A 130,709-nucleotide genomic window follows, 5' to 3' on the forward strand; every position below is an offset into this window, starting at 1 on the left:
GTTTGTAATAATGAATTAAATAGCTCTCAGCAGATTTTGTGACCTTATGCATCCGAATGATGTCTAGCCACAAACAAAAATCTCCAATCTTAAGCAAATATTATTAGTAAGAACAGAACGAACGTGTGGGTTGTGTGAAATGAATCATGGATAGATAGTTAAATAAGAATGTTCTTAGCCTGCTTTTCACCGTTTTTTCTTCCCAAAATATAGATAAAAAATAGAAACATTTAAATTGAGTTAGTTTTGTAGCAGTTTTGTTGTGGTTGGTGTTGTTTTGAGTTCTTGTTAAATCTACTGAAGAGATAAAAAAAAATATTAAAAGTTATTAATAATACATGTACTTGATTTTCATGATTTTTTCCCCTTTACACTAAAATAAATCTTTGCAATTATAGTGATGTGGTATTGAAACATCAACACAAAAAAAATCAGACTTGGGGCACTTTCTAAAATGCCTTGAGTTTTGGCCAAGTAAGGTTTTACATTTGAGCAACAATAAAATAGTGGGATCATAATGGGCATTATTACCACCAGATGACCTCATATTTGCTCTGAATTAATAGAATCTCATATATATTGTGTTTTAGTGAGTTTTAAAACACATTTGAATACGTTTATTGACACTATAAATTGGAACTTAGACGTTCAGGCTCGGGATTTTTTCTCACTTTAAGCCCTGGGAACATGAGGTGAAACATGCTGAGGGTAGTGAATCCCAAAAAGCTGCAGGCCCTGATGGGGTACCCAGCTGATCAGCTCACTGGGATTTTCACGAGACTATTTAACACCTTCTTCTCACTGGCCACTATCCCTTCTTGTTTAAAGGCAACCACGATCATTCCATCCCTAAACAGTCAGGTTTACAACTTGTAGAAAAAATGTATTCAGCTATAAATAACAATGAATATGCATTAGGTATCTTCCTAGATTTATCCAAAGCTTTCGATTCTGTTGACCTTACTATTTTGCTTTCTAAACTTCATCGATATGGATTTCACGATTTATCATATAGGTGGCTTGCCAGTTATGTTTCGAATCACAAACAGTTTGTTTATGTTAATACCCTTCAATCTTGTATATTTATTTAGAAATATATTCATTTATCATATTTGCTCCCAGAATCTTTTATGTATTTTTTAACAATCAACTCTCAGATTCATTTGCACAATACAAGATATGCCATTAAACTTCATACTCCCTTTTGCCGTACTTCACAATGTCAGTTTTCTTTTACTTACAGAGGTTCATTAATTTGGAATTCATATTATCATTTAACAAAAACATCTACATCTCTGACCATTTTTAAATTAAGACTTAAGTCATATTTAATACATCAAGATCCCAAAGCTTCTTTCTATTTCCTTTCATAATTAATTCAGTTGCTTTTTTTTGATTGTTGTTAAGTTATTTGAGTTTATTTCATTTTATTAAATTTTATTTCTTTTTCTTCCTTATATTTGTATTATTAATTAATAATGGGGAAGTATCTTGGATAAGCCCACTTTGGGTTTTTTTTCACCTCTCCAGCACTTTCTTGCATTTTTTTTTCAATGCCAATGTAACTGTTTTTAATTTATGGTGCAAATAAATAAATCAAAATAAAATAAAATCAAACAGTCAGGTTCAGACTAACTCAGCAACTACAGTTATATTAAAATGTTTTGAGAGTGCTACAAACATGAAAGCTAGTCTGCCCACCCATCTTGATCCACATCAATTTGCATAACGCTCCAACAGGTCCACAACAGAGGCCATCACCATCACCATCACCATGCACAATGCACTGTGTCACCATGAACAGCAGGGAGTTATGCTAGGATGCTATTTATTGACTATAGTTCTGCGTTTAACACAGTCATCCCAGATATACTGATCAACAAACTGCTTCACCTTTTCCTCTCCCCATCCAGCTGTTACTGTTTTTAACAAAACATCCTCAGACAGTCAGACATGGACCTCACCTCTCCTCCACAGTAATATTCAAAACTAGCATACCGCAGAGATGTGTGTTAAGTCCAGTGTTCTACTCCCTCTATAGCTTTGACTGCATACCGGCTCACTCCTCCAACTCTATCATAAAATTTGCAGATGACACAACAGTGGTTGGCCTCTTCACAGAGGAGAGTGAGACAGCATATAGGGACGACATCTGTCGACTGTCAGAGTGGTGCACACTGAACAACCTCACACTGTACACTCACACTGTACACCACTAAGACGAAAGAGCTGATGCTGGACTTTCAAAAGAAATGGAACACCAAACTGTCCCCTATCCACAGAAATGGGGAATGTGCGGGAAGAGTGCCCACTTTCAAATTCCTTGGCATTCAAATATCTGATGACCTCTCCTGGAGAACTAATACCACTGCAATCGTTAAAAGGCTCGTCAGAGACTACACTTCCTGAGACTTCTCAGGAAAAAAAACACATTGAGAGGAGGTTGCTGGCAGCCTTCTACTGTGCAGCCATTGAGAGCATTCTCACATATGGCAGAGCTGCTGCTGTCTGGCAGACAGAACAGAGTAGCCAGGTACAGGATCACCAGGCTAAGAGACAGTTTTTTCTCACAGCCATTAGCACTTTAAATAGCAATACACACTAGAAAGACCCCTTTAACTAACCATATCCACAACTACCTTTTTTTTAAACTGGGAAAATCCAAAGCCACACGACCGTTCAAAAGTTTGGGGTCACCCAGACAATTTCATGTTTTCCATGAAAACTCACACTTTTATTCATGTGCAAGCATAATTGCACAAGGATTTTCTAATCATTAGTTAGCCTTTCAACACCATTAGCTAACACAATGTAGCATTAGAACACAGGAGTGATGGTTGCTGGAAATGTTCCTCTGTACCTCTATGGAGATATTCCATTAAAAATCAGTTGTTTCCAGCTAGAATAGTCATTTACCACATTAACAATGACTAGACTGTAATTCTCATTAATTTAATGTTATCTTCATTGAAAAAAATGCTTTTCTTTCAAAAATAAGGGCATTGCTAAGTGACCCCAAACTTTTAAACGGTAGTGTATATATTACTGTACATTATCCACTTCTCTCTGTGTTTACCTGTTTTAACAGAGCATATCATATCCATGTCATCATTCTCAACCATGTATTGATTTATTTAGACTGACATATTCTTCATGCTGCAGCCAGGTTTCAGTCAGACACATTAAGTCAATATGATGGTCTGTTATCAGATCATTAACTAAAAGAGCTTTAGATGACAGAGATCTCATATTTAATTATCCACATTTAATTGTCCTCTTTTTTGGTTTTGATGAAGTTGTATTAATTTGAATGAGGCTGTTATGAACAACTTACAGAATCTGGGTGGTCGGGGGTCACACACTGTCTCTATAGGATAGTGGGAGGTTGACAGCATAGAGGTGTATAAGACTGCAACCCAGTAATGTAAAGAAAATGTAATTCAGCTTTACATAATTTAATGAAAATTTGTTTTATAAAACATAATCCACATGCCTCTGCAATCAAAATGTGTGGGCAAAAAGCGGGCAATGTAACTGTAGTCAAGGTGCAATTTGATCAGTGTGGTTTGACTGTATGTAATTGAGAGGAGACATGGTCAGAAGATGGTCCTGTTGAATGACAGCTGTTGCTTCAGCTAGAGGAAATGTAAGCCTTCACTCTCCAGATGATGATGACACTTCCAGAGGTAATTGATTGGTGCTGGTGTGACTTTGTAATGTCATTGATGTGATGTGCAGTATTCAGCCTCAGTCCTTCAGACTTTATTCACAATCTTCCCCACTTATCAAACCCCTAAAGTAGTAGATATAGATGATTGCGAAATTAAGTATGTGCTCTCTTATAGGTCACATGCTGGAACGAAGTTTCAACTTCAGATTGAGTGTTGGTTTGAAGACTATGAATAACTAGGCAAATTGGTACAACTAATGTGGTAAATTAACCAGTTAAATTGTTCTTATGGTATGTGTAGTGGGCTCCATCAAAGCTTTGGAGAACAAAATTAAGGCATACTGTTCACTGGTTGTACTGGTTGTACTTCAACAGCCTAATTTAGCAAAACACTGGTTTAGTATTTATCGTTGATTCTGAACTTGGAGCTTCTTAAATCTCATTAATTTTAAAAAGAAACCAGAATCTAAGAGACTAGTTAGTCCATAAGAGCTTCAATCAAAATAAGCCCAAAGTACAGACAGTTCTTTACTTGCATAGCTGCTTAACATCATTAGAAGCCTGCCATATGCCAGTAGAAAGCCTGTGCTACTAGTGACTGTCATAGAGCCAGCAGATTCCTTGTCTTTTCTGCTGAATGGTTTATGGCAAAGTGAGTTATCTCTTTGCTGTGCACTGTAGAGATGACATTTCAACTTTCATGGCAATGAAAAGTCTTTAATTTACCTAGGAGAGATCGACATATTCATACAATACCATTCTTTTTTTTTTTAAACTAATTTCATGCCCTACCAGTCAAACGTTTGGATACACCTTCTCATTCAATACTTTTTATTGAGTCATATTATTTTCTACATTGTAGATTAATACTGAAGATTATCATTCTTTTTGTTTACAACACAATTCCATATGTATTCTTTTATAGTTTTGATGTCTTCAGTATTAATGTAAAATATAGAAAATAATTAAATAAAAGCCATTGAATGAGAAGATGTGTCCAAACTTTAGACGAGTATTGTACACAAATACTATATCAAATACGTATTCTTAGAATAATATCAATTCCAGTTGTTTTTGTATTTTTTTTCTCTTTTGACACTGACACTATACTTATACCCTCTTGTGTAATTTTTCCACAATAAATTACTTTAGAATATGAAATGCACCTACATATATGCTGTTTATCTTTGACACTGGTAAAGGCACTCCAAGCTCAATAGGGTGTTTTTTTCTAATGAAACTTTACAACAGAATGCAACTAACAAAGTGACAAAACAAGTAAAAAAAATAACTTGTGAACATTTGTAATTTGGAAACATGAACTCATCATACACATTTTTTTTAACCATTTCTGTCATGTTGAACACCTAAAGCAGAACAACTCTGTCTCATAATGCAAAACGTCCAATTCTAAGAGACCCACCAACATATAATGAACAACCACAGATACAACAAATACAAAACTGACACAAAAACAATTAAACATCATTTCAAAGTCTTAAGAAAATGACAAACATTAATATAGTATTCTTTCTATTGTCTATATGATATCCAGGGTCAATATACATTGTTTAAGACCCCACATAACAGTTTTTTTTAATTCCTGAAATGCAAAAGTAGCATATCAACAAACTATGAAATTTTAACTTAAATTTATGTATAGTTTGTACAAATCTGCAGAATAACTGTATATAAAATAAATTAGATCAATTAGGTTTAAGTTTAAACATTTAAATATACTACAATCATTTATGTAATGTGTTGGAGGCATACAATAAAAATCTTCTGTGCAACAGAAATTGAAGCTTTTGGTTGGTCTGATCTAAACCACAGTTACAGTTATGAACATTGGCAATCATCTCGGTTTGCAAGGACATGTATGATAAATAATGCTGAAATTTGAAGGCTACATTTCCCTACTTTTTAAATTCAACACAGAAATGTGTTTGGAAACAGATCTAAATTATCTTGGGGTTTCACAATAACACAATGAGAGACAAAAATTGGAAACAGAAGTACTTAACAAGAACTGCAACTTAAAGTAGTAATAATATCTCAATCTAAATTTAAACTCTTGAAACACATCTGTGAACTGTAGAAAATATGGATTATGGGGTTGCCCCTGGACACTATTTTGTAGAATATCAAGTAATAAATGAACACGGCATCCCACATTTGTGATTATCTCACTGATTCCTCAGTGTGTTTCAAAATCAAAATGTTAATACAATTACATTTCTCATTTTTTGTTTGAATTCACACTAGGTTTTGAAGCCTGGTGAGGTCCTTACAAGCTATATACATATATCATTTTTCTTCAAATATGGCAGCAAACAGGACGAACTGCTGCAAATCTCCATTTGTTACTAAACCATTAGTTTTCCTCAGGGTTCATCTGCTGTGTGGCCTGGGATTTTAAGGTCCAAAATCTTTTATGACATCTGATATCAAGGGTTTACACATTCTTATGTCAGTCTATTGATGGCACACTTGTGTACTCCAGGGCATATCACATGGAATGATAATCTAATCAAGATCTCATAGCTGAGTTTTTTTTTTTATCACGTGTGTCAATTAAAAATAAATAGGTTCATTATTAGCTTACTCTGTGCAACTCCAAGGCTGTGAAATTGTTCTTTAGGATGGCAGTTTCTCCTTTATATTCCAGTTTCTGATTGAATGTTACACTGTGGTTGTGCGGGAGGTATATGTCCCATTGCGGAACACCATATCAGAAGCCATACAGTCTTTTGGAAAATCCAGAGGATTACATGTTGCTTGTCTCTTCAAAGCTACAGCACAGTAATCCACCTGCTCTGCATCCAGTCCAGACTCCAGCCACCGAAAACACACAATTCGCTGGAATGAACGTCGGAAATTGTCTGACACAAAGCCGTACAGAATAGGATTGGCACCACTGTTGGCATAGCTTAGGATGACGAAAAGCTGAGTGACCATGGGATCTGGGGGCCGGTGGAAAACACTGACCAGCTGGACAATGTAGAAAGGCATCCAACAAACAACAAATACTGCCACGACCAGCAGCACCATACGGGTGATCTTCTTCTCGGAGCGCCTTCGTTGAAGCCACCCAGCTTTTAGCCCCACTGCTCGCATTCTGGCCACCATAAGACAGTAGCATAAGCAGATGGCTCCAACTGGCAGTAGGAACCCCAGCAGAAAGGTGTAGACCACAAATGCTTCTGACCACACCGCTTCAGGCCACAAGAAGTTGCAGTCCATCCCACCGTCCTGCGCAGGGACGGTGTCTGCAAAGATAATGATGGGCAAGATGACGATGAGCGAAAGCCCCCAGACACACACATTGACTACTTTGGCCACAGTGGGTCTGCGGTAGCGGGCAGCCTTGATTGGGTGGACCACTGCTACGTAACGGTCAATACTCAGCACAGTTAAGCAGAAGATAGACGTAAACATATTGATACCATCCACGCTTAGCACCAGTCTACACATCAGTGATCCAAAGGGCCAATGGCGAACAGCTGCTGAAGTGGCTAGAAAAGGGACACTCAACATGAACAACTCATCGGCAATAGCTAAGTTGAGGATGTAAATGTTTGTGGCTGTTTTCATTTTGGCATATTTCAGAATAACATAGATGACCATGGCATTGCCAGTAAGACCTACACAGCAGACCAGAGCATATATGGACGGGATGATGATTTTACTGGCATCAGGCTCTTGGTAGTAGTCTTCCTCATAGTCCATGCTTGTGTTATAGGGTAGCCCTATTGGATAGGATCCATAGTCCTGGCTCCCATTAAAATCCATTGTCTCTTTTGGTGAGTATTTGACACCAACTTTAAGGTTCAGTGGTGCAAACAGAACGATAGAGAGCCAAACAACAAAACTTTGATCAATACTAAGTTGTGCGATATGGAAAAGGATTTTTTTTTAACTAACAATGCAGTGTCCTTGTTATTTTGAAGAAATCTGTTTAGCAACCTTTAATGACCATTTTCCATGAGCCCAACTGTTTCAGGTGACTACATTTATGAAAACACACTGGGAATACAAAATGACCGTGAGTTTGCTAAAAATGTTCACGTGCGCCAACATTCCTGAATGACTTCATGTGTGCTTTATTTCTTTGAATGCTAACTATGACATCATGACAAAAAAATCTGATAGTGATATTCTCACAGGGAGTGCTGCAGTGGTATACATTTTACCATTCATTTATCCACGAAAGACCACATGTTTTGTATACATGTAGATATATATATATGTGTTCTTATTTGTGTTCGTAAATACCATCATCCAAAAAAGTAGAAAATATCTATTGTTCCCTCCTCTCACAGTCCAGATCTCTGTGATTTTCCTGCATCTCTTGTGTTTTTGCTTGTCAGCAATTTTTCTTATTGTGAAGTCCAGACAACCTTGGTCATTCTTTTGCATTTAGCAACAGAAATTCTGTTTTCATGCATGCATAGGCATACTTCCTTGCGTCCATTTGTTGTAGACTATGGTACTTACAGTTGATATGATCAAAAGCAAGGCAGGTCAATTTGGAAACAAAGAACATTCAAAATACTCCGTCAGTCCTGGCAGATCAAATTATGTTGAGTTTTCACTTATAGATGGTGGTAACTGGCTCCTGGGCTCGTGTTGTCAGGTTGATAGAGTCTCACAGTCGTTGCAGAGTGCAGCAAAACCATAATGTTCATGCAGAAGGTTCTCCTCAGGATACATTATGCTCCCATTTTCTGTGCCCTATATTATGAAAGATGTGAGAAAATAAAAAAAATGTCATTTAGTTTGCCTCTGACAGACACCATGCACAACATCAAAATACAAGTGAATCATAAGAAGATCTGACACTGTATTAGTATTTCTGGTAGACCAGTGCATGTACCAAGAATTAATATCCCTGAAGATATTCTTTTTAATTATCTGGAGCTTTGCAGTAATACTCTATATACAAATTACATACCATCCACAAGTTACAAAACACACCATGTGGTCTATGCCTTCCTTTTGAATGTGAAGCAGAACGATCTAAAGCGCTGATGGTCTATACATGTCTGTTGCCATCTGCTTATCTTGCTGATCAAGTCTAAAAGCTGGCTTTCTTGCTGTTGTAATTTCTATATGTATCATTTCACAAGTTCAAAATTCTACTCTGTCATAATCATATATGGACTGTCTACACCAATACTAATTACAAATAGACCGTGAGTACTAACTGAGAGGAACAGTGGAGGTGCGGTAAATGCCCCTGGATATCTATCTCTTCTTTAAGTGGCTGAATTCCTCCTAGTGTGTTTCTAATGTGTCATTGTGCACAGATAGGGCTAGGCGGATGTCTCTGTTTCCTGCTGTTCCTGTTTCCTAGCCCTAACTTGTAGCTTTATCAGGCTTTATTTCAGTGGTCATGGTTTGCGGCAGTATACCTTTTTAAAGAAATGCAATGATCTGACTTTTCAGAGTCTTCAATCTAGATGTTTAAATGTCTAAATGCATGCTATCTCCATCAGGAGGATTAAAGCTCATAGTCTTCTTCACCATTCCATCATCTAAGCTTACACCCTCCTCTATTTGGTTGCAGAATATTTCAAAATTAAATCAATATGGATTTAAAACTGATGAAAACTGCTATTCTTCTAATCGAGTGTGTCCCAACAATGACATTTTAGACAGAAGAAAACATTTGCAGTTATGCAATTTTCGATTGTAGAGAGAGCACTGAGGACATTTTTCACTGATGCATAACGATTATCAGGAATTTATGGAGAAAACAATTGCTGTGTTTGTCTGCTAAGTGACCATCCAGCTTATTGCTGTTTTAAGCAGCTCACTTCACATGGTTTACAGATTGTAGAAGTTCTCATTTTGTCTGTGGTGCACAAAAGAATATGCTAATACAAGAGGAGAATGATTGCTGACAAACAGAGACAGGTTCTTGCCAGCGGAACATTTATGACATATTTTATTCCACTTTCCCAGTTCTAACTGGAAAAAATGGCAGGCTTGGCCAAATTGTTAGTTCATAAAATGTAAGAAGTATCCATCAAAATATAAGAGTGATTGCAAAAATATTTGACATCAGCAACTTGTTAAGCATTCTTCTTGACTACGTTCAACATTTCAAAATGATGTTGGCCTGAGAAAAGCCCACTATGTTGTCTCAGATGTAGAGCTTTATGCAGTTATGTGAATATTTGATGTGTTTACTCTCGATTTAAGTAATGGGCTCAACACTCGGGAGGCGACAACAGTCGCGCTCAATTCATTTTCTATGGCTGTTGTGCGACGAGACGAACATCGCTTTACCCTCTCCCTACAACGCGACAGCGACATTCATGCATGTGAAATTCCGCGCGCGTTCACGTAAATGTGCACCCACTGGCTTGCGACGTGATACAAGAAAGTATGAAAAATGTTCAACTTTTGTGGCTGTCGCCTGGAGCTTCAACCAATCAGCGAGGGTTTCCCTCATTGACCTATGAGCTTACAGCATGTTATGGTCCGCTCCGGTTTTCAACCATTGTTTTCAGCTAAAGTAGGCCTGGAATTTTTCTGGATCTTTTATGAGATCTGGCATCAAATGGTGGTATTCTCCATGCTCTTTCCTAGTTTGCAATATGGCATGGACCCAGGGTTGTTTCTTTCTTTTATAAGCCAATGTCCATAGTAAAATTTCGGCTAAATCAAGCAATATCTTCTGGCTCATCATCTTTATGCTTTTCTGTCATGAAACTCTTTGAAAACGTAAAAAAAATCCCTCCAATTTCACAGCCAATCAGAAGTGAGGGAGACAAGTGATCTGTGCTTTTGCACAGCGCGCCGTGTGTTGCCTAACCGGCCACATCCACCTTTTCTTCCCTTGTGCCAGCGTTAATAACGGCTGGCGGTCATCTTTTCAGTGTTAAATTAATGCTGCTTGATTCTAATCTCATAAATATGTCAGAGAGACAGGCTACGGGAAAAATGATCATTTTCCTGTGCCTTACGGTACATTCATACACAACTAAGGCTGCTGCTGTTAGTATTTCTGTGTAGTCCTCACACAACACACAACACATTTTATGGTAGTATTGCAAAGAAAATGGATCACAAATGCTAAGATATCCATTAGATGAACAAATAAAGCCTTGAAGTCTTTGAGGCTTTGTTCCATTAGGGAAGAAGCACTCAGGATGAAAACAGTCCTTTTCCTACAAGCCAATTTAAAGATAGCTGGGGATTATCAAGAGTACAAATGTGGATTAATGTGCCTCCAAAAAATCCCCAGCCATTAACTCCTGTTTGAATAATGATGTAATTATTTTTTTTAAACATTACTAGATCTCTCTCTCTCTCTGCATATTTGAGGTGTTTTTAAAGATTTGTAGGAGTACCACAGAAGGGAAGCCAGAAACTACTGTGAGACTGACCAACATGTTGTTGCTTGAAGTCTATTAATGGGATGAGAAAAATCTTGAATAACACCAACTGTACCCTTTATGTAATGTTTTACTTATATAGACCGCAACGTGGGTCAGTTGCTAGGAGGCATCTGTGGTATTTTGTATGTCACATTGCCAACTGTATCACGACTTTAAAATTTAACAGTTTTAGGAGGCAAGCAATATTTTAAATTGAAGTGCTTGACTAATATAGTTTTATTAAATATCTTCATTTGTAAAAGTATCATTGCTCTGGTGATGCTCACAATCTGTGAGAAAAGAGCAGGTGATCAGCAGATTAGTCATAATTTGAATGCAACATTGTCCAAGATTATCTGTCATCCCTCTCTGTCTTTCCTGCTCCATCTTCTACACTAGTTTGTTTTTTTAAATAATTATGTTAATCAACAATTCAAAAGTGATGGCTGATTTTGATTATTTAATTTTCAATAAATTTTTATTTATTGTTACTTTTGTGAGTTTCAAGTGATTTCAGTGAGAATTGTGGGTTTTTCCTTCTTTAACTGAGGGGTACCAACAATTTTGTCCACATGTGTAAGTGACCTGACGACCCATATTATTTTTCTAAGGAAGGGGGCATTAAGAGTGTTTACAACTGGCACATCAAATGAGCTAGGATAATGCAATGTGACAGCAGGAAACAAAACACTGAAGTTAAATAAATAAAATCAAATAAGTACACATCACTACCAGTATATACTATCACCACCTTGCGAGCTCCACATTAGGCAGTGAAAACCTCCCAACGGTATGAATAGGCTCTCGGCTTCCTGCATTGTCCTCACCACAGGTTCTGACAAGCCTAAGGCAAGGAGCCTGTCCCTCTCAGGGACCAGGCCACCAATCTGAGTCCTGCATGGAAGAGGTGGAACAGGGTCCTGCCGGCCTGAGACAACAGGTCCCTTCGAAATGGGAACTCCTATGGTGTTCCCTCCAAGAGAGGTGGAATCGCCAAGAACCACAGCATTTGGGGCCAATGGAGAGTCACCAAAAGCAGCCTTACTCCATCCACTTGGATCCTTTAAAGAAGGGGTGGGAAAAGGGTAAAAGGGGGAAAGGCATAGAGCAGATCCTGGGGTCACTGGTGCACCAGGGCATCCCATTCCAGAGATGGATTGTCACTCCTGAGGGAAAAGAAGAGTCAACAATGTGTGGACTCTCTCAAAGTGAACAAGTTGACTACTGCCCTGCTATAGTGACGCTAAATCTCATCGACTACCTGAGGATAAAGTTGCCACCCTCCCGGATATGGATCCCCTCTCCACTTCATGTCTGCTGCTCTGTTAAATGGTTCTAGCAAATGTCCAGCTCTGAGTGAGCAAAAGAGGGGATGAACCCATTGCCACATTTTGGTTGGCAGCTTGCAAAGAATGGGGGAACCTAGGCGTCCCTGTTTGTTGATGTACGCTGCAGTCATATGCTGATCTCTCAACCTCGACAGGAATTGCTGTAGTGCGAGGAGAACAGTTCCAGAACTAGCCAATTGGGTCTGCATAGCCATAGACCTGTGCAGCTTTATAACCAGGCCATCCATAACCATAGACATACCTTAAATACAGCTAGAGGGGGAAACAAGAGGCGCAAGACCTGGATCCACAGGGGGGAGTGACCCACTGGCAATTTGCTACCTGTCTTGCATGTTAGACAACCTTCGACATGATTGACACAAATCTGTGTGCAACTGCTGGTGCACTGAATTGTTTGCAAATCAGGTCCTTAAAATCAGGCAGAAAGGACACCCACGCTGGTGTGGTGGGTGCCTCCCCATACTCTTCAAATTGGGAGGAAGGCGCCCCAAGGTTCTTAGGGAGAGTGACACCCAGAGTCCTGCTTGCCTTGCTAATCAACTCATCAAAGCAGCAGGCTCCCTCACCTTTAGAGGTGGTGCCTGCCATTTGCTACCCGTAGGAGAAGTTGCATTCTTCCAACGAGAAGACATTGTCCACATCTATGTTCTCGCCCTCCTCCGACTCTGGAGTTGGGGGAGAGAGGGGCCCAGTATGAGGATGGACTCCGCCGGGATTCCACCGAACAGGGTTCCTCATTAATCCACGAGCAATACACCTTTCAGAATCACAGTCATGCTTTTGAGGAATGCCTGCTTGACTGAGCTGAACTTTCTTCCCGCTGTTAGCTGACTTGAGAGTCAGCACAGGGTCTGACTAAGCGCACTAGCTGCACCACAGCAATATGTCGGTATAGGGATCACAGCCACAGGAGACGCAGTAAAAAAGGACAATACCCACTTTTGAAATCAGATAAGGGAAACAGTAATCCAGGGAGGCTGCCCGTGGACAGACGCCCAGGCCACAACAAGTAAGCGCATATATGCTGACACACATACATACAGAACATTTTGGAAGTAGCACAGATTGTCACATCGCACCCTGATGTAGTTACTGAAGGCATCAAAACTATGAATGCATATGGAATTATGTTGTAAACAAAAAACGTGTGATACAAGTCAAAATATGTTTTATATTTTAGATTCCTCAAAATAGCCCCCCCTTTGCTTTGATCACTGCATTGCACACTCTTGGCATTGTCTTCTCGAGACAATGCCAAGAGTGAGGTAGTCATCATGAGGTAGTCGCCTGAAATGGTTTCCACTTCACAGGTGTGCCCTGTCAAGGATAATTTGTGGAATTTCTTGCCTTCTTAATGGAGTTGGGACCCTCAGTTGTGTTGTGCAGAAGTCAGATTGTTACACAGTTGACAGCCCTGTTTTATGAATGTTAGAATCAATATTATGGCAAGAACCAATCATCTAAGTAAAGAGAAAAGACAGTATATCATTACTTTAAAAACTGAAGGTCAGTCAGTCCATAAAATTGCAAAAATTTTGAATGTATCCCAAATTGCAGTCACAAAAACCATCAAGTGCTACAACGAAATTGGCTCACATGTGGGCCATCCAAGCACAGGAAGACCAAGAGTCACCTCTGCTGTTGAGGATAAGTTCATCCGAGTCACCAGCCTCAGAAAAAGCAAGTTAACAGCACCTCAGATTAGAGTCCAGATAAATGCCACACAGAGTTCTTGTAGCAGACACATCTCTACATCAACTGTTCAGAGGAGACGCAAATCAGGCCTTTATGGTCAAATAGCTGCTAAGAAGCCATTACTAAGGAAAGACAAGGAAACACAAGGAATGGACATTAGACCAGTGGAAATTTGTGATTTGGTCTGATGAATTCAAATTTGAGATATTTGGTTCCACCCGCCTAGTCTTTGTGTGACACAGAAAAGGTGAACGAATGGTCTTTACATATGGGGTTCCCACAATGAAGCATGGAGAAGGAGGTGTGATGGTGTGGGGGCAGGGGGTCTTTGCTAATGATGCTTAAGGCAATTCATTCAACTTTAAAGCCACACTAAACCAGCATGGCTACCACAGCATCCTGCAGTGACATGCCATCCCATCCTTGGACAATCATTTATTTTTCAACAGGACAATGACCCCAAACACACCTCCAGGTTGTGTAAGGACTCTTGACCAAGAAGGAGAGTGATGGAGTGCTGCACCAGATAACCTGGCCTCACAGTCACCTTTCCTACACCCAGTTGAGATGATTTGGGATGAGATGGACCACAGAGTGAAGCAAAAGGGCCAACAAGTGCTCAGCATTTCTGGGAACTCCTTCAAGACTGTTGGAAAACCATTTCAGGTGACTACCTCAAGAAGCTCACTGACAGAATGCCAAGAGTGTGCAAAGCAGGAATCAAAGCATAGTGTCTATCTTGAGGAATCTAAAATATAAAAAATGTTTTGACTTATTTCACATTTTTTGTTTGATGCCTTCAGAGAAATTGTCCAATGTAAATAGTCATAAAAATAAAGAAAAAAGATTAAATCAGAAGGTGTGTTCAGATTTTTGACGAGTAGTGCAGGTAACCTGTGGGGCATGAGTAAAGAAGCATCCACATACCCTGATGAGCAGGAGGGTCATTTCTCATACATATGAAATATGTAACTGGGTGAACAGATGCTCTTGAGGGAGAGAACATCTACGCTGTATGGAATTCAAATCAGAAAATCTTTTAATCAGCATTTTTATTTGCAATATTCTACAAAAAAATTAATGGAATGATGCACCATGCACTGTAGAGATACATATACTGCAATACATGTATTTTTAAAACATATTATAGACTTATATTATTTAGGAACCTAAGCACAATTTTTAGTGAGGTTAGAGCAATAGTGCAGAGGTGTGCATTGCATTTCAGTGTTTTTTTCAGTGTATATCATTGTCATGGAAACGCCTGTTACATATTCTTTCACAATTTCATTTGCAAGATTGATTTCAATGTGTATTAATCTGTATATCTTATATATATATTATATTTATCCATATATCTGACAGAAATGGCTATTTGTTTTAATTCATAAACACCTGCAATTACAAAGACGCAATAGACTGTAGTGAATTGTCAGTAATGAAAGGACAGTGTGACTATTGACTAAATAGAAGATGAAGGTCAGACAAACTTGAGACATTTTTTGAAAACCCTTTAGTACCAGTCTTTCTTCATTTTACATCTGAGTTTTCGGCTGGTGCGTGCAGCAAAAATGACATTCCTCCGACGAATTACCACTGTGTATTCCCTTCAAATGCTGTCATTAAGAAAATGTTTAGTTTAGAGCAGGATCTGTTCACAAACACATTACAGCTCTGTTTATGCTGCCCTTTACTGCATCTGATGATTAACTTTAATTTTTGTGGGTGTATGCATTGAGAACTTACCGTCTGTCTGTAGCTGCAGAAATGGTCCTCTCCTCCCATTCCAATCACAGTGATGATGAAGGTGGGCTGAAGATGCGATCTTCTCTCTCTGCCGGTCTTCTGGAGTGTGACAATCTTGTATTTTCTGTCTCCTCTTGCTCATCAGCAGCTGTGAAGCATCAGATGCTGTCTGTCAGCATCCTCTGATGTCTGAGCTGCTGAAAGCTGTTCCTCTGCACTGCCTCTCCACACGCTCTCTGCTCCCATTCTCGCTCTGTATGTGCAGTTAGACACTTGTTTCCATAGCACAGATCTCTCTCTCTCTCTCTCACTCTCTCACTCTCTCACTCTCACACACACACACACACACACACACACACACACACACACACAATAGAGAGGGAGAGACTGTCTCCTGCTCGCTCACCCCCCTCTCTCCAGTGTTTCAAGTCTCGTCTCTTCCTCTGCCTGCTACATTTTGCTACCTCAGGAAGAGATGCAGCACAGGTTATTCCATGAAAAGGTGAGGTAAGAAGGACACTCTAAAAGTGTAATGGGCATAAAATGGAACATTGCTTTGCAAATAAAGGAAAACACTGAGATTGAAGATAAATAAGAATGCAGTTTTGATGTGCAGAACAAGATTGCACAGACAAGATGTTGGAATTAGCTTCATGGAAATGTATAGGTGGAAACATTAAGTAGAAAAGAAGACAGAAAAAGAACAGAATTCAAACATTTGCCACATTGCTGCAAGACAAGTAAAATCACAGGGAAAGATGTGCACATTTCAGTCGGAATCCTGTCACTGTGATTGGGCAGGAAGTCAAAATCTGACATTAAAACTCTCTGGTGTGTTAAGTATGAAAGCAAAAATAAATCAATTTGAATTTTCTAAACTTTATAATATTGTATGAGAAGATAAGCATTTGCCCCCCTACAGATGTCTTCTATTTTTGCATATTTGTTACACTTGAATGTTTCAGATCATCAAACTAATTTTAAAGTAAGACAAAGATAACACTGAATGCAGGTATAAAATCATGAATTTATTTACTGATGTAAAGATGCTGTCCAGCCCCATTTGTGTGAAAAGACAAATCCGCAAAACGATATCTGTAGGTGGCAAGTACTTTTTTTACAGCTCTAAATATACATACATTACTGAATCACTGCTGTTAAGATGTGTCTATAAGCAAGTGTGTGCATAATGTGCTGCACTTTTTAGGTGTTAGGGGCTTTGGTGATGGGAGCTCTGGTGTCATGGACACCGGCTGACGCAGATGGAGGTGACGCCAAAGGGATGCATTTTACAACAGAAGCACACAGTCAATAATCCGTTGGCTGTATCATCAAGCAACTAATTTTTATGTAAATGCAGTTTTGGAAGGACAGCGTTAAATAAAAATCATGAGACCAAACTCACGTGAAGGTCCAGAAAAAAGGCCAATAAATGACGTTAGAATGAGATTATTTTTGCCAAACTGAAATTTCCACTTTTGTTATTTAAAGAGCTACTAATCTACTCCAAGCAGAGATTCAGACATGGTCATCATCTGACAATAAAGAACACTGTTTAGTTATTTATTGCTGTTTTTGTTGCTTATCTGAGCTTTAAATGTCTTAGTGACTGATTGAACAACCACCATCTGTCAGCTAATGGAACAAATCCTTTTAGCACACCATCATGAGCCTGTTTACAAACTCCGCTGTAAATAAAACCTTCTGCTCTTGCATAAATACATGTAAATATCATGGATTTACAACATTCTGCCAATGAGTGATTCATATTGAATACAAAATGCCATATGCTGTCAGCGCTCTGGGAGGTGAATGGTTATTAATGCTATTATAATGTGGACATGGCCCACCTCTGCGCTAAACAGGTTTAGCAGTGCCAATAGTGGCTTATCATATATTTTTTTGATTTAGTAACAGTTGCTGAATGGTATACTTGCATAATTTGTGCCTTTGAAATGTGCATGAATACCAGACTATGAATTTTTGTCATCTACGCTATTCTGGCCAACAGAAGGGAGACACAACTGCTGTCTCAATGCTAATGGCACATCTGAGACATTTGTTCACTTCAGTCACCATCTCAGTTGTGTTTTGACCTTTCTGAATCCCTGTTATTGGGCTGCCTGTTCAGTTAGACTTTATGGAAAATCTAAAGAGGAAGGCAGCGTATGATAATGACTGCCTCTCATCTCTCCACATGACACAGCGTTGAAGTGTGCAAAAAGATCCTGGGAAGGCGGGGAAATGAACTGGTGATCTTCTTACTGCAAGGCAAAAATGCTAACCAGCAAGCCACTGTGACATGTTGCTCTTTTGATATTAACAGCAAAAAATAATTACATTGTTACTAGCTGACAGTTATTTGTAAGTATGAGCCTTTACCAAAAGGCAGAAATGACTATGATGAATGGATGCATGGATTTTCCTCCTTTCCAAAAATATAATCATCCTTATTGTTTGCCTCTGGCACCTACTATGGCGTAGGCTGCTAATGAGATCTTCCGAGGCTTTCTGGATTGTGCAATTAATCTTTCTACAGCATCTTTTTATTCCGCGTTTTTCAGTTGCTATCTAAGCAGATGGAAACCACTTGGAAGGGTGGATTAACATACAGTCAGCCTTGAGATATAAGCCACATGCGTGTACCAGCAGTTTGATAAATGCTACAGACAAACTGCCAAGATTACTGTTGAAAAAGAAATAACTAGTCATTTATAGATGTGGCAGTGCTGGTAAAGGTTTGGCTAGTATTAGCTGCAAAAAAAAGGAGAAAAAAAAGGAGAAAAAACTGTTTAAAGGGTTCAATATGAGATTTGAAATAGAAGTTTTATGAAATACAGCATCAACATAGAAGCAAATAACTATCTTCTTTTCCCTTCGGCTTTTCCCTTCAGGGGTCGCCACAGCGAATCAATTGCCTCCATCTAACCCTGTCTGCTGCATCTTCTTCTCTCACAAACCACCTTCATGCCCTCTTTAACCACATCGATAAACCTCCTCTTTGGTCTTCCTCTAGGCCTCCTGCCTGGCAGTGGGAAACTCAGCATCCTTCTACCAATATATTCACTCTCTCTCCTCTGGACATGTCCGAACCATCTCAGTCTGGCCTCTCTGACTTTATCTCCAAAGCCTCTAACATGTGCTGTCCCTCTGATGTACTCATTCCTGATCCTATCCATCCTGGTCACTCCCAAAGAGAACCTCAGCATCTTCAGTTCTGCTACCTCCAGCTTTGCCTCCTGTCTTTTCCTCAGGGACACTGTCTCCAGACCAAACAACATGGCTGGTCTCACCACAGTTTTGTAAACCTTTCCTTTCATTTTAGCTGAAACTCTTCTATCACACCTGACACTTTTCTCCAGCCGTTCTAGCCTGCCTATACACGCTTCTTCACCTCTTTTCCACACTCTCCATTGCTCTGGACTGTTGACCCCAAGTACTTAAAATCCTCCACCTTCTTGATCTCTTCTCCCTGTAACCTCACTCCTCCACTTGGGTCCCTCTCATTCACACACAGATACTCCGTCTTGCTGCGGCTAACCTTCATTCCCCTCCTTTACAGGGCAAACCTCCACACCTCTAGCTTTTCCTCCACCTGTTCCCTGCTCTCATTACAGATCACAATGTCATCTGCAAACATCATAGTCCATGGAGACTCCTGTCTAACCTCGTCTGTCATCCTGTCCATCACCATAGCAAACAAGAAGGGGCTCAGAGCTGATCCCTGATGTAGTCCCACCTCCACCTTGAACTCCTGTTACTCCTACAGCACACCTCACCACTGTCTTACAGTCCTCATACATGTCCTGCACCACTCTAACATACTTCTCTGCCACTCCAGACTTCCTCATACAAAACCACATTTCCTCTCTGGTCACCCTGTCATAAGCTTTCTCCAGATCTACAAAGACACAATGCAGCTCCTTCTGACCTTCTCTGTACTTCTCTATCAACATCCTCAAAGCAAATATTGCATCTGTTGTACTTGTGGCGTGGCGTGGGGGGAGCTCTAAGGGAAGGGGAATGGAGAATGGCGAGGATTCACATAAATATTGCGACAACGCCACCCAGGGGAATTTCACCCCCGGGACATTCAATTCAACATGATCAACCAAGGACCATTTAAACACTGAAGGCACACAGGTTCATAATCACTTGGGCTGAGACGTGTTTCCAAAAATACAACAATTTCTTTATTAATTATGGCATTAAATATAAAAAGCAAGCCACCAGTTTAAAAGAGAGAATCAGGAGTACTAAACTTAAACAAAGGGAGCAGGCTGGCTTACCATGGCGGCAGGCAAACAAATAACCAAAAAGAAGAAAAAGGGGGTCCAAATAATCACACCTGTGACAACACACCAACGAAAAAGGGATCCGTGAACCACCACCAGGGATTAAACTGCCGCCAAGGCTCACCAAACCTGCACAAAAGAAACAGATAATTAGTACTCCTGATTTAGCAGTGCTGGTGACCAGACCAATATACACAGTAAAAACACACACGCACACTCACTCACTCCACACAACTTAAAACACAGGTGACATATGAGGCGTGATAATCCTCATAGCCTGAGGTTTTTTACAGAAAAAGTACAATGCAGTAACTCTGCACACGTTGGCGGTAAACCTAATGGAAAATAAACACCAACACAGTCAAACACAGCAAGTTGTCGGCACCAATCACAGAGCCGGCAAACAGACCGAGAACAAGAGCCGCAACCAAGAGCCGGCGAAAAGAAAGAAAAAAACCGAAACAGCCGAGACAGCCGCCAGTCCAGGGAACGATGACGTCCAATGAACCACCCGTCTAGCTGCAACCTAGTAAAGGTAGACAATTAAGCAGAATTGTCATTAAATAACATCACCTGGACTTCATTGATCACTTCCTCATTGAGCGATACATACCCGGTTAGCTGTGGCGCAGCGTAGAAGCAATGCAGGAGGAGGAGATCCAACGACAGCAGCAGCAAATAAACTGCAGCAACCACACAAAATCAGGGACCAGTTGACACATCAGATCACATAATGTGGACCGCATAGCTTACCCTGTCGTCACAGAAGCACCCACGGCACGCTGAACGGAGCGACCCGTCTCCCAGCGTCACTAAACAAAGTAAAGCAGGCTGTCACTAAATGCGCTGCACATCACATAAAAGGGAAGGGGGAAAGCCCATTACCTGTACCGATGATATGATGTGCGTCCCGATTGATCACGCCAGATCCAGCCCGCTTGGCTGCAGTTACCACCACGAGGAGAGCTCAAGAGAAAGCATGAGGCTGAGGTGAAACCACCCACCTGTGTATATATATGCAGCGGCGCCGGATACCACCCCGCTGTCACAGCGATGATTGAAATAGCACAGTGCCACACAGTGGCTAGGAGGGAGAAACCATCCGGCCACATCTACCCCCTGCTTTTGCATCGTTGACCCAACGATGAACAGTTGACCCATCAACACCACGGCCTAAAAACAGCCAGTTGGACATTAGCCATAGGCCCTTGATGCCCAGGAACTGCTCCGTCCTGACGAATAGCAGGCTGAGGGAGATGATGAACATTAGAGTGATGACCGGCGGTGGAACGAATAGTCCGGCGTAATGCCTGCCGACTAGTACTAGGCTGGTCTGTAGGGGACTGAAAAGAGCATAACACAGGATCTCCCTGTGCCGGGGATGATACCTGACCAGACCTCATCTCTGGTTGAGGGGTTCTAAGAGGAGAGTCTGCAGAATGAGGAAAGCCTGGTGCCTCCACAGGTCGAACATCTATTTCAGGGATGACAACACACAAGTCCACCTCGCTATCCTCAAAAGAGTCACTATCAAGCACCGCCAGATGAGGGGGAGAAGACACACCCTGTAGAGGAACTAATTCCTCTGGCCTAACTACAGCCTTCAACATATTACGGTGCACATTCCGCACCTTGGACAAATCATCTGTTGGAGCAACGGAGTATACCACACCGTCCTGAGGAGGAGCCTTTACAACCTGATACACCACAGAGCTCCAAAGGTCATGGATCTTGTGACGGCCCCTAACACCATGGTCCCGCAGATAGACCAACTGACCCACCACCAACGGGACATCACGGACCCGCTGATCATGCCGCTCCTTCTGGCGGCTGGCAGCAGCCAACAACCTCTCACGAGCACCTTCCACAGCAACTTTAAGACGGGCTTGATGCTCCACCATCCAGTCCTGTACTCCCCCTTGTATTGGATCCTGGACCCGACCTAAGAGAAAGTCCACAGGAAGCCGAGGTTCCTGTTCAAACATTAAATAAAACGGAGACTCCCCAGTTGCTTGATGTGGTGTGGTGTTATAACAAAATAGCACCTGCGGCAAACAGGAGGCCCAATCTCGCTTCCTTGAAGCTGGTAGGGTGCGCAACAGGTTATGAAGCGTGCGATTAAACCGCTCGCATTGACCGTTTCCCGCAGGATGGTAAGGGGTAGTACGAGATTTTGCTACATCATACAAGCAGCAAAGCTGCTGGATCAAAGAATTCTCAAAACTCTTTCCCTGGTCAGAGTGAAGACGACTTGGAACACCAAACTTATAAAACCACTCATGGATCAAGACCTGGGCCACTGTAGAGGCCCGCTGATCCCGTGTAGGGACAGCTACAGCAAACTTACTAAACACATCAGTCATGACCAACACATTCTCAAAACCACCTCTGGAAGGCTCAAGCAGTGTAAAGTCGACAGCCAAGATCTCATTTGGCTGAGAAGCAAGCAAATGGCCCATAAAACTATGTGGCACCGGTGCAGAGTCCTTAGCCACTTGGCAACGCTCACACTCTTGGACCCACTTCTTAATGTCAGAGGACATTCCAGGCCAGTAACAACGCCGCCTGACCAGTTCAGTGGTCCTCTCAATGCCCTGGTGGCCATGTTCCTGGTGAAGCTGATGTAAAAGCTCCTGCTTGAGGGCTGCAGGCAAGATTAGCTGGAGAAACTCTTCTCCGCCATCTGAACGAAATACTTGGCGGAACAGGACCCCGTCCTTCTCCACGAGACGGTCCCATTGACGCAATAGTGCCAAACCTGGTGTAGACAGCCGCTGCCTCTCATCCCGAGTAGGCAGGGCCCGCCGCCGCCAAAACACCAGAACCTCACGCAGGAGAGGATCAGCCTCCTGCAAACCACTGATATCTGCAACAGAATGGGACGGAAACCACAGCCTGAGTAGCTGCCACTGTTGGATCAGAATGTGATGCTTCCTGCAGGCTTGCTGGAACAGAGGTGCCTGGCAAAGATTGTGCAACAATATTGGAGCCAGACACACACTGCCTTGACAGTGCATCAGCGTTTTTATTGCTGCGACCAGAACGATATTTAATATCAAAATCGAAAGCAGCAAGTTGTGCAGCCCAGCGGTGCTCTGTAGCTCCCAGTTTGGCAGACTGAATATAACTCAGCGGGTTATTGTCAGTGTAGACAGTGCACTTATGTCCAAGAAGATACTCTCGAAATTTCTCCGTCATAGCCCATTTTAAGGCAAGGAACTCAAGCTTCATGGAGCTGTAGTTTGACATGTTACGCTCAGTAGGCCTAAGGCCTCTACTGGCATAAGCAATAGGTCTGACACCAGTGTCAGTCTCCTGTGATAGGACCGCACCCAGGCCACTGTGGCTCGCATCAATCTCCAGAATGAACGGCTGTGAGAAGTCTGCATAGGCCAGCACAGGGGCTGAGACCAACCTGGACTTCAATGCCTCAAAACTCTTCTCACACTGGGGTGTCCATGAAGCACCCAGAGCCTGGCCTGATCCTTTCTTGGACTTTGAGGCTCCTACTGTTACCGTTAACTGATGAAGAGGGCCTGCCAACTTTGCAAATCCCTCAACAAACCGACGATAATAGCTGGCAAAACCTAAAAAGGAGCGCAGCTCTGCAACATTACGGGGATGCTGCCACTTAGCAACCGCTTCAATTTTCGCAGGGTCAGTGGAAACACCTTCACTGGAAATAACATGCCCCAGGTATCCAACCTCCTGTTGAAAGAACCTGCACTTCTCAAGTTTTGCTTTCAGTCCTTCCTTCTGGAGCCGCCCAAGAACCACTTCCAGCCGCTGCAGATGTTGCTGAACAGAGGATGAAAAGACAATGATGTCATCAAGATAAAGCAGCAAGGACTGGCCCTGCTGATTGCCAAACATCCTTTGCATCAGTCGCTGGAATGTGCTGGGGGCATTACACAACCCAAATGGCATACGGTTGAATTCAAATAAGCCAAAGGGAGTACAGAAAGCTGTTTTAGCCTTGTCCTGCTCAGCAACAGGGACCTGATTATAACCACTGGCCAGATCAATGGTCGAAAACCAACGGGCCCCTGAAAGTGCATCCAAACACTCCTCAATGCGTGGCAGAAGGAAAGCATCCTTCCAAGTCTTACTGTTAAGAAGGCGATAATCTACACACAAGCGCAGACTGCCATCCTTCTTCCTAACCAAGACAATTGGAGAAGCATAAGGGCTACTGCTCTCCCTAATGACCTGAGACTCCAGAAGCTGGTTAATATGTGCCTTTACTGCCTCATAATCTGACGGAGGGATGCGACGATGGCGCTGCCGGACTGGAATATCATCAGTCAATGGAATGCCATGCGAGATAAGATTAGTGCAACCCAAATCTCCATCATGAACTGAAAAGACAGCCTGATACTTCTGCAACAATGACCTCACTTCTGCCTGTTCCTGCTCACCCAAAGCAGACAGGTCCAGGGAGTCAAACCTATCTGGTACCGGAGTAGCAGCTGCCTGTGAGGAAACAGCGGCCGTGGACCTCACCTCCGTCACACCTACAGGAAGACTGACAACCTCAGCAACACTCAAAACACCAATACTAGTCCTTGGATAAAGAAGAATCTGTGGTCCCAACATTGACAACCGGGACATAAGCTGTCCCCCGAACAACCCGTACTAGGCAGGGAGAGATTAATAAGCCAGCAGGCAAACCTGCCTCAGGGGGCTCAAGCAGGGCAACCTGGCCTGAAAACCGTTCGTGACAGGTACTAGCAACTAGCTGCATCACCCCACCACGTATACGTACAGCATGTTTACCTCGAACCCTCACAGTGCTAACAGTACTCTGTGGAGCCAGAGTGGCTGACTGATGACACTCCTCCAAAGCCATGACCACTGGACCGGGTGCCTGTGATACAGGTGGAGACTCAAAAAGAGAAGGACCAAATGTCCCAAAAAGTTCACGGTAGCAGCGACGAATCACATTCATCCCTAGGATCCCGGGAACTGGAGACACGGCACCAGGAGGATCTTTAACAACAAGGATTCCACAACGGGGAATCACCTTGCCACAAAGAACAACATCCAGCTCCAAATAACCGAGATATGGAATCGCTAATCCATTAGCAGCTCGTAGCTGTAACCAGTGGCAAGACTGCAGACGATCATGGCCCCAAAGCGCAAATTGTGCAAGGAAAAAACTTTCAGTAATAGTAGACACCATAGAACCAGTGTCAACCAAGCATGAAACAGGAACTCCCCCAATGGAAACATCAATATTTGAACAGGGAGCAATCAATCCCACCTCTGCACCGTCCAGTGAGCCTGTTGACCCCCCAACTGAGCTGTGGCTCAACAGCTCAGTGGGCTTTAGTTTCCCGACTGGTAGCGGGGATTAGAGCGCTTGGCTGAGTTTAAGCCCAAGCCAGCACCCTCATTGACACGACCATGAGAGGGAAACCGCTCAGCTTTGCAATCTCGAGCAAAATGGCCTGGCTGCTGACACCTTCTACAGATGACAGGACGACTACCAGAAGTGCGATTTGGTAAGTAAGGAGTATGCAAGGATGCTACTGTTTGGGTAAGCTGGTTGAGCTGCTCCTGTTGCTGCTTCAGCTGCTCCTGCTTCATAAGCTCCATTAACTCATCCCAATCAGGGTTCGACAGGGCAACCGATTGGACTGGGTTAAGATGGCCCTGCACCCCATACTGGAAGCCATGAACCGCAGGAAGAGAAACACTTCGCCCCCTAGCACCCCCAGGGAGACCCTCTCTCTCCCACCTAATAGCCTCGCTGCGCAGCTCCAACAGGGTGGCATCAGGCTTACCACGCACAAACTGTTTAAGCTCTCGACGGAGAGCACTGTCAAGAACATGCTCCGTAAACTGATCACGAAGAAGCTTATCGGCATTAGGCATCCCATCCGGCACACACTGCTTCACCCGCTCCATTAAAGCCAAAAGGGCCAAGGAGAACTCCTGCAGGGTTTCACCCTCAAGTTGACGGCGAGAAAAGAAAGCCTGCTGTAGAATGACATGGGACTGAGCACAACCATATAGGTCCTTTAAGATGGCAAACACAGTGGGTGGATCACCTCGCTCTCGACTAGGCCGAAATCTAATCTCCTCTTTTGCTTCTCCCTCTAAATGGTCAAAAATAAACAATGCCTGATCTGCAATAGAAAGACGGCGGGTACGCATACAGGCTTCTATCTCCTCTATCCACTCTGTCATTTCTATACCAGACCTACCATTAAACATGGAACATTTACAGTCCCTAGGAATAACAACCAGCCGCTCTGTAACAGCAGCGGCTTCAGCTGCAGCAGAAGCCTGCCTAGCTGAAGCAGCGGAAGATGAAGAAGCTGCTCCACTGACATCTGCAGCCCACTGCTGCCGGAGCCGTTCGTTTTCCGCTTTAAGCTGTGACACTAGGTCCCTGAGTCGCTGCGCCTCCTCCTCCTCCATACCTACGAAGAAGAAGCTGTACCAAGGCCTCTCACAGGTAACAAACAAAAGGAAATCCCTAGGATTAAGACTGCTGTCTCGGCTCTACCACTGCATGTACACTTAAAATTACCACAAGAAAAAAAAAAACATAATGAGGAACACGTCTCTGCCCTTTAAATGTGAAATCCTGCTGACGATGCCAGAATGTGGCGTGGCGTGGGGGAGCTCTAAGGGAAGGGGAATGGAGAGAAATGGCTAGGATTCACATAAATATTGCGACAACGCCACCCAGGGGAATTTCACCCCCGGGACATTCAATTCAACATGATCAACCAAGGACCATTTAAACACTGAAGGCACACAGGTTCATAATCACTTGGGCTGAGACGTGTTTCCAAAAATACAATAATTTCTTTATTAATTATGGCATTAAATATAAAAAGCAAGCCACCAGTTTAAAAGAGAATCAGGAGTACTAAACTTAAACAAAGGGAGCAGGCTGGCTTACCATGGCGGCAGGCAAACAAATAACCAAAAAGAAGAAAAAGGGGGTCCAAATAATCACACCTGTGACAACACACCAACGAAAAAGGGATCCGTGAACCACCACCAGGGATTAAACTGCCGCCAAGGCTCACCAAACCTGCACAAAAGAAACAGATAATTAGTACTCCTGATTTAGCAGTGCTGGTGACCAGACCAATATACACAGTAAAAACACACATGCACACTCACTCCACACAATAACTTTTAAAACACAGGTGACATATGAGGCGTGATAATCCTCATAGCCTGAGGTTTTTTACAGAAAAAGTACAATGCAGTAACTCTACACACGTTGGCGGTAAACCTAATGGAAAATAAACACCAACACAGTCAAACACAGCAAGTTGTCGGCACCAATCACAGAGCCGGCAAACAGACCGAGAACAAGAGCCGCAACCAAGAGCCGGCGAAAAGAAAGAAAAAACCGAAACAGCCGAGACAGCCGAAACAGCCGCCAGTCCAGGGAACGATGACGTCCAATGAACCACCCGTCTAGCTGCAACCTAGTAAAGGTAGACAATTAAGCAGAATTGTCATTAAATAACATCACCTGGACTTCATTGATCACTTCCTCATTGAGCGATACATACCCGGTTAGCTGTGGCGCAGCGTAGAAGCAATGCAGGAGGAGGAGATCCAACGACAGCAGCAGCAAATAAACTGCAGCAACCACACAAAATCAGGGACCAGTTGACACATCAGATCACATAATGTGGACCGCATAGCTTACCCTGTCGTCACAGAAGCACCCACGGCACGCTGAACGGAGCGACCCGTCTCCCAGCGTCACTAAACAAAGTAAAGCAGGCTGTCACTAAATGCGCTGCACATCACATAAAGGGAAGGGGGAAAGCCCATTACCTGTACCGATGATATGATGTGCGTCCCGATTGATCACGCCAGATCCAGCCCGCTTGGCTGCAGTTACCACCACGAGGAGAGCTCAAGAGAAAGCATGAGACTGAGGTGAAACCACCCACCTGTGTATATATATGCAGCGGCGCCGGATACCACCCCGCTGTCACAGCGATGATTGAAATAGCACAGTGCCACACAGTGGCTAGGAGGGAGAAACCATCCGGCCACATACTCTTTCTTGACATGAAACCATACTGCTGCTCACAGATGTTCACCTCTGCCCTTAGTCTAGCTTCAACTGCTCTTTCCCATAGCTTCATCGTGTGGCTCATCAGCTTTATTCCTCTGTAGTTGCCACAACTCTGCACATCTCCCTTGTTCTTAAAGATGGACACCAGCACACTTCTCCTCCATTCCTCGGGCATCTTCTCACTATCTACGATCCTGTTGAACAACCCAGTCAGAAACTCTACTGCTACCTCTCTGAGACACTTCCATACCTCCACAGGTATATCATCCGGACCAAGTGCCTTTCCACTCTTCATCCTCTTCAATGCCCTCCTCACTTCATCCTTATTAATCTTTACTACTTCCTGGTCCACAACAGTCACCTCTTCTGCTCTTCGTTCTCTCTCATTTTCCTCATTCATCAACTCTTCAAAGTACTCTTTCCATCTTCCTATCACACTATTGGCACCTGTCAACACACTTCCATCCTTATCCTTTATCACCCTAACCTGCTGCACGTCCTTCCCATCTCTGTCTCTCTGCGATTTCTAGCTTCAGGCTCATCACTCGATCTGACACTCTTTTTACCTCCAGGACATTCCTAACAAACTCCTCCTTCAAGATAACTCTTACTCCATTTCTCTTCCTATCTACACCATGATAGAACAACTTGAACCCTGCTCCTAAACTTCTAGCTTTACTACCTTTCCACCTGGTCTCCTGGACACACAGTATGTCCACCTTCCTCCTCTGCATCATGTCAACCAGCTCTCTACCTTTTTCTGTCATAGTTCCAACATTCAAAGTCCCTAATCTCAGTCCTAGACTCTTGGTGTTCCTCTTCAAGATTCAAGATTCAAGAGTTTTATTGTCACATACTAGAAATTACATGAAGCAATTACTGGCAGTGAAATGCTTGCGCTTCTCTCTCTTCCTATGAACACACCTTCCTCCCCTCCTTCTTCGACCAACAGTCGTCCATTTTCCACCGGCACCCTGTAGGTCGACAGCACCGATGGCGGTCGTTGTTAACCTGGGCCTCGACCGCTCCAGTATGGAAGTCATACATTTGATTCGCATGTTTGATTTGGTCAAAGTTTTACTTCGGATGCCCTTCCTGCCACAACCCTCTGTATTTATCCGGGCTTGGGACCGGCACAATAAGACACTGGCTTGTGTCCCCTTGCGGCTACATTAGAAGCAAATAACTATCTGCTATATTAAAATAAAATGTAATCTGGCATCCTTACAGAATAAATGCACACTCTCTTACCAGTTTGGCTATACATGTGAGTCCCTCCCTTTGAAACTGTTGGCTTTCCCATTTAGAAAGAGACTGACAGTGAACTCCCATGCTGCACTTCAAAATTAAGTGTGTTTCATGCCATGATTATATCATGATTAAAAGACTGTCACTTTGAAACAGGAAATTAATAGTGGTCTCTCTCAGGTACAGTATTTCGTCAGCCCTTTTATTCAAACCGACCTCCTGCCTGCACAGACTTTGTGGCTCTGTAACTACATCAACTGACCACTTCCTTTGCTTGTATCACAGTTACTCCAGCCACTGGAGGACACCATCACTTGCTGCATTTGCTGAAACACTTGGTGCTGTCTCACATGCCTGTTAGAGGGCATTTATTATTACTGTTTGGGCATTCCTGCTTGAGGCCAATATTTGATTAAATCACTGGCATTAAGATTGCAAGTCAAATCACTTCACTGCTCTGGAAAAAAATGCCCCTCTCAAAACAAGAAAAAACTTATTTTAAGGTACTTTTACCTTGAAATAAGTGAAAAAAATCTGCCTATAGAACAAATGAAAAATGTTTTGGTAAGATTTCTTGAAATAAGATATGATATTTAGAATACTGAGATCTTAAAATTAGCTGGGAAAACTTATTTTAAGCTGTAATTTTGTTAGGATTGTCAGGCTTAGGTGTCTTAAAATTAGCCAGATTTGCTAAAAAAAAAAAAAAAGAAGAAGAAGTAGTTTTTCCACTCAAAAATAGATTTTTGCTTTCATGTAACTTCATAATTTGAGATGTATTAAACTTATTTTGAGTTTTCTTGTAAAATACAACTCAAAACATGATAATTTCAAGATGGTTTGACTTAACAAGATATTTAAGATGCACTGTCTTAAAATAAGTCCCTCCATCTTGCTGAAATGTCACTTGTTAAGTAAATTTATCTTAAATCAAGAGACATTTTGACTAAAAATAAGACAATAGACTTGGTAAGATCTTGAGTTTTTGCAGCGTTAGTGTATTTCTGAAAATCTGTTTAAAATATAGATATTTAATACTATAAACATTTATATTTCTATTCTTAAAGGATTAAAGTAGAAAGTATGCATTTATATCTGTGCACTGTGTGAATTGTGAGCTACTCTTCTTTTTGTGCAGTTTTTTCTGTCTTTGCTGCTGTAACAGTGCAAATTTCCCTGTTGCAATAAAGGTTTAGTCTGTCCATCTGTCTGTCTGTCTGTCTGTCTGTCTACATATTTAAGACACAAGGGCTCTAGTCATGGCTGCAGTTATTTTTTCTTCATCACACCATCTCAAAAGCATTATTTTGTTCTTCTTTCTGCTGCTTTCTGTTTTCTTGAGGCTACAATTATAATTCATCTGTCGTGGAAAAGAAAACATCTTGATTCATTAACTGGACCCCTTAGGTAGATTGAGGATTTAGAAAAAAACAGCTGTCCCTTGAGACACATTCACACATTGTACATTTTGGTGTTTTCCATTGCTGTCGATAACAAAGTGCCACAGTGTGTATTCGTTGGGGCCCATGAAGCAGATGCTGAAGCTGATGTTAGAATAAAGAGGTTTATTACAGACCAGGGGTCCTTGGAGCTGACAGGCTCGCTGGCAGACAGAAGGAGACGTTTGCTTGGGCAGGGAAGTCTTGAAAGCAGAAAACCTTTCTGCAAAAGTGTGGTATGGAGAGGCAGTTATGGTTGTGGCAATCTTTTTTCCATGGAGAGGCACAGAAGGGCAAAGAGCATGTTTGATCCAAATACAATTTGCAGAAAATCTGGCAAACTGTGAAAGGTAGGTGTTTCATGCTGTAGAGGGTGATTAGTGGATCAAGAAAAAGTGCTAGATTAAAGAAGAAGCATTAAGAAGAATTAAGAAGTTACTGTGCATATATTTTTTGTCATGCACATATTGAAGAATGAACAATAAAGCTGACTTTGACTTTGAAAAAGAAGCCAAGCACATATTTAGCATCTGTTGCATTCTTCGTGGGGATTTGTGACAGATGGCATTTGACAGTATCAGACGGAAAACAAGGTGAAAATTGCAAGGTGTTCGGTGGGTTTGTTGCCAACAACAACAACAAAAAATATTTTCTGTTGTTCCAGTTCCCTGAATTATTAGGTGCATATTCAGATTATGTCCACCTTTGCTAATATGGCTTCATTTTACTATGTTACATTTTTCATGTTGATCTAAAGAAGAAGTGTTGCTCAAAAAGGTATGTTTTCACAGTGGATGAGCCTGCAGTTTCCAAAACTGAGCAATCTATGTCTGGTCTGGAGCACATCAGGCGTTTTGTGTACGGAGTGTTTTCTTCAACACTCATGTGATTGTCCATCAGTAATTAATTCCTAAGAGTCAGACTGACAAGGCAGAGTTTTTAAGGCACACCTGTGCACTAATTATGGTGTCTAAACAGCATCTTGATATGGCACACCTGTGAGGTGGGATGGATTATCTCAGCAAAGGAGAAGTGCTCACTATCACCGATTTAGACAGATTTGTGAACAATATTTGAGAGAAATGGTGATATTGTGTATGTGGAAAAAGTTTTAGATCTTTGAGTTCATCTAATGTCTGCCTGGGTTAACGTTTAATGTCGCTGAAGTGACAAATTAATAAAGATCTTACATTCTTATCTGACACTGCAAAAACTCAAAATCTTACCAAGTCTATTTGTCTTATTTTTAGTCAAAATGTCTCATCCCACTTGATTTAAGAAAAATCACTTAACAAGTGACATTTCAGCAAGATGGAGAGACTTGTTTTAAGATAATGCATCTTAAATGTCTTGTTAAGTCAAACAATCTTGAATTTATCTTGTTTTGAGTTGAATTTAGAAAGAAAACTCAAAATAAGTTTAACCCTCGTGTCGTCCTGCGGGTCAAATTGACCCATTTTAAAGTTTGAAAACATGGAGAAATAAACAATATTTTCACAGTGAAAACTTCCACATTTTCAACATTTTTTTGGGGAAGTTTTTGAACATTTTTTTGGTGGAAAAAAAGAAATGTTAAAAAAAAAGGTTTCTTTGAGAACATTTGGGGGAAAAAATCAACCAAAATCCAGTGAATTTCGCTAGATTTTGGTTGATTTTTTTCTGATTGTTCTTAAAGAAAATATTAAAACTTTTACTGATTTTTAATAAAACTTTTAAGGGAAACTTTTAAGGAATTTTCTTTTTCTTTTTCAATTTTTTTTTAAATAAATTTGGGGATTTTTTTTTTGCAGAATTTTTGGAATTATTTTCAGACAAGGAAACAATATTTTTTGGTGCCCCTAAATGAGGACAACAGGAGAGCTAAGACACCTAAGCTTGACAATCCTGGTAAAATGTAGCTTAAAACAAGTTTTCCCAGCTAATTTCAAGATCTCAATATTCTAAATATCGTATCTTATTTCAGGAAATTTTTCCAAGCCATTTTTCACTTGTTCTATTGACAGATTTTTTCACTTATTTCAAGGTAAAAGTTCCTTGAAATAAGTTTTTTTTTCTTGTTTTGAGAGGGGCATTTTTTCCAGTGCAGTAAAATGGTTTGACTTGCAATCTTAATGCCAGTGATTTAATCAAATATTGGCATAAAGTAAATGCACTGAAATGATTAATGTAAATCCATGTCAGTCCACTTTAAGCTTCTCTTTTTCCATTTTCAATTAAAGATCCAATGTTAAAGAATTTTTTCAATGCTGATCATAGCATGGTGTCATGACAATGAGCACCTAGTTACCATTTCCTGTTATATTTTGGCCAGATTATGTTGTGACTTAAAATTATGAGGACATTATCTTTTAACATCCTTCATGAATGAAACATTATGTCATTAATCTAAAATAAACCCTTCATTTTCTTTAATGTTTAATCAAGTCTGACCGCACCCATCGTCATCTGGATTCTTCACAATTTCTCATAAAAGGTTAATATTCAGTTTAAGTTCAGTTTCTTTTGCATTATAGTGTAGTGCCTGAGTGCCTCTCATGTATCCTGGCCGCCCTTGTTTTCCAGTGCCTTATGTGGTTTTCTCAATGACAGTTATTTTTACATATGACAGCCACCAGCAGAAATTCCATAAATCTTTATCTCAGTGGAACATACTGCGGTTCTAATAAAATTACACCTTCATACAGAGCTGCTCTCAGGCTGTTGTGAAGAGGAGCAGCATCTCCTACAGACAGAAAGCATGAAGTGTCCAACAGTCGGTCATCCTGTCTCTGGAGGTGTTTCTGATTCCTCTTCCTTTAGTCCCTCCTGTTCAGTCCATGTCATTTACTTTATTCTAAGAAAGACACAGCAGTAAAACAAAAGATATTCAATGGCAGCTTCTAGGGAAGAATCTGCTACTTCCCCCAAAATAGGGTTTCACATAATTCAGCCACTGTGTTACTCTGTATCTGTACTTTTGTCTGTATGTTCAAGTTATTTCAGAGGCAATGGGTTTCCTAGTGAGAGATAAAATTTTTACCCAAAAAGCAAGTTTTGTTCCAAGAAAAGTCCATATGCATTATGAAATAGAAGCCACTATGGCTACACTATATATATAGTGCAATAATAGTCAAATAACAGTAAAAAGATGTGTTCTGGGATTTGCAGTTTTTCAAATAACTCAGATCTCTGGTGGAACAGCAGTAAAATTTAGAGTTTGTACATATATATGAATTTATGTTATGTAAAAATTAGACATTACATTCAGTATGGCAGAATCTAAATATAAGTAGTAAATATAATATGTATTTATCTAACAATTTACATTTACATAATGAAAATATGCACTTGTTTTAACTTCTTCAGACCTGCCGTCCACATATGTGGACATGTTTTTGTTTTTTTTGTTTTTTTCCAAAAGAGCGTATTGTTAATACTAATAATAATACCAATATTACTACTTCTATTACTAATACTACAACTACAAACAGTGATAATAGTAATAACAATAACAATGTATATTTAGTAAAATATAATGTAAAATGTAATAAACATAATAATCAGGTATTAGATATTATCCAATTATTATATTTATTGGTTACTCCTTATCCCAAATACCTAGAAAAAAAATAAAAATGCAAGCCCAACCAACACTCGGGTCTTAGGAGCTTAAATCCTTTCAAATGTAAATGATAGACTGAGTATGTAAGATCATTTTTACACATACTTGAAGAGTTTTTTATATAATTTATAATTACTCGACACTACTGACAAATATTGGGACTCATTAAATCATCACCTTAAACATTAAGTGAGATGATGCTCAAACTGTAGTTTAAACGCTCTAATACTGAAGGAAGGATTCCTCCCTGCATGAGACTAGAGAGTACCCAGAGAAAACACACACATGCACAGGGAGAACATGCTAACTCCATGCAGAAAGATCCGAGGTCCAGGCTGGGACACGAACCGGCGATGTTCTAGCTGAAAGGCAGCATGTCTTTGGCCCCGGTCCAAAGACATGCTGAGGAAAACTGATGACCCTAAATTGTCCGTAGGTGTGAATGTGTGATTGTTTGTCTCTATGTGCTGCCCTGTGATAGACTGATGACCTGTCCAAGGTGGTCCAGGTGACTCCAGCCACTATTTTTCTTAAATTGCTCAAGATATAGATGTCTTTAACAATTTATGGGAAATGGTTCAGTTGTCACAATGTATCCAAAACTTTCAACGGCATTTTGACAAAAATGACGCCATCAGATCAAAAAAGCAACTTTTAAAACTCTATTGCCAACACATTCCTGCCTTTTCCCATGACACTCATACAGTGAAGCTCCCTAACAGCAATTTTACGCCAATAACATCAGCATCATTTAAACTGAAGCTTTTCAACTGGGCTGTCGAAGATTTATCGTCATTTTGAACTACCTCAAACCATTTGGGAGGTGAAACAATAAATGAATTTGATTACTTTCACAGTTACTGTCCAGGTCTGGCAGATCTCAGGTGTTCCAATTTCTCCAGCAGGCTGGGTGTCCTCTTTCAGTTTTCCACTGAGTTTGCTTTTCCATAAGCGCATTCTTGAGATGCTTCCTGTCATTTTAGATCTCCAAAGAATTCGGCTTTCCAGCGTTCAGGTTTTGCAGAAGGTCAACTTCAAGGCCAACTGTAAAAAGTTAAGGTGGTCTGCAGGTATTTAAGACTTCAGCTGCAAGTCATGAGTCTGCCTGAGTGATTTTTATGACCTTCACGCACAGCTTTGTGTTGCATCGGTTTGATATTAGATTCTTCTACTTTTTCTATGCTACACTATTGTTAACATATCTTCCAAAAAATATTCAAATATTTCAAAAACTTTATAATAATAATATAATTTGAAATGCTACATTAAATGTTTATGAAAGCATCCCAAGTGCTGGTGTTTGAGTCGAGCTGCAAGTCACAGAGTGATTTTTTTATTATTACAGACTAATGTGTGCTTCCTTAGCATCCTGAACTGTAGTGTACACTAGAAAGTGCTCCATATACTGTGGTGTGCAATGACACAATGGCACACAAACAAACAAGCATTTACAGACGTGCACATTTTTCCTTGGGACCCGCAGGTATAAATTCGAAAACACATCACAGTGTGAGGAGTAATTCATCACAAAGAGCAGCAGCAGCAGCAGCAGGGTCACTGCATGAATTACGTCTTCTGTCTCTTAGATTCTCTACTACAGAGTTTGCCACTCACACTCTGGGTTCAAACAGAGTCCTGGGGAGAGAATAAATTATATACTCTGAGCCTCAGCCACATGGACAGTTAACAATTTTTGCCATTTTGGAAAAGGGGCATTCATGCCTCGACTGTTTAAATCAAGGCAGGTCTATAAATAAATATGTGCCCTGCCTGTGCCGCTGCATGCTTCAGGAATCAGGAAATTTATACTCAGGGTTTGACAGATGAGAAATAAGAGCTCCTTTTCAATTTGAGTGCGAATGACAGAAATATTTTTTTTTTTAATGTTTGAAAATGCAGAATTAGCATCAAAATTAAAATGCATTTGAAAACTCCGTCAACTTCATAACATACATCAGTCACAATGATTAATCAATTATGTCACATTAAATGAACCAGTTTTTTTCTGAAGTGTAATATTAGGGAAAATTGAAAGAGGATTTTGTGTTTAATTTGATTTGTGTTCCGATTCAAGTTTTCTATAAAGTCTGAATAAATGGGCAACTGGTTTTTCCCTGTTTATTTTTGTAATGGTCAGATCCAAAATGAACAAATGTCAAAATGTAATCAAATAGTAAATAAAAAAGAAATTGACATATCATCAAGTTAGTTACATTTTACTGCTGTCATTTGTTGAGCTGTTTATTAGAAAGCAGACTGTCAGTGGTTAGCGCTTCACTTCCACAGGTATTGATGAGTTGTTTTCTTAGTTTTGTCACAAGCTCAGTCTTCTATTTCATGTTTCAAACTAACTTAAACAGAGAGGGTTATCTTTGTAGTGGGCTTTTACTGCTTCACACAAACTGAATAAACAAACCAGACACCGGGTTTTTGGCAATTTATGCCATTATACAACTTTTTGTCATCATACAGACAAACATAAAATAACCAATATATAGTCGGTAACATTAGATTACACTGGTTTAAAATTATATGTTGAAAATGCTGTTCTCCACATTGCACCAAGCATTATCATAATGAAATACTGTCAGCAGTATGACCAGCAAATCACTTTAGTTGCAGTTGCACAGATGGACCACATGTAGGCGACACTGCCCCAGTACTCCAGCGCCACAGTGAGGTTAGATGAATGAATGCTGACCCTACATCTATTCACAGTTCTCACAGTTATATGCCACTGTCTCTGTATGGGAGGTCCTGATGTGCTTGAACGATATATGTCGAGGTCAAATGTTCAACTTTATTGAAGCAGATGTGATAGCCAAGTCCACTTTCAACCATTTTCTTTTCACACCAGACTGTGTTTTTGTTATTTTTCCTACTTTACTGGCACCCATTCAGTGTAATAACATGCAATCAAGTAAGTACCCTGATGAATTTATCATAAAGGGACTTCAATGCAAATGACCTTGTCCATTAGGGCACTAGATGAGCACAATCTGTTTGTGCTACTCTACACATTTTAGACACAGATTCTGTCAGGCTCACCAGGTTTACCGGTGAATGCAGTAGTTTAATCATTTTTGTAGTCACATTAGCTGTGCCTCCCCCAGAAGAGACCATTCTCATACTCATTCTTACAGGGAAATAGCTTTACCCGGCAAAAACTCCTTATTTGAGGGTTGGTATTTTAGTAGAACGTACACGGTTAGGCCTAAATGTTGTAGAAAAATTGCAACTGCGTATCATTTTTTGATTTTTTCATGTAAGCTATCAAGTTCTAAAATGTTAGCTCTCTATTTTGTTGAGTCCTCGCGGATTTGAGACAGCAGTGGAAGTGATACGGCCAACAATTTTTTAATTCCTGGTGACTATTGTCCTCTTCTGTTTGTCAATCGTCATTTAGCTGTCCCCCTATTCCCTAGTCGGTTTTGCAGATATTGCTAATAATTGCGCTAACGTAACAACTTCATCAAAAGACGATTTAGCCAGTCTTTGGAGAAAACATGCCTCGGAAACATGTCAAGTTCAGCGGCTAAAAATATGTAAAAGTGCGTGATGCTTGTCTGTAGTAGTTTTGGATGTTTAAATGAAAGTTTTTATACCCGATTCTCTCATGAACCTGACCAAAATGGCGGATTTTCGTGAAAGAGCGGAGCTAAATTAATCAGGCACTTTTTAAGAATAGTGAGTGTTTAACCATCACGATTACTCAACAATAACGGAACGTACACAAATTAAATCTGATTATGGTGTTTGCTTTCAGAAATGACCTGTCATGTCCATTTTAAGCTGATTTTCAGACCACAAGCATGCTGTAGTATAGTGTAGAAAATGGTTCAAAGCAACTTAGAAGATAATTGCAGTCTTAGCAAAGAATCCAGTGGCTTATCCAGAACATCAAATCCACTTCAACTGCAAAAAAGCACAGTGAATTAATGTAAGGCAAGAGCAGGAAGTTGGTCTGTGTTTGGGTCATAATTTTACTGTTTACTTTTTCTCTTCCAAATATATTTGGCTGATCAGTGCATGTGAATATATGTCAATTTTACCACAGTGGTGCCACATCTCCTCATAATAATGCTGTCCTGACCTACAGTGCTGTAATAAAGTATTTACAGATGTGTTCAACTTCTGCATATTTCTCACACTTAAATGTTTCATGTCAACAAACTAATATTTATATTTATTTAATATTAGACAGAGATAACACACAAAACACAAGATGCAGTTTTTAAATGATGGTTTATTAAAGATTTATTGAAAACCTGTATCACCCCCTTGAAAAAGTAATTGCCCCTAAACCTAATAACTGGTTGGGTCACCATTGGCAGCAACAACTGCGGTCAAACATTCCTTTGTAATCAGTATTTTACATCACCATGGAGGAGTTTTGGTCCAGTCTTCTCTGCAGAATACTTTTAATTTGGTCACATTAGATGGTATTTAATCATAAACTGCCATTTTATAGTCTTGCGTCAGCATCTCAGTTAGATCCAAGTCTGAACTTTGACTTGCCCAATCTAAAACCTTAATTTTACCCTTTTTGAGCCCCCACTGGTGGACTTGCTGGTGCGTTTTGGGTCATTCTCATGAACTGATGGGTGGATGTAGACGGACCTTAACTGAGGACAGTGAGGTCTGCAGTTCTTTTGATGCTCGTCTGGGTTTTTCTGTGACTTCCTGGATGAGATATCGACACGCTCTTGGAGAAGTGTTGGTAGGCCGCCCACTGCTACGAAGGTTCATCATTGTTCCATGTTTTTTTTTCCATTTGTGGATAATGTCTCTCAGTATCAGAGCCTTAGCAGTGACTTTGTAACCCTTTCCAGACTGATGTCAATGACTTTGTTTCTAATCGGTTCCTGATAGTACGTGTCATCATGTGATGCTTTTTGAGACCCTTTAGCTACTTCACAGTGTCAGACAGGTTCTACTTAGTGATGTTTAGATTGAACAAGTCTGGCAGTAATCATATATGAATTTGGCCATTTGATAGATTGGTAGCTACTTACTTTTTCACATAGGACAAGGCAAGGCTGAACAGCATTTTCCTTCAATAAATGACATCATCATTTTAAAACTGCATTTTGTGTTTTAAGGAGTTATCTTTTATTTATATTAAAATTGGTTTGATGATGAATTTTATTGAGACAAATACGCAAAAAAAAGAAGGTAACTGCAATGGAGGCAATACTTTACTCAGCACTGTATGCACACAGTCACTTCTCACATGACACCTGATGGAATTTTTCAAAACGTTTAAAAAAAATATATAATTGCACCTCAAGGCAGCAAACTTTTTCCAGAGCATTCAGCCGTTCACTGCAGTCTCCATCAACACATGAAGTTTGAAGCTCAATGATACAGCGCCTCTTAATGCCTGGAGCAGGGGAGCGATGTTATGAATGTGACGCAACATGAATGCTTGGCCAGCATCACAGAAAACCACCTCTGTTCTCGACATGACCAGCACCTCCCACAACATCATTAAACAGTCACAGAAAGAGCAAACACATCAGACTCCGCACCAGGTCTCGTCTTTGACGAACACCTTGGATTTTACAGTACCAGTTGGCAATGAGTGTAGCAGAGGGTGAGGCAGTTAGGCTGTCTATTGCGCTGGGGTGCAGCGGTGGCTTTTGTAGGTGCCCAAGTGGCGGAAGCTGCGTCCACACTGCTGGCAGCAGTAAGGCGTGGCGCCACTGTGGATCCTCTGGTGGGTGTACAGATTCCCCAGCTCTTTAAAGCGTCTGCCACATTGAGGGCAGGCATAAGGGCTCTCACCAGTGTGCACTCGCTGGTGTCTCTTGAGTCCCGACAGCACTGAGAAACCTTTCCCACACTGGGGGCATGGGAAGGGGCTCTGGGCACCGCTGTGGATAAGCCTGTGGCTTTTTAAGCGAGCTGCATGGCGGAACCTCTCTCCACACTCTGGACACATAAAAGGCTTCTCTCCAGTGTGAATGCGCTGGTGCTGTCGCAGGTTGCCAAGGTAGTTAAAATGGCGGCCACAGTCACCACACTCATAACCCCCCTCAATTTTAATTTCCTTTTTCATAGGCCCGACTCCTCGACTGACGCTCACGCCAGACCCAAGTCCTGTGCTTCCCTCGTTTTGACCGCCCCCAGCCCTCCTGGAATCACTGCTGCCATCTCCCGTGGTGGTTGCAGCAGAGGAGGTGGACTGCAGGGCCTGGAGAGCCTGAGCACCAGCAGAGTCCGAGTGTATCAATTTGACATGTTCCTCCAGGAACACAGAGTCAGGACAGAAGGTGCCACACAGTGAGCAGATGTAAGTGTGGCTGGAAAACTGCTGGCCTGAAACCACAAACATTACTCTGTGAACAACAAAGGTTAATTCCAGTAACATTACAGGGTTATATACAGGGTTAAACAGTGTGACCAAAAACCTGTCAAATGTGATTACAAAAACATTGTCATCAGTTGCACTGGGTGTCTGACATTCATAGATTTTCTCATTTTTGTTGTTTTGTGTGTTGTTTTGTGTCTCATTTTTGTAATATGTTTTGGCTGTCATTTTGTGTCGTTTTTATCATTTCTTTATGTTGTTTAGAGTCTCGTGTTTGTTGTTTTTTTGTCTCGCTCATGTAATTTCATGTGTCTTTGGGACAGTTTTGTCTTTTATCTCATTTTCTGTCTCATTTTCTGACTTGTTTTCTTTGTTTTAGGTGTTTTTAGGACAGTATTATCTTTTTGTGGTCACTTTGTGTATCTTTTCTGTTGTTTCTTTGTCTTGCTTTCTTGTTTTGAGTCTATTTGGGACGGTTTTATCTCATTTCTGTCATTCTGTGTCAGACAGGTTTGTCTCTGTGTGCATATGGACAGTGGGGCAAAAAAGTTTTTAATCAGCCACCAATTGTGCAAGTTCTCCCACTTAAAATGATGACGGAGGTCTGTAATTTTCATCATGGGGACACTTCAACTGTGAGAGACAGAATATGAGGAAAAAAATCCAGGAAATCACATTGTAGGATTTAGTTTAGGATAGTAGTTTAGTTTAGTTGTAGGATAGTTTATTTGTAAAATATGGAGGAAAATGGGCTGCACAGTGGAGTAGTGGTTGGCACGTTTGCCTTGCAGCAAGAAGATCCCCGGTTCAAATCCCAGGGTGGGCCTGGGATCTTTCTGCATGGAGTTTGCATGTTCTCCCTGTGCATGCGTGGGTTTTCTCTGGGCACTCCGGCTTCCTCCCACAGTCCAAAAAATATGCTGAGGTTAATTGATCACTCTAAATTGTCCTTAGGTGTGATTGTGTGTCTGTACATGTAGCCCTGTGACAGACTGGCGACCTGTCCAGGGTCCCCTGCCTTCGCCTGAGTCAGCTGGGATAGGCTCCAACACCCCCCGCGACCCTAGTGAGGATAAAGCGGTGTATAGAGAATGGATGGATGGAGGAAAATAAGTATATGGTCACCTACAAACAAGCAAGATCTGTGGCTCTCACAGACCTGTAACTTCTTTAAGAAGCTCTTCTGTCCTCCACTCGTTAGCTGTATTGATGGCACCTGTTTGAACTCGTTATCTGTATAACAGACACCTGTCCACAGCCTCTAACAGTCAGACTCCAAACTCCACCATGACCAAGACCAAAGAGCTGTGGAAGGACACCAGGAACAAAAGTGTAGACCTGCACCAGGCTGGGAAGAGTGAATCTACAACAGGCAAGCAGCTTGGTGTGAATAAATCAACTGTGGGAGCAATTATTAGAAAATGGAAGATGTACAAGACCACAGATAATCTCCCTTGATCTGGGGCTCCACACAACATCTCATCCTGTGGGGTCAAAATGATCATGAGTGAGCAAAAATCCCAGAACTACATGGAGGGACCTGGTGAATGATCTGCAGAGAGCTGGGACCAAAGTAACAAAGGCTACCATCAGTAACACACTACGCCGACAGGGAATCAAATCCTGCAGTGCCAGACGTGTCCCCCTGCTTAAGCCAGCACATGTCCAGGCCCGTCTGAAGTTTGTCAGAGAGCATATGGATGATCCAGAAGAGGATTGGGAGAATGTCATGTGGTCAGATGAAACCAAAATAGAACTTTTTGGTATAAACTCAACTTGTCAAGTTTGGAGGAAGAAGAATGCTGAGTTGCATCCCAAGAACACCAATCCTACTGTGAAGCATGGGGGTGGAAACATCATGCTTTGGGGCTGTTTTTCTGCAAAGGGGACAGGACGACTGATCCGTGTTTAGGAAAGAATGAATGGGGCCATGTATTGTGAGATGTTGATCCAAAACCTCCTTCCATCAGTGAGAGCATTGAAGATGAAACGTGGCTGGGTCTTCCAGCATGACGAGGATCCCAAACACACAAAGGAGTGGCTCCATAAGAAGTATTTCAAAGTCCTGGAGTGGCCTCGCCAGTCTCCAGAACTCAACCCCATAGAAAATCTGTGGAGGGAGTTGAAAGTACGTGTTGCCCGGCAACAGCCCCAAAACATCACTGCTCTGGAGGAGATCTGCATGGAGGAATGGGCCAAAATACAAGCTCCAGTGTGTGCAAACCTGGTGAAGAACTACCGTAAATGTTTGACCTCTGTCATTGACAACGAAGGTTATATTACAAAGTACTGAGTCGGACTTTTGTTATTGACCAAATACTTATTTTCCACCATAATTTACAAATAAATTCTTCAAAAATCCTACAATGTGACTTCCTGGAATTTTTTTTCCATATTCTGTCTCTTACAGTTGAAGTGTCCCTCTGATGAAAATTACAGACCTCTGTCATCATTTTAAGTGGGAAAACTTGCACAATTGGTGGCTGACTAAAAACTTTTTTGCCCCACTGTATATAGTAGTGATGTACAGGTGACGGGTAAACCTAAAGGCAAATTTCACAGGTTTGGGCAAACTGGGTCAAAAAGTGACAAAGCAGCTGTCCTGATTCACTTTTAAAGAACTTATATCATGTGTAACAGGACTGGCTGTGATATGGCCTACTAGTCCACCTTCTCTCCCCCTCTCTATCTTTTACTCACAAAAACATGTAGCACTGGAGGGTGCAGGTTCTCTAATGCACTGTGAACACACTCAGTTTACCACCAGGTGTATTAACTCATTTCTTAAATTCAGCTAATAATTGACTGATATATATTTTTGCAGGGTCGGCGGTGCAGATCGGTTGATAATGGGTTGGGTGTGGGAATTAAATATTAACATCACTGCTTCTAACATCACGTCTGAGCACAATCATGAGGGGCATCGGGCCACTTTTGGTTTGGTGAGGGGTCAGCAGCTTGTTTTATTAGAAGCGAGTAGGCTGCAGTAATTATGATTGCACTGCCAACCAATAAACCCTCCTTTAGCGTCTGCTGCTAGCTCCAAATCTATTGTGCATGCACATTCTCAGCCCTTTTATACTGTCTGCTTGCAACCACAGCAAAACCGGACTCATCCTTAAGGCAAGAATCTGAATGATATACTCAGCTTGTGAATGGAGCTGCCACTGGTAGTAATCCAATTTTAACAGCAGTGTAGTACTTTGTACAGGACAGTGTGTTTATGTATTAATGTAGCTAGTTTCCTCCGCACCTCCCTCAGGCCGGTCTGTGTTGCCCTCCAGCGGACTTCCTCCCTCGCCTGGAGAACTCTGGGGCTCCATGGAGAACTCAGAGGGCTGGACGTGTGAGAGAGGAGCCTGGGCCTGCTCCAGTGCCCCCTCCTCCCTCCTGGACGATTCATCTTCATTCTCGTCTTCTGTCTCCCTGATCCGGGTATTCTCACAGTTTGGCTCCTTCAAGACTGGGAGAACACAAAAGGACGTCACACTAGCCAGTGTTTACTTTACCATCAAAACAACACAACAGATCAACTCAGTATGAGGGCTAAAACTTATTTTGATGTCAGGATGTCCCAATAGCTCTCTGTAACACCTACAGTTGATCCAAAACGCTGCAGCAAGAGTACTGATGGGAGTTAGCAAGAGAGATCATATTTCTCCGATACTGGCTTCTCTTCATTGGCTTTCTGTGACGTCTAGAATAGAATTTAAAATCCTTCTCCTGACATGCAAAGCTCTTAATAACCGGGGGACCGACATATTGAAATTGCACAGAATTGAGTTTTGTTAGTTTTTCTTGTAAACAATAAACAAAAAAAATGTATTTGACTGTGTCAATCTAATGCAGCCACACCGTTTGAAACACAAAAAGATTTTTCCACAAATATTTCATGATTATATTTGAAATTTCAAGGGCATCCGAAAACTTTTTTTCACCACTGTCTGCAAAATTGGTTATTATTTTGGAGAAATGTGTTTTCACTCAACATGTGTCTTCTATTGTAAACTGTGGTAAAAAAAAAAAAAAAAAAAGGAAATTATACTCACCACGATTCAGTGTTGAAAAGCAAAGACAAAAGATTGAAGTTTAAATGAGACAAATAGAAAGACTAGTAAACGTGGACAGCTTGTAGTGTGGCTGATTCCCAGTCAGATTGTTAGGTTAATAACTGATCAGGTCAACAACGATAACATGGTGAATTTTTAAAAGTATGGAGGAATGTTTTTTAATCTACTGTGCCCGTGTATTTATTTTTGATTTTGTACCCCCCGCTGTGTGGTTACCTTTCAGGTCTGAAGTATATTCCATTGGTGCTATCCACTCGTAGTCATACATCCGTTTGCTGCCAGAGGGGAGCATACTGAAGATGTCATCTGCAGTGGACTCGGAGTCTCCGTGCACAGGCCCAGAGCCGGCCATCCCGCTGTCCGGCCACAGGGTGAGGGAATGCGGGTCCGGTTCTTGGCGAGCCTCCCTGTCACCATTGGCTTGACTGCTGTGATCCCCGTCCATTTCAGCACAACCCCTCGAGTTCTTGTCTTTCATCAGATAGTCACAGATCGCGTCGATATTCTCCTTCTTTACGCCAGGCATGACAGCTTTGGCTCTCCTGGGGTCTGTGTTGTTGTGCTTGGTTCCGGAGCTGAAGTCATGTTTCTTGAAGCCAGCCTCTGCAGATGGCTCCATGGTGGTTACGCCAGGGAACGGGTCCCTGCTATCCCTCTGAACTGTATCCAATCTCGTCTTTAACATTTCAATTTCCTCGGTTTTCTCGCGCAGCTCCATTTTCAGGACTCTTATCCGGATGCTCACCATTTTGCGGATCTCAGACAGCGCTGTCTCAAGGACCACGGTGATGTTTCTACCAAGGTGCTCGGTGATGTCGCTGACCGAGCAGAGGAGCTCCTCGTCGGGCTCCAGCTCCAAAAAATCCCCGTCAGCTCGACCCACTGACCCGGGAGGCTCCATGAAGGTGCCGTGGAGTTGGGGAGACAGGTTAGTTTCAGCAAAATTGTGGTTTCTTTTGCGACTCATAAATTATCTTAACTATGAGCTCTGTTATGGGGAGAGTTAAGCTAGCTAAAAGCTACTCAGCAGGCTAATGTTTAGATGATGCTGAAACCCTGTAGATAGTCAAGTTAACCGGATTTAACGTGAGTCTCACCGGATGTAGTTGGAGTCCAGCTTCAAAACAAAAGCATTTTCATGTCAAATAGCTATCTGGACGTAGACTCAACCGTTAGACCTTTTTTTTTGAAAGTACTGAAGGGAAGTATCTTTATTGCTATTTGACAATTGATAGATACAGTCAATAGAGTTGCAGTACAGTCTATTGTAGTGGTGGCTGAATTCGGTGGAGTTTAGATTCATTTTTACACACAGCGCCCCCTACAGCAAACACCAGGAAAGAATCTTTAATGATAGATAGATAGATAGATAGATAGATAGATAGATAGATAGATAGATAGATAGATAGATAGATAGATATGCGAACACAACATGAACAGTGGTCGACATAGGTGGCATGAACTAAATTAAATTTGACGATTTAAACATATTTGACATAATATGTTTTTTTTAAACAAGTAGTAAAAATAAAATAATGAATAAAAATGACTGCAAATAACTGCAATAACAGTGCACCCTCTCTTTAATTACCCAGAAAGCATTAACTTTGTTAGTTCTTGACATGTGCCAATAATAATAGTAATAATAATAATAATAAATTTTATTTGCAAAGCACTTTACATTGTAAAACAATCTCAAAAGTGCTGATGACATTTGAGAACCACTCAATTCTCCTAACGTTCTATAAATGTCTTCTAAAGGTCATTATTGTAATGCTTTAGAGCATGGGTGTTAAGCACACGGCCTGTGGGCCCAAACCGGACCACCAGAGGGTCCATTCTAGTCCACATGGGATGATTTTGCAAAATTTAAAACAGGGGTGCCAAACTCCGTTCCTGGAGGGCCACTGCATGTTTTAGATGTTTCCCTCTTCCAACACACCTGATTCAAATGATCAGGCTCGTTATCAGGCTTCTGCTGAGCTTGATGATGAGCTGATCTTTTGAATCAGGTGTGTCGGAAGAGGGAAACATCTAAAACATGCAGGATAGTGGCCCTCCAGGAACTGAGTTTGACACCCCTGATTTAAAAATTCCAGAGAAAGCATTAACAGCAAATTGTAAATTTGTAAAACTAAATTTAAAATAATTTCTCAGTCTACTTCATTGTTAAGTTCCAAATGCCTGTAACTAAATTTTTTGCGCCTTTGTAGATGCAGTTGTCTGTGAGCTGTAATGTGGAAATGATAAACTGAGGCATAATATGATTGAAATTGCACTTATTTTTCAAAGAAATTTGAGGTTGTTCATAATGTTTTATAAAAAGATAGTTCATTAAATGTGAACATTTTCAGAATTGCATTTTTTGCACTAAAACAAATGGAAAAGTTGGAGTTGTCACTATTTATAGGGTATTGTGTTGTGATTTTATTGGTCCGGCCCACTAAAGATCAAACTGGGCTGACTGTGGCCCCTAAACTAAAACGAGTTTGACGCTGCTACTTTAGAGGATCTTTAATTAACTTTGTCTAATGGATATTTCTGGGGAACTTTTAGCTCATGTTGCGTTCCTGAGAGCTAGGCTAAGATTGAGTAACAAATGTAAAGAAAATGTAAATGTAAAGAGGCAGGAAAACTGATCACGTAACAAACGTTTTTTATTTACAAAAAGTAAACAAAACCAAGGAACGTAACCCTCAGCTAGAACATTCCTTGAACCCTCCTGTTCAAGAATATTCTCTAGTCTAGATGTTACTTTTGCAGAACCTCCATGGAACTTTCATAAAATGTTCCCTCAGTTCTAATTTGTGAACAGTTCAGAGAACCTCCTGGGAAGTTTCAGAGATGTCTGTTAAACGCACACTTTTGAAAAAGAAAAAAAAACACTTTTACAGTCTTGAGGTTCACAGGACGTTTGCAGACCATTCTTAGAACACTCGAAGAACATTCATGGCATGTCAAGATTAGAGGTTGTGCATACGTTTGTGGAATGTTCTCTAAACCCACAATACGGGGATTTTGGTCCAATTGGCCTTCCACTGTCCCCGGCATCAGTAATCTAAGAAAGTTGAGATCAGCACTTATAACTTAATGGCTTGTAATAATATTACTGTAACTTATTCATAATTTAAAAGGTAGATGGTTCCATACACTTGACTATTTGACAACTGTAGCTGTTCCTGGACCAGCATGCAGGTGCCACTACTAAACATTATTCTACATTGCTTTATAATAACTTTGTCCTCTTAATGATAGTTTTTTTCTCTTTGTTTTCAGTTTTAGTTCTCTTTGAGATCAGCTCTGAGCCCCTCTGAACCCTTTGGCTCCTGGCCCACTTAAATGATCCGTTTATGCGTACAGCCAATAAAAGAAAATGTACAGAGACAGTACTACTCTTATTCACACCATTCTGAGACTAAAACCCTTGTACTTTACACCACTGAGTCATCTGACAATTATTATGTATAACAATAAAAAAAAAATCTTATATGGCAGTGCATTTTTCAGACAGTGCAGAATGTGTTCTAACTTGAGTGTCGTTATGTATCTTGTGGTTCCATAACTGGGATTGTCTGATTGCTGTGGTCATAAATTCCTGAGTGTTGCTCCGGTTTTAGTTCAATACTGCTGGTGCTTGGATGCAACTCTGAGCTGACAGAGGAACTGACAGGAGGAAAGGAAACGCTGACTCTGTTCCTGGGATGTTTGAGGGAAAACACACACTTTGCATTACACACTGACCCAAGGCCACTCACAGACAAATAGAGTGGAAAACTGAGGGGGAAAGTTCAGGATTGAGACTGTGTATATCTGTAAAAACATGCGGTCTGCTTTAGTTATATTTAGTAAGTAAGTATTGCAGGTCTTGGTGTAAAAACAAAAAGCAATAAAATGTAGTTTTCCCTCACTTCCCCTCTATTTAGTCATTTGGTAATGGAAGGCCCCTTATTTATCCAGTGAGTGATTATTAACCTGGACATTGTGCGCTTGTGTTTTGGAGACAGACAGAGAAAATTATTGTTGAATTGCACAGAAAATAAGCTCTTTTTCTGGTTATTTGAATAGATATCCGACCTATAGCACAACACAGAAACACGTAGATGTAGTTTGACAACCTTTACTGGATTCTCAGGCCAGTAGACACCAGTAGCCTCTAGAATTCTAGTCAAGCTCACCAGAGCAGCCCAAGAAGTAAATCAAGTTTAATTTCAAAATAAAAGTTCATTCAGTAATGGTCGGGTTGTAAATTTTAAATCTCAGCATACGTACTGAGGTCAGATCAAGACACGGATAGGAAAAGAGAATCCATAGGTGTGGATGTGAGTGTGATTGTTTGTCTCTACATGGAGCTCTGTGATAGACTGTTGACCTGTCGCTGTCTTCACCCTAAGTCAGCTGGGATAGACTCCAGCCCACCGTGACTCTAATGATTGTTAAGCAGTGTATAGATGATGGATGGATGGGTAATAAAAACACTGAGTTCAATTCCCCCTCAAACCACCACTGAAGATAAGCCATTCTATTTCTCAGATTTACTTCCAATCTGGACTTTATTATAACATATTACTTTCGTACCAACCTGACCAGCTCTCCTCTCACTCCTATTGAGGCTGCAGAAGGTACAATTCTGGGGTTCGTTCAATGATATTGTAGGGTTTCATCTTTAATATGTACCTTGGAATGAAGTATGCTGATGTGATGTTAAATAAATTAAACTGAAAATAGCTGAATTATTACATTAGAAAATCCACATGCATACATGTAAATATAACTTAAAAAGGTTTACTATCCTGTCTATACAAGAAGAAAATACTTTTTTTCTTACATAGATTGGATTTTTTTAGGTTCCAATCATCATTATTCATGACAAAATGAAAAAATGTATAGGACAGGAGGTGGAGGAATCCCTTTGGATCAGTTCAGGTCTACATTTTCTGCCAAGACATTTATTTTGAAAGCGAAGACAGGATGCTCTAGGGCACTCCTGTCTTTGCAAAGGGAGACAATACTTGTGCTGGCGCAGTTCAAAGGCATGTGATCAGCTGGTGTGGACTGATCCCAGGTGAGCTGGGAGACTGGACGGTTGTCTTGGAAATGTCAGACCAAGGCTCAGGGAGCCTCGGGCACCGAAGAGAAAGTTCTGCTGACAGCCAGCACATGACTGAGAAACTGGAAACCTCTGGAGAACATTCACGTATGTTTTGCCAAATGCTTTTTTCTTTTTCCCCCCCTGATTACTGTATTTTATGGAGCTCAAAACTTCACACTATTTTACTGAGTTAACCGTCTGTTCACTGATTTTGCGCTGTTTATTCTCTTTTTAAACAATTATTTTATTTTATAAAGGGGCTTTTTATATTAGTTTATTCTTCTTTCTGCTCTCTTTAATTCAAATTCAAATAATTTGTTTTTGTATTGTATTGAATTGTTTTTTTTTTTTGTGCTTTTGTCAGTGAATGAAATATAAACCAACTATTTCTGTCAAATCTTTGAGGCGGTTTTAGCAGTTTTGGACTACTTTTGGCTTTAATTTAAATCGTTGATCATTACTTGTACCAAACAGTGCATCAGTTTGTTCATAACTTTGAGAAACTGTTTAAACTACATAAATATATGTTGTAATACATCTTTTAATTAACTAGTTCAAGTGTTCACCCTCTAGCTTTTACTGTTTCAACTGTTCAGTTATTTCTATTGTTTACTACTAACTATTTCACCTGCTTACTTATTACTTTGATCAACTATTTAAACAATTTATTTGTTTTCACCTCTTTCATCTGTCCATTCATTTCTTTTATCTAAGTATTATTTATTATTTTTGGTAAACCACCATATGTGCAGTATGCCCATTACTTTTAGTTCATTATTTTAAGAGTTTATTCATTACTTTTAGCTAGCGATTTTAACTATTTATCCATTATTTTTAGCATATTATTTTTACAGTTTATCCATTATATTTAGCAAACTATTTTAACTATTTATCCATTATTTTAACATATTATTTTTTACAGTTTATCCATTACATTTAGCAAACTATTTTAACTATTTATACATTATTTTAACATATTATTTTTTAATACAATTTATCCATTACATTTAGCAAACTATTTTAACTATTTATCCATTATTTGAACATATTATTTTTTTACAGTTTATCCATTATTTTAACATATTATTTTTACAGTTTATCCATTACATTTAGCAAACTATTTTGACTATCCATTATTTTAACATATTTTTTTTTTACAGTTTATCCATTACATTTAGCAAACTATTTTAACTATTTATCCATTATTTTAGCATATTATTTTTACAGTTCATCCATTACTTTTAGCAAATTATTTTAACAATTTATCTTTATCAACTTTTGGCAAATTCTTTTCAAAGATTATTTATTATTTTAAATAACTGTTTTAACTATATATTTACTACTTTTAGCTAACTGTGCAAACTGTAGTTAAACAGAAATTTGGTAGTGTTGGTTATATTTAGCTGAATATAATTATTATTTGAGTACAAGTACCATTGAGGGTGCTCAGTGTTCCATCCATTAAAGAGAAAATAGGTCATTTTCTGATGGCCAGTTTTGTCCTTCTTCGTAGTCTGCTTAGAGTCTGTGAATGCACACTACTGCCCTTGTAGTCACCACACAGATAACAATCATGTTGTGTTTATTGATAGATACATGAATAGAAAACTATCCCTGAGTTGACAACGCCATTAAAATTGAAATCACTATCTGGTAAATGTAAGCTTTTATCAACTCGTCATGAATTTACATCTCGCCCCTTCATCAGTGAAAGAATCCGAAACTATGGAAATTCTAAAATATTTGTTGGACATGTCCTGGTGTGTGCACTGGAGGTTTCCAAACCACAGTGAGTTGGGGTGTCACAAATCCTGCGTGTAATTTCTACATGTTAAACTGAGATGTGAGGTGTGTTCAGCAAAGCTTTCCTTGTACAGCGGATGAAGGTGAAAACTGGCAGACAGCATTCAGGACAGTGAAGGTCAAGCATCACAGGCATGAGACAATAAGCGAAATATTAACTGTATCCTTTAGCTAGCACTGAAAACCCAGTCGAAATACTTCAATTGTATCTTTTTTACTGAGTGTATAGAAAAAGCATGCTTGAAATGTCAGTTTTTCATAAAGAATTAATTTTAAAAACAAAGTAGTAGCATGCTGAGAATTCATAGTTTTAACACCTGAATCCTTACCCGAAATGTTGACGATAAAAAGGAATTATGTGTCAGATTTTCTGTTAATAAGACAGAAAACCAGTTCCATCACTCCACACTCTAAGTGACTTTACCGTATCTTTTGTTTTCAAGTTGAAAGCACTATGCCTGTATGCTGTGTACTGTTCTGTTAAAGCAGCGTTCTTTATTGCATCGCCACTGTGTAATCATTATGTGTTGGATGCTTTATCAGTAAAGCTGCTCCTGTTTCAGGGGATTGTGTCTGGATTGTGACACGTCCATATCAGTCATATCAGTTATTATTCTGTGGTTAAAGTAGAAGTAAACTATGTATGGTGGATTTGCATGTAACTTCAGCATTCCGATGTTTTGCAGCGTGTGGCTTCTCCGGAGATGCTGCAAGTCTGAAGGGAACTCTGGCAGCATGTGAGGAAAACTTCCCAACAGGTGAATATTGGCTTTTAGAAGAAAAACCCACCTACTGTTCCTGAATCCAGCTTTCCAGAGATTCTAGAGATTCAAGCATGGCTGTAGATTCTACAGTGTTATCACAAAATGTTTAACTCTGTGTGTCTGTTGGAGGCTGCACAGTTGCTTGGTAGTTAGCACTTTAGCCTCACAACTAGATAAAATGCGGTTCACGTCCCCACCTCCCCAGGATGCTTCTGATGGAGTTTGCATGTTCTTCCTGTGCTTACATGGGTTTTCTCTGGGTTCTCCGACTTTTACGGTCCCAAATCATGCTGAGGTGAACTAGTGGTTCTATATTGTCTGTAGGTGTGAATGTGAGTCTGCTTGTTTGTCTCTATGTGTAGCCCTGAGATAAACTGGTGACCTGTGCAGGGTGTCCCCTGCCTTCACTGTAAGTCAGCTGGGATAGACTCCAGCCCCCCGCGACTCAAATGAGGATTAAACGGTGCATAGATAATGGATAGATGGATGTCTGTTTCTAGAACAAAGAAAATTTGGTAAAAATATCTGAAATATCTGGTCCATTGATGCTACATTACACCTCACAATAGGAAAATGTGGATCAGAACATACTTGGTTTTGCAATACCGTATGCCCAGCGACTAAAGGAGCGACCTTTTTATCATTATTATTTGAAATGACATCCTAAATATTTTAGCCATCTTTTTAGTCAAAGTCAAGAAGTTCTGACATGTCAAATTAAAAAGAAATAATTCCGATTCCACAATGACCAAGTTCACTCCTTTATGCAAAAGATCAGATTTCCTTGAGTTGTATCCTTCTATTAAGCAGCGTTCAGATGAAACTCATCTCAGTTTCATCAGAATTTGTTTCTGACTATAGAAGGGCTTTCTCAGTGTAAAATTACAAATAGACTGAAGGTTTCTAAGTGCACAATAGTTTTGTTACAATATCTGAAAACCCCCGTGATCAAGATGCAAGTTGTCAAACTTCACTCTGGTTTGCACCTTTGTGGAGAAGGATTCATACTGCAGCAGGATACTGATCATAAAACACACCTCCAAACTTTGAAGAACTACTTGAAGCCCAAAGAAGACCAAGGGGTGTTGACTGCTGTTGACTTTCCTTTGCAGTCACCTGACCTCCACCCCACTGAACATTTATTGGGCACTTGAATACTGAAAAAGTGCATAATATTCTTTCAAGGAGTTCTTTGGCGCATTGCCACTTCATGCTGGAATAATTTTCTGAACACAGTGGTGGGGGCCGCACAGTGCAGTAGTGGTTAGCACTTTCACCTTGCAGCAAGAAGATCCCTGGTTCAAATCCCGGCTTGGGATCTTCTGCATGGAGTTTGCATGTTCTCCGTGTGCATGCGTGGGTTTTCTCCGGGCACTCCGGCTTCCTCCAACAGTCCAAAAATATGCTGAGGTTAATTGAGTACTCTAAATTGCCTGTAGGTGTGAATGTGAGTGTGATTGTTTGTCTGTATATGTAGCCCTGCGACCGACTGGCGACCTGTCCAGGGTGTCCCCTGCCTTCGCCCGAGTCAGCTGGGATAGGCTCCAGCACCCCCCACGACCCTAGTGAGGATAAAGCGGTGTACAGAGAATGGATGAACAAAGTGGTGGAGTCCATGCAGCTCGAGTGCTTCTGTCTTTAAAACAAAGGGGGGCAGACAAATACTGACATATTCTGTTTGACTCATATTTCAGTATATATAAGTACACATCATTCTAAAAATATATATACTTTTACTTTGATCTTAAATATCTCAGCACATTTTCTTGAGAAATCCGCACAGTTGTACAACAAATTCAATATGCACCATCTTCCTCATAACACAATAATTAGCTTCTAGCTTTGCTGTGATGTTCGTTACCATATCTAATACCTGGTGGTACAGTGAGCTACATTCTCTCACAGGCTTTCAGCCAAAAAACTAAACAATCTGAAAGAAAATTATGTTTTTTCCTGTACTTGGTTTATCATCTTATCTGCTGCCTAATCCTCCTTGACAGCTGACAAAAGGTTAATAACCCTACTGGCTAAAAGTATTCACAGAAAAGAAAAGTCTCAGCAAATTTCATTACCCTTATATAGCACCTTTTTTTAGGTTCTACAAGATGCTTTACAATTTGCTTGTCATTCACACAACAATGGTGGCAGAGCCCACCATCAGGAGCAACTTGGGGTTTAGTGTCTTGCTCAAGGACACTTTGACATGTGAAGGAGAGGACAGGGATCGAACCACCGGACTTTAAATTAGTGGACAACTTGCTCTGCCACTTTAGCCACGACCAACCATGTTTATTATCTGTTTATTGTTACTGGAGAGGAAAATTTCGGGGTACAATAATTTAGATTTTTGCTTTAATTAGTACTGTCAGTCCTGACTATCCCAGGAGCAAATATCTGTGCATGCATCCATTAGCTTGCGCGCTTTATCCTCTGGAGAAGCGATCATCTGACCTGTAAAACTCAAGTGACCTCAGTGGAAAATCATGTGAGAAAACTGAAGGTAGTTGATACCTTGAACCTGTGGGTTCCTCGGAAGTCACTTATTAAACTCTGAGCTAGTCACTTATTGTTATTATCAGGTCAAATCACTGGATGAGTTTATTTGACAGGTAGCTCACTCGCAGTTTGTAATTAAATCTTGAGAGTGAATTGATGCTAATGTTTAAACTTTAGGGTGGTAATGGAAGTGAACTTTCTACTCATTGTTGTACCAGTGATACAGTTCTGTACAGCTGTGCACTCTTTCTCACTGAGCCATTTCCCTCAACTCCCGTCTAGGTTTAATATTTTACTATCAACTTCAACTTTAACTTCAGCTTTATTGTCATTCAGCAATGCACGTAGTACACAGTCAAACAAAATGACGCTTCTGTCATCCATTTACAGTGCAGAAATAAAAGTGTTAATACTATAAAAAATCAAGAATAAATTAGGTAAATTTGAAAAGATTAAACTAAAAACACAAGCATACATCAGACACAATTACGCTCGCTATTGGGGTGACAAATAGGTGAAATTATGCGACTGCAGTAATCAGTTATTATACACAGTATAATGTACATGAGTCCTGAATGATCTGACATAGTGTATAGTGTAGGTGACAATTATACTTGGTATAGAATATAATTCTTAGTGCAGCTTAAGTGGTAGCTATACAGAGCATAGAACATAAATATCTGTAATACAGTGTCAATATTAAATAATACAGTGCAATCTATGCGTTCATAATCACACATAAAACAGTGGAACAAAGTCTGTAGTAGTCATACATAACATCATCTACATACATGTGTGTATTTTGTGTATGTGGTTCTACGTGAATTGTAGCCACAGGGTATGCAACAGTCTGGCGTCCTGTGGGAAGAACGTCTCCGCTCGTTCAACTCAAGCTAGCACTGAATGCAGAAAAGCCGAGCTAACTCTTAAATTTACCGCCATTTTTCTGATGCTGCAGTACTTATATACGTAAGGCAGATTTATCAATATGTTAAAATGAAATTGCTGCAACCTTTTCATAGTGCAGTATTAGGAATAACAGTACAATTCACTAGACTACTACCATCATGTCATATGTCAGTATGCACAAAAAACAGCTTCTTTCACCACATAATCTGCACAGTTCCTGCACTATTTGAATGTTTCTGTACTTTACAACACTCCTTAAGCCACTTTTCCATCCTACACTCTTGAACTTACTGTGAATATTACCATGCTTATAATTATATTGTTGTTTATGGTTGTTTATTGTGCTGCTGTAACATGGGAAATTTCCCCGGACACGGGGAGTAATAAAGGATTATCTTATCTTATCTTATCTTATCTTATCTTATCTTATCTTATCTTATCTTATCTTATCTTATCAGCATTAATGAGTTCATCTTCATCTGCAGAGCTGCATCCTCTAATATTAGGGAGAATGCTGTACCCACTGCAGCGCATTCATCATAGTGACATATACCTCTTTTACATAAGCACTCTGTTCCACACAGACACACTTCTGTATCTTTGTCAGGGTTTAAGCGTTACAACAGTGAGAGAGCACTGCCACCATAAGGTAACCGAAAACTATCTATTTCCTCCTAATTTTCATCCAGTGAGTTTTTCAAAACCATGCTTTGTTTCATTCTTCACATCTCTGCCAATATCCTACACTTTTTTAGAGAAAAGCATTCGAAAACCAGTGCTTTTTTAAAGTCATTTTTGACATAATGAATTTAGAACTTTGTTTATATTACATCATTTGAGGAATACCATTGTGTTGACTGTTTTGTTTTAAATGAATGTGAACCTTTCATGATACTGATTATTACTACTATCAGTGGCAGTAATGCATAGGTGGTTTATGCATTGTTATGGCAATCTATTGAAGTAGTGTAGTTAATGACTGTTAATAAATTAAGCAGTTTTTAAAAAATAAATGTATATTATGAATGCTATTTCATAAAAATATTCACTTATTGATCAGCAGACGAGAAACTTAGCCAGCTATCTGCGGTGACTGTGGTGTTTATTTTACTTCAAAAAATACAATATATTGTTATTTTAACTGCAGTTTTATTGAGATGGTAGTGAACTTATCTGAATTCATTGCAAAAGTGACTAATGAAAAATATATGTTTTTGTGTATGTACTTATGTTTGCAATGATGAATTCAGTAGAAGTGAAGATTTGAGGATAGAAATGTCACATTACTGTGTGACACAACATTCCTCTATGAGTGAACATTAATCCTGTCAAACAGATTATACAGTTTGGTCGTCCACTGCTTTAACCATAGTGTGTTGTGCGTTTGTGTGTTGAGCTCTGTCTGTGCTGCTGGATGTGGTCACGGGTCCGGATCAACTTCCAGCAGACGAGGAGTTACAGGAAGTGTTGAGAAGAAAACTGCGCATCCTGCAGGCTGACAGCGCTGAGCTCAACACTCTGCTCATGGTACAGCTCATGAAACATGCACACACACCTAGACGCCACACCTGCATTAATTAAGTATTTAACTGTAAAACAAATGAAGTAAACAAAAATGAAGAAATATTTTTCTTTTCCCTCTTTTTAGGAGTTGTCCACTCATCTTGTCTCTATCAACAGTGAAGAAAAAGCCATTTCTGTAACGTTCAAGACATTTGAGGAAATATGGAAGTTCACCACATATTGTACAATAGGTATGGAGTGTGCTTAAATGGACATGTAGTACTGTAGATGGAACTTCACAAATCCTCCAATGACAAACCAACAGTTTTTCTGATCCATTATTACTTTTATGATATTTAGAATGTGATTCTGTGCTTTTAAGTTTATATATTGAATTCATGTGGAACCCATGTGTACTCCCATTATAAACCCATGAGATCACATGAATCCATGAAAAATACTGTTCTTTCATACTTATATTACTGTAGTTCTGGAAATATGACATCTCCTGGGTCAAAAATATGCATACAGTAAAGCAAATATTTTGTTAAATGTCCCTTGGTAATTTTCAATAGCCATCCCCCATCTCCTTAAAAGCTTCTAGGTGTATTTTTGATCACTCCTCTTGACAGAGTTAGTACAGTTAAACAGAATCTGTTGACTTTCTGAACCAGATTTGCTTCTTCATCACATAGACTGTATATAAAGATGGACGTAGCATCTGGCTCCAGAATTGAAGCCAACCCGGAAGTGTCAAAAACTTGCAATATCACGCCGTCCGCTAGGGTTGGCTCCAAAAAGCTTTTTCTCCATAGACCCCAATTCATTTTTGGAAAAAATAAAATTTGATAGACTGATTTTCTACAGCTCAGGATTTTTTCCCGTTAGTTTTCATGGTCAAAATGAGAGATCAGGTGGCTGATCTTAAAATAAATCAATACTGAATTTTAAATAAATCGTTCAAGTTGGCAGAGCCAGGGGGTGTGGCTATACTTGATAGACAGCAACAGAAGCCTCTGCGGTAAAATGTGGGCGGGATAAGAGAGTCCTCAGCCAATCCTGCCCCTAGTTGCTCTCCGGTCCAGTCTGTTTGATGACGCTTTTTACGTCACTGGCTCCAAAAAAATCCAAAACTTCGGGCTTCATTTTCTCGGCGTTGAAACCAACGGGTGACGTCACGGTTAGTTTACGCCTGATTCATCACAGTCCACAGGTTCTAGATGGGCTTTAAGTCAAGACTTTAGGGAGACCTGTCTAAAAGCTTTATTCAAGCCTGATTTATTTTACCACTTTGGATGTGTGTTCAGGGACATTGTCTTGTTGGAACAACCAGCAGATTTTCCTGATGTATGTCGAGATTATTCTTTTCCTTTATTAATCTGTTTACTTTGTGTAAAGTACCAGTTTCACTGACAGCAAAACATCTGCAGAGCATAATATTACCACCATCATGCTTCTCGGTACTTTTGGTGTTCTTGCGGTTGCACCTTCTCTGGTTTAAACAAATTTCTGGTCATTGTGACCAACGGTACAATTCTTGCTTTATCTGACGACACAACCATTCTCCAGAAGGCATTTTCTTGGTCCATGTGATCAGCAGAAAACTTCACTTCCTTCTTGCATGGCAGCCTCGTAGCTCATGATGATGTAAAAAACTGGACACTGACACCTGCATTTCAGCAGCTTCTAAGTTACTGCAGATCTGCTTTTTCATGTCACTGAAACTGATAGTTTACTTCTATTTTTTAACCAGATTGTGTCATATTTTCAGAAGACCTATAATAACTCTATGAAAGAACCAAAATATTGTGAGGTTTTTTTTGTGAATGTGGATGTTTGTTTGTTTGTGGGTTTTTTTTTTGACACAGATGCATGGGTATTAGTAATTACAATATTTGAAATTCAGAGTCATAGGAGTCATCAGAAACTCAAGACTAACATACCTTTTCTTCTCATCTTCCTCTGGTACAGGTTTCCTGGGCCACTGTATGGAAAATCTTTTGTTAGATCAGATGTTTTGGCTTAGTTCTTTGGATGAAGACATCACTATCAAAGTTTCCATTCAAGAGGAAACTCTTAACCAGATCTACAAAGGCATCCTCATGCAAGAAGGTAGGTGCTGAAATGTACTTTTTGAGGATGCTCATCCAAGACAAGAGAGGTTCTACAGGGCAGAAGCCAAACTAGTGCACTGTTCTTAAAGTGCAAATATATAGTACTGTAGGTAAATTTGTAGAAGATGGACGACGAATGCAAGCAACATCACATTGAATATTTTTATCTTCTTATGGGACAAGGAAGGGGGGAAGAGCAGAGAAAGCAAATATACAATGTAACCTTAATTCTAAGAAACAACGGCATCAGAATTATTATTACTGGTGTGTTATCAGTGGTCTAGTGGGGGTCATTTGTTAAAATTGTCACCTTTTTGCACCAATAATTTAAAATATATTTATCACCTTATAAATAACTTGTATGCATAGATAATTTTTATTTAATGATTTTAAAAACTGAGTGAAAATATGACAATATGGGTTTTAGAAAGGAGAGTCATATTCACATTCTGCCTTGCTTTCTCCTTAGGTTCGTTGTTTGGAAGCTGTAGTGTCAACCAGATGTTTGACAGCTCTACCTCTGGAGGAGACCTCCACCTGGAGCAGGGAGACATAGCCCAGTTTGAGCCTCCTTTCCTGGGCTCGGGATGGACTGTTCTCTGCCTGGCCGATGGAGCTCGAGGCACTGCACCCAAACCTTCTCTGGAGCCAGTCATCCCGTTCCATCAGTGAGTCACATGACATAGTCTCATACAAGTGATTCTGACCAATTTCAAGTGTTGCCAAACAGTAGTACATCTAAGATCTCATACTCTGTGGTCATGTGACCCGATCTATCAACAGATGGTTTCTCAAATCCTGTGCAGAGAGCATTTTAGTTGGTGATGGAAAACCCTCCTGTGACTTCCCTCTGCGTTTTGGTAAGCACTTTCCTGTTTTATCTGAAACACCTACAATAGTTTAATTGTCATTTAGCTTCTTTCACTGCTCTTATACAGCCATTTTCACCTCTGAGGTCTTTGTACAGGGATCAGCTTGTATCTGGTACTACAATGCAATCTGTTGCTATTTTTTCTAAAGCTGCCAAACATGGCACATTCAGTAAAGAGACAACCTGCTACAAATATGACTGAAATAGATGATGTATTGTTGTGCTTCATTTCTGTTGAATCAGTTTTTTTAGAGTTTACAAGACACATGAGAGTTTTCAGAAATGGTTCAATTACACCAGTATCACTGACTCAGTGTCATGAGGCTTTTATTTATTCTCTATTTTTCTATTTTAATTAGGCCGACGAATAATTAGCATGTTTTCCAGCTGGAGACTTAAGATGTTTCCTACGTCTTTAATCCATAAAGCTCAGGACTGTTCATTTTGGCTTTAGAGTTGAAAAGCTGGTAATAATTGAATTTGGAGATCAGAATATGAATCAGAATCAGATTCAGAATTGGTTTTATTGCCAAGTAGGTTTTACACTTACAAGGACTTTTCTCTGGTGCTCTTGGTGCAAGTACAGATAAAATAAAAGAGATGTAAGAAATATGGTTAAGATAGATAAGGTATGTGCAGTTACTACGCAGTAGTAATTAAAATAGTCAACAGAGCTGATTTGCAGTGGCACGGGTAGTGTTTATCAGCGATGCAGCAGAGGGGAAGAAGCTGTTCTTTTGTGGCAAGAGGTTTTAGTCCTGATGGACCACAGCCTCCTGCCTGAGGGGAGGGGTTCAAAAAGTTTGTGTCCAGGGTGAGAGGGGTCGGCCAACCCCTTGGTTGCACGCCTTAAGAGCCTAGAGGTGTACAGAACCTGGAGGGATGGCAGGTTACATCCGATCACCTTCTCAGCAGAGCGGATGATGCGCTGCAGCCTGCTCTTGTCCCGGGTGGTGGCTGCAGGGTACCAGATGGTGATCGAGGAGGAGAGGATGGACTCTATGATGGCTGTGTAGAAGTGCACCATCATAGTCTTTGGCAGGTTGAACTTCTTCAGCTGCCTCAGGAAGTACATCCTCTGCTGTGCCTTTTTGGTTATGGAGGTGATGTTCATCGCCCACTTCAGGTCCTGGGAGATGATGGATCCCAAAAAGCAGAAAGACTCCACGGTGAGCACTGTGGAGTCAGAGAGCTTGATGGGAGCAGGGGGGGCTATGTTCCTCCTGAAGTCCACCACCATCTCCACTGTCTTCTGGGCGTTGAGCTCCAGGTTGTTCCTGCTACACCAGGTCACCAAGTTGTCTACCTCCAGTCTGTAAGCAGACTCATCCCCATCAGAGATGAGTGCGATGAGGGTGGTGTCATCTGCAAACTTCAGGAGTTTGACGGACTGGTGCCTGGAGGTGCAGCTGTTGGTGTACAGGGAGAACAGCAGTGGGGAAAGAACACAGCCTTGGGGGGAGCCAGTGCTTATGGTCCTGGTCTCAGAGACTTGCTTCCCCAGCTTCACATGCTGCATCCTGTCAGACAGAAAGTCTGTGATCCATCTGCAGGTGGAGGCAGGCACACTCAACTGGAGGAGCTTGTCCTGGAGCAGGGCATGGATGACCGTGTTAAAAGCAGAACTGAAATCTACAAACAGGATCCTGGCATAGGTTCCTGCTGAGTCCAGGTGCTGCAGAATGAAGTGGAGAGCCAGGTTGACGGCGTCGTCTACAGACCTGTTGGCTCTGTAGATGAACTGTAGGGGGTCCAGAAGAGGGTCTGTGATGGCTTTTAGGTGGGGAAGCACAAGATGTCTTTCAGATGGAAATTTAGAATAGCCAAAAGACGAGGACTGCACAGTGGCTTGGTGGTTAGCACTTTTGCATCTAGAAGATCCCTGGTTCATGTCCCGGCCTTCCTACGATCTTTCTGCATGGAGTTTGCATATTCTCCCTGTGGATGCATTTGCTTTCTCTGAGTACTCCGGCTTCCTGCCACAGTCCAAAAGCATGCTGAGGTTAATTGGTAACTCTAAATTGTCCATAAGTGTGAATGTGACTGTTTGTCTGTATATGTAGTCCTGTGATAGACTGGTGACCTGCCCATGATGTCCCCTGTCTTTACCCTAAGTCAGCCCCCCCGCGACTCTAATGAGGACTAAGGAGTGTATAGATAGTGGATGGATGGATGTTTTTAGACTGTGGGAGGAAGCAGAAGTACCTGGAGAAAACCCACGCATGCACAGAGACAACATGCAAACTCCATGTAGAAAGATACCAGGAAGGTGGGGACATGAATCAGAGATCTTCTAGCTGCAAAAGTGCTAACCACTAATCCGCTGTGCAGCGCCCTCAAGTATTTTTTAGAAAATATTCTAGGCTAACGTGAAGCATACTATATAAATGCTTTACATTGTTGTTTATTATTGCTAAAAATATGTATTCACTTTACGTGGAAATATAGTTTACAAAGCAATTGCAATTTTCCCTACTGTGGAATCAGTGAGGATTATCTGTTCCAGGGACATGTGATGGTCAGCAGACAGAGTATTAGAAGCCTCTCTGAAAGTTGGGTAACAAACTGGTTTCATTTATCCTCTGCTCTGTTCAGCCAAAGGAACCTGTCTGGTCACAGCGGAGTATGATGCTGAGGGTCCAGATGAGCTGAGTGTGGCACCCGGTGATCACATCACCATCGTGGGAGTTCTGGTGTCTTGTTTCAATTGGTTCACAGGGCAGAAGGAGGCTACAGGTGAGGTGGGTCTGGTCAAGACAAGTTTGGTGAAACCATCCGCTGATATTTGCGAGTGAGTATATCCACAAGAGCAGCATTAGTTATTTTAACAAAGCACACATCAAAATATTTTTAAATTTCCTGTACCTTGTTTAATCTCTGCCATCAATTTAGCTCCTCAGATATTTTTTTGGATGGAGAAGAATGGATGTTTTTCAGTCGACAAGAAGACAAAGTCATAGAGGAATCCATTGCAGTCTTGAAGACCAAATCTCAAAATGATATTGGTTGTACCTACAAACTGGGTAAGACAGACAGGCAGCAGGACTGTCAGGTCACACAGCTATACAGAGATTTTCTGTCTTCATTTATGTATTACAGGTTATAATGCAAATCCAATTTCACATTGTCCACATCCACAACTGAAACAGTCACACTAATTCTGCATTTAGAGGCTTTTGCAAGCACAAATTCTTGGTACATTACCCTGTAAGGCATAATTCTACACTATTTTTATGAATCTGTTCATAAATTTCAAGACTTCTTGGACCAGATTTCAACTTCTCTCCTGCCGCTGTTACTGTAACTGTAAACATACACATTCTCAAATTTTCATTTCTGACTTCAGATTAACTTTAGACATTAGATTAATTCAACAAGCTCTGAAATGTATTGTAGCATGTAATGTTTATGAGCTTTGATGATTACTTGCTGACATTTTATGATGTCTTCTCTCTGACTTTCTTGTACTTCATGTTTGATCAGATATCATCACTTACCAGGACTTAGAAAGAAAAACATCACGTAAGTAGTGCCAGTGAAATATGTCATACATTGTTTTATTAATGTGTCTTGTCTTCTCTATATGACGGCACGGTTTTTCTCCCATTACTTTTTTTACAGCCAACTCTTCAAGAACAGCTGACACACAGCAAAATGAGTTGAAGAGAAATGTTCAGAAACTTCTTGATCAAGGACAAGACTCACCACCAGATTCCATTGTGACCATAAGTAGTAATCCAGAGGACTCAGTCCCAGCTACAGAGGCAGAAAACCCAAGCCTTCCTTGTTTCACTGTTCACCCAGTTGTAGAAGGAAAAAACAACACAGAGAACTTCATTCCGCTCTTCTCCTTTTTGGAAGGACAAAACTACAAAGCAGAGTTTGGCATTCTGTACGGACTGACCCCTGAACTGCTCGCATCCTCCACCTTTACAGGTCACTCAGACGATGATGAGCTGATTACTTTTTTGGGTGTTGCCAGGGAAACAGCCAGGAAGAAACGACTCTTTTGGCCGCAGACTCGATTGTGTTTCCTGTTGGGTAAGCTCTGTACTGGAAGATTAAAGTTCAGCCAAGCCCGGGTTTATTTAGAGGAGTCTCTCAATGTTCCCCGAGAAGTCTTCACAGACCTCCGCCTGTTGGCTAGCATCTACTCCAACCTGGCTGCCATATATCTTTTGCAGAAAAACACAGAAAGTTTCTTTGCTCTGACAGAACGACTTGCTGCCTTGCTGTTGGGAGTCCCAGATTGCCTGAAAAGCCTGCAAGACAACTCTGTTCTTAAATACATCCTCAAGAAAGCTGTCCTCTCTCACAACAAAATGGCAGAGGCTCGAGCTTGTCTTCTGTTGGCGAAATACCACTGGGCCCATGCTGAGGGGGTTTGGGTTGTTCCTTATCTGGAAAGACTGCTTGTTCTTTGTGATGAAGCTCAGAAAACATGGAGCATCTCACCCACTGATGGATACCTGACCCTGGGAAGGCTTTATAGCAAACTCCAACTTCCCCACCTGAGTGTCAGTTCAGCCAGGAGAGCCTCTCTCCAGCCCTCTGCTATGCTGTCTGACTGCCTTGGAAGTCTGGCTTTAGTTTTGGACAATGTCAACAGACAGTGTGACAACACAAAACAAGAAAGCACCATTCTGCCTCAAGTCGCTCCATATTTGCATCAAGCTCTTTCTTTTACCATGGTCCATGATGTCAGAAGTCACAATTACTATGCTTTGAGTCATCAACTAACTGTTTGTCTCTGCCAGCTCTTTTACAAGCACAAAATGGTGGAACATGCTATCCGCCATATGCATATTCTCATCAACAACAGCCCATCTTCACAGCAAGCCCTCATTCCTGCTCTAGAAAGAAACAGTGCCCTCATCTGGTTGGCATGGCTTCACATTGACAACAGTCAGCCTAATATTGCTTTGGAAATTCTGGACTTAGTCCTAGCCTCAATGCCAGAACATTGCACAACCCCTCAGGAAGGTTAGTGGGCTTCTGTGGCTTCATGCATTAAAAAGATAACCAGTATACTAAAATGTCAGATTTGTGTCTCTTGTTTGCTGACGCTAGCTAGCTTGTACAAGAACCAGATTATGAACTAGCTAGTCCCAAGACTGATATTAGTGGTAACTTTCTGTGAACAAGTAAGCAGATATTTGAAAACTATCCCAGACCAATGTCTTCTTTGCACTCCAAGAACTATGGATAAATAACAACATTTTCACCATGGAAAATGTTCCTGTGGTGGAAACACACTAAGAGTACACAGGACAACTATGGGAGTTCTGATATAGGTGTTTGTCTCCTGTCTGTTGATTTCAAGTTCAAACATCATTGCACATGTATCTCTTTAATATTTGGGATTATTTTTAGTCCAATACTATGTGTCACAATGTGCAGCTCTCTGTACAAATTTAAAATGTGGATTAATTGAAAAACAATATAGGCTCCAGCACCCCCCACGACCCTAGTGAGGATAAAGCGGTGTATAGAGAATGGATGGATGGATGAAAAACAATATGCGATGTTGATTGGCACGTGTAGCATTAGTTCTTTCGCAACTGTTTGAGTAAATGTGTTCAATTTAACACAAAGGTGTCATTCTCAACATGCGTGGTGTGGCTCTTCGATGCATGGGTGACCTCCGGAGGGCAGCAGAGAGCTACCAGGCTGCTGTTGATGTCTGCCAAGAGTATGAGGACATGCCAAACTGGGCTGTAGCTCAGGCTAACTTGGGTAAGAAAGAATATCATTTGAAACATGTGGCTTATATTTTCAAAAATTTGTGATGTAACTCATCTTCATCTTCATGAAGGGCTGCTGTGTCTAAAGGCTGGAGCTAAAGGACTAGCACAAAGACACCTGACTGAGGCTGTACATCTGTTCTCTGAGCTCAGTGAAGAAGGCCATGAGGCAAACTTCATCACTGTGCTGCTGGAGCTGGGACAACACAGTGTGAAGCAGCGGCAGCTGGACTATGGGAGAGGTTGCTATGAGTGGGCTCTGTTGTTGGCTATCCATGCCAACCTGTCAGACTGTAAGGGTGCCAGTCACACAGTCACTTGCATTTGTTCTTTGTTATCATCTATGTTAAGACTGTCTTTCTGTTTTTGCTTTGTCACTCTGCCAGACCAGCTCACCGCAACCAAACATCTATGCAGTCTGTATGGGTGTGAGAATCCAAACCAGGCCCAGTGCATCATCTACAGCCAACACCAGGTCCAGCTGCTGAGCGCCACAGGAGACAGAAGGCAGGAGGGAGATGCACTGGAAGCCATCAGCAAGCTCTACCTGACTCTGGGCACAGAGAGGTATGTGACTATGGAGCTGGACTGTTTTGATTTGCACTGGGGTAATACAATGCTGTTTAAAGCAATGTGCACACATACATTGTGCAGCTCTCTGTAGGGGCGGCATGGCTCAGTGGGTAGAGTGGCCGTCTTGTAACTGGGAGGTTGCAGGTTCGATCCTCGGCCCGTTGAACTCATGTCGAGGTGTCCCTGATCAAAACACCTAACCCCTAATTACTCCTGGTGGGTCGTGGTTAGCGCCTTGCATGGCAGCTCCTGCCATCAGTGTGTGAATGTGTGTGTGAATGGGTGGCTGTGATGTATCATGCTTTGGATAAAAGCGCTATATAAATACAACCATTTACCAACATTTTAAAATCAATTTTAAACCTAACATGGAGCCAGTGTAGGGAGGAAAGCTCAATGGTGATGTGATTGTGCCTCTTTCACTTGGTAATGAGATAAGCAGCAGCATTGTGTACCAACTGGAGACAGTGGAGGGAGCCCCAGCTGGGAAATGGTATTGCAATAATCGAGCCGACAACAGATGGAACAGCCATAGTAAAACAGCAATAGATGGAAATTACCTTATATTAGAATAATCTTGAGCAGAAAGAAACAAGACTAAATTACATTTTTGACTTTATCATTAAAACAGGGATTCATATCAGATATTGCCAAGTTTCCTAGTAGCTTGTGTAATATTATTTGACACCGAGACAAGATTAGCACCAACAGAGCTGATGGAATTCAGGGGATCCAACAGAATAACCTCAGACTTATTATTACATTTAAGAAAAATGAGTGCATCCTGGATTTAATATCAGAGAGGCAAGCAATGAGATTTGCAAGGCTGCTACGATCTTTGGTTTTTAATGGCATGGCTGAGCATTGAATTGCTAAAGCACATCATGTTTTTTATCCCCTGGCTAAGGTTTTCTATGTACACTGTGTCCCAAAAGTTTGTTCTCCCCACCGGACAACATGTTTGATTGTTGGGTTCCACCTGGTCAGTCAGGTACTGCTTGGTTGTTTGGTCAAACTGTCAGGTTCCAGAATATAGATTTCTTGCTTGACTGAAATGTATTACACTCACAACCAAATTTTGTAAGTGTTGTGACCATTTCCAGGAGTTAGGGTGGAAAAGCTACCTTTTCAGAGTCTGAGATTCGTGCTCAGGCCATTGTTCTTTGAAATATAGGAAAAACTTGTCAGCAAGTAGCTCAAGCCCTTGGCAGAAGTATCCACTGGGTGCAGAAGTAGTGGAAAAGGTACAACAAAGGAGGATCCTTCAAAGACTTGCCTTGCTCAGGACGTCCATCTGGCTTAACTGCAAGAGCCAAGACTCTGATGAGAAAGGCCAAAGATAAAAGACACGAGTCATGCCAGTGACTCAGTCAGAGGCTGAAAAATCTTGGAGAGAATGTTTCTAAGAGCACTGTGCATCGCTATGTAACAGAAACATTGGGGCTGAAAGCTTACAAGAGGCAACGAACCCCGTGACTCAGCAAACTGCAAAAGGAGAAGAGACTGGCTTTCACAAAGAAGTACATAACTCTGACTCCAAAAGACTAGGAGAACTGAATTTTCTCTGATGAATGCCCTCTCTACTTATTTCCAACACCCAGCAGCCAAAACGACCTCATCTATGCAGATGATGGTGAAAAAGTACCATCTTCTGATGGTAAAATTGAGTGTCCATAGCATGGTTTGGTGGGCTATGTCCACTTCAGGTCTCTCAGTGCTGCACATTGTGTCTCAAGGTGCACAGTATTCTCCCAACAACAACTGCTAAATCTAATCAATTGGTCCTTGTCATGTCTGACCTTCCCTGAAAATTTCATCCAAATCCGTTTTTGAGTAATGTTTCTAACAGATAAACAGACAAACAGACAGACAAACCAACTCCGACTGTCATATAACTATGTCATATAACCCTGCCTCCTTTGTGGAGTAAAAAATAATACAACTGTAGTTCAGTATAATGTAGGTAGCCTTCAGGATGACTTCTTTAACAGGATAGACATACTTCATTATTTCTTTTAGAACATAAAAAACTAATAAATAACTTAGGAATAAATGAACAAATTTAATTATATAAGTCTGTCAAACACTGTGGTTGAATGAATAGATAGTCAGTGAAACTGATGTACTTATCAAAGCAAGATGGTGTGGTATTCTAATCCCATAATGCCCCTAAAGGCTTCATTTGGACAGAATCTCTGATTTTCATTTCGTATCTCGTTACCTTTTTTACAAGTTGGAAGTTTGGAAGTTTAACCTTCATAAGATAAATACAAACACTAAAATAAAACACATTGGCCATGTCCTGCTTTTGCTTTGAGCTCTTGTTTCCTTACGCAATAAGGGTTTATTTGTGACATTTCAGGGGCATTCACTTTCATTATTGCCAAATGTAAATGCCTATGAATGTTTTCAGGGCTTACCGGGCAGCTCTGGACCACACCAAAAGCAGTCTGGGCATTTTCATCGACCTCGGCTGTAGGGAGAAGGAAGCGTATGGCTGGTTGCAAGCAGGGAACATCTACCACCTTCTGGGCCAGACTGAGCTTGTGGACATTTATGTTCAGGTCAGGGATCTGTTTTTCCAGTTGCAGCATAATACTATATTTAAACTACTACCATCAATAAAACCCAACACTTCCCATACATCTGTTTCACATTTAAAGTCCTCCATCATCGATGTATAGGAATAGTTTTACTCCTAATTATTAACTGATTTACTAAATAAGAACTCACTAACTGTTTTTTTTTTTGGTTGACCAGAAAAAAATAAGTATGACACTGTTGAACCATTCTGAAAGTGGTGTGTGAGTCAATTTTATATGGTCATACTAAAAAGTAGAATAATTGGTTTTGTTAAGATGAATGGAGACATCACATTTGTAATTTGTAGGTTTAGTAAATGGTTTGACCTTCATTTGGTTCTACAAAGTGCTTTGAAATGTGTTTCCCATTCAAACACGTCAGCACACCAAACAGTGGCTTTTGTGTTGCCAGCTCAATCTCGGCATTAAAATGTTTTTAAAAGCCTGTTTTATTTTTTTCAGGCAGCTCAGGATGTTGCTCTGGGCACAGGAGACACCACCTTCATCCTGAAACTTCTGGAAGCTGCAGGAGACATTTTCTTCAACAGCTGCCAGGACCGGGACAAAGCTATTACATTCTACAGGGTACAGTCCAAAGAAAAGAAAAAAAACGCTGTCATCATTCCAAGGCCTCATTATGGGGCCACCTTTGACATAAAACTCAGTAATTCTGATGTAGGGTTATTATTTGTCTGTACTTTATGAAAAAACAAATCACATTATCAGTCTTGGGCCTGCATTTTTGTGCTATGATGATGTTATGAATTATAGTCACAACTAGGAAAAAAGACCACAGTGTGATACTTAAACATGCAACTGTCATCTGTCTTTACCATGTAGGACTATGCGCTGCCTATTGCAGTGAAAAGCAGCAGCATTCACACCAGACTGAGGCTGTGTAACAAGCTGACTGAAGTGATGCTCGGTCTCAAGCTGTATGGAGAAGCACTGGAATTTGCTCAGAGTGCCGTGGACATCAGTATCTCTCTGGGTAAGCAAAAGCAGCACACACAAAGGTCTTTTTACTTTGCTGTAGGGTGTGAAAAGCAGCATCACACTGCCGAAACAATAATTTCCTGGGGAGGACTGCAGCAGCATTTTCTTCTCGGCTCTATAATCGTTGTTGCTGCGAACCGAAGTTTAAAAGATTCAGATATCTTGACAGTTTGAAGTCACGTGCTCTTACTGAAAGGCTTTGTGTTTGGTTGTGCATACAGGCGAGTGTCTGAATGAGCGAGTGGCCTACCACCGTCTGGCCTCTCTGTACCACTTTCTGGAACAGTACGAGCTAGCTGAGCACTACTACCTGAAGACGTTGACCCTCTGCCCAACACCTCTCCAGTTTGATGAGGAAACGCTGTACTATGTCAGGTTGTACCAGACACTTGGAGACATCCTATTCTATGATCTGAAGGTGAGGGATAAGATCATAGGCATGGGATGTTTTTCTTTACTTCAAAACTCTGAAATCATGTAAACCTGGTGGTCCCCTACAGATACATTCATTGCGTTAAATGTGATTACCTGTACTGTGACTAAATTAAAATGCTTTATGCAGAATATAGATGACTCAATAAGAGCGATGAAATATAATATTCATGATCATGCGTCTTCTTGCTTATAATGAACTCCTTATATTGGCAGAAGGAGCGAGTCCTCTTCCATGAAGCCCACCATGTTCCACAGCCTTATTACTTTACACAGTAGGCCAGAATGGACAAAATAAACAACACTTTGTACATGGCAACCTTAGGTTCCACTGCAGGCTTCAGAGAGGGGTGATCAAGTGTGTTGTAATCTGCTACCTCACTGCCAGATTGCACTAAATCCCCACAGACTGGTTCTTTTTTTTTTGCTTCTGCCTCTCCAGGATCCTTTTGATGCTGCCGGATACTACCACCTAGCTCTGGCTGCAGCCATGGATCTCGGCAACAAGAGGTTTCAGCTGCAGCTGTGCACCCGCCTTGCCACCATCTACCACAACTTCCTAATAGATCGGGAGCTCTCACTCTTCTTTTACCAGAAGGCAAGAGGATATGCTTCAGAGCTGAACGTGAGGAGGATTAATATATCACCAGATCAGCAGCATAGCAGCACATCACAGTGCAAGTCTACAGGACAATAGGAAAGACCTTGTAGGAAGAAGACAATTTTCCACAGATGATGAAACAAATGCTGTTTTTTTGGTACAGAAAATAGCCATGCAATAAATTTATAGCGCTGATTCCTCTGTGAAGAAAAGAAATTCATTTTTTATAGACATTTCCTGCGGATAATGAAGATGACAAAGCCTGACTTGTATTTTGTAATTGTTCATTGCATTAAAGAACTCTGAGCCGAAGTATCAGAACTGAAGATGAGTTATTTGTGTCCAGTGATGGCCTGATTATTCCACTGTAAATGCATAAGCATCCTAAGGCAGTATCAGTAGAGTTCACATTCACATTTCAGCTTTTTCTAAAAACTAAATCCCCAGTGTTAACATGGATGATCATTTAAGTTTATGTTAAGGACAACAGTGTTAATTCTGGCCTCGTCTTCGAAAAACTAGCTTTTGTCCATCAGTTCCATAGATGGTTCTAAATACAAAGCTTCTGTCATGGTGAAAAAGTCAGTTAAAGATGTGAATGAGTGCTGCAATAGTAATCGCTCTACTTTTATATATGCTACAACCTTGGGGACGGTGATTTCTTGTCTGGAACTGTGTCCTTTTCTTTCATAAAGGAGACTCTGACTTAAAAGGGAAGTGTAATCCTGCTGGAATAAAGTCACCCAACGGCATTGGGAACAGATTGCAGAGTAAGCGTGCACAAACTAAAGGTTTTGTTCTCAATCTGATTCATGTGCAGTTAGCACTGACAGCCTTTTATAACAAGACCCAAGACAATTCAGTGGGATCACAGAGCGATGTGGTATCCAGGGGGAAATCCCACATACACAGCCTCTATAGACAGCATTCAAGAAAAAAAACAACTTTGCCCTTTAGCGCTGAATTGCAAGATGAAAGTAGTACTCAGAGATTTTAGAGCACTTCAAGCTTCCAACTGCTGACAAGTTTTAATGAGATGCTGATGTCCTTTAACCTAGCTTAGCTAGACTGTATTCCCATTATAAGGGATATACGAGAAATACACAATATAAAGGCTGTCTGGTCCCCAGGCAAGATGTCCTTTTTCTTTAAGACTTAGCCCCGGCCCATAGTGTCAGAACTAACCTAAATTGAACCCCACAGAAACCCATGTGGGGCCTTGTGAAGAGGAAGGTGAGAAATAATGCTTCACCCACAATAATGCTTGTGGGTGAATTTGACCCGGGGCATGTTTAACTGTCCAAAAGTGTCAGAAATCAAAACATCCAAATAAAAATAGTTTATGTCTCATTGTTGCACACATACACACAAGCTGTTGAGGATGACACCCAGACTCTTAACCTGGGAGGAGGGTGAAACCGAGGAGTTGTCAATGTTAATAGAAAAGCTGCTGGTTTTGGATAAAGTGGACCTCAGTTTCATTACTGTTTAATTTGGGAAGTTTTGGGTGAACCAGGTCACTTGAAACACCATCTCAGCTTTCATAGCCACTTCCTGTGTTTTACATTTCTCCCAAACAGTCTCCCTTAGGAGAAGTCTGTCTATTTGTGCCCGAGTGACATCATTTCCTCTTCCCCTTCCAATACTCTGTGTTTTGTATATTGTGGCAAGCGGTGTATAGAGAATGGATGGATGGATGGATATTGTAACTGCTGGTCTGCTGTGTCTTTCTTCTCTGCACCTGAGTCTCAGACCCTCATGACAATTCCAGTGCATAGTTATCAGCAACATTGGTGTTGGCTACACTTACATTTCTGATGCTACCACCAGGTGGAGCCAAGTGAAAGACGTTTGTAACTGTGCTCACAGGGGCTTTATTTATATGACCACCACAAGGTGACCAGTTGAAACTATATTTCCATGCATGAAGACATGAAAAACTTAAAATCTGTGTAAGTTATCACTTCCAAGGGCGCATGAAACTGCTTGCATTTAAACTTGATTAGTGTGTGATTATTGAGTCATAATGTGTCAAATGCTCACCAGAGACACAGGAAAATAAATATTACTGAACTCTCTCTGCATCCCTCCATTACTTTCAGAAGCACTCTGTTTTTCCTGCTGAACAAAGAGCCATGTGTCTCCTCAAGTGAAGGCCTACTTCAAATAAACACTCCCACAGCTGGGTGAGATACATATGTCTTGGTCGTCACCTCTCTTGTCTATCCAAACAAACCTCGACTGTCGATTGGTGGACATGAGCAGTCCACGGCCAGCTTCCCCTCTGTGGCCACAGCCTGTCAGACAAAAACAAGAATTAAAAGCAAACTCCCATCTGCAGAGTGCGTGTGTCTCTGTTGGGTGGGAGGGTTCAGTGTGCTCCTGTTCATGTGAGAACCAGCTTATGAGGAAAAAAAAAATTTTTGCAAAGTGAGGTAATTTGTAGAGAGGGTCATTTGGAGTGAGCTGCACAGCGTGGCAGTGGTTAGTACTGTCGCCTCACAGCTAGAAGATCCCCGGTTCTGGGTCAGGGATCTTAAGGGCACTGCCTAATCTGACCCTAAGGAGGATTAAGCGGTGCATAGATGATGGATGGATGGATGGATGGATGGATGGATTGATGGATTGATGGATGGATGGGTCATTTGGAGTCTTACCTTTGTAGCTCTGACCATCATTCCTAATGCCTGTAATAATAAACATAAGCTATACTTATAAATCACTTTACGAAGAAAACCACTATTTACAAAAGGATCCACTAAATTATACAACAAAAAAAATTGGAAAAAAGAAAATGATGTTTAGCATGTTTTATCCAGTGTATAATTTGTATTTTTAAAAGAACACACAGAAAATATTGTAGAATGTAGATGAACTGCAGTGAATAAAAGCCCCAAAGTACAACTCCAATGTGAGGAATAAAGAGTTGTAGTTTCAGGAAGACAACTTAAGGGATATTCCAGCTCAAATTATCAGAGGCCTTATTGTAGCACTCACTCTGCAATAGTCACTCTGTAATAGTTCATGTTGGCCATCAAGATTCCCAACATGAACAGACACCTGCCAGTCACAGTCAGTCACTTCCATATTACTGGACCTGCTCACTGTCAGTCACAACACCTGAACCAATCACCAGCAGTCTCTCTCCCACCTGGAATCCACTCCATTCCTTTGTTTGAAGCACATCAGCTTCATTCACTCACACACAGCAGTAAATTGAACAACAGGATCATCAAACACCACTCATCTCTGGAAACCATTCACTTTTCACAAGCCTGGAAATCTGGAAATCACACCACCAAAGAGGAAGTGAGTTCAAACTCTTGCTAAGCATGTTGAAAGCTGTTTAGCATCATGCTAATGCTAATGCTCATGCCAGTGCTAACAGGCCTTCACCACTGGAACCATGCTTCTGGATTTCTGGATGCCACCCACCTGAACCCATACTGTGCTGAACATTGTTGAGCAACTCATGGAAAATGTGATTATGATGATGATAATAATGAAGACTGTCTGCTGAACAGGTTAGGCTCCTGTGGATGAATTGATGGCGAGCTACCCTGGAACGAACTGGAAAACAGTTGGCTAGATTTGCCCCTTCACCACCCCACTCATTGGCAAGCCTCAAGCCTCACAGCTTCATCCCTTCCCCAATGATATGGTAGGACTTGCTTAGATAGATTGTTTCACCCTGTTTGGATTTGTTTTCATTTTGTTAGGATTTGTTCATGGACTTGTTTGATTAACACCATTGGCAACAGTGGACCCACGTTCACCTGAATTCAAAACTGTCAGTGAATTGTTGAACTGAACATTTCTGTTTTTGTGGTACAACTTGTTATACCTGCTCAATCAGTGATGATTTTTCACTTTTATGACCAAGTATGTCATATTTTAAAGTGCTTTTTACACTTTATTTTGTATTATTGTAACATGTAAGTGCATGTGGTTCAGAAAATGCCACCAGTTGACTTCTGCATCATCGCTTTTTTTGTTAATGTGTGCTCAAGGCTCGGGCTTTTCATATGCCAACTTTCCCATGATCAGAGATTGTTGGATCCACTTGTCCGGTATTGCAGATTCTGAATCAGTGCCATAATTAATATTAACAGTGAAAATGTGCTGTGGTTCAAACATAGCCTCAAATTTACCATTTCCGATATTCTTATTTTTCTTCACAAGCAATCACAAGATACACATGAGTAGAAAATTATGTACTAAATATTAGGTAGGTGGATGATCATCCGTCCATCCATTATGTATACTGCTTAATGCTCATTAGGGTCACAGGGGGCTGGAGTCTATCCCAGCTGGCTTAGGGTGAAGGCAGAGAACACCCTGAACAGGTCAGCAGTCCATCACAGGACTACATATAGAGACAAACAATCACACTCGCACTCACACCTATGGACCATTCAGAATCACCAATTAACCTCAGCATGTTTTCAGATTGTGGGAGGAAGCAAGAGAACCCGGAGAAAACCCACGCATGCACAGGGAGCATGCGCAAACTTCATGCAGGAAGGTTGGGACGGAAACATGGATCTTCTAGTTGCATGGTAAAAGTGCTAACCACCAATCCACTGTGCAGTCCAGGAGGATGATCAGTGTTTGTCAGATTGGCTGGTCATCACTATACAGAGATATCTAAAATCCTCAGCAGAGCCTAACACCAGATCTCATGAGACACTGTCTTGAACAGTTTCTCACACTGTCTCTGAACTGGGACATACTGGTTTCAGTATTATGAACAATGAGCTGCAACGCTGCCTGAAGTCAGACATGTTGTAGTCTCATGTGTTTGATGGCTGTTGACAATGAATGGTTTTCATTCTAGTGACGTTTATATGTCATTTGTTCGCACCTCTGTCTTGCCATAGAGATTCTGAGCTTGATGAAAAAGCTCAACTAATCTACTATAGATATACTCGTTGGTAAATACTTCACTGTTCAAAAGTTGGGGGTCACTTAGAAATGTCCTTATTGTTGAAAGAAAATCATTTTTTTTCAATGAAGACAACATGAAAATAATCAGGAATACAGTCCAGACATTTTTAATGTGGTCAATGACTATTCTGGCTGGAAACAACTGATTTTTAATGGAATATCTACATAGAGGTGCAGAGGAACATTTCCAGCAACCATCACTCTTGTGTTCTAATGCTACATTGTGTTAGCTAATGGTGTTGAAAGGCTCATTGATGATTAGAAAACCCTTGTACAGTTATGCTAGCACATGAATAAAAGTGAGTTTTCATGGAAAAAGTGAAATCGCCTGGGAGACCCCAAATTTTTGAACAGTAATGTCTGTGTATCCACAGTGAACTTCCCTATTTACCATCTCAGAAATGATACACTGAATTGTGAACCATAACAAAATGATCTGATATGTGAAGGTATCAAGAGAATCACAATGTTATGAGAAAACAATTTAGAACAGAAGAACAAAATGAGTTGATCTTGAGATACCAACATACTAAAAACACAAATCACAAGGGAACCTTTCGCAGCAACTTTCAGTTTTTTCATCATGCAGTTCACATCCAGGACTGTACAGCTAAGCTAGCAATCAGAGCCTAAAAGAAAAAACTTAACAGGGTAGTTTGTGTGTGTGATGTAGTGAGTGAAGGTCCTCACAGCTCTAGCAAGGTTTAGGTGTAAGAGTGTGAGTCGTAAATTGTCCTTACAAGGGGACATTAAAGGCATGTTCTCATATCCCACTGGCAGGAGAGAACGGATGAGTTCATGTTTTGGAAAGAAAGAAGAAACAGCGGTGAGTACATAAGCTGCCGTAGAGTAGCAACCTGAGGTATTTTTTAGGTGGAACCAGAATGGCTGTAGAATAAGTAAGAAATATCCAGTAATATAGGATACTATTGCACTTGTCATCAAACATCAGAGAACCTTAAAAATAGTGAAATAAAGACAGCTACATACAAAATGTGTCATGAATGTGTATATACTATTCTGGAAAAAATTGGGGGCGGGTCGTGGGGGGATACATATTAAAGAATATTGATATTTATGGACAGTAGGGGAAACACAACAGGAACATAAATGAATGTGGAGTAAAACAAAATAAAATTAAAATGTCACTGATATATATTTCATGAACTCAATCAACCAGTCATCCAGTGATCCATGGAATATTTATACAGTGCAGTGAAAAAGGATTTGGCCCCCCCCCCTTGCAAGTTCTTTTTCTTTTTGTATACTTTCCCTACTTTAATGTTTAAGATCAACAAACAAATGTAAGTATCAGACAGATAACCAAAGTAAACACAAAATGCAGTTTTTAAATGATGATTTTATTAATTACGGGGGAAAAACTATTCAAAGCTACTTGGCCCTGCGTGAAATAAGTAATTGCCCCCTAAATCTATTAACTAGTTGGGCCACCTTCAGCAGCAACAACTGAAATTGAGCATTTTCTAGGAGTCTTTCACATCTCTGTGGAGATATTTTGGCCCACTCTTTGCAGAATTGTTTTAATTCAGCAACACTGGAGTAGCCTAGCCACGCTAGACCCATGTTTCTGAAGGCACAAGGGTCTAGGGCCGTTCGACAGGGAGGGAGGCGGGCTAAAAGGTTGTCTTTCAAATCACTCTGCAGGAATTGAGTAGGTATACAACCAATCAGTGCAACGAATAGGCTGACGTAGTTCCTAGAGCGCCGGCGGATTGTGGCTAAGTCCCATTAGCTTCCCAACCAGCGGAGCCAACTGGTATATTAAGGATTTGCCATATCCCGTCGGCATAAGTCCAAATACGTCTTTCTTCTCAATGAAACACTTCAGTGCCATCCTTTGTTTATCTTTCAAGTTGAATTTTAGCTTCAAATCTTTAAGGGCTGTGGCCAAAGCCAAGTCGAAAGATAACTGTTTATTGTGCGCCGGTTGTTTCTGTCAGAATTGTCGCGCCTCTGCCGTCACTTAGTTACGCCCGCCTTCTGACTCTACACTTCATGGTGATTGGTCCGGCCAGTTTTAGGAGAATCCAGCCTCAAGCCTTATGGAGGGTAACTAGACCCACCCTGGCAGAGAATTAAATTCGTTGCCGTGGGTTGTCTAGTGTGGCTAGGCTAACACTGGAGGGTTTCCGAGCATGAACAGCCTTTTTAAGGTCATGCCACAGCATTTTAATCAGATTCAAGTCCGGACTTTGACTGGGGCACTCCTAAACCTTCATTTTGTTTTCTTTGTCAACTTCCTGGTGTGTTTTGGATCATTGTCCTGCTACAGAACCCAAGTGCGCTTCAAGCTTGAGGTCACAAACTGATGGCCAAACATTCTCCTTCAGGATTTTCCAGCAGAGAGCAGAATTCATGGTTCCATCAATCACAGCAAGTCATTCAGGTCCAAAAGCAGCAAAGCAGTCTTAGACCATCACAGTACCACCAGCATGTTTGACTGCTGGTATGATGTTCTTTTACTGAAATGCTGTGTTATTTGAGATACACACTTTCCAAAAAGTTCAACTTTCGTCTCATCAGTCCGTAGAATATTCTCCCAAAAGTCTTGGGGATCATTCAAATGTTTGTTCACAAAAGGAAGATGAGCCTTTATGTTCTTTATGGTCACCGTTTGTTTTTACCTCGGAGTTCTGCCTTTTATGCCTTTTTGCCCAGTGTCTTCCTTATTGAGTCACCAACACTGACCTTAACTGAAGACAGGGAGGCCTGCAGTTCTTTAGATGTTGTCCTGGGTTCCTTTGTGACTTTCTGGATGAGCTGTCGCTGTGCTCTCAGGGTAATTTTGGTAAGTCGGCCACTCCTGGGAAGGTTCGCCACTGTTGCATGTTTTCTCCATGTAACCCTTTCCAGACTGATATATGTCAATTACTATATTTCTCATCTGTTCTTGAATTTTTTTGCATGTTTTTGAGATCTTTTCGCCCACTTCATTTTGTCAGACCGGTTCAATTTAAGTGATTTCTTGATTGAACAGGTCTGGGGGTAATCAGGCTTGGGTGTGGTCAGTGAAGTTGAACCCGCCACAGTTAATTCATGATTTAACAAGGGGCCAATGACTTTTTCCCATAGGGTCAGTTAAGTTTGGATAGATTTTTTTCCCTTAAAACATTACATCAGCATTTAAAAACTGCATTTGTGTTTACTTTGGTTATCTTTGTCTAACTTTTACATTTGTTTGATCTTAAACATTTAAATGTGGGAAATATTTTAAAAAAGAAGGGGGCAAATATTTTTTCATGCTACTGTATATTCATGTGTTGATGGTGGAAAATGTATTGCTATTTTGCATAATACTATTAATGTATCTAGAATTAATAAGGGAGGTTTTGTAGTGACCTGTATGTGGAATGATGTCGTTGTGTTACACCCTCCTTTTTTAAATCCACGTTTGAAAATAATTTTGTAGCTTCTGACTGTGCAAACAAATTATTTGGAGACTTGCATATTGTAGTTGTGTGTGTCCTATTTTTCATCTCTTCCAATGATGTAACAAGACTGAAATCACTGTCTTCCTGCCTTGCTCTTTGTCATGCTTACACTGGCCTCATGAAAAGTCTCTTTTCAGTTCAATAGTTTTGGAAAGTGTAATTCAATGTGCAGACTCTTTGTTCTTCCATGGAATATCTTGCCCTACATACAGTTTGAGATACAAACACATTAGCCCGTAGTATTCTGTCTCATTACACACTGTGCTGTCCATCTTATGTGGCTTAATTAACTTTGAGTGTATGATAGACAAGGCAACGCATTGCTATTACTAATTAGTCTCTGTCAGTCACACTGCAAGCATTAGATGTTAATCTAGTGGAAATCTCTTGATCCCCCATCTGTAGACACTTCAGACTCTGTTTGACAGCTGTGTGCAACTCCAGTGGTTGCAGATGACCTCGTAGCTGACTCAGATGTGGCTGAGAGCTGTCTGCCTGCTGCTCAGTCTGGTGAAGCCAAGTTTCAGGCCCTCGCTCTCTTTTCTTCCTCCAGCAGTAAAAGCACCCTCCTACCAGGAAAAATAAACCAGTGTCTGTCACACATTTTAAGGACACAGTCTCAGCTTTAATTCCAAACATGTGGGAGGAGACAGTTAAATCACCATTGAGGTGTCTGTTAACAGTGTTTTTTTTTGTTTTGTTTTTTTTTTACAGTGCACACTTTACTTCTTCCCTTTTCTTATTTTCAGTGTTGTGATCAGGACAGCCTCAGATGTGTCTCTGAGTGCCAGCTGGGCAGCATGTCGTCATGTGAAGGGGATGTGTCTTCAAGTGAACTGTGAAAGCAAAGGTACGTTTTAAAATAAACGAAAAAGCGCAAATGCTTAGAGCCCTTAAGAATTGTACAAGCACATGGCGTTCGGTGGAGACCTGAAAGAATGTGGCTTTAAGTCTGACTCTGAGGTCATAAGGCAACAGGGATGTTGCCAACATCTGACTCTGAGCTCTGTTGTCACGCCTCCAGACAAGCAGCTGCTCCACACATCTCCTCCCTCTATCCGACCGGCATCACAGTGGATGTTTACTCAGTCCGGTCATCTGGATAGCTCAGGACACACAATTACGCACGACTGTACAGCGAAAGGTAGACCGTTCAGGCAAGACTGCTTTATTCGGATGCATTTCTCAATACCAAATGGACGTAGTCTTACTGTACTGCTGCTCATTGTGAATTAGGATTTCCATCTGTGAAGTTTGCAGAAAGTGATGAGTCGTACCGAACCGAGAGACGTGGTCGACGCGTAAACTTTCTTCACCTCTCTGTAGTTTACATCAACTCCAAATCCTCCAGCGAAATGCAGATCGTGTTGTTCAGTGCCGTGATCCTTTACCTCAGTGAATATGCCAGTGCAGAGCCAAAAGCCAAGTGTCCAACACGGTGCGATGTGAGCACTTGTCCGAGCCCCAGCTGCCCCAGTGGTTACGTGCCAGACCGCTGCAACTGCTGCCTGGTTTGCGCTCAGGGAGAAGGAGAGCCATGCGGCCGCAAGGACGACCTGCCCTGCGGTGACGGACTGGAATGCAAACACCCGGCGGGCAAACGGCTCTCCAAGGGTTTCTGTCAGTGCAAATTTAGCCACGAAGTGTGCGGCAGCGACGGGAAGACGTACGGTAACGTGTGCCAGCTGAAGGCGACCAGCAGAAAGGCTCTGCAGCAGGGACTGCCAGGCGTCACGCAGAGCCAAAAGGGACCGTGTGAGACAAGCGCAGGTACGATTCATTGTGATTAAATTTGGTTAGAAGGAACCAGTTGACAGGGGTGCGCCGAGAATTCTTGGGGCCCACCACAGCAGTCTTCTTCATGTCCTTTAACTTCAGTCTAGGTCATATAGGAAGACCACATTAGTAGCACCAAAGCAGAAATTTGGGGAAAAAATATCAAAACTAACAATCAAAGATAAGACTTAGGGTCACATTTCTGACCAGGTAAAGCCTGATCACTGTGAATAATAAAGTAGGACAGTTTTAATATTCTCATTTCACATTTTTAATAGATGTCAGAATTCCATAAAACACACAACCCTTATATAGAGCTCAACTGATATCACCAATTTCTCCAGACTTGCATATATTCGGTTAAATTAGCACTTTGACAGAAATACCAAAAATTGGACATGCTGAGGTTAATCATCAGTTAATAATCATGGTTAATCATCAATTAACCTCAGCATATTTCTACACTGCTGCACAATGGCTTGGTGGTTAGCACTGTCACTTTGCAGCTAGAAGATCCCTGGTTCACATTCCTGCCTTCCCAGGATCTTTTTGCATGTTCTCCCTGTACATGCATGGGTTTTACAGCTTCGTCCCACCGTTCAAAAATGCTGAGGTTAATTGGTAACTAAACTGGCAGTAGGTGTGAATGTGAGTGCGATTGCCTATCTCTGTGTGAAGCCCTGTGGTAGACTGGTGACCTGTCCATTGTGTCCCCTACCTTCACCCTAACTCAGCTGGGATGGACTCCAGCCCTCTGTAACCCTAATGGGAATTGAGAGGTGTACAGATAATGGATGGAAATACCAGAAATTAATTGGTTCAGAAAAAAATCCACTTACCAGAAAGCGCTTGTAAATGTATTTTCCTTATGTGAAACATCCTGCTCACATATCTAGGTCACAGTTCTTTAAGAATCAAATTTAAGGTGTCCTACTCAAAACAAGTGATAAGGATGAGGATCTGAAACAATTGTGTTGATGTATTACATTTCAATTTTAAACATTTATATCTATGTCCACCTTAAAATCTGCTTAGTCTTCAGTATGCAACAACCTTCCAGTTCAGTTGTGTCATAACAATGCACTCTGCTCACAAAAAAATCCAACTGGACAAAACAGTCTAGGTCGAAGTCCATTTGGTAATTTGATGATGAAAAAAGGTTCAGATGGCCTAGTAAATGAATTATGTGGCTAGACTGTTTTCTTAACTGTTGCTTCTAATAGAAATCATCTTTGTCCCTTAATCTGGTGTTGCAAGCAGTGTTTCCCACAGTGTCATGTTGACTCATCAGCAGTGTGCAGTGTGCCCCCTCCCCAGCCACACTGCCACACCCCCACACTGTGGTTTTTCTCCACATTAATTGGCGCCAGATTAACAAGACTAATGCTTCACAGGGGCAGTAAACATTGGTTAGATGGCAGATGCAGCTCTAACAGCCTGTTAAAGCTTGACCAGAAGTAATTATTTGGAACACTGGGAATTAATAACCACACTTCCAGGAAAACGACTGTTATTCTGAGCTGCAGACAGGCTCAGGAAAATCTCTCAACCCAAACACAGAGGTCATGTACTGTTTGGGACACTGCCAGCTTTATAAAATGAAGATCCCAGTATGAACTTGACACAGTTTAAAGTAAAAATCTCTCAACAATTGTCGGATTGATTGTCATTAATTTTCCTCTAGACATTCATCTTCTATTCAGGGTCAGTGCTCATTAACAAATTTTTAGCACATTAACACACCAAACTATCATGGTAAACACTACTATATCATCAGTTTAACATGCTGGACAAATTTCCATGGAAATGTCAGGCAGATTTTAACCAAATTTGCTCAAAATTAGAAAAAAAATATTTCAATCCATTACTGTTATGTACAGTATCTCACAAAAGTGAGTACACCCCTCACATTTTTGCAAATATTTAATTCTATCTTTTCATGGGACAACACTAAAGAAATGACACTTTGATACAATGTAAAGTAGTCAGTGTACAGCTTGTAAAACTGTGTAAATTTACTGTCCCTTCAAAATAACTCAGCACAAAGCCACTAATGTCTAAACCACTGGCAACAAAAATGAGTACACCCCAAGTGAAAATGTCCAAATTGGGCCCAATTAGCCATTTTCACTCCCTGGTGTCATGTGACTCGTTACTGTTACAAGATGTCAAGTGTGAATGGGGAGCAGATGTATTAAAATTGGTGTCATCGATCTCACACTCTCTGGACACTGGTGGTTCAACATGGCACCTCATGGCAAAGAACTCTCTGAGGATCTGAAAAAAAGAATTGTTGCTCTTCGTAAAGATAGCCTAGGCTATAAGAAGATTGCCAACATCCTGAAACTGAGCTGCAGCACGGTGGCCAAGACCATACAACGGTTTGACAGGACAGGTTCAACTCAGAACAGGCCTCACCATGGTCGACCAAAGAAGTTGAGTGCACGTGCTCAGCGTCATATCCAGAGGTTGTCTTTGGAAAATAGACGTACGAGTGCTGCCAGCATTGCTGCAGAGGTTGAAGGGGTAGAGGGTTAGCTTGTCAGTGCTCAGACCATATGCCGCATACTGCATCAAATTGGTTTGCATGGCTGTCATCCCAGAAGGAAGTATCTTCTAAAGATGATGCACAAGAAAGCCTGCAAACAGTTTGCTAAAGACAAGCAGACAAAGGACATGGATTACTGGAACCATGTCCTGTGGTCTGATGAGACCAAGATAAACTTATTTGGTTCAGATGGTGTCAAGCGCGTTTGGCGGCAACCAGGTGAGGAGTACAAAGACAAGTGTGTCTTGCCTACAGTCAAGCATGGTGGTGGGAGTGTTATGGTCTGGGGCTGCATGAGTGCTGCCAGCACTGGAGAGCTACAGTTCATTGAGGGAAAAATGAATGTCAGCATGTACTGTGACATACTGAAGCAGAGCATGATCCCTGGGCCGCAGGGCAGTATTCCAACATGACAACGACCCCAAACACACCTCCAAGATGACCACTGCCTTGCTAAAGAAGCTGAAGGTAAAGGTGATGGAGTGGCCAAGCATGTCTCCAGATCTAAACCTTATTGAGCATCTGTGGGGCATCCTCAAATGGAAGGTTGAGGTGCGTAAGGTCTCTAACATTAACCAGCTTCGTGATGTCGTCATGGAGGACTGGAAGAGGATTCCAGTGGCAACCTGTAAAACTCTGGTGAACTCCATGCCCAAGAGGGTTAAGGCAGTGCTTGAAAATAAGTATGGCCACACAAAATATTGATACTTTGGGCCCAATTTGGACATTTTCGCTTGGGGTGTACTCATTTTTGTTGCCAGTGGTTTAGACATTAATGGTTGTGTGTTGAGCTATTTTGAGGGGACAGTAAATTTATACTGTTACACAAGCTGTACACTGGCTACTTTACATTGTATCAAAGTGTCATTTCTTTAGTGTTGTCCAATGAAAAGATAGAATTAAATATCTGCAAAAATGTGAGGGGTGTACTCACTTTTGTGAGATACTGTAAATATTAGAATGGATTGATTTGATAGATTAATTTGAGCAATTTCTTTTACCATCTAATATTAAACTATTGCTAACTAAAAGGACAAGTCAGAGAATGACATTACCAAAGCTCCAGTCAGACATATCTTTTTATTATTGTGAGAAAGTTTGCAATGACTTAAAAGCATACCTTAGCACAAACTTGCCAAATTACTTGTTTTAAAATTGAAATTAATCCATTAATTCAAACATCATTTGGAAATGTGAAGAGTATTATTAGAACACAGAATGCTTAGACATGTGCATTTATAAACCTTAAGGAGGAAGCTTGGAAAATTTCTCAGACATGCCACCCATCAGCTTTTATTTGACTTAATAAGGCACCATCTGTCGCGGTTACTCAGGGAACTTGAGTGCAGACATTTAACATAAACACGTCCAAAAATAGGTTAAATAAAGATGATTACAAAGACAGGGATGCAAGTAACAATGTAAAAAAAAAAGGAGACGGGAGTGTGGTCTAACCAGAAATGGAAACTAGGAGAGGGAGAAAAGGAACCAGGCTAAACAAGTTCAAAGGGAAGGCTAGCAGGATGAGGGAAAACTGGCTGATGCCTAATGGCAAACAGAGCTCACAAGATAGACAGAACCAAGGAGCTTAGCAAGAGCTAAGAATTTTGGTTTGATTTCAAAAACAGGGCCTGTACTATTCAAAAGAATACAATTAAATGCTACAGAATGGGGAAATGAATCTAGCAGGATGTGTCCTATCTGTTAAGTTACAGAGGAAGCAAATGAAGGAGGGATACTCAGTTTGCAAAGTCGACCAGCAGCAACACAATCGCAGAGGAGCAGAGTTCCAGAGCTCCAGGTGCATGTGGAGAAGAGGAATCCAGCTGATCGTAGAAGTGAAGGCAGGCAGGCAGGCAATCCAAAGGACCGATAGGATTGTGGCTAAAGACACATGGTGTGGTCCAGAGGGATTCCAGTGTGGCGTGCAAGACAGAGCAGAAAACTAAAGCTGAATGACAGTCAGAGCCTGTTTCTGTAGTACTAGTTTGGATCTAGCCCTTGCCTGTTTTCGGGAGGGCAGACCTGATTGGAAGCAAGTGATCTAGCTCCCTGCACAGGTGTTACTCCTGTTGACTGAGTCGTCACTTAATCACACATGCATACACAAACACACACCCTATCAAGCCCACAGAGAGGAGAGAAGGACTGCGTGGTATGCAGAGGCGGTGGCAGGGGTCTGACACCATTTTCTTATCCAGCTTCTAGCTCTCTTTAACACACCTGAGCTTGCATCGGTTCCATCTAGAGCCAAGACCTTTCAAATAAGGAGTTAGGTGTTGCCTTTAAGCCACTCTACTACTTCAGACCAAGGTAAACAATAGTTTACTGGAAACACTGCTGTCAATCAAAGGTGCATGGCTGGCAAACAGGTACATACATTATCAATTTTCACGAATGTAGCAGAAACTTCCTAAAAGACCTCCAGCATCTGTTTTAGATGACCTAAATGCTGCAATTATGACCTGGCTTGTTGGAAAAAAGATTGGCTTACAGTGCCTATATAAATTATTCACACCCCTTGGATGTTTTCCCCTTTGTTCGAGTCTTCAACCAAACATAACAAACTTCTAAATAATGCCAATTAATAAAATATATAAAAAGTGATTGCAAAAATGTTCACCCCCTTCAAAATCACTCCCCTTATTCAACACAGGTGCAGCTAACAGGTGTTAGAAATCAACCAGTTAGTGAAGTCTAGGGCATCTGAAAGGAGGGAATGTGTCGGAAGTGGTTGCAGTATGTAGACATTTGTATCGAGAGGGTCCAGTCACTGGTGAAGTCGGGATAGATACAAAAAATGTTTATATGCCACTGAAAATGTATTGGAGTGTACTTATGCCAGTCAAAATGCAAAATAACACGTGTAAATCTACCTCGCACAAGCCGACCTGAAAAACTGAATGACCATACAAGTTCAAGAGTCATAAGGTAGGCCACCAAGACATCTATGTTACAAGTTACAGAGTTCAACAGCTGAGATAGGAGAGACTGTACATACAACAACTACTCACCAGGTTCTTTACATTTTAAAGTTTTATGGGAGAGTGGCAACGAGAAAGCCACTGTGGAAGAAAGCTCACACTAAATCTGAACTAGAGTTCCCAAGAAGGGATTTTGGGAACAGAGAACGGCTGTTCTTTGGGCTGATGAGATCAATATTGATCTTTTTGGCCGTCACCCTTGCCACTATGTTTGGCAAATACGAACCACTGCACGTTACAACTGGCTCTTGGGCCACAACAAAAGAGGAGATGTACAGAGAGGTTTAACTACAACGAAAGATTATTTATCAAGAAAAACATGGCATTTTTATGTTTGTGGTAGTAAGCATCAGTGGTGTATGGTTGGCAGTGTTCAATGTGTGGTGCATGTTGTCAGTGTAAAGGAAACCAAAGTAAAACAAAGGAGAGCATGGGTGGCTGGGTGTGAGAAGAAGCAGAGCAGAGAGAGCTCTGGCTCAGCAGGCCAACTTGCATAACCAGGTACACCAGGTTAGGTGATTATAGACTCCACCTAGCCAGAGACCTGCAAGAGAAGAGCAACAGAGAGAAAACCAAGGCTCTGGGGCCGTAACACACATCATCACAAACACCCAATCCTCACTGTAAAGCATGGTGGTAGTAGCATCACCAGGCTTAATGCTGGAATTGCAGCCAGAGATGCATCTATCAACCATCAGTCTTGCTTAGCCAGGCCATTCAGTAGAACACAGGGGTCTGGCTACACCACACTATCATTCTGCAATAGAGGAGTCCTGCTTTACTGCACGATCAAAATCCAACTCCAAAAATTTTAGTTTTTCATTTAGTGATAGGTTGCTGACTGGAGGTCGCTGTTGCAAAAAAAAAATCCACTTCAACTGACCAAGATTCAATGTTGAAAAGCTGTAAACTTCCAAAGGGGGTAAATACATTCTGTAGACACTGTAATGTTTCTACAGAGAAGTTGATACTTTTGAAATGGGAGCCAGTTGGAACTAGGAAGTTTTGGTGTCTAGCATCTTGGCATTTCTGCAACAATCCATCCATCCATTTTCTTTCGCTTATCCGGGGCCGGGTCACGGAGGCAGCAGGCAAAGCAGGTCGTTCCAGACGTCCCTCCCCCCAGCGACGCCCTCCAGCTCTTCCTGGGGGATCCCGAGGCGTTCCCAGGCCAGACGGGATAAATATATAATCCCTCCAGCGAGTTCTGGGTCTACCCCGGGGTCTCCTCCCAGGCGGACGTGCTCGGAAAACCTCCAAAGGAAGTCTCCCTGGAGGCATCCGAATTAGATGGCCAAACCACCTCAACTGGCTCCTTTCGATGCGAAGGAGCAGCGGCTCTACTCCGAGCTTCCTCCGGATGTCTGAGCTCCTCACCCTATCTCTAAGGCTGAGTCCAGCCACCCTACGGAGGAAGCTCATTTCGGCCGCTTGTATCCGCGATCTTGTTCTTTCGGTCACTACTCCAGCAACAACTGGAGAGGAAAAAAACAAACAAACTGGAGAGCAAAAAAGGATTTTGATAATCTCAGATGTTAGGACATTGACACCGATAGTCAGCCAACTCCTAGAGTAAAGGAAAGAAGGCACATACCCATCAACATTGTCATGCAAATATGCTGCTTAAAACTTTGATCTTTATGTTAGGCAGACAGCAGTAAAATGGAGCCTCCCATCTTACAGGAGGAAAAGTATGTGGTCACAGCTCAGATATATTTTTATTGCTTTTTTAGACAAATATTTCAAACCCACTGGCAAAGAACCTTTCTTTTCTGTTGTGCTTCAGTTTTTTTCAGTCATGTGAATGAACTACAAGAAGCACCCAGTATCAGGAGTTAATTGGCAGCAAAGCACTGAAATAAACTTTACACTGTCTGTGCTGCCAAGTCATTATAAATATCCAGTCAATATGAAAATATACACCATTACCAAAATAATGGTAACCATGAGGGTAACTGACACAACCTCTATCTTGTGGAACTTTGCTTCGGCAGCATCTGTTGTTTTACAGTCTTTCTCACACTTTCTCATTTTCTCTCTAACAGGTTATGTTTTGTCTGTAGCTGCTCACTTATTATTAGTCGTGTGTTTCTATTCAAAACCAAATAAGGAGAGAAGATACACTGCACATAAAGCAATTATCTTCTTTCAAAACATGCTGTTTTAGTTTCTCCATCTGTCCCACATTCTCTCCATCACACACTCCCATTTTACAGTCTGAAAGTTCCCGCTGTATGCTAAACCCTTAAAAGAAGAGCATGACTGCTGCTGGAGGAAGTGTTTCATACAGATTTCAGCCAACACATGACCGCAGTGTTCCAAAAAAAAAGGTAGACCATCCATTTTTAGGTTGATCTCAGATGACGCCTGAGTTCACTTTTTTTCCACTTGAACTCCACTTGCAGTTATTTGAATGTTTCCTGAGACACAGTTTGTCCCTTAAGTTTCTGGACAGTGTTCCGCTGTCTACCACAATGGGTTTAAAATGAATCAGTCCAGATCCAAGGAAAGAAAGTCATGTCCAGACTTCAGTCTAGAACCTCAAATGATTTGCATCCAAGTAGTAAGATTAATCCAAATATTTAAAATAATGTTAGCTGTACCACATATCTTGGAGCCTGTGAAAATAAACGGACTATTTTTTTTTTTTAAAAAGTTTGTATTTCCTAAATGCTAAATGCAATTTTTTGAAAACTGTGTCACTGTATAAATACCCATAGACCAGTCTGTATATGTGCAATCTGTCACAAATCCCCTTAAGTTCTGTAAGGAGGTACTCACGAAAACCTTTCTTTTTGAAGTATTTAGTTGTACATCAGTGGATTCATTTAAAGGAATGCTTGTGTCATTAGCAGCTATATTTTAGTATATATATATATATATATATATATATATATATATATATATAAAATAAAATCTCTGAAAACCTTACATAAACAATAATCAAAGTAAGCAAGTTTGCAGCAATTTTGGACGAATTTTTTTAAGAAAACTCTTTCCTCTAGTTTCAACAAGCACAATGTTGTAATTTCCTTGAGTGTCGCCATGGTTTACATGGAACAAAAGAGAAAGTTTACAGAAAAGACAATGCATTTATGTTTGTGTTGCAAACAGCTCAAAAATTAAGTATCAAAGTGCCAAAGACTGCTCCCTCACGTAGTAAGAGATGTTTAGCTTGTCCCTAAGCTTACTATACCTAACCAGCTGTCTCAACTTGTCCAAGCACAGTATAACCTACCAGAATCTTACAGTGACACATGTTAGTTTGAATGGATATATGCAGGAAAAAAGTGGTATATGATAGCAGATCCCCAATATCATACCAATACTGCCCTTAGAACAGCAGTAACAGACCAAAACCTTACACTGACCTCTCATAATCAACACATCGTGTGAGTCACATTTTATATTTTAATACGAGGTTGGCCGTGCATGTCGCTAAATATGGCAGGAGGTTTTTCCATTTGAAGGTAGTGGCGCATTTTAAAATATATAAAAAAGAGGAAACCCTGCTGTTGTTGCTGGTAGAAAGTTAACTTCTTCTGTGCATGAGGGTTTTCCCATGACAGTCGCACCAGCCAGATGAATGGTGAAACAGCACATGCATGGAGTCCGAATCATTTCAATAAGTGGAAGAGCTGAGAGCAAAGATGGAATTTGTTTGAATAGATTTTTTCCATGAATTAAAAAAAATTGCATGGGTCAGAATCATTGGATTTAACCAGAAAAAAAAAATTGCTGTCAATAAAAGTATTTATTACAGTATACCATGATTTAAGCCAGTCAGAAAATTGGACTGAGTGTTTTTTGTAGCAAACACATGAATACATATAGAAAATGTTAATATTAATCTTTCTGCTTAGCTATTCATAGTATACACACATTTAATACATTTTCAGCAATTATACCATCTCTTATGAGGACATTTATATTAGTACAGCTGTGTTTTTTCTCATTCATAGTCTGTTTACTTATTCTCTATTTGATGGTGTACACAGGAGTTGTAGTTGTTGACAAATGCATCATTAAATACTTGCATCTGGTTACAACTACATTGCAGAGGGGTATAAAACATTTATGAAACATTTACACATGACCTAAATGCTAAATGGAAACTCACCATATAACATAAAGTATTGATTTTGGACATCACTACCTCTAAGAAAGACAACGTCTTAGGTAATGTTGGTTTGCTTAGACAAGTTTTATTGGTCATTTCATTTCTTCAAATTCACATTAATTTGCATGGTCACAACACTGATTTACCACAACAGATTTGGGAGTTGTAGGTCAAACAGCCAAATATTTTTAGGTTGCCACACCCATAAAGATGTAATGCTCCAATGGCATTGTGTGTGTGTGTGTCAGTCACATACCCTTAACCCAGACAAAATAAAGGGTTTGTGATCAAAGGAAAACTTAGTGCCTCAACATTCGGCCACAGGGACTTCCTGTTTCCTCAGTTGATATCTCTAATTGAGGTGTGTGTGTGTGTGTGTGTGTGTGTGTGTGTGTGTGTGTGTGTGTGTGTGTGTGTGTGTGTGTGTGTGTGTGTGTGTGTGTGTTTCAGATGGTGATGATTGTAGCAGTCTGTAGAGTGATAGTGATCAATGCTGATTCTAGCATTTTCAGAGAGCCTGCCCATTGGTCTGTCCAGATATCTCAACAGCTACTGCCAGACTCGTACGTAACAATCAGAACGAATTTTTGCGTTCTGAAACTAATGCGAAAGAAAAGAAGAAGAACTTTACTATATAGACCAATCAGACATACCATTATGACCACCTGCCTAATATTGTGTTGGTCCCCCTTTTGCTGCCAAAACAGCCCTGACCTTTCGAAGCATGGACTTCACTAAACACCAGAAGGTGTGCTGTGGTATCTGGCACCAAGATGTTAGAAGTCAATCCTTTTAGTCTTGAAGTTGGAATCAACACCTCAAAGTCATTGTTGTGCTCCTCAAACCATTCCTGAACCATATTTGCTTTGTGACATGATGCATTATTCTGCTGAAACGGGCCATAGCCATCAGGGAATACCGTTTTCCTGCTTCTAACACATCAACTTTGAGGACAACATGTTCACTTGCTGTATAATATATCCAACCTGCTAACAGGTGCCATGATGAAGAGATAATCAGTGTTATTCAGTCCACCTGTCAGCGGTCAGAATGTTATGCCTGATCAGTGTTTATATTCACGTTCCCCACAGAACCATCAGCTACATTTGGATACTTTTACGCTCCAATGATTTTCGATTGCTTTCATATGTAGTGACCTTGAAAAAACTTTAAAATATTCACATTTGGGACTCATATTCGGTACCATTTTTGCTTTCTTTTTAAAATAAATTGATAAAATAACTTTCAAAGTGATTTTTAATTGCAGCACTAGAGTACGGGTTTGTTGGTTTGGTTCTTAGACCCAATGCACTGCCATGTGAGAGTATCGCAACTTACAAAAGTGTTGCAGCCAATAGCATTTGCCTTTTGTTGTTCTTATAGATAACTAGCCTTACAAGATATAAATAACATCCAGTTTCCGATAATCCAGACCCAGAATTCTTGTTTCTTTATTGATAACTCAGTTTGATTAAAAGGCATTGAACTAATTCATGTGACTCTGTAAAGTCTGCTACATAGTAATGTTAAGACTTAAACCCAATGGCTTCACCATTGAGTTGGATTCTGCCTGTTATTTTAGAATGCCTCTTCAGTCTAAAATAACAAACCACATTCTCCTTAAAGGCTGACTTGGCTCAACAGCATACAGTGCAGCTGTAGAGACAGCTTGTTGCTTTTTAATGTAAAGGTAGTGAAAGGAGGAAACTGATTTGCAAAATTCCAGACTCTGTTTTACTGACTACATTTGACTGTGTTTATTGTAAATTTCAGGAAGTAATGCTCAGAGGAAAACAGTTCAGATACCACACTTGTGATGAGAAGCTACTAACTTCAGAAGCCCAAAATTGGCAGAAATTGACAGCTGCATACCATTTACACATATTGTATACTGCTGTGGGTTGGATTTCTGAGTGCAAACGATGGCTGTAGAACACTGCTTCAATCACAGCTGCTTATTGTGCAGACTGATGTTTCAGCATTACTGTGTCTTCATTAGAGTCAAAGTTGATTGTACTGGTGTTGAAACGTTAGTCTGTGAAGGGATCTGAATCAAGCTGTGTGCTCTATTTGGATTTTGTATTCTGGAAATTTGCTGTCCTCAAGCTACAGGGCACCTGTTTCAGTCGCATTTTGATTTAAGATGTGTGGAGAACCCTGTTTCAGCTGCAGGTTACGATATCCACTTTCACCCATCTCTAATTCCAAACAACTTTAGCAAAATATCAGCTCTTCATGCCTCGAGTTAAACAAGAAAACCACTCAGAGAGCGCTGTGCTCCTCCAAGGCTGTTCATTGCTCAATTTGTGTATTCAGAAATTCAAGAATCTTGTCATTTCATATATATCTTCTTTTTAAAACACTTCAAAATTGGAGTCATGGGAAGCTGATTTGACAGAATTTATGATCCTATGTTGACGAATGATTTTGTTTAAACTTGCATCACAGACTATCATGTCATTGCTTCTTTTAAATGATGTCACAGAGAAAGTCATCCATGTTTTAATAAGTTCCCGTTTATTCACCTTTAAGCCCTAAAGTCATTTATTGATTCCAAATCAGAATGTTGACTCATTATTAAAATACACAATTCTTCTTGCCAGTATAGGTCCTTCACATGCTGCCAGTCCTCGTTACAAATTCAACTTCATCGCTGACGTGGTGGAGAAAATTGCTCCTGCTGTGGTTCACATTGAACTCTTCCTCAGGTACTGACTACATGTGCATGTGTTATTTTATTATTCATGTTGTGGGGGCCTGATTATAATTGAGTGATTTTATTGAGGCTCATAATGCTGTTATTGGTGGCTGTAATTACACCTTCTCTCACTATTTTACATGTGCAGTGCTGTGAAATATTTTTTGATGTCTTCCATTTCTCCATATTTCTCACACTTAATACTTCAGAACATCAAACTCATTTTTCTATTTAAATAATATTAGACTGAGATACCCCACACAACACAAAATGCAGTTTTTAAATGATGGTTTATTAAACATTTATTGAAAGCCTATATCACCCCTGTGAAAAACGAATTGCCCTCCTAAACCTAATAACTGGTTGGGCCACCCTTGGCAGTAACAACTGCAGTTAAACTTTCTGTTGTGATTAGTCTTTCACATCACCATGAAATACTTTTGGCCTGCTGGTTTATGAACATGAAGTGCCATTTAAGGCCTTTCCACAGCATCAGAATTGAATCCAAGTCCGTACTTTGACTTGGTCATTCCACAGCCTTCATTTTGCTCTTTTTGACCCAGTCAGAGGTGGACTTGTTGGTGTGTTTTGGGTCATTGTCATGCTGCGTCATTTGTGTTGAGCCTTAGGTCATGAACTGATGGATTGATATTCTCTAGATGGATTTTCTGATAGAGAGCAGAGTTCGTGGCTCCGTCAGTTATGACAAATCATCCAGATTCTGTGGAAGCAAAGCTGCCCCAAACCATGAAACTACCACCACCATGTTTCATTGTTGATTCTTCTTGTGGAATGCAGTATTAGCTTTACACCTGATTTAACAGACCCATATCCTCCTTAAAGTTCTATCTTTGACTCATCAGTCCACAGGATGTTATCCCAAAAGTCTTGGAGCTCATCTAGATGTTTTATTGCAAATGCCAGTTGAACCTTTATGTTCTTTTGGTCAGGAGTGGTTTGTGCCTTGCAATTTCCCCATGGTGCCATTTTCTCCCAGTGCCTTCCTTATTGTGGAATCATGCAGATGGACCTTAACTGAAGTCACTGCAGATCTTTTGCTGTTAGTCTGGTTTCTTTTGTGGCCTCCTGGATGAGATACCGAGGTGCTCTTGGAGAAACGTTGGTAGCTGGCCCACTCCTGGGAAGATTCACCACTGTTCCATGTTTCTCCATTTGTGGATAATGTCTCTCACTGTGGTTCTCAGGAGTCCCAGAGCCTTGGCAGTGACTTGTAACCCTTTACCACCTGATAAATGTCAGTGACTTTGTTTTGGTACTATGTGTTGCTTTATGAGACTCTTTAGCTACTTCACAATGTCAGACAGGTTCTGCTCAGTGATGTTTAGACTCAACAAACCTGGCAGTACTCGTATGTGGGTGTGGCTGGTAAAACTGAATCCAACTGCCAGATGAATCTGGTCATTTGGGAGATTGGTAGCAAAGGGGGCAATTGCTTTTTCACATAGGGCAAGATGGGCTGCACAGCCTTCAATCAGTGACTATCATTTAAAACCTGCATTTTGTGTTTTCTTTTTTCCTTGGGTTATCTTGTCTTGCATTAAAATTAGTTTGATGATCTGAAACATTTAAGTGTAACATATAGGCGAAAGAAGACATTTGTTAGGTGCCAATACTTTTTCATGACACTGTATACAATCATCTGACATTATAAGCTGATAAGTGACTGGCAGTGCTTGAATTGTGTGACCTGTTATGTGACATACAAGACTGCAGAACTTGAGGAGGCCACACGGCTTAGTTGACAGATACCCAGACACAGACTTCAAAGTATTAACAGCAGGAACCACAAGTAATTCTGCAATCTGACAGTGGGGGAATACTGTGGGGTCAAAATGATATGATGGAGCTTTATATTTAGTGAGTGAAATGTTTCTCAATAATAAATGTAGCAGAAAATCAGAAAAAACATGCAGGTCTACTCAGGAAAGAGACATCTTTCAGGGCAGCAGCTTGTCTCCATTCTCTATTTACCATTACACTGATGACCTCGCAGTAACATTTCGGCATTTTTGTTTATCCCCTAACAAGGAAGTTAAATTTTTGCTCTAAGCCACTGACCCTATGCTGCTGCCACTGCTACTCAACCAGGACCTCCCCATCACCTGGACCTTCTGGAGCAGCACTGTCACAACTTCCGGCTTCCAGAAGAAGTCCATATCTTGGGAAACCAAATATCAATTCAAATTATGAAACAAGCATGTATGTCAAACGTTATATCCTGACTACTGGGGGATTCAATTCGGTGCATCGGGTGTTTTTGGTCTGCTAGAGAGTTCACTGAAACAACAACTATGAAAAGCATTTTTGTGATTAAAAGAAAGAGACACACAATTTCACCTTCCTCAGTGCTTTGTTAGAATTGTTAACCTGATAGGCATGCTAAAAAGCATCATAAATTGTGAATTGTACATCTTTGTCAGTGAGAGCTGCTTTGCGTAATCCATACTATTTACCTTCACTTTCACCATATCCCTAGACATCCACTCTTTGGTCGCAACATCCCTCTGTCCAGTGGATCCGGCTTCGTCATGTCAGAGAATGGGCTGATTGTTACCAATGCCCATGTCGTCTCTACCACCTCACCAGTGTCAGGTCAACAGCATCTCAAGGTACACTAAAACAGGTTTTTATTTTTTGACTCCCATCACTAAAGCTCGAGATGTGTGAGGAACACCTTTCTCATATAAATTACGTAGGTCTGTATGAAGCTAGAAGATAAAAAAGAAATGTTTAAAAGAGCATTGCAGCATTTACTGAAATACTTTTGTGACTTTCTTTCCAAGAATGAGATGTTTACACGAATATCAATCTTATTTTGATCAGGATGTGGTTATCTTTGTCTAGCATGGAGACTAGAAGCAAGGGAAAGCAGTGCACCTACCAACATCTCTAAAGCATTATGCTAGGCTATGCAAACCACTTCAATTTTATATTTATGCACAGACATGAGGATGGTATTGATCTCATCTTCTCGCCCTGAGAATGAAAGCAAAAAATCATATTTTGATATGTTTTAAAAAAACAAAACTATTTGTCAAAGAATATGATCAGTTTCAGTCAATATGTATGGGGCAGGTTGACTGATATATGCATAATTATTGTATTTCTGTCCTTGAGATACTTTTAAATAGTTCTTTAGGGTTCAAAGGCGTCCTCAGTATTGTGCCATGAGATTTTGTGCCATAGGAGGATTTTTTTTTTCTTCAAAGAAGTGAACATACAGTTAGCTATATTACAATACCTGACAATGTGGAGAGTAAAATAGAGGAGAGCATCAGCACAAAATACTTGTGCTAAAAATATTTGTCCACATAAATGGTTCTTTGTGTTCTTGATATCCCTTTTGCAATACTAATGTTCAAGTGAGCAGAACATGCAGCTACTGTTTGAAATGTTAATTTACAGTGCTCTGGAATGTAATTCTTTCATTCTCTCCTAAAGGTCCAGATGCATAATGGTGACATATATGAAGCCAGCATCAAAGACATTGACAAAAAGTCTGACATCGCCACCATCAAAGTCAACCCCCAGGTGAGTCCACAGGGCTGTGATTACATCAACAATAAGGAAATAGTGTGATTCTCATCTCACTCCATGTGTTACTTTATACCATTTGATATGACAGTTTTGAAATGAAATCAACCAGTCCATTTAGGGTTTGAAGTGAGTTACCCCAACACTAATCCTAAAATATGAATGTTTACTTGCACTGTTGCCATGCTGATTCATGTTTTCCCAGTCAGCTGCTGCCTCATACTGAAACCCTTTAGTACTTGTACATATTCAAGTGTGGCTATGCAGCTCAACAGATTCTCCTGAGGGAAGGAGAGGATGCTTTTAAGGGGAAAAATACAACCCAAGATGGTATATTTTGATGGCCATAATCATTCTTTTATGGTTTTCAGCTGGTCTTGTGCATCATTTTGTGTGCATTCCCCGATAAATCTGCCTAACATGTTTGGCATCTTAGGACACTTCAAGGTCTGCATCTTCTGTGGGTCTGTTCAAAAGCACTAAATGTAATGCCTTTAATTTAAGCTGACTTTGGGTGGGGTGCTGCAGAGTCCAAAAATGTTGTCTGCATTTTTTTTGTACCACAACTTTAAAAGGAAATGTTATGTTACAGTAGCTGGCAGTGTTTGACAGTAAAACAGATAAATGTAAAGAAGCATAATTGCACATTTTTGTGAATTCAAAACATTGGCCTTTATATTTTACATAGTAATTCCACAATTGCCTGGATGATTCTAGTATTTCTGGGAAGGAACATACCTTGTGTCTACAGTAGCTATGAAAGTGTCTTGCTACAGCATTTATGCTACAGTATACGTATACAGAAAAAAGATCAGTGGTTATGAGCTATAAACTGACAGTGACACTGACAGTGCAAGGTCACCTTCAACAAGAACTAGCTCAAAGTTTATTTAAAAATAATAAAATTGATAGTTCATAATTTTGTTCACTAGTCCATGGGTATTTTAATTCATTTTATCGGAAGAGCTGATCCAAGCTGTTTTCCTCTACCCATCCTTCTACAGACCACTTTTTTTTTCTTTGTCATATAGCCGTATTTTTGGATTTTAAATAATCAGGCTTTTACGTAAAGCAGTCTCACTTCGAAGTCAACTAGGAATGCACTGTGGTTGTGACAGTTGTCTGGGTTGACTTGCAAGTTAGCTACATCCATTTCCTCCTCAGCAAGATGTAGAAAACAACAGAAAACATTTTTGTTGCATATTTATTGACATATTTTGCAGTGTGTAAACAGTGATGAGAAAACTAAAATAAAAGGAATGAAAAGATTTTAAACACAAAATACAGACGATAAGGAATATCACTATAGCTGCCAACCCTGGAGGGAAGGCTAGGAAACAGCTGCAGACTGCTTGAACGCATAAGTAGATGTGCTTATCAATGTCATTATCAAATTATTAGGGCACTAGTAGATCTGACCATATGCCAAGCTGTATATCTATCAAATAAAAATGTTGCATAAATGTATTCTTTTGGTGTAAAACCTAAGACAGATTAAGTCTTAGTCTTTCAGCTGTAACAATGGTGGTGTTAAAAAGGTCTAAAACATGAAAACATCATTTAAAGCACTAAGCAGGCTGACTCTCATATCTTATAGGAGGCTATATGTAAGTGTGTAAAACTTAATAGATTCCTCATAAGAAAAAGCTGTGATCCTAAACCAATATGAGGAGTTTTAATTATGATAAAGGATAAAACCAGCTGCAGAAAACATTAAGAAGAAAATCTGAAACAGCTGGACAGTAAAAATGTGAAATAAACTGACTTATTAATATTACAATCCCTTTGTGTAAACATTGCTTAGGCGGAGATTTCTTAATCAAGATTATATTATTATACATAATGAATGAATGAATGAATGAAAGTTTTTCTAACTAAATTGTGAACAAGAAAAGCAGTCAGAGAGCGCAGTACTCCACCAAGGCTGCTCAGTCGTTGCATGATTTCCTATGGATAAGTCCCGATAAGTCGACAGCAGTTGATTTATTGTAGGATCGCAATCATGTGATCATCAGCTGGCAGCTGACATAGTGTTGAATTGTTGTCATAGTTACAGTGACACCATGCCACTATCTCACTTTGAGTAAGACCAGCAGATTAACAGAAAGATAAATGTAGGCTGATCGTCACATAACTCCACCACGTTCCTTGACGGAATAAAGAGAAGTTTTGAAGATGTAATTTTCTTTTACACGTGCATATAGAACAATGAAGGAGCTTTGAAATCTCTTGTATCTCTGAAGAGTCCTATCTTGCACTGAGCTCCGCTGGATCGTCTAGTAATGCTGATGCCCTTTTCAAAGAGAACTGATTGATCAGTATATGGTGCTTTTATGTGTGCTGATCTGTCTTCTTGAGCAAAACCTGTTCCTGGACAGGTTAAGATTTAAGTCTAAGTTACCATGTTGATGCAATACCATCATAGTACCAAAAACCCAGAGTTAAACCTGAAGTTACTTCAAATACTGCTTTGTAGCACAGGCCTGTGGGGCCTGTTTCAGTGAGCAGATTTAACAAATTGTGACTATGACCCACAAGTCTGAGTTGAAAACCCAAAATGGAGTCTCCATGTTTTGTTTTGAGAGCATCTAACGAGAGTTAAATTAACTTTGCACCCTCAGAGTGAGCGTACACCTTTGATTAAACATCTTCAATCAATTGGTTTTGCTCATTCTAGGGTGCATTAAAATCCAGAAAAAGGTTTAGTATTATCCAAATACTCTTATTGTAGTATACCAGAAATGTTATGATGTCCTCTTCAGAATCAGAATCGGCTTTAACCCTGTAAAACCCAAACATAGAACAAAAAGAGCAAAAATGGCTATGTGCCTATGTTTAGATTACATTTGTCAAGCTTGCTCAATAGCTCTGTACTAAATGTAGTCATAGTAATAGAAATTATATTGAAACAAGGCTGTCTGAAGCCCATTTTCAAACTAAATTTAGTCCATTTGTGTCATAAGCTCTTGGAGACACTCATGTTTTGTTGAAGAAAAGCTGCCAGAGAATAAGTTAGATTCACAGAGTTACCATAGCAACTGACTGAGAGTCAAAGTAATCTCTGTTTCTTGAAGTGAAAACCCAAAGTTCCCTTCATTAAAATGGTAAACTCAGAGTTTTCATGAAGTGACTCTTGGGGATACAATCCTGTCTTCCCAAATGTCAAACAGTTTCATCTCTGCACGTGGCATGCAGCTACAACTTTCTAACCAGATGTGCATGATTCACACATCTGGTGCACAACTGAAGTGAGTAACTAGATGGGAAAACCATATTGTACAATAGAACACATTGCCAAGTCTGTTATTATAACTCTGCCCATATAATGACAACATATAGGCCAATGCACTCCAGTTTTTATGGTCATTCGAATGAGTCCTCATGACCATTTTTGCATGTCAAAACAGCAAAAAACTATTTAGTATTTAAATAACTTGCCATGTAAGACATTTTTGGAGTGTGTATATATACAAACATTCACAGGTCTTAAAACATATGAAATACAGCCAAGATATTTTACAGAACGTAGTTGTGGATCCCAAATAACAAAAAGTCAACTCTGGACTGAATCTAAGACAGTGGAGCAACACTGACCCACTTGTCTGTTTCACCTTAAGAATACATGTCATCAATTTTGGTGGGAAACTTTGGATGTAAACAAAACAATGTCTGTTGAGAATAAAGACTCCACGGGGTAGCTTTCATCCAACATTCTTGTTGGCTCCATTAGCACTCCTCATTCTAGCAAAACTCCAGCAGGGTAATGAGTATTTAGATGGGCGTTTTATCACTGTCCCAGACTCGCTGTGTGTTCACAGAGTGTGTCATGTGTCCAGATTCACAGTGGTACAAACAGGGCGGGAAGCTGGACCATAGTCAGACTCTAAACCGCCCCTGGGATGACACTAAATACATCCAGCTCATCTAGATCAGGGATTTGTGGAGGATTGTTTTGTTGTGTTGCTCTTACGCAAATTCCCAGCTGAAGCTGTTGCAGTGTGCTGATTTCCTTAACTGATGTCACCTTGTGTTTTCTGCATGTGTTATCTATTCAGAAAGCTTTTTTCATCATATTGTTAAAGATTACACCCCATGCACAGATCATTTTAGGCTACATAATATCATCATCAATGTTGATAGGAGCAAATTCTAAGAGTATAGTGTTAAATGTTTTAATGACACACCTAGCAGAAAGCACTCTGGATCCCATCATCACCATCAACTGCTTTCACACAGTGCAAGCTGACAGGAATCAATCTGAGTACCAAGGAAACAGGCAAAGGGCTCACTGATTTAATTGATAACAAATACTGACACCCTGGTCACATTACCGTGAGGAGATTCCAAACTGTTAGTTGTGTGGTTATTAGGTACGCAGGGAGTTTCAATTAAGTAGATCTTGACATGCCTCCCTCTGCAAACCTGGCAACCACATATGATGCCACTACTCCACATTATGAACCTAAGTGCATTCCTGTACTTCTTGTATTTTTTCTGTTCTTGTGAAATTTTTGGAACTTCCACTATGGTGTATAATTAGTCTCATGCATATAAAAACCAGACACATGCATGTAATTTGTACTCGGAACTATATCTGCAAGTAAGCAGGTGCTTCTGCTCTGTCTGAACAAATGTAGTATTAATGCATTCATCAGTTCATGTGCTAGCATAATTGGACAAGAGTTTTCTAATCATCAATTATCTTTTCAACACAATTAGCTAACACAATGTGCCATTAGAACACAGGAGTGATGGTTGCTGGAACTTGGCCTCTGTACCCCTATGTTAGCCTAGCCGCGCTAGACCCATGTTCTGAAGGCACAAGGGTCTAGGGCCGCTCGACAGGGAGGGAGGCGGGCTAAAAGGTTGTCTTTCAAATCACTCTGCAGCAACTGGGTAGGTATACAACCAATCAGTGCAACGAATAGGCTGACGTAGTTCCTAGAGCGCCGGCGGATTGTGGCTAAGTCCCATTAGCTTCCCAACCAGCGGAGCCAACTGGTATATTAAGGATTTGCCATATCCCGTCGGCATAAGTCCAAATACGTCTTTCTTCTCAATGAAACACTTAAGTGCCGTCCTTTGTTTATCTTTCAAGTTGAATTTTAGCTTCAAATCTTTAAGGGCTGTGGCCAAAGCCGAGTTGAAAGATAACTGTTTATTGTGCGCCGGTTGTTTCTGTCAGAATCGTCGCGCCTCTGACGTCACTTAGTTACGCCTTCTGACTCTACACTTCATGGTGATTCGTCCGGCCAGTTTTAAGAGAATCCAGCCTAGACCCACCCTGGCAGAGAATTAAATTTGTTGCCATGGGTTGTCTAGCGCGGCTAGGCTACCCCTATGTAGATATTCCATTAAAAATCAGACTTTTCCACATTAACAGAATAGTCATTTACCACAGCAACAATGTCGGGACTGGATTTCTGATTCATTTGCTTGCCTTTCAAAAATAAGGAAATTCCTAAGTAACCCCAAACCTTTGAACAGTAGTGTATATTATACAACTCTTATAATATTTTCTCATTTAAGCATCTCACTGGTTTGCTAGTGGAAAGGTTTTAGTGTGACGCTGCAACAACCATGAAGATTCAGTTCAGCAGTAACTTCCTACAGCTCTGAAAAGCAATTAAATAAGATAGCATTAAAAAAACAATCCTCCACCTCAATGTAAATATCCAACGTAAACAAGATTGTGAAGAATTTAGATTAGCCATCTTGTACGAGTCTGAACTCTGTTCCACACGTCCCTCTTTAGCTCATGCTAAAGCTGCAGAAGTTTGACGTGAAGTTAGAGGAAGATCTAGATGTGCGATCATTTGTCAGTCTGGATGGAATGAGGTGAAGGTAGTTAATGCAGCCTGTATGGTCCCACTCAAAGAACTGACAGTCTTCCTGTGGTGGATCACATTATTCAGCAAACAGACATCGGGAATCAAAGAGGAGCTCATACTGTCTTGAGCGAAATATATGCTAACTCAGACCACCTGTACATTTCACTCCCCTCCAGGCACCCAGTGTCAGGGAACCATTGTGACCTGTGGATGATACCACCCACAGTTTAGAGGATTCCAGACCACAGTGCCTTGACTTTCTGTGATCATATGAATGACTTAATGGGTCAACTTGTGTGTCAACCATTATACTGTAGTGATAGGGCAGTTCTCATTAGGATAAGCAGCTGTGTTGAACCTTGCAAAATTCTTTAATGAGCCAGCTCTACAGTGGTTTCTCCTTTGAGGACAACTAGCAGACTTTTTGATTGCCAGTTGAAGGAAACAGTTTATAGTCAAATGGTCGAGTCAGGCTCTGGCCATTCTTTGATCACTGAATATTCCTTTACCTGCCCCTCGGCCATCAACCTGTGAAGCAGCTCAACAAATGAAAAGAGTCTGAAACTAGACTGATTTTACAAATGGACACTAAAAGGCCCTGGCATCACATCTCCGCTCTCACTTTCTTGGATGTGACCAATGTGGTTTCCTGGTGTCAAGCTTCGCCATAAATAACAAAAAACAAAAGGAATGTTCTTGGAATGCAGACAAAGTACAGATGATCCTGTGTACAAAGCATAGGACTATATCCTATAGTTAATTCGGTTTACAACACATACATAGGTAAGAGTGCATTACATTTTTGTGACATTTGCTTAAATAAGAGACCTGTAATTGTAACTGTGATGATAATCTATGTGTTGCTCAGCATCTTGCTTCAACAATTAATTGAAATTGTTTCCTACACATAGTTTTATAACTGCTATAGTCTGTCAACTAGAAATATTCTAGATGCCTTGTGAATTGGTTCATGCATATTTCACCCACTTAGGAAACTTGGGGATTTTCATAATAATACATTTCTGTTCTTCGGTTTGAGCAATATTTGGCCACGCATTTCGTGCTTTTAGAGACTAGGGCGATGGTATGTGGTTAATTCATTGCAAAAATATTAACATCTGCTTTCAATCACTAAATTAAGGTAAACTCAGGCTCCAGCATGACCAATGCTTGACACTTCCACCTTAAAACTGTGAACTCTGGATCATGGCCAAGACAGGGAAGAGTGAGAGGAACATAATCCAAAACATTCCACCTGAAAGAAATCTTAAACAGAGCAGTTTCAGCTCATTCCTTCTCTCACACCATCTGTCTGCTCAGCATGTGTTTCCACTCAGCTCTATCCTTTGCCTCCCTTTTACTTTGCCTCCTCAACCTTTTTTTTTTTTTATTATATACCCTTTTTTCTTTGTGGATACTTGTGCATATTATTATGCATATAGTGGTATAGTGATATTTTAGGCTTCAAATGCTGCACACCACATTGGATTATGTGTTGTACAGCTACTTTGCCTTATATATGTGTAGTTTAGCATGGCTCTATCCTGCTCACCATTGCTGTGTCAGAGAGGTACTCCCCTGTAAAGAGTCCAACACAATCCCAGCTATCTACAGCATTTGTAGGTTTTTGTTTTATTACCCTAGGTCTAAAGCTGTTGATCGAAAATGTGCAAGTTGATAGCAGAACAAATCAATCAAATGCTAAATGTCCATATGTGTCAACAAGGACCTGTCTTGTCCTGCACCTTGTCTTCCTGAGCAAGCTGCATTCACCAGCTCCAACTGTACACGTGATACTGCTTCTCAGTCTAGATTTTTAATTACCATAACGAGTGCAACTTACACACAGTCCTCAAAGAACAAAACAGGTTCAATGGATTTGACATTGAAAATAAGTGAGTGTAAATGACTGTTTCTGTGTTTGTAATGGGCGCCCAATTATCCTTTAAGAAACATCGTTATTTGAAACTTAACCTGGCTCAATTTGTGTGTTTCTCACTTTCCCCCATGCACCACCCCTACCCAGACGACACTGCCTGTGCTGTTTCTGGGCCATAGTGCAGACCTGAGGCCCGGGGAGTTTGTGGTGGCGATTGGCAGTCCTTTTGCCCTCCAGAACACTGTCACTACTGGTATCGTCAGCACTGCTCAGAGAGATGGAAAGGAGCTGGGTCTCAGGGACTCAGACATGGATTATATCCAGACAGACGCTATTATCAATGTAAGAATATAGCAAAACACGTGTACTCTGGCAAAATTATTGCTAAGCAAACTTTTTTTTCTGCACAACTGGAGGTGGCTCTATTTTTCTACCTGTAAAAATGTCATATTGTAAGGTGTTTCTGCAATGTATACAATACAGTTATGGCTCTGATGTTTTTATTCACAGTATGGGAATTCAGGAGGACCTCTTGTCAATTTGGTAAGCTTTTAGTTTTATATCTAGAGACTCTCATGACTGCTGTAAAGTATGTTTCTCTCTTTTGGGTCTCGGTAAAATCAACAAAATGAATTGAAGGGGTTAGAAGCACAGTGGTTGAGCCCACAAAAGCATCGGAGTTCTATGTAATTTCTGTAATATTTTACGGTCTAGATTTGAGTGGTAAAGTGATCTAACCCTCAACCCAAATATAGCGTTAGAGTGGTGCTTTGAATGTTAGACTATTCTTGAAAACATGAAACTCAAAAACTACAGAAAGTCGGTTAAATCAGTCTGCTTCCAAACCCTTCAGCTGCACAATGACTGCATTTGTATTCCACAGTCCTTCAGCTCCTGTTCGTGATGTCAGCTGGCAAAAAAATAGTTCTGCTGTTGTCACTGTTTTTTTGCTCGAGGAAGAAAATCTCAATCATCAAAAATCTAAATGTCAACGGTAGTTTTTGATGTTGTTTTGTTGTGTGTCTGTGTCTGAGGATGGGGAGGTGATTGGCATCAACACACTGAAGGTTGCAGCAGGAATCTCATTTGCCATTCCCTCAGACAGGATCACTCGCTTCCTCAACGATTCGCTCGACAAGCACAACAAAGGTGAGGACGACAGTGATGTCACCAGGTTAGCAGTAAGCAAGGGACTGAGTGTGAATAAATGGTAACTACCTGGGGTTTCTTTCAGATGTGAGATCAATAAAGAAGCGTTTCATTGGAATCAGGATGTTGACCATCACACCAGCGTAAGTGCAAATGTTTTAACTGATGAAACACTGCTGATGGAAAACATGACAAATAGAAAAAAACGAAAACAGTATTATTTATATTTAATATTGTCACTTATAGCAAATACTATACAGCTAGGCTGTTTTTACAGAGATAACCCTCCAGTAAGAGATTCGCCTCTGCAAAAGGAGTCCCACAAGAGCATGTTTTGGGTGTTCTTTTATTTGTATTAACTCACATCATGTTAGTGCACAGTCATGTAGACTTTGTATGTCACTAAAATATTTTCTCACTCCAAGTACAAATTAGATGCTTGCTTTTCTAATCTATATACTGCAAGTCCTGTCCAGTGCAAAGCAACCTTTTTGTGAGTCACTGTGAGACAAACTGACTTCTGCGGACTTATCAGTCAGAAATGATGATTGATTCAATTGTGGGGTGTTTCTGAGTCCCATCAATTCATGCCACCCGCTACATATCTAGGTCACGTGATTTGGTATCCATGCATAATGTACACATGCATAACATATGTTTGTGCTCAGCACAAGGTCATATTTCATTAAAGATTTCATCTGTCAGAAATGATACGACTGAGCAGTCTTGGCGGAGTACTGTGCTCTCTGATTGCTTTTCTTGCTTTATTCATGTCTTTGTGTTGGAAAACGCAACTTTATCAAATGTATTAAATGAATTTAGTTAGATAAAGGATTTTTGAAACGTGTGTGTGTGTGTGTGTGTGTGTGTTTCAGGTTAATTGAAGAGCTAAAACAACAAAACCCAGACTTCCCCAATGTTACTACTGGGATTTATGTCCATGAGGTTGTTCCTCACTCTCCTGCACAGAAGTAGGTTTAATTTATTTATGTGTTTTATTTGTTTTATTTTGAATTCATTTTTCAAACAAAAACAGTACTCATATCTGAATAAGAGTGAATACTACACTGCTTGGCCAAAAAATAAGTCGCACAATCTCATATTTTGTTGGACTGTCTTTATCTTTCATGCTCCTGCTATCAGGGACAAAAACCTCCCGTGATGGAAAGACCTAGTCATTCAGTATATTCAGGTAGTCAGCTGACCTGCCCAACAACCTGACCAACCCTTGACCTCAAAGATGATGGTGCACCACTATCCTTCCAGTTTTTAATAATGTGTTGAAAGGTTCTTAACCTGATTTTAGTAGTTTCAGGCAACTCCTTAGTTGTTTTCTTTCTTTGATGCAGGCCAATAGTTTGACCCTTCTGACACAGATTAACATCTGTCGTTCAGTATAGCCTTCTTTAACCCTTGCCTCAGGTTAAATCAGGACCAGCTCTCCGTTTAAAGGGTCAGATTCTATCTGCCTATTAGTATTCCACCTAACAGGTTTCAGCAGAATAATTAAGCTGGTGTCGAGGAATACTCGCCTAGGTCCTAACTGTCTTCTTCCAAACGTCTTACCCCTCTTACTCCAATAAATACTCTCTTACTAAGCAGCCCTCCTAAGTAGTAGAATTGATTTATTGACCACGTTTGTTAACGACAGCTTTCCTCTTAAAACTGTGGCACTTGTTGATATTCCTAGGTTCGTTTTAGAGGTTTGGATAACTAACCCCAGGGGTAATGTTTAAATAACTAGTTGGATTAAAGTAACCTTTAAGAACCATTAGATTTAATGCACACAATCAACTTAACTTTTTACCACTATGCAGAATAGGTGAATCATAATCATTTCATTAGACTTCTCTTTAAATGCAATATAGCGTTTTATTAAGCAATTATTAGCAGGGGCACAGCATTAATTCATGATTAAACAATTTAATTATTTCTGATTATTTCTAACTTAACTAAATTAAACTAAGCTGAGCGTACCTAAGAATCTTCTCTAATTAGTAAATTTAGGAGAGAGAGCGGACAGCCAGGCCTTAGCTGCCACGCCCGGTCTTCACCTGCATCTAGTTGAACTCCTCCGTGGACCAGCAGACTCGGTATGAAGTCTTCTTTGTGGGCAGAGGGTGTTCTTCATAGGCAGGGGGAGTGGAGAGGTCCCGATAGCCAATCGTTGGTCTGGCAGTTATCTTTAGTAGCAGCTGGAACACAAGTGCGGGCGTCTCAGCTGTCTTCTCAGTCGGATGGTGGTGGTGGAAAGCCCCCGTCTCATCAGGCTGTGGTGGGTCACTGGGTCCTCCAGCCCCTGGAGTGGAGCAGCCCTCTGCTGCTGCCTCCTGTGCCTCTCTGGATGCCATGGGTGCTTGCCTCTCTTCATCTCTTTGGACAACTGTAGACCTCTCAGGACTCTCCTTTCAGCAGAGTGTGGTCTTCGCTTGTTGAACAAAGTCAGAAAAAGACTTTGCCTCCAACGATGTTCTCAGCGATCTCTGGAGCCTAAGTCCCGCGTTGTCTTCACGTCTCTTGGGCAAAAGGGTCCGGTGTCGACTCTTCAGAACTTTGGCGATGCTCTCCGGCAGCTCCGGCGAGCAGCATCTCTCCCCTCCGGGGGAGAACTCCGAATTCAGTGTCTGTGTCTCTGGGTTTTATACCCTAGCTCGGCTTCAGCTCAGCACATACACATTTTCACACACAATTCTAACTAATAGGTACGCCCAGGTAATTAATTCATAGGTTTAAGACACAACCTTCTTCCTATCACGCATACATCATTCTTTCCATCTTTTCTGTTAACATATCCACTTGTTACACACACTTCAGTTGTCATGACAATGTAGGCCTGAGCCCATCCTGTCATCCTGTGGAAACTCCAAGTTCCTCATTTCTGAGGAGACTTCTGCTTTTCCCATCCTGTCTGCACACAGCTCAGAACAGCACAGATTACTTCCATTCAAAACTCACTTAGTTACACTGAATCACTTCTTTAAATCATTTTTCTTAGCATGATCAAATAACTTATTTTAAATCATTCTCTTCTATAGCAATCATCATTTCCAGAATATATATCAGCCTATTAAAATCATTCTTGCATCAAGCATAAGCATAATCATGTGGTTAACTTATATAGTTTCTCATTTTAACTTTTCATTGGTTTGCTTAAAGCTTTTATTTAGGTGGTGGTTGCTCCTGGGATCTCAAATAACTAGGCCCCACTTGACACCCTCTCCTTGAGATCACAGGTAGCTAACACCAGGTCATTTTAAAAGATACTCATCATCCTCTGGAGCAGACAGGTCAACCACGTCACCCAGCTGTGTCCATGCATCGTCTTCAGTGGTGACGGTCACTTCCCCAGCGATCTGCAACAGTTCAGATGTGTCCTCACAGCCGCCGATGACTTGCATCTCTGCATCATCTGACAGGATTCTGTTTTCAGCATCATCCAGTTTCTTCAGGGCTCTGCCTGCCCAGAGCCTCGTTGTATTTCTCTGCATAGTAACCACCCCTTTAACGTTGGCTACTCCGACGAAGGGTGGTAAGCCTTGTGTGCTCGTAGCCATGGTTTCTGGTTCCTGGTTTTCTTTAATCTGGAACTGGCTCTAGCTGCTCCACTTCTTGGATTCCTCTTCTTTCAAGCAAAACTGTATTGCTATCTAAAACTTCCTTTATTATGTCAGGCTTCTCATATTTAGCTCTTCTTAGCATGCCAACCACACTGTAGCTGTTAGCTTTCTTCACTGGTTTAGTAACCATATGGAATGACATAGAGTCCACCAGCACTAAAAGGTATTTCTCACCTCTTCTCCCTGCAACCCCCATTGGACCTGCTACGTCCATGCAGATAGAACCCCAGGGAATAGTGCTTCCGGATGGTGAGCCCGTCTACTCTTCGCCCTCGGCATCCTGCGTTGTATCGACCACATACTTCACAGGCCCTCGGCACTTGTCATATACGGCGCTCTGGAATCCAGAGTTGCAGCTTCTCCAGCTCCCTACGGGTAGGTAGTGTGCTCACATGGCCAAGCGTTTCATGTACGACCCGCACCACTTCTTCCACGTACTTCTCTGGGACAATTTTTCTTTTAGGGGTTTGGTCCCATTCCTCGATCCCGACAGCAATTCTTCTCTTCTGGACGAAACGATCTACCTCGTCGTTTTCCTATCAGTGAGCCCCCCAATCTCGTCTGGACTCTCTGGTGCTTCAATTACTCATTTCCTTAGTGACAGCTGCCATCCTCTACAGCCGCTTCTCTGCCTCTGCAGCCGGGGTGCCTGCAGCTGATGTGGCCAACTCTATTTTTGGCCTTACTTCCTCATCTGCGTCTGAGCTCTCACCCTGCGATGCAGCATGTCCTGTAACTCTCATTTCCTCATCTGTGTCTCTTGCAGACAGTTGCTCCATCCCTCTCCTACCAGTACAATCTGGATCTGGTACACCGGAGTGGAACCTGGGTGAAGCTCTGCGAAGCGGACTCTTACCACTTCACTGATCGTTGTTTACCCGGGCACTGGGGTTTTGGAAGATGAATCTTCTTCCTCTGATTCATCGGAGCCTCCGACTTTCGCGTCTTCTTGAACTGGCTCTTTTTCTTTGGCAGGGACGAGTACATCTTTCTCTGGCTGGCTCTCAGCCATCGTCTTTGTCGTCTCGAGTTGTCTGCTTCCTCAAAACCTCTCGTAGGACCGTTGAGCAGGGATGAGTGCAGACTCTGTCTGGCTGCTCCGCGGTGCCTCTTTCCTGGGGTGCGCTGGCCCAAGGTCACTGCGGCTTCTTCTAGCCTGCGGTTCTCACTGTACCTCCCGTCAGGCGTGATGATCCCGAGTCTCTCTGTCAGCTGATCACCCGTGCTGTGGATCCTCGGTCAGAAGGGCTCGTCCTTTTCCTTCCCCAATCTCCGCAGCTGTGGACCCTCGGTCAGAAGAGATTCGCCCTCTCTTCCCCAGTTTCCACTGGAAGGCTCTGGCGGTTGATTCTAGGTGTCGGTCTGGACCCTCAGAATCTTCTTTTGGGCGCTTCTCTCTTAGTCGTAGTCAAGCCCTGCCCAGGGACGCCATGTCGGTCAGTATCATCTGACAGGAGTCCCTTTTTAGCGTCTGTCTTAGTCGAGCCCACCCAGGGACGCCATGTCGTTCAGTATAGCCTTCTTTAACCCTTGCCTCAGGTTAAATCAGGACCAGCTCTCCGTTTAAAGGGTCAGATTCTATCTGCCTATTAGTATTCCACCTAACAGGTTTCAGCAGAATAATTAAGCTGGTGTCGAGGAATACTCGCCTAGGTCCTAACTGTCTTCTTCCAAACGTCTTACCCCTCTTACTCCAATAAATACTCTCTTACTAAGCAGCCCTCCTAAGTAGTAGAATTGATTTATTGACCACGTTTGTTAACGACAGCTTTCCTCTTAAAACTGTGGCACTTGTTGATATTCCTAGGTTCGTTTTAGAGGTTTGGATAACTAACCCCAGGGGTAATGTTTAAATAACTAGTTGGATTAAAGTAACCTTTAAGAACCATTAGATTTAATGCACACAATCAACTTAACTTTTTACCACTATGCAGAATAGGTGAATCATAATCATTTCATTAGACTTCTCTTTAAATGCAATATAGCGTTTTATTAAGCAATTATTAGCAGGGGCACAGCATTAATTCATGATTAAACAATTTAATTATTTCTGATTATTTCTAACTTAACTAAATTAAACTAAGCTGAGCGTACCTAAGAATCTTCTCTAATTAGTAAATTTAGGAGAGAGAGCGGACAGCCAGGCCTTAGCTGCCACGCCCGGTCTTCACCTGCATCTAGTTGAACTCCTCCGTGGACCAGCAGACTCGGTATGAAGTCTTCTTTGTGGGCAGAGGGTGTTCTTCATAGGCAGGGGGAGTGGAGAGGTCCCGATAGCCAATCGTTGGTCTGGCAGTTATCTTTAGTAGCAGCTGGAACACAAGTGCGGGCGTCTCAGCTGTCTTCTCAGTCGGATGGTGGTGGTGGAAAGCCCCCGTCTCATCAGGCTGTGGTGGGTCACTGGGTCCTCCAGCCCCTGGAGTGGAGCAGCCCTCTGCTGCTGCCTCCTGTGCCTCTCTGGATGCCATGGGTGCTTGCCTCTCTTCATCTCTTTGGACAACTGTAGACCTCTCAGGACTCTCCTTTCAGCAGAGTGTGGTCTTCGCTTGTTGAACAAAGTCAGAAAAAGACTTTGCCTCCAACGATGTTCTCAGCGATCTCTGGAGCCTAAGTCCCGCGTTGTCTTCACGTCTCTTGGGCAAAAGGGTCCGGTGTCGACTCTTCAGAACTTTGGCGATGCTCTCCGGCAGCTCCGGCGAGCAGCATCTCTCCCCTCCGGGGGAGAACTCCGAATTCAGTGTCTGTGTCTCTGGGTTTTATACCCTAGCTCGGCTTCAGCTCAGCACATACACATTTTCACACACAATTCTAACTAATAGGTACGCCCAGGTAATTAATTCATAGGTTTAAGACACAACCTTCTTCCTATCACGCATACATCATTCTTTCCATCTTTTCTGTTAACACATCCACTTGTTACACACACTTCAGTTGTCATGACAATGTAGGCCTGAGCCCATCCTGTCATCCTGTGGAAACTCCAAGTTCCTCATTTCTGAGGAGACTTCTGCTTTTCCCATCCTGTCTGCACACAGCTCAGAACAGCACAGATTACTTCCATTCAAAACTCACTTAGTTACACTGAATCACTTCTTTAAATCATTTTTCTTAGCATGATCAAATAACTTATTTTAAATCATTCTCTTCTATAGCAATCATCATTTCCAGAATATATATCAGCCTATTAAAATCATTCTTGCATCAAGCATAAGCATAATCATGTGGTTAACTTATATAGTTTCTCATTTTAACTTTTCATTGGTTTGCTTAAAGCTTTTATTTAGGTGGTGGTTGCTCCTGGGATCTCAAATAACTAGGCCCCACTTGACACATCCTTTCCGTGACCACAGGATATATCTTCCAACATGGTTGTTTAAGAAATGAGAAGCTAGTCACTGCATCAGCTAGGGTTAAATAACTTGTTGCCAGCTGAAATGTATTCATCACTGCAGTAATTATTCGGTGGAAGACTTTTTCCTATTTGTTTCGTCAAATCCAGGTGGTGGCTGTTTTTTGGCCAGGCAGTGCATATGTACAACAACCCTGTTATTTCTCTCCCTCTCTCTCTCTCTCTCTAGAGGTGGTATCAAAGATGGAGACATTATTGTGAAACTGAATGGCAGACCGTTGATGACCACAGCTGACCTGCAAGGAGCACTGCAGGAGGAGACAGCCCTGCTGCTGGAAGTCAGGAGGGACAATGATGACCTGCTCTTTAATATCGAACCTGATGTTATTATGCAGTAGACACTGAAAGCACAGCTCTCATGCAGAGTTAGAACAACATCTCAGGCCATACTTTTTTTTTGAAAGAACCTGGCAGAAACTCTGCAACAGCGAAGCAGTCTTGACAGTTGGTGCATTCATCTTCTGATACTAACTTCTAATACCTGGCTGTTAACTTGATTGTGTCAAAGTGAAAGGAGACCACAACTGACATGGTGCAAGGAATTCAAGGATTTACAGCCGTGCCTCAACCCTGCTCAAACCAACTCAACATTGGAGCAGGTGCACAAACCTTACACCCTACTGAACTGCGTAAATCCAAACCCCTTCAATGTATATTAAATACTTGATTTTTTTCACTTTGATTATATATTTTTCAACAAGTAGACACATTTATTGTAGGTATTTCCTAATATTTTGAGCAGTAATGCCTGCTAGACAGCATCCAGTGGTGTACATCCTGAAAATTATGAGACAGAAGCAAAGTTGACAAGAGCACAATTCATGCTTTAACATTACATTAAAAAACAAAGCCGATGATGATGTACTGACAGTTGAATTTAATAATTTGCTGTTAAGCAAACATTCATAAAATACTTTCCTTGAATCAACAGCCTGCCAGGGCCCCAGCCTTCACCTCCTACACAACTGCAATGCACATGACTCTTAGATTAACCCTGCTGGCCTCACAAGGCAGCATCCACATGTCCACCCTTTGATCTGAGCCTTAGTCCAAATTATCATTCTCTATCATGCCACTAGCTGTCAATCCGTCCTTCAAGGCTTGGCATAAGCGCTTTTTGTTGAAAATGGTGTTCAAAATACAGTAGTCACATAGCACAGTCTACATTCAAAACCTCATTTTGGTCTTGTGCTTTGGGTAGTGAGTATAAGCAGCCAACATTAGCTTCCTTCATAAAACTACATTCAGCCTCACAGACAGGGTGAAGATTTCAGAGATCCAGAATCCTGCATCCTGAATGCATCACTAAATGCAACATCATACAAAAATGCTAATGTCAAATATTTTTTACAGGAAAGGAACATTTTCTTGGTTTAGTTGATGATTTGTCAAAGGTCTAATGCACAGACAGCATGTCACAATCTATTCTTATAAACTGAGTTCGCAGTTGGTGTTCACACTTTAGTGGCTATTCAGAAGGCTTCCAGCAAAGTGCTCGTGAGATCATCAAGCAGCATCTGAAACTGCTTTTCTAAACACCTTTTCAATGTTTGATTCTGGTTTTAACATTGCCCTACAATTTTTTGCAACTTTCTGAATCTGACAAGCATGTCCAGTTGATATAGGGATTGACAAGGTTTGGACTTAACTCTTTAATTTTCATTATTTAAAAAATTTTGCCTGGAAAATCCAGACTGACTTTATGTATGTATTAATATAAATATAAATAAAGGCAGTCTGGCATTGTGATGATAGGAGACGATTTCAAAAAGGAGGGGCTAACGGATGCAGCTTGAATGAGAAAGAACCAATCAGCGTAACACGGATGTGACGCACAAACAAATCGACCTTGAAGTCCATGTAGTCCAAACAACAATGGCATGCAGCCGAGAAAGCGTCGCGGTGAATGATTACTGCCATTTTTGTCACAAAAATCTGCAAATACATGGGGTACTCTCAAGTACACTTATTTTTGAAAAGGCTATGCAACAAAAGACTCCTTCCGAACGATTAGCGGTGTTAGGAATAACTTTGTTAATGTTTGTGTTTGGTTACGGGAGGTGCGCAGGTGTTTTATGGGTAATCCAGGCGCTGAAGATGGCGCAGCATTAACTCCCGCCCCCCGTGCTATGATTGGTCATACCAAACTTTCCCGGGAGGGAAACGCGATTCAATTCGCCCAAAGCCAAACTGATTCTCCTGTATCTCCTAACATGGAGATAGGAGATTACATGGAGATTCAGTTTGGATTTTCCAAGCTATAAACTACTTCTATACACAGGTACAGCTGACAGCAACATTGTAAGTGCCTTCAAGGAGGTTTTGTCTGGAATAATGGGCTGTTACCAAAATGTATATGATTTGTGAAATCCTGTCCTTGTCCATGTTCTCACTAGTTTCTCTGGCAGCACTATTTTTCACCATTGTTCATTTGACGCTGCTTACACTGGCAGTAAGCAACAGGTATTAACATTTTTTTATTGGACATGTTTAGACAACAACATTGTCACAGCACAGGCAGCACTAGAAAAAATGATGTGTTGTTATGTCTAATCCCATCTATCCCAGTGGCTAAGGCAGAAGAACACAGGATGCAAACCTAACTGAATCCCAGTGAGACTGAATTGTTCCATGCAGTCAGTTGATATGTCTCATGCATTACTGACTCACTCCCTGCTTGGAAGGAGTCGGGACTAGCTTTCTCTTCACATTGCCGATCAAACGCTGAGATCTGTATTGAGTTCGGTTAATTTACATGAACAAATACTTGCAGATTGAAACTAGACCAAAATACTTAAGGCATGATGACTATACATGAGTATTCAGCACAGTTTTGACTAAAAGGGGCCCTCAGTGTCTCCCATAAACTCAGCTCTTCATTTCTGCTTCTACATTTGGCGCAGAACATTATGCAGAAACATGAATTTGTGACTATTCGATGATGACTTTGCTGTGAAATGTCTCATCTGGACAGAAGGTGAAGGTTAACCGTTTAGCCTTTTTGTGGGTTGATTCTTTCTCGATGCATTAAATGGGACGTGGCCTCTGAACCAAATGCTGACCCTGACCTGAGTACATTTCACACTATGCAGTCAGAATGTTAGACCTCACAATATAAAAGCCTCAAATATTTTATTTGTGTTAAATGTACTGTGCAAAGGTGTATCTGGTTTTGATAGCTGATTTGTTGAAATCCATTCACAAGGTACACAGAGAGCATGATACAGTATAATGAACCTTTCTGAGTAAGCTCACCGGCAGCCATATTTAAGGTCCTTCCCATTGTTGCCAAAAATAGTTTTAAAACCCAACTGATTTCCAATATAAGCATTGCATCCATCTTGATTCCTCTAAGTCCTCTTCTTAAATTTCTGATATCTGGCCATTTTGCCATTAGTGTTTCAGCTTGGGGCTGCACAGTGGAGTAGTGGTTAGCACATTTGCCTTGCAGCAAGAAGATTCCTGGTTCAAGTCCCGGCCTGAGCCTGGGATCCTTCTGCATGGAGTTTGCATGTTCTCCCTGTGCATGCGTGGGTTTTCTCCGGGTACGCCGGCTTCCTCCCACAGTCCAAAAATATGCAGAGGTTAATTGGTTACTGTAAATTGCCCGTAGGTGTGAGTGTGATTGTTTATCTGTATTGTAGCCCTACGACAGACTGGCGACCTGTCCAGGGTGTCCCCTGCCTTCGCCCGAATCAGCTGAGATAGGTTCCAGCACCCCCCGCGACCCTAGTGAGGATAAAGCGGTGTATAGAGAATGGATGGATGGATGTTTCAGCTTGTTAATCTTAATATCCACTGACACAAAAGCAGAACTGATTGATTTTTAGCCACTTGGAGGCAGAAGAATAAACTGTAAACAACGTTCACATATTACCACCAAAATAAAAAAATTAATATGGCAAATGTGTTTATAAAAAGTTGTCTATTTACACATCTAGTAGTCATGACCCATGTACTGAAAACTGCAACTGGCTCATTTTCTAGCTGGCCTCCATGATTCCACCAGCTGAAAAACAGTGATTTAGCTTCACAGCCTCAACAATAGACACAGTGGGGAAACGACCACAGAATGATCAGCTTTTTATGTCATAAAGTGATGGTTTGCATCAAATTGTATTTAAAATTGAAAGTAAGGTGACAACTACCATTCAAAAGTTTGGGATCACCCAGACAATTTCATGGTTTCCATGAAAACTCACACTTTTATTCATGTGCTAGCATAATTGCACAAAGGTTTGCTAATCATCAGTTAGCCTTTCAACATCATTAGCTAACACAATGTAGCATTAGAACACAGGAGTGATGGTTGTTGGAAATGTTCCTCTGTACCCCTATGGAGATATTCCAATAAAAATCAGCCATTTCCAGCTAGAATAATCATTTACCGCATTAACAATTTCTAGAATGTATTTCTAATTCATTTAATGTAATCTTAATTAAAAAAAAACTGCTTTTCTTTTAAAAATAAGAACATTTCTAAGTGAGCCCAAACTTGAACAGTGGTGTATGTGTAAAAAAAAAGTTACACATTTGATGAGCCTGTTTTTATAAGCAGTACAATAAACTTCCAGTGTAAATGAATCTAGTGTTAATGTCAAAGTCTTTGTTCAGCATCGCTAGCTTATCTTTGGTTTATGGATGGCATACGTTTTTAATGCTGTAAGTTGCAATTCCATTAAAAATGTGAACAGAATATGTGTTGACAAACTCTGCTGGTATGAAGAACACTAAATGTGAGTGTTTTTTTCTGTAGTTTCATCACTGCTGCTGCTCTGGTTTGTCATTGTTTGTGCTTTTAGTATGAAGAGACTTCATCAGAACCAAATGTTTACATCTATGCTGACACCAAAGCAACATTCTGCATCAGTCTTTGGAGGTACCTTTTCCCACCAAATAAAAACATTAAAACTTTAACTTTGTTTTATTACTTGTGCAATGTCTTTACGCAGAATTACATTCTCGTATAGAAGTCTGTCCACACCTTCTCACCTTCAAATCTAGGTCAATGACTCACAGGAAATTTTGGGCAGAAGCATTTAGGAGTTATTTTACAGTGCAGTAGTACAATACCCAACTGTGTGGAAACAAGCCTGCTCTCGCCTCATAGCCAGTCATAAACATTCCTGAGGGGAAACAGGTCTTACATGCAGGAATGCAATGAAAAAACACAAAGGAAACTCTTTTTGGGGTTCAGTGATAAAACCACTGCAGACAGACATTAATCGTTTTCACCCATAATCACTCTTTCCTTCCCAGCTCTTGACAGGTCTTGAGTTTATTTTTAAACCAGTGGGTAGACTTTCATGGGGGTTTCAGAAATCTTTAGAAATACTGAGGTCAACTCCAGTCACTGTGTCCAAAGCCAAATACTTTGGTGTTCCCAAGTGCCCAGAGTCTTCAACTTTTTGACTCTTAATTTAGCCTTAAACTATTCACTGCGTGTACCCGGTCTTACTTCAATGAAAGAGCAATAAGATTTGACTAAAACTTCATATTCAGAGAAAATAGTTTGATGATCTCAGTGTTTTAAAGGAAATTATAGCTCTGCTCTTGTACAAGTCTTAGTGATGCTTTAAGGAACAGCTCGATGGACTGCTTAAAGATCTTTTTTTCAGATATCAGACAGATTGTATTTACTTGCACGGTAGGCTTCTCGTTTCCCCCCCAAAAAAAAATCCTTTTGCATTAACATAAATTTCTACTATAAATATATGAGTCCTAAGATGTGAGCATGTGTTTATAATACATGGGTACTGTTCGCAGCTCAGTTTTAGTTTCCTGAAATGTAATCTGCTGCAAGGTATGCAGTAGAGAAAACAGAAACTCACAATGAGATTTATTGTGGTGAAGGAACACTGACCTATATTCTCAAACAAACTGTGCTTGTGTTTGGTTACCCTGGTTAATCTATAGGAGTTTCTGAAGGCTCCAGTACACTGCTTTGCTACTACAGAGGAAATTAATTCATGATGAGTAAAAACCAGTTCATACAGTCTCTCCTAATGACATCTCTACTGCAGGAATGAAGCATGGAGATAATCTATCATTTTCCACCCAACAAAGATGGTGGTCTTAAGATGAGCTGGGCGTTATAGCTAAAAATAATTTTGCATGACAAAATGTTTTAATTTATAAATAATATGCACATTTTTAATGCATAAATTTAACATTAGTCAATATTGATAATTAATGATCATTTTCAATACATACTGATTAAAACAGGGCTGCACAGTGGGATCAGTGGTTAGTACCATGAGCTTACAGCTAGAAGATCCCCAGTTCATGTCCCGACCTGGACCTGGGTCATGAACTGGAACAAACTCCCTTCACCTTAGAAACGTCTACCACTGCATAATAGAAATAGAGTGTCCTCATCCATGGCTGTACGGTGTGGTACGCCAGCTGCACTGCATCTGAAAAGAAACAACCGCAGCGGGTCATCAAGATGGATCAGTGGATCATCGGTTCCCCACGCCTAGAGGAGATCTATTCCAGCCGTCTCCTCCGATGGGCCAAAAATATCTGGAATGACCCTCCCCACCCAGAGCACTCTCTATTCACCAGCCTTCCCTCTGGCAGATTCATGCCCTGTCCACACGTATCCGGATAAGTCTGAAAACGCATATATTTTTCTCCGATTCGGCGTGTCATCCACACGTAACCGGAGGTTTTTGGTTCTGAAAACGGAGGTTTTGAAAACTCCAGCCAAAGTGGAGATTTGGGAAAAACCCCGGGTATGCATTTACATGTGGACAGACATAACCGGAGTTTTAGGAGCGCAGACATCACTGCCTGCGACAAAACTGCTGTGACGTTAGACATGCGACCTTTGTAGACAATCGGAGCAGAATGGACGCGCTCAAAAGTGTACTGGTTTCAACAATACTACAGGCGCTTTATTTTTGCTTGTTTGACCTTACAAGCTCATTTACTGCTTCACCTCGAAGAGCATCGGAGTGACTTCCGCTATTTTGCACCTGACGACCATTCCACGTCCTCGGCATGTTCGACGCGAGAGACACCGCCGCTTCTGGTGAGACCAGCCAGCTGGTGGGATCCATTTATTCTGATTGGATAAGCTCGATATATACGTACATGTATCCGGATATGTGTAGACGGAGATTTTTGTAGAAAACGGAGACGTGTGGCCGCAGATTTTTTCCTAAATGGAGGGGGGGCGGATATTCAGTTTTAAAAATATCCGGATACGTGTGGACATGGCCTCAGAGTCATGAGAACCCACACCAACAGACTGAGACACAACTTGATGTGCTGGGAGGACCGAACGAATGATTTTTAAGTATAAGCAGCCAAAATTTGTTTGCTTCACAAGTTGTCTGTGTTCCATGTTAAGTTTGCTTGATAAATTAATAATGACATATTGCTACCTGCTACCTTTACTTTTTATGCCACAATGAAAAGATTGTACTAGGTTTGCCAGCAGCAGCCTGTGGTATGGTGGCCAAAGGCATTGAAGGTAGCCTGCAGCAAAACACATCGTATCAACACTGTTGTATGGAAACAGCTCACTGTCTGAAAGCACATTTATGCAGAAGATGTAGGGTCAATCTACCCTACTGGACAAAAAAACGGCAAACAAAGCATGGTACACTAAAAAAACAAAAAAAGAAAGAAAAGAAGCAACAGTATTGTCTGTGAAGAATATTTTAAGCTAGGACAAAGAGACATTGCACAGGGCTAAGACACCAACCCTCGTTTCAGGATAGAATGAGAGCTCGGTGACCCAAATCCCCTGGAATGCAAAACACAGAGCAAATCTCTGAAAAATGTGAAAACAGACACAGAATGTGAATAGAGATCATGAGATACTAGCGTTATCAGCTCTTGACCCTTCATCAGAATTACAAACTCTTAAAGGAAAAGTAGTTCATAATCTTTATGGCTACATCATGAGAAACTTTAAGGCCAGTGTCATGCTTTCGGTACCTTTAAGTACATGAGAGTAGGTGTGATGGAAACTTTATCATTTCTACTTGCAGCACAAAATTTGTCAACACAGCTTTAGTCTCATTTTTATCATCTCATTCTTGAAAGTTCTAATCTGTACATAATGCAATATAATACCATACTAAAAATTACTGGAAATAATTCTGAAAGTGTCAATCAGTGAAAACATCTGGCTCAGACCCTCCCTGGGGGAGAGGTGGAAGGATAGATCCCTCACTGGATGAGTCCAAGGAATAGCTTGAAATGGTGCAAAGGTATGTGTTGTACAGCCAGAAGCAAAAATAAAAAAGGTAAAGTTACTCAAAACTGAAAAATAATGGACATTTCAGAATTATACTGGGTATATTAAATGAGTTAACAATTTAATGCTGTTATGCAGCAATGAAGGATGATCAAACCTTGAAAATTGGTGCAACCAAATCCCACAAGTATCCTAACTTTTCTTGATTACTTACAACCACCTCTCTGCATAAAAGTAGTATTGGAAAACACCGTGGCACCAAACCCTCGAGGGGAATTATTTGAACAGTACTGTACTGCAGAAAGTAGTGTGTTGTTATTAAAATGGCGAGAAAAAGGCAATTAACAATAGAAGAGAGACAGACTATCATAACACTTGTGGTAGGTCTTTCCTACAGAGAAATTGCGAGAGAAAGTCAAGGTGTCAGTAAGTACGGTTTTCTTCACTATCAAAAGTCACTCGGAAACTGGAGGGAACTCGGACAGGAAGAGGTCTGGAAGACCCAAAGCCTCAACAGAATCAGAAGACAAGCTTCTGAGAGTCGACAGTTTGCATGATAGGTGGTTCACAGGAAACCAGCTTAAAGCACAGCTTAACAGTGGCCGTAGCAAGAAGTCTCAGTTTCCGTTGTAAAGAGAAAACTTTGAGTTGCAAGTTTGACAGGTGGAGTTGCAGCAAGAAAATCATTGCTAAGTGGTCAGAGTAAGAAAAAGAGACTTGCCTGGGTTATGAAACATGACCAATGGACCGCTGAAGACCGGTAGAAGGCATTATGGACTGTTGAATCAAAGTTTGAAATCTTTGGTTCATCACACAGGATTTTTGTATGCCATCGAGTAGGAGAAAGGATGGTTCCTCAGTGTGTGACATCAACTGTCAAACATGGAGGACAAAGCATGATGGTCTGAGGCTGTCTTGCTGGATTCAGGGTCAGTGACTTGCACAGAGTGAGAGGAACCCTGAACCAAAATGGCTACCACAGCATTCTGCAGTGCCATGCAGTACCCTCTGTATGTTCCTAGTTGGTCAGGGGTTCATCCTACAGCCGCGGTCAGCAACTGGCGGCCTGCGGGCCAAAACCGGCCCGTCAGGAATAATATCTGGCCCGCCAGATGATTTTGAAAATTTGATTTGGCACGGAGCCAAGCCAGTCCGTCACCGCAACACGAAATTCTCGTGGTCGGCTGCTGCCGGGCATTTCCTCGTTCGCGCTACTGGTCGGACACGTTTGTACCAGCCAGATTTCACTGAGCAACAGTGTGTGCAAAACGTGTGTGTCTCGGGAGTCATTTTTAATACATCTGTGATCAGAATTGAGACGTGTGTCCCAAGCAGTGTCAATAAGCTGCACCCCCCCGCAGGTTGGCCCACTGTTCGATTGTTTACAAACATTTTGGCCCGAAGCCACATCTACTTGCCAACCCCTGTCCTACAGCAAGATAATGACCCAAAACATACGTCCAAGCTATGCCAGATCTACGTTAGGAAAAAAGAACAAGATGGTAAGCTTGACAGCATGGGTTGGCAGCACAGTCTCCAGACTTAAACACCATGGAGCTGGTTTGCGATGAACTGGACAGAAGAGTAAAAGAAAAGCAACCCACAAGTGCCATAGATTTGTGGGAACTTCTGCAACAGAGTTGGGAAGAACTTTCTGAAGAATGTGTGAGTTCCATTGTGGAAAGAATGCCACAAGTGTGTTCAGCTGTTGCCAAAGGTGGCTACTTTGATGAGTCAAAAGTTTAGAATACATTTTAGTTTCCAAATTGATTTTTTAGTTTTCTTAATTTTTTAATTTGCTCTATGCTTGAGTACAATGAGATACTAACATGTACAATTTCCATTAAAAAGCTGGAAAAATTGTGGTGTTCTTAAACTTTTGATTGGCAGCGTATATGAAATTTTGAGAACCCAGAACCCAGATTGGTCAGGGACAAGGTACGTTTTATCCGTTTGATTCCTGGCTATAAAACACACAAGCAGAAACAAAAAAACAAGCCGTTTTTTCGTTTTTTCGTTTTGAGCAAAAAACAAAAAAACAGGAAACGGTTCGTTTTTTCGTTTTTTCGTTTTGAACAAAAAACAATAAAAGAGGAAACGGTTGGTTTTTTCGTTTTTTCGTTTTCACCCCCAAAATGAAAATACGACTCAATATTCCGTTTCATTGGTGGGCGGGGCTTCGGAGCCTGCCGGTGCACAATAAAGCTCCTGCCCATCACAATAAAGCTCCTGCGCTGGCATTCATAGACAGACTGACTTTCATTGTATTGCCTGCCCCCACTGCACTTCCCCTAACTCTAAATCAAAGCAAGTCGTGTACACAGTAATGACAGTCATAACCAGTGGTGTAGTCTAGTTTTTTCTAGTGGGTATACTCCAACCTCATAAACCAAAGCCAGGTCAGGTCAACGCTGCTCGGGGTACTGTGCAGCGAGAAATACGGCCGCCGTCTTGGTCCGGTCAGCCGCTCCACTCAGCGCTGTTTGACAGCACATTTAATCCATCTTAACTCTGAATATTAAAATGATTTTCACGCGTTTTTTATTTTTATTTTTTTTGCTACAAACGTCATACATGTAGCTATGATCAGTGATGTAGTCTACGTGATACGCAGGTATACACCCCACCACTAGAAAATTTTCCAAATTTCTGTATACCCACTTAAAAATGCGCAAAGATACGTATACCCAGGGGTGTAAACACGCAGGTATACGCCTTATACCCACTAGAAAAGGTCCCGAATTTCCATATAACCACTTAAAAATGCGCAAGCACATGTATTAGTATGTTTTTTTTTGACATAACGTTCATTTTTCTCTGTGTCAGGAAGCGGTGAAGCTGTATGGGACGGGGGAAGGTGTCTGGCTGAGAACAGGGCTTATGAAAGGCCGACCGCGGTCCGGATCCGGACCCAGACGCCGTCTATACGGGTGTAAATTTGACAGGTCGCTTCTATTTTACCGGTGCAGGGTACAGCTTTCCAGTGTTTATCATTGGTCTATCGGCTCAGAAACGCACAGACCAATTATGTACGAGTTCAGGCATCCCACGTGACGCTACTCAGCCAATGACGTCACTGAATCGCATCGCAGCTCTGCCTTCAAAAAGCAGCTGAGAGATGAGGGACAGAGAGGACAGTAGTGATGGAAGTTCAGCTCTTTTCAGAGAGCTTTTGGCACGGCTTCCAAAGAAAAGCCGGTTCTTTCGGCTCCCAAACGGCTCCTAATTTATTATTCTTTGTAGCCTCATGTTTTTGCCTAACCTGGCAAATATGAATCATTTGTGTTTTGACGAACTCATTTTCATTCAGTGTTTTTATGAGAAGCCTTATAATTGACTCATTTTGTACATTTGCTCTGTTACAAAAACAGGTATTCTTGCTTTTGTTTATTATTTCAACCAAACTTTTTTGCACAAAAAATAAATGAACAAAACTCTGCATATGAACCCACAGAACCAGAACAGAACCAGAACCAGACTCAGTATTCAAACAGTATAAATGTCCTCAGAGCAGGCTGACATTTAGAAAAAATCAGATGGCTGAGCTTGGATGGGCTGATACATTTCTTCTTTCAGTGAATATCTGCCGTGTTTTTGAGAAGATTCTCTCAGATGGAAGAAGTTGTCTCTCCTCCATCACCTTCACCAGGTGGGGCAGACTGAGGCCTTGTCCTGCTCCAGCTCAGTGGGTCGTCTGCTGGTTGGATGAGGGCTTCCTCTAGATATGATCCTCCATTACCACATCAGCTGTAGGATTTCTCTTGAATCATCTCCTGTAGCTCTTCCATCAAAGAGCCTCCACACAGCAGAAGTTTGAGGTTCCTCCTCCACTTGGTCCTCTAATGGTGGAGGTGTCAGACTGCTGCTGCTGCTCATATTCTCTGAAGTGTCTCATCAACAGCTCTGTTGTCACTGAAGGCAAGCTTCTTTAATCTAGGATCCAGTAACATGTTTTCTGCGAGGACAGTGTTAAACTCCATACTCCATTAAATACGTTAGGAGTCGGCTCTTCAGATTCACTACAAAGCATCGGCTCTGAGAGTCCTATCTTTTGTATCTTATTTATTAATAAATGTCAAAATGTTTTTGAACCGTACTGAATTTATTTGACGGTCAGTTTTTGATTACAGGCAGACTCTAATAAAACTACCAGGTTACATCAGCATATATCACAGTAACTCAAGTTAGACATTATGATGTTCTGGACCTTTGCTGACTGGACCTGTCTGAATTTTAGCTGAATACCACTGGCTTAGAAGAAGAGGGACATGAGTCTAGAACTTCTAATGATCCAACATCAGTCAGTGGAGAAAAAATAAGAAAAAGAAAGCAAAGCTAAATGAAACTATTTCAGTGTTTTAATAAGCCTGTTGCTTGTCCTGTGAATACTGCCGCTTTAGGGAACACTACAGCTGGAGCTAAGGTTAAAGTTTAGGAAAGGGAGCCTGATGAAGAGGAAACACCAGCTCTACCTGATGGCAGGAGGAGGAGCTGCTGACGCTATAATGTCTATAAGTATCTAATTGGTAGTTTGAAATAAAGGAGCTGCTGCTGCTGCTGCGTGTGTGTGTGTGTGTGTGTGTGTGTGTGTGTGTGTGTGTGTGTGTGTGTGTGTGTGTGTGTGTGTGTGTGTGTGTGTGTGTGTGTGCGCACGCGCACATATATGAGAACCTGACCTGGCTTTGGTTTATGAGGTTGGAGTATACCCACTAGAAAAACTAGACTACACCACTGGTTATGACTGTCATTACTGTGTACACGACTTGCTTTGATTTAGAGTTAGGGGAAGTGCAGTGGGGGCAGGCAATACAATGAAAGTCAGTCAGTCTATGAATGCCAGCGCAGGAGCTTTATTGTGATGGGCAGGAGCTTTATTGTGCACCGGCAGGCTCCGAAGCCCCGCCCACCAATGAAACGGAATATTGAGTCGTATTTTCATTTTGGGGGTGAAAACGAAAAAACGAAAAAACCAACCGTTTCCTCTTTTATTGTTTTTTGTTCAAAACGAAAAAACGAAAAAACGAACCGTTTCCTGTTTTTTTTGTTTTATGCTCAAAATGAAAAAACGAAAAAACGGCTTGTTTTTTTTGTTTCTGCTTGTGTCTTTTATAGCCGGGAATCAAACGGATAAAACGTACGGGGCCTGTTTTTCTGACCAAACCAACAAACGAAAAAGGGAAAAACAGCTCAATTTTCATTTTTTCGTTTTCAACAAAAAACGAAAAAACGTTTTTTTCCTTTCTCAATTCAAAACCAAAAACGAAACCAACACAACCAAATTACGGCCGAATTTCGTTTTTTGGATTTCAATTTTCCGTTTTTTCGTTTCAGGTCTCAAAACGAAAAAACGGAAGCACGTGACCCCTGACTGTCACGGGTCAAATGGACTCCCTACCAAAAGAAAAGCCTTACTGATAAATGGGTGATAAAAGATAAATTACGTTAAATAGCGTTTTTATTTTTGCACAGTATTTATTATATACACTACTAGGCTTGTGATAATGTTAGAAAATAATAATTATTATTATTAACAACAATATTACTACTATAATAATAATAATAATAATAATTACAGGTCTGCTGCCTGGCCTGGATACATCTAATGCGCGGACACGAGATCGTTAAGTGTTCACCTTTGCGATAAGTGTGACATCAACCGGCACTCCGGTTGATGCTATGTCTGTTGATCATAAAATACGTGGGTCATTTTAACTTTGTGACATGTCAGCTGCATGGCGTGTGCTGATGAGAAACTCGGTCGTCCAGAGGCCTGTTTCACGAAGCAGGTTCAAGAAACTCTGAGTTTCATCCTCAACTCTGAGTTGATCTACTCTGAGATAGAAAACTCTGAGTTTTCGGTTTCACAACGGCTGATTTGAGTTGAGTTAATCAACTCGGAGTAGTTTGACCCGGAGTTAAGGGCGTGCACCGCAACTCTGAAAAGACCGCATGGAACCCCGATTCGACGAGTCACCATGGAAACGGGGAAGCGAAAGGCTGCGTTTTTGAACTGGAAGTTTTTAACGCGCTCATATGGCGAGTTTGAACATGTTTTTAGAAAGAAGTGCAACACCGCTGCAGCTGCAAAAGAGAGAGAGACGGCGTGGAGAACACTGCTGCCCGGATCAATGCGTAAAGTTTAAATGTAGTCCTTTGTAATCGTAATAATATTACAGGGAAAAACTGTCTGAATGGTAGCCTAGCAAGTTAAGGGAAACGGTTCTTTTCGAGCTGCCTCATCCAGCTGTTCTCAACGCGTAAAGCGGCATGAAGGAGCAGCAGTTCTACTCCAAGCTCCTCCCGGACGACCGAGTTTCTCATCAGCACACGCCATGCAGCTGACATGTCACAAAGTTAAAATGACCCATGTATTTTATGATCAACAGACATAGCATCAACCGGAGTGCCGGTTGATGTCACACTTATCGCAAAGGTGAACATTTAACGATCTCGCGTCCGCGCATTAGATGTATCCAGGCCAGGCAGCAGACCTGTAATTATTATTATTATCATTATTATTATTGTTATAATAGTAGTAGTAGTATTGTTGTTAATAATAATAATAATTATTATTTTCTAACATTATCACAAGCCTAGTAGTGTATATAATAAATACTGTGCAAAAATAAAAACGCTATTTAACGTAATTTATCTTTTATTCCCCATTTATCAGTAAGGCTTTTCTTTTGGTAGGGAGTCCATTTGACCCGTGACGGTCAGGGGTCACGTGCTTCCGTTTTTTCGTTTTGAGACCTGAAATGAAAAAACGGAAAATTGAAATCCAAAAAACGAAATTCAGCCTTAATTTGCTTGTGTTGGTTTCATTTTTGGTTTTGAATTGAGAAAGGAAAAAAACGTTTTTTCGTTTTTTGTTGAAAACGAAAAAATGAAAATTGAGCTGTTTTTCCCTTTTTCGTTTGTTGGTTTGGTCAGAAAAACAGATTATACTTTTGGCCCCTGACCCAGATTATACCCCATCTGGCTCAGTATCACCTCAGGATACTCAGGGAGACTTCGAGGAGATGGTTTAATTTTTACTTTATTAACTTGAGGCTTGTGGAAAATGGGTGGATGAACAATCAGCATTTCTACATATCTATTTCTGTTGTCTAACTTGCAGTAAATAACCTCCCTGTTTCCAAAAGCAAATGTCCTTTAATTAGAGACAACGTCATTCATTTGGGTCTAAAAACACAGTTTCAAACACTGGCATGGACCTCAATATGGAGAAAGCAGACGTGGTTTTGCTGAGTTGTTCTGCGGTACATTCAAACAGGCATTATGTGGGGATACTGTGGCTATATATGTAACATGCCAGACAAATGAATGAGCGCTGGCTGATGATACCATGATAACAGGCTTTCACATTGGCTACCACTTAGTTTGGTTTCATGCGAGACCAGCAATAGGCCTCTGTTTTAAAAACAGCGGGGTTTGCATTTTGGATCACATAATATCCGTTACTAATATCAGTTGTTCAACACTTCCACTAACTTGTATATTGCTCATTAGATATGCCTTTGTGCTGATGCCCTGAGAGGATAATGCAATGCAATTTGAGAAAATCCTTGCAAAATACAAATAAATAAGCAAGTGTTCTTGTCATTGGTGTTAAATACCTCCAAAGTGTGAAACAAATCACCCATAAAAACGGAGAAACTTAAATATTAGTGTTTGGAGAATCTGACTTTGTAACACTGCTGAATTAAGTGGAGAAAACATACTGTCTCAGTGGGTGTAATCCTAGACATGCCATTGTTCTGTTGGTAGTTGAAAAAAATTGCCCTGGTATGCTTAGGTATTGAAGGAATCTGTAGAATACATTTTATGTTTAGGTGAATTGCTAAACAAAAAAATAGAAAAATTGCAAATATTATTTTATATATATATTTAAAGATATCAGGGTCTCTTACAGCCAGGGTAGAGTGATCATACAGCACTGGTAAAACAGTCCTTTGTAGCAAACCGCCATTTCCTAATTACTCTATCAAGGAGGCGGAGCCTCGGTGGAGTTATGTGATGATCAGCGTTGGTTTGCCTGTTAGTAACATTACTCAAAAATGGACTAACAGCTTTGAATGGAATTATCAGGTAAGCTCACAAATGACACAAGGACAAAGTGATTAGATTTTGGCAGTGATGCGGCTCATAGTCTGGATCCATGGAGTTTTTAAAGATTTATGTATCATTGCGAGATAGCGGCACGGCATTACTGTAACTATGACTACGAGTGAACACCATGTCAGCTCTCTGCTGACGATCACGGTTGCGATCCTGCTACAAATCAGCCACTGTAGACTTATCAGGACTTATTCATCCGAAATGATACTAGGAACAACTGATTAAATTGTGAAGGTGTTCCAAGTCCCATCAATACCGCACACCACATATTCAGGTCATGCGATTCGGTATCCGTACATAACCTACATATGCATAACACACACCTGTGCTCAGCGCAAGGTCATTTTGTCTGTGGGTACATCCATATTAAATGACTGTGATTTCTGACATTTTTTTTTTCCCCAAGATTTCAGCCGTTGGAAATGATAGCCTTGGTGGGGTATTGTGCTCTCTGAGTGCTTTTTTTGTTTTAAAAGTTTTGCTGGGCTTAGTGAACTTCTTCAGTACGGCCCTTTAAATGCAATTCACATTATTTCATTTACTTTTCTGGGTTGCACAGTGATCAGTGGTTGGCACCATCGCCTTGCAGCTAGAAGGTCCCAGGTTCATGCCCCGGCCTAGGCCTGGGATCTTTCTGTGTGGAGTTTGCATGTTCTCCCTGTACATGTGTTGGTTTTCTCTGGGTACTCTGGCCTCCTCCCAGAGTCCAATAACATGTTGAGGTTGACTGGTGATTCTAAATTGTCTGTAGGTGTGAATGTGAGTGTGACTGCTTGTCTCTATGTGTAGTCCTGTGATAGACTGATAGACTGGCTGTCCCCTACCTTCACCCTAAGTCAGCTGGGATAGACTTCAAACCTCCATGACCCTAGTGAGGATTGAGTGGTGTATAGATAATGGATGGATAGTTTGCTTTTCTGTGCTGGCCTTTGTTTATGAATGCCCTCCACACAAACATACACTCAGGTCCATAAATATTTCAGCTCTGCACACCACCACAATGGATTTGAAATGAAACCAAGTAGTAAAACTTGCTTTGCTTACTGACCAGGTAATCC

At 40.9% G+C, this 130,709-nt stretch overlaps 4 protein-coding genes across 5 annotated transcripts; 2 read left to right on the plus strand and 2 right to left on the minus strand.

Moving 5' to 3' along the window:
- Nucleotides 1-4,366: 4,366 nt before the first annotated feature.
- sstr1b (somatostatin receptor 1b) lies at nucleotides 4,367-16,452 on the minus strand. The gene is made up of 2 exons (XM_022210025.2): nucleotides 15,849-16,452; nucleotides 4,367-8,404 (listed from the first exon to the last, which is right to left on the minus strand). The coding sequence occupies exon 2, from the start codon at nucleotides 7,460-7,462 to the stop codon at nucleotides 6,353-6,355; it is 1,110 nt and encodes a 369-aa protein (XP_022065717.1). The 5' UTR covers nucleotides 7,463-8,404; nucleotides 15,849-16,452; the 3' UTR covers nucleotides 4,367-6,352.
- Nucleotides 16,453-36,597: 20,145 nt separating this feature from the next.
- znf16l (zinc finger protein 16 like) lies at nucleotides 36,598-45,950 on the minus strand. The gene is made up of 3 exons (XM_022210023.2): nucleotides 45,093-45,950; nucleotides 44,060-44,269; nucleotides 36,598-40,814 (listed from the first exon to the last, which is right to left on the minus strand). The coding sequence occupies exons 1-3, from the start codon at nucleotides 45,841-45,843 to the stop codon at nucleotides 40,108-40,110; spliced, it is 1,668 nt and encodes a 555-aa protein (XP_022065715.2). The 5' UTR covers nucleotides 45,844-45,950; the 3' UTR covers nucleotides 36,598-40,107.
- On the plus strand, nucleotides 45,684-71,665 carry LOC110962121 (SH3 domain and tetratricopeptide repeat-containing protein 1). 2 transcript variants are annotated; one of them, XM_022210022.2, is made up of 19 exons: nucleotides 45,684-45,804; nucleotides 52,455-52,526; nucleotides 57,334-57,464; nucleotides 57,586-57,691; nucleotides 59,412-59,552; nucleotides 60,024-60,222; nucleotides 60,338-60,414; nucleotides 63,021-63,216; nucleotides 63,318-63,448; nucleotides 63,909-63,947; nucleotides 64,047-65,408; nucleotides 66,021-66,161; nucleotides 66,241-66,462; nucleotides 66,556-66,736; nucleotides 69,156-69,306; nucleotides 69,787-69,909; nucleotides 70,165-70,315; nucleotides 70,542-70,738; nucleotides 71,195-71,665. In XM_022210022.2, exons 3-19 carry the CDS (start codon nucleotides 57,462-57,464, stop codon nucleotides 71,447-71,449), a joined length of 3,675 nt encoding a protein of 1,224 aa, XP_022065714.2. In that variant the 5' UTR covers nucleotides 45,684-45,804; nucleotides 52,455-52,526; nucleotides 57,334-57,461; the 3' UTR covers nucleotides 71,450-71,665. The 2 variants fall into 2 exon arrangements, with proteins under 2 accessions (XP_022065714.2, XP_022065713.2); XM_022210021.2 differs by lacking the exon at nucleotides 45,684-45,804 and adding an exon at nucleotides 49,712-50,070.
- A 6,171-nt stretch (nucleotides 71,666-77,836) lies between these two features.
- htra3b (HtrA serine peptidase 3b) lies at nucleotides 77,837-118,235 on the plus strand. Its single transcript, XM_051943608.1, has 10 exons — nucleotides 77,837-81,522; nucleotides 93,789-93,888; nucleotides 96,376-96,508; nucleotides 97,341-97,430; nucleotides 105,291-105,485; nucleotides 105,654-105,686; nucleotides 106,178-106,292; nucleotides 106,378-106,435; nucleotides 107,168-107,263; nucleotides 113,488-118,235. Exons 1-10 carry the CDS (start codon nucleotides 81,108-81,110, stop codon nucleotides 113,654-113,656), a joined length of 1,404 nt encoding a protein of 467 aa, XP_051799568.1. The 5' UTR covers nucleotides 77,837-81,107; the 3' UTR covers nucleotides 113,657-118,235.
- The last annotated feature ends 12,474 nt before the right edge of the window (nucleotides 118,236-130,709 follow it).

This window comes from Acanthochromis polyacanthus, chromosome 23 (genome assembly GCF_021347895.1).
Source record: "Acanthochromis polyacanthus isolate Apoly-LR-REF ecotype Palm Island chromosome 23, KAUST_Apoly_ChrSc, whole genome shotgun sequence".
Classification (NCBI taxonomy): Eukaryota; Metazoa; Chordata; class Actinopteri; family Pomacentridae; genus Acanthochromis; species Acanthochromis polyacanthus.

Bases quoted from the DNA above. Each gene is read 5' to 3' on its own strand.
- znf16l (XM_022210023.2), bottom strand. From the start codon at position 45,843: ATGAGTCGCAAAAGAAACCACAATTTTGCTGAAACTAACCTGTCTCCC. The intron at 44,270-45,092 runs GTAACCACACAG...GTGTTCTCCCAG, and splicing joins ATATACTTCAGACCTGAAAG to TCTTGAAGGAGCCAAACTGT. The intron at 40,815-44,059 runs GTGCGGAGGAAA...TTGTGGTTTCAG, and splicing joins CACAGACCGGCCTGAGGGAG to GCCAGCAGTTTTCCAGCCAC.
- sstr1b (XM_022210025.2), bottom strand. From the start codon at position 7,462: ATGGATTTTAATGGGAGCCAGGACTATGGATCCTATCCAATAGGGCTA.
- LOC110962121 (XM_022210021.2), top strand. From the start codon at position 49,971: ATGTCAGACCAAGGCTCAGGGAGCCTCGGGCACCGAAGAGAAAGTTCT. The intron at 66,162-66,240 runs GTAAGAAAGAAT...ATCTTCATGAAG, and splicing joins TGTAGCTCAGGCTAACTTGG to GGCTGCTGTGTCTAAAGGCT. The intron at 66,737-69,155 runs GTATGTGACTAT...GAATGTTTTCAG, and splicing joins CTGACTCTGGGCACAGAGAG to GGCTTACCGGGCAGCTCTGG.
- htra3b (XM_051943608.1), top strand. From the start codon at position 81,108: ATGCAGATCGTGTTGTTCAGTGCCGTGATCCTTTACCTCAGTGAATAT. The intron at 97,431-105,290 runs GTGAGTCCACAG...ACCCCTACCCAG, and splicing joins CCATCAAAGTCAACCCCCAG to ACGACACTGCCTGTGCTGTT. The intron at 105,687-106,177 runs GTAAGCTTTTAG...TCTGTGTCTGAG, and splicing joins GAGGACCTCTTGTCAATTTG to GATGGGGAGGTGATTGGCAT.